This window comes from Tursiops truncatus, chromosome 8, assembly GCF_011762595.2.
Source record: "Tursiops truncatus isolate mTurTru1 chromosome 8, mTurTru1.mat.Y, whole genome shotgun sequence".
Classification (NCBI taxonomy): Eukaryota; Metazoa; Chordata; class Mammalia; order Artiodactyla; family Delphinidae; genus Tursiops; species Tursiops truncatus.
This window is the reverse complement of record NC_047041.1, coordinates 94,073,173-94,195,068: the sequence shown is the minus strand read 5'-3', so window position 1 is coordinate 94,195,068 and position 121,896 is coordinate 94,073,173. Positions and strand designations below refer to the sequence as shown.

The 121,896-nt window shown below is 52.2% G+C and overlaps 5 protein-coding genes across 11 annotated transcripts; 2 read left to right on the top strand and 3 right to left on the bottom strand.

The window, feature by feature from the left end:
• Nucleotides 1-353: 353 nt before the first annotated feature.
• PEX16 (peroxisomal biogenesis factor 16) lies at nt 354-14,163 on the top strand. 3 transcript variants are annotated; one of them, XM_033860554.2, is made up of 11 exons: nt 354-719; nt 920-955; nt 1,792-1,868; nt 2,216-2,349; nt 2,488-2,588; nt 3,533-3,613; nt 3,757-3,906; nt 3,995-4,067; nt 4,197-4,316; nt 5,752-5,816; nt 6,308-6,464. In XM_033860554.2, exons 1-11 carry the CDS (start codon nt 608-610, stop codon nt 6,364-6,366), a joined length of 1,008 nt encoding a protein of 335 aa, XP_033716445.1. In that variant the 5' UTR covers nt 354-607; the 3' UTR covers nt 6,367-6,464. The 3 variants fall into 3 exon arrangements, 2 of the variants coding, with proteins under 2 accessions (XP_033716445.1, XP_033716443.1); XR_012333524.1 differs by adding an exon at nt 8,927-14,163 and having other exon boundaries at nt 2,216-2,588; nt 3,757-4,067; nt 6,308-7,022; XM_033860552.2 differs by having other exon boundaries at nt 2,216-2,588.
• Nucleotides 9,220-14,163, top strand: FREY1 (Frey regulator of sperm-oocyte fusion 1). The gene is made up of 4 exons (XM_073808839.1): nt 9,220-9,353; nt 9,510-9,583; nt 9,780-11,695; nt 11,864-14,163. The coding sequence occupies exons 1-3, from the start codon at nt 9,244-9,246 to the stop codon at nt 9,896-9,898; spliced, it is 303 nt and encodes a 100-aa protein (XP_073664940.1). The 5' UTR covers nt 9,220-9,243; the 3' UTR covers nt 9,899-11,695; nt 11,864-14,163.
• On the bottom strand, nt 10,719-30,239 carry MAPK8IP1 (mitogen-activated protein kinase 8 interacting protein 1). 2 transcript variants are annotated; one of them, XM_033860520.2, is made up of 12 exons: nt 29,918-30,239; nt 18,183-18,288; nt 15,867-16,196; nt 14,239-14,320; nt 13,124-13,936; nt 12,882-12,957; nt 12,148-12,320; nt 11,821-11,930; nt 11,602-11,718; nt 11,437-11,507; nt 11,219-11,317; nt 10,719-10,856 (listed from the first exon to the last, which is right to left on the bottom strand). In XM_033860520.2, the coding sequence occupies exons 1-12, from the start codon at nt 30,016-30,018 to the stop codon at nt 10,784-10,786; spliced, it is 2,151 nt and encodes a 716-aa protein (XP_033716411.1). In that variant the 5' UTR covers nt 30,019-30,239; the 3' UTR covers nt 10,719-10,783. The 2 variants fall into 2 exon arrangements, with proteins under 2 accessions (XP_033716411.1, XP_073664917.1); XM_073808816.1 differs by lacking the exon at nt 29,918-30,239 and adding an exon at nt 19,464-19,591.
• A 2,506-nt stretch (nt 30,240-32,745) lies between these two features.
• CRY2 (cryptochrome circadian regulator 2) lies at nt 32,746-66,503 on the bottom strand. Its single transcript, XM_004311837.4, has 12 exons — nt 66,261-66,503; nt 58,467-58,575; nt 55,952-56,094; nt 54,198-54,382; nt 53,368-53,456; nt 46,808-46,948; nt 45,356-45,667; nt 44,990-45,141; nt 44,665-44,867; nt 44,252-44,344; nt 42,963-43,104; nt 32,746-34,986 (listed from the first exon to the last, which is right to left on the bottom strand). Exons 1-11 carry the CDS (start codon nt 66,473-66,475, stop codon nt 42,965-42,967), a joined length of 1,782 nt encoding a protein of 593 aa, XP_004311885.1. The 5' UTR covers nt 66,476-66,503; the 3' UTR covers nt 32,746-34,986; nt 42,963-42,964.
• Nucleotides 66,504-78,350: 11,847 nt separating this feature from the next.
• SLC35C1 (solute carrier family 35 member C1) lies at nt 78,351-85,343 on the bottom strand. Of its 4 annotated transcripts, none has more exons than XM_033860557.2 (3): nt 85,253-85,343; nt 83,399-83,925; nt 78,351-80,153 (listed from the first exon to the last, which is right to left on the bottom strand). In XM_033860557.2, exons 2-3 carry the CDS (start codon nt 83,892-83,894, stop codon nt 79,594-79,596), a joined length of 1,056 nt encoding a protein of 351 aa, XP_033716448.1. In that variant the 5' UTR covers nt 83,895-83,925; nt 85,253-85,343; the 3' UTR covers nt 78,351-79,593. The 4 variants fall into 4 exon arrangements, with proteins under 4 accessions (XP_033716448.1, XP_033716446.1, XP_033716447.1 ...); XM_033860555.2 differs by having other exon boundaries at nt 83,399-84,120; nt 85,253-85,314; XM_033860556.2 differs by having other exon boundaries at nt 85,174-85,257.
• Between the last annotated feature and the right edge of the window lie 36,553 nt (nt 85,344-121,896).

The window sequence follows — 121,896 nt, the reverse complement described above, 5'->3', positions numbered from 1 at the left end:
GAGGCTGGACTCCTCGCTGCCTCAGTTTCCCCAGCACTACCTCTGGTGGGGGTCGGGAGACAAGGCAACTTGCCAAACGCGACTGTCCTTAGGCTGTCCCCGCACCTCCCCAAGTCTGACGGAGGCTCCTTTCTGCGCGCTACCTCGCAGCTCTTGAAAATCCAGTCCTCCCGTTCGAGCCTGTCGGCGTTCTATTGGAAAGACCTTAGGCTTTTGGTCTCCACTCTAGAATGAACTGTTCAGACTGCCGCGGGAAGCGTTCCTGGAGCTATAACTGCGCAGGCGCAAGGACAGCCAACCCGGAAGGCGGAAGAGCCGGTTCGGACAATTGGGGTCGGGAGCGCAGAGTGTGTTAACCAATGACCTGAAGGAGTAGGGAGGGCGAGATTAGGCCCGGAGTTGGTTAACGCTACCCTGGTGGGGGGTGATTTACGAAATGGGGTGAAGAGTGGTTCAATGGCCCTTCAAGTCACCATTCTTCTGGCCCGCGGAAGTTAAGCAACGCAGAGGCGGGCCTAAGACCGGAAGCGGGAAGGAGTGCGCCGGAAGCAGGGCGCCGTAGCCAGTCGCGCTGTAGGTCCGTGGGTCTATCGGTCCCGAGGGCAGGATGGAGAAGCTGCGGCTCCTGGGCCTCCTCTACCAGGAGTACGTGACTCGTCATCCGGCTGCCACGGCCCAGCTGGAGACGGCAGTGCGGGGCCTCAGTTACCTGCTGGCAGGTGCCACCCTGACCATTGACCAATCCCTTCGGGACTCTGACCCCACTGGCTCCCTTCCCTGCGGAGTCAGGGTAGTGATAGCTCTGTTTGAGAAGTTCCTTCCAGGTTCCCGTAGGGCGTAGGGCGGGAACGTCCAGGGACCCGAAGCCGCGTGGTGAGGCAAACTCTCATCGACGCCTCCTTGTGTGCTTTCTCCCCAGGTCGTTTCGCAGATTCGCACGAGCTGTCAGAGCTGGGTGAGCCGGGCTTTGGGGAGAGTGGGGGGCGGTAGGGTGGGGGAGGGCTTCCCAGAGAGGTGACCACCCCGTTTCAGATTTCCCGTTAGCTCATCCTGTTCAGTGACTGAATCAGACAAGGGTACAGCGTCCACTATCCTAGGTCCTCCGTGTATGTCTCCATAGTTGAGAGACGTGTCTGGGGACCTTGACTGGTCAGGAGGCTGAGCGAAACACTCTTTCTGCTTTTGCTCACTTAATCCTCTCTACAGTCATGTGAGGTGGGTACTGCTGTGGTCCTCATTGTCCAGTTAAGGGGACAGAAGTTTAAATGAGGTTAAGGAACAGCCACTGAAGGTCCCAGAACCAGGATTCAAACCCAGATCTCCCAGATTCCAGACTCCGCAGACTGTAACTGCCTCAGTGGTGTTCACCCAGTGAGTACAGGAGGTACAGGTCCTGAAAGGGTGAGCTAGCTTTTGAAAGGTAGAGATGGAACAAACTTTCAGGGACAGGCTGCAGAGAGAGAGCAAAGGCCAGGAAGTGAGACTGCACATCTGTGTCTGTCTGGAGCATGATGGGCACTTCTGGGCAGCTGGATGACCAGTGCTATACAGCAGGGCAGTAGCTGTTTTGTCATAGAGATCAAACCATCCTTTCTTGTTCCAGCCGCCCACCTGAGAGATCATTTTGGGGAGTGTGGAGTTCTGAGGAAGTGGGTGGGGAGACATGTTGGTTTCCACAGTGTGTGGGTGGCTGAGCACAGCAGGTGACAGGTGATCCCTGCTGCGCTAGGGAGAAGGTGAGGGGGTAGAGGCTACAGAGCCAGCCTCTCAAGGCCACACTCTACCCCTCAGTGTACTCTGCCTCCAACCTGCTCGTGCTGCTCAATGACGGGATCCTACGGAAGGAGCTTCGAAGAAAGTTACCTGTGGTAAGAATTGTGCCAGGACCTGAGGGTGGGAAGCATGGGGGCTCGGGAACAAACTAGTAACCACCAGCCCCCGTGGTAGCACATGTTATGATCTCATAGAGTTACGAGATGAGGCTGCATCCGTCTGAGCCTCAAGCCGTCGCATTAGGTGAAGTGTTCAGGTGCCCTTATCAGGTGAAGAGACTGGGTGTCAGAGGGTAGGATAGCCTTTCCCAGCAGGAGAACTCAGGCTTACACCCTTAGTCTTGGAAGGAGGAAAATCCACATCTCTTGTCAGAGGCGTCCTCTAGGGGGAGGGGCTGAAACTGGGGGGTGCCCCCTGACCTATTGGCCTGGGGTTCTTGCAGTCCCTGTCCCAGCAAAAGCTGCTGACATGGCTGAGCGTGCTGGAGTGCGTGGAGGTGTTCATGGAGATGGGGGCTGCCAAGGTGTGGGGCGAAGTGGGACGTTGGCTCGTCGTTGCCCTCATCCAGCTGGCCAAGTATGTTCGGAATGTGGGGGGCCAGCCCTGGGTGGGGGTACCTGAGGCCAGCTGTACAGATGGTGTTCAGCAGAGCAGCCCTGACCCCCGGCTGGCTAGCCACCTCCCCACGCCAGCCTCGCCGTACTCCCAACCCAGGGCTGTACTGCGGATGTTCCTGCTGATCTGGTTCAAGGCTGGTCTCCAGACCTCACCCCCCATCGTTCCGCTGGACAGGGAGGCCCAGGCGCCGTCGCAGGGTAAGCCGCTTCCCTGCTCTGGGGCGAGACGGGCATGGGGCTGCTCTGTAGATTGAGAGCTGACCCACGTGAATACGGCATTGTCGTTCGTGGAGCACATCTGTCCTCGTCAACTCATTTGTTTTCATCACCCTGTACTTTAGAGAAGAAAAAGAATGATGAGGTCAGAGGCAGGATTAGATCCTAAACTCAGGACTTTTGATGTCAGAATCCTCATTCTTTTTTGTGGGCTGCAAGAAGAGGGCACAGAGCATCAGTGGGAGGCAGGGGTCTTGCCAGTCTTGTCTCGGGCCTGGTTCTGTATCAAGAGCACAGCCTCATGAGGCAGGGTACCCAGCAGATCTGTCCCTTCAAGGCTTTGGGCCCATCATCTGTTGGCCTCTGGGCCTTACTCTCCTGACCTTGGGTGGGGGCAGTTCTTTGTCTCTCTTCCCTTCTCTTCATGGTCATGTTGAAAGCAAAGCACTGAGAAGATACAGCCCTTGGTTTTTTTTGTTTTTTGTGTGGCCGTGCAGCGCGGCATGCGGAATCTTAGTTCCCTGACCAGGGATTGGACTCACGACCCTGGCAGTGGAAGTGCAGGGTCTTAACCACTGGACTGCCAGGGAAGTGCCAGTATGGCCACTTTGGTGCTGTGGTCCCCATAGACCAAGGGTCTTCCCTGCCTTGTTCCAGAGCCTGGGAAGCCTTGGTTCTTGGCTGGCTCGTCTGCCACAGGTGATTACCGGCCTTTCCTCAGGCTGGGGAGGGCTGCAGAATGCTCCCCACCGTGGACAGCTCCCAGCCACAGCGTCTGCTGTGGTGTCCTTGACTTAGCTTCTGCTCTAGTACAAGCGTATCCATTCTTCCCTTAGCCCACAGGCGTTCACTGCGCGCACATTCTTTGCAGGCTCTGCTGGAAACATGTCCCTCTGACGGTAAGACGTTGTGTCTGTTCCTTCTAGATGGTGACCGCAGCCCGGGCAGCCAGGAGCAGTCATATGTGGGGAAGCGGTCAAAGCGAGTGGTGCGAACTCTCCAGGACAGTAAGTGTAGGATGTAGCCGGATGCGGCACCTCGGTGCTGAGGTCAGCATGGGCCTGAGGGCCTGGCTTTCGTCACTGCCCGCCCTCCCCCTGCCCCGCCCCGGCTTGGGCCTGGCTGCTCATCTGCTGCTCTTGTGTTCTAGCTCCGTCCCTGCACTCAAGGCACTGGGGAGCCCCCCAGCAGCGGGAGGGACGGCAGCAGCAGCACGAGGAGCTGAGCATCACCCCCACCCCGCTGGGGCTGCAGGAGACCATCGCAGAGTCCTTGTATATTGCCCGGCCCCTGCTGCACTGTATCTTTGGCCTGGGGTGGGGCGGGATAGACGGGAGTGGGCAGGCCGGGCCACGTGCTGGAGACATCCTTGACGCCTTGGCCGTCAGTGCTCAGCCTGGGCCTATGGGGTCAGCGGTCGTGGACACCCTGGCTCCTGTCTGGTGTCGTGGATGTGACCAGGTGAGCCTGGGCCTGCCTGGGGGCTCCATTCCCTCTGCCGGGCTTTGTGCTGCAGGCCTGGCGTCACCTGGGCAGGCAGGGGTCCCTGTTACTCTTGTTGCTGGTCCTAACCTTGTCTGCTCCCCCCAGCCTGAGCCTCCTGAGCGAGAGGAAGGGCCTGACCCGGAGGGAGCGGCTGGAGCTGCGGCGCCGGACCATCTTGCTGCTCTACTACCTGCTGCGCTCCCCGTTCTACGACCGCTTCTCCGAGTAAGGATCCAGCCCCTAGAATGGCAGGGCCCACCTCGGCGAAGCAGAGGGGAGGGAAGTGGGTCACGGTGCCCCACCCCTGTTCACGCTTTCCCTTCCCCCCTCCTTCCCTGATCTGGGTTCACTGAGCACGCACTATGTGCTGTTCCTGGTGCGGTCACTCCCTGATTTCTCGGGGCCATCCCCCCTGGGTGCAGCTTCAGCTTTTGTTGGTAGGCAGCTCACTGAGGGCAGGGCCACTGGGGTCATGGGCGTGAACTTTCTGTCAGTACATCCTCGGCTCGCTTGCCCATCGTCCTTTCAAATAGTTGGAATTATCCCCACTTCTCACAGGAGACGCTTGAGGTTCAAAGAGGTTGGGAAACTGAAACGGAACCACTAGCCAGTGGCAGAGCCAGATTCCACGTCCGTGTACTCTCCTGACCCGTCCCTGCCTTGCCCAGCCCTCACGCCATCCCCTGTGAGGGTCCAGAGCTCCCAGCCACAGCCAGACAGACAGAGGCCTGCTGGGGCCGAGTCTCCCAAAGACCTCTCCTGAGGTCAGACCGAGATTTGACGAGGGGTCCCTGTACAGCGACTGGGGCTGTGAGACAGACTGGAGGCTCCCGGGACCCCCTCTGTCCAGGTCATAACAAGTATGCTGCTTAAAGTCTGGAGTGTTCAGTTGCAATTGTACTTAACGTTTTGTCCGTACAACCTCTGTTTACTTTGTGAGACAATAGAAAGTAAGCTTAGGTCATGTTTAATAACCACCTGAGTGAAAGTAACTGCCTGGCAGTTCCTATTTTCAGGTAAGTTTAAAAGCTCATAAGGTACTAAAGCCAAATCCTCTTCCATACTCTAGAGGAAACATTCTGGAGACTTATTTGGATCATATGACCTCCCCCCTACAGATTGCTTGCACTCTACAGAGGAAACATTATAGCCCCAGTATCTCATTAAACTGAGGGGTTGGGAGATGGTAATGGCAGAGGTGGCTTCCCAGGCTGCAGACCTCCAGTTTGGCTCGGTCTCCTGCTGACCTTGCCAGTCCAGCACCCTTAGGGCAGTGGCCTGGACTGAGAAGGGTGGTCCAGAAACCCGTCAGAGAAATTTCTTGTTTCCCAAGAGAACAGGGAGCAGGATGCTGAGGGGCCTCTGGGGTGTAGGCTGGGAAGAGCATCTTCCTTCTGCTTTTTTTATTGTCACACAATATAGTGTCTAGAGCCCGGCTGCTTTCCAGTTGCGGGCTGAGGTGTGAGCTTTCCAGGCATGTGGCTGGGGGACGGCAGGACCAGAGGTCTCGTCCTTCTGTCCTGGAGGATGTGCTTGATCCACAGAGTGACTTTCTGTCTTCGGAGAGGCACTGCCTTTAGTCAGGTAGTCAGTGGAGGCTTCTTAGCACCTGCATTTGCAGGGACCCATACCGCCTACTCAACCTGCTCCTTTCTTGCAGGGCCAAGATCCTCTTTTTGCTCCAGCTGCTGGCAGACCATGTCCCAGGCATTGGCCTGGTCACAAGTAAGCATGGGGCGGAGATGTGATGATTATTGAGTGTGTCAGATCTCACGTGTGGCCCATCACTCTGTTTTCTCTTTGTCTCCTTGTAATATGATTCTTGGCACAGTTGGGAGAGGGAGCCCGGGAGGTCAGGTTGGGTGGGTGACAGCTTCTCGAGTGGTAAGAGACTGGCTTCTGTGGGTGGAGACTGTATGGCGGGAATGAAGCCTGCTGGAGAAGCCTGTTTGGAGATCCCACCGCAGCAGAGAGGCACTGGGCTGGGGCCGTCAGCATGTACAACTGGACAGCCGTGTGGTTGCTCTGAGCCTGAAACTCCTTGTCTGTAAACGAGGACAGATATCGCTGCCAATGCTGGGGGAGGAGGTGGCAGAGTTGGGGGATGGGAGCAGCTGTATTGGGGCAGCAGTGGCTCAGAAGGGCCCTGGGTAGAGCAGAGCCAGGTTGGAGTCTGGCCCTCAGCCCTGAATTTGTTCCTCTCTCTGTCATTGCAGGGCCACTCATGGATTACTTGCCTACCTGGCAGAAAATTTATTTCTACAGTTGGGGCTGACAGACATTCCACAATTGGGGTGTGGGGAAGGGCAGGGGGTGCCTCAACCCTTCAGTCCCCTGGTCCCCTCTGCCCTAATAAAACTGACTCTGGCAGTGTCCAAGCCTGTGACCTTTCCGTGCCCACTGCCCAGGGTGCCTGGCGCTCCCACCCTGGCCAGGCTCTGCACACAGCCCTCGTCACCACTAGATCTCCCCTAATAGCCTTTTGACTTTGCATCCTCCAGTGATGGAGACACAAGCCTGCACCTTGTCACTGAGCTGGGAAGCCACCGCTAGGACTGGGACCTGGGCTCCTCCAGCCACAGAAAGCTGGCATTTCACCTCACCGAGCATGGGAACCTGCCTGCCACCACAGCTGCGGGAGTGAACGCTGCTTCTCTCTCACCGGTCCCTACTGACGACAAACGAGGCTGAACCTAGACAGTGGATGACAGCTGCCCCTGTGTCTTCTGGCCGGAGCCTCTGTCTGCCCCTCCCCCTGCCGGGGCCTGTTGCCTGCCAGCCGCTCCGTGGTGGAGCCCGGTGATGGTGGGCCCGGCTCAGTGCAGAGCGGCACCTCAAGTCCTGAACTCCTGCTTGAGAGCAAAAGGCTGTTCTGCTGTGGGAAAGGAGCGTCAGGCACCAGCCAGCATTGGGGCTGACACCGGGGCGGTGGTAAGGTTGGCAGGGATGGGAGCCTGAGAGGCTCCGGGGAAAGCCGGGTGCAGGTTCACGTGGTATGAGCTGGGGTCTCCCCCATGTTTTCCCTGGTGGCCGGGCCTGCGGTGGAGCCATGCACGCTGCTGGGGATGGTAGAGGGGTTTGGATGGTGCAGCTGCTCTTTCTGCCTGGACTTCCTCCTTCCTCGGCCTTTGCTGCCTTTGTGCTGTGAGCAGACCACATGCTCCTGCTCGAGTTTCTAGCCAGACAGGCAGCCATTTAGGTTCTGAGAGGGCTCCATCTGCACTGTGTTGGCTCTGCCTTAGCTCCATCCCGGGAGGGGCCGGCCCTTCCCTGACTGCTTTCCCCAAGTGCCTCTTGAGAAGCCCCACTCAGGTCCTGGCTCGGGGATGAAGGTACTGAGCCTTCAGGCGGTCATCACTCGAGACCCGTGACCTTGGGTTGCCTAGCAGGCGTTGCTGGGCACTTGCCGTGTAGTGGGTTCTGTGCCTTGTGATGTGCGGTCAGAAATGAGTCAGGCCCAGCTCCTTGCCCTCACTCTTGACGATAGGGGAGACAGATGTGTGGATGCATCAGTGCCCTGGGTTATTGCAGTAGGTGGAAGCGTGCAGGGAAAGTGGTCAGATGGGAGCCGTGCAAGTGGGGCTGCCTGCCCGCTGGGACCAGCCGGAGGGTATGCTGGTCAGGGAAACCCTCCATTTAAGCAGGCTTTTAAACTGGTAAAACTTCATCTGTTGGGCACTGGGCAAACTGGGAGCAGAGGCTGCGTGTGCAGAAACAGCATGCGTAGTGTTGCAGTGGGGTGAAGCCCCTGCTGGAGCGGAGGGGAGTCGGTGGGAGCCGAGGGGATGAGGTTGGAGGGGGAGGTCAGGGCCAAATCCACTGGGCTGTCGAATACCAGGCAAGAAACTCGGACCTGCCTTTAGGAGGCGGTGGGGAGGGGACCTGTTTCAAAACTCATCTCAGCACTGGTGGTGTGCAGGGTGGCCCGTGAGTAGGGGTGGAAAATGGAGCAGGACGCTGTGGCTGGAGACCTGCCACAGTGGATGGGGCTGAATGAAGACAGTGGCAGGAGGGAGAGGGGTTTTGGTGTAACCTAGCCAGGCCATGGGGACTAGAGAGGAAGAGGGGGGCGTCTCGGAGGCAAGGAAATGAGGGGTTTGGAGTTAGGCAGAGCCAGAGCGTCTGGAACTTGTGGTTCCTGGCCGGGTCGGGGGGTGGGGGGTGTGGAGGGAACCTTGGTGGGGACAGAGGATGCTGAGTAGGCTTGTGGGAGCCAGCCGTGTCCAGGACACAGAAAGAGAGGTGGTCAGTGGGAAGTCAGTGTGTGGCTTCGAACATGAGCCAGGTCCACACCGCGTGAATGGGGGCCGGGCAGGAACCGGAGGGCCGCACGGCCTTGCTGCAGGCCTGTGAAGACTCGGTCTCCAGCCTACCGTCACGCTGCATTTATTCATTCAACAAGTGTTTACCGAGCACCTGCTGAGTGTCAAGTACTGGGCTTCCTGTAGTCCCTGCCCTCGGGAAGCTTATGCTCGAGGGGACCAGGTCCCAGGCTTTGCCACCTAACCTGAAATCCCTGTCAGCCTCAGGGGTGGTGGCAGGGCCTGTGGCGTCCCGGGGCCAGGCTCTTCTAAGCTGCGGGGAGCGGCGTGGGGAAGGCCCTCAGAGCAGGCTCTGCTCAGTCGCCTGCTCTGGGCCCGCTAGCTGGCAGGACCTTCCTGGGATTGCGGAGGCACGGGAGGGAGAGGTGGGGCGGTGGTGGGGGCGGGAGGAGGGGATGAGGCTGAGTGGGAGCGGTGGGGACTCCAGGTGTGAGGGTTCGGTGACTGTGACCTCTGCTCAGGGCCTCCTGTGTGCCAGTCCCTAGGTACACACGTGTGTACCTTGCCTCACAGGTGAGGGAGCTGAGGCCCACAGAGATGAAGTGATGTGTCCGCCTAGCAAGAGGCGAGGTCAGGGTCCGAACTGAGACCTGTGCCCGTAACCAGTGATGGCAGCAACACGGTGTGGTGTGGCCCCTGCGGGTCCATAGCCTCAGTAAAATCAAACCACCAACCGCAGCGTGGAGGTTTCCAGCCTGGCCCCGGCGCTGGTGCTGACGCGGAGCCCCGGAACGCGCGCCCTTTGTGAGGTGGCCCTGGGAGTTGGCAGCAGGTTCTGTCCTGCCGGGGGAGGGGCGGGCAGAAGCCTGGAGCAGGGACCCAAGTCGAAGATGGTTCTCGTTCTCGCCATGCTGGGGGCTCTGTACCCCAGGGCCGCGCTGAGCCGCCACCTCCTCAGCCTCATCCTGGCGGCTGCGCTCCTCTGCCCCGAGGCGCTAAGGTAACTCCTGGGGACACGGGATCAGGGCTCAACAGGGCCAGGGGCCTGGAAGGTGGGGACTCTGCAGTGCGGCCCCACCCTGGCCCGTTTCCCCCTCTGCTGGGAGGCGGTGGTTTCCCTTTGGGGCCTGGGCTGAGCACCCCACAACTCCCGCAGGCCCCAGCGATCTGTTCCTGAGGAATTTTCAGCCCCCCTGGAACTCTTGGAGCCGCTTTCTGGCCTGGTGGACGGTAGTATCTCCTCCTTCCCCTACCCCTTCCCCTCCTCTGCCCCCAGCCCTACCTGGTGGGGGAGAGATGCCCTAGGAGAGGGCGCCCAGGTCCAGCCTGAGGGCCTTCTCATCCCAAACGGCATCTGCCTGGGGACGTCTTCAGTGGACGCAGAACAGATTCTCCCTCCCACTCATACCCTCTTCTCTCTCCTTAGACTATGGGGTGCGACCCAAGCACCCATGGCCACGACGGCCTCGACCCCTTCTCTCCCGGGCCCAGCAGCGCAAGCGGGCCGGGCCGGACGTGGCCGAGTATTATGACGCGCACCTGTGACGGGAACCCTTATGACGCGCACCTGTGACAGGAACCCCTCATAAAGCTATTCTGTGCAGCAACGGCTTGGGCTTTCCCGGGATGGAAAGGAACCGGGCAAGGGAGGGGGTCCAAGTAGACAAGCAGATGAGACCCACTGCGGTCCCAACAGGAAATGGCACTTTAATAGTTGTGGCCAGCATACAGGACTGAGATGGGGCTACCGCCGAAGCAGCCAAGGGGCCTGGCGGGCCCAGGCCGGGGCGGAAGCCGCCTTTTCCTGCTGAGGCGGGGCCCCCTGCGGCGCTCTCCCTCCCTGTGAGGCCGCACCCCTGCCAGGGGCTGGCATGCCGGTGATGGTAGGAGCCACCCAGAGGCCACACAAGTGACAGGGCTGGGGACAGGGACTGCACCCCTGCCTGCTGCTGTTTTCCTTGCTGCAAAGCCCTCGGGAGGTGGCTGGGCTCAGCCTGAGCTCAGGGCCCTCCGGGAGCTGGGGGCGGGGGTGGGGTGGGCACTCACAGGTGGCGTGAGCTTTGTAGAGGCCCGGAGGCCCTGGCAGGGAAAGTGAGGGAGGCCCAAGATGAGACAGAACCCTCCGCTCCGAGGATGGGCACCCTTCCTGGCCAGAGGCTTAACACCACCCCCCAGCCCCACTCCCTCCCAATCCCTGGGCAGCCCGCTCCGTCCTCCATAGATGAAGCTGATCCCATATATTATGATAAACTGCATTTGCCTCTCCCCATAACCCCCACCCTCCCCCACCCTCGGCCAACAGCCCCCCCGCTTCCCCATCCTCTGGTAGTGGCAGGTGCCCCTCCTCAAGCAGTGCCACGTCCTGTCAGCAGCCAGCCGTCCTGGCGCTGGCCCCAGGGCCCAGGGGATGCAGAGGGCGAGGCAGCGCTGCTACTCCAGGTAGATATCTTCTGTGGGGCAGGTGTACTCCACGAACTGCTTGTAGAACTGCTGGAACGCTCTCCTAGGAGGCAGGCAGACACACCAGAATGACTGGGGAGGAACAGGATCTCGACCCAGGGTTTTCACACTGGAGCCTCGGGGTACCCGGATGGGGCTGCGCCTCCCCCAGCCAGAGCTGCTCAGCTCTGTTCTTTGCACACAGTGTTTCCTGAGTGAGATTTCAACTGAAGAAAGGGCCCAGCAACCAAGAAGTTCGGACCTCAAGACCACCCAGCCCTCTCTCCAGGCCTCTGTGACCCAAGGACGCCATGCCGAGTGCCGGGGAGGCCTGAGGGATGCTGCCAAGCATGAGGAACGTGTTCGGGGCCTGAGACCGGGGCTGGCTACAGGGCTGGGTGCTTGGCAGGACACACACACACGTACCCCACGGATTCTGCCAGGGCTTTGGTGGATTCTTCAGACACAAAGACATGGCAGGCGAACCGGTGGTCGGCAGGGTGCTTGGTGATGAACCCAAAATACCTGTGGGAGGACAGCAGTCTGTCTGGGCGGGACGGGGGCTCAGAACCCTCAGGCACACACGTGGACCCACGCCCTGAACCACCACCCGCGCCTTGACCTCTTCCCCGTCGTGTTCTTACTTGTTGTTCTTTGGATGGTATCCGCAGAAAGAGATGTTTTTTAACTGGAAAAAGTGGCTACATTTATTCCCCTACAGGAGGGAGGAGAGAAGAGGGTGGTCATCAGCCTGCAGGGGCACAGGTTGGAGGTCTGACGGGAGAGCGGGGCCAGGCCGGGGCAGTCACCTTGGCCTCCTGGGAGTCATCAGCCTTGACGCCTATCTTCACGCCCCGCACGCTGATCTCTAGGACGCAGCTGGAGGGCGGGTTAAAGTGCACGGTGAGCCGGCGGGTGGTGGCAATCTGTGGGTGAGGGATGGGAACATGAGGTGCTGGGTGGCCCTCTCCCCAGGAGAGGATGGGGACCGGGCCGGGGGTGGGCACCCTTCCCAGTGGAGCAGGTACCTTTTGCATAGCGGCACAAAGGACATCATTGCCCTTGTGATAGGGAACCTGGACTGAGCCCAGGAACTTCACCCGGAACTGGTCCACCCAGTCGCTGTTTTTGGTCAGGGCTGGAAAGCAAGCGTGGAGTGAGGAGTGGCAGACCCAGCAGAGGATGCACCACCCAGGGCTGCCCCGACTTGGCTGGGCCTCACTTTTCTCGATTATGAAATGGACCTGAAGTCACCACTGCCCGGCCCCCTCCCTGGGTGGTTGAGATCTGAAGCACAGGTCCGCCCGGCAAAAAATGGGGACCCAGTGGCACCAGGTGGGGGGAAGGAACACTACCTGCCATATGTTCAGGCTCCTTGGTGACCTCGATGGCGTAGTAGGCAGGAAAGATGCCCCGGGCACCCGTGCGCATGTTGTAGGCCTCATACCAGTAGTCCTCAGCCTGCAACTCCACCAGCAGAGGGTCATCCACTTCCAGCTCAAGTTCGTCTTCATGTCGAGGCACAAACCTGTCCCCAACAAGGGCCTGTGAGGAATTCACCACCCAGGCCCCTCCAGCCAGCCATCTACTCCCCACCCTGAGGTCGGGGGGTTGTGTCGGCATCGCTGGTTCAATAAACATTTGCACAGCGTCCCATGTGCCTGTCACTCCCTGGGGGTGGGGGGGTGAGACCAAGGTCAATCAGACATGCATCTGCCATGGAGGAACTTGCAGCCCAGGAAGCAAGTGACCAGGGCCACTGGTAAACTGTGAGAGGTCACAGGAAGCGAGTATTTCCACATGGAGGAGGGTGAGGGGTAGTGGGTTTTGTGTGTGGTCAGGTGTCTCTGTTGGGCACCCTCCTGGGCCCCTGCCCCGGCCAGATTAGGGCTCAGTCCTGGGCTCTGGGCAGCACAACACATTGCTCCGAAATCATCCACTCCGTCCCTGAACTCCGAGTTCCTAGAGGGTGGACACTGTCCACCTGGGGCTGAGTGGTGGGGCTGGGTCTAGGCCAGGGGGTGACGGCAGAGGCAGGGAGGGTTTGGCCCCAGCTGCTGCCTGGCCAGCCCGGCCCTGGGGCTCTTACCGGAATACGGCCCGATGGCTCTGTTCCTGCTCCTCCCCGTTGATGACGCAGGAGAAGAGCCCGAAGGACTCCGCACCTGTAGATGAGGGGGGCGGGCTAGGAAAGGGTGGTCCCAGCTCCGGCTGAGGCTCGCGGGGCAGGTAGAGCGCTCGGTCCTAACGCATTGAACCAGATGGACCTGAGGCCACCTCCCGGGGACACCCTCACCCCGGTCCCCACACGGCTCCCTGCTGCCGACTTACTGGAGGAGCGAGAGCGGCCACTCATGAAGACGTTCAGGAACTTCTTGGAGAAGTGGACGTCGGGTTCATCGGGCGTGGAGTCCTCAGAGAGGCAGGCGGGGGGCCGAGGCCGGGGGGCCTCCTCGTACTCCTCCCCAATGGCCGACTCGTAGGGGGAGGAGGCAGAGGCGCAGTTGTCGTAGACGGTGGCCGAGTCGCTCTCGTCGCTGTAGTCGCCGAAGCATGGCCGCAGGCTCACCAGCTCCAGCTGTGCGTGCTCATCCACCACCAGCGTATACTTGACCGAGTCGTAGGACAGGGCGCTGGTGTCCGAGCTCAACGAGGCCCGTGGAGGCGGCGGCGGCTCGCCCAGGCTCCCCCGCCACCCTCCACCTGGCAGCTCGGCCCGCTCCGGGGACGACAAGCAGTCGAAGCCCTCGTCCTCCTCGCTGATGGAGGGGTGTGGCCGCCCTGCAGTTGCCGGGTAAGCGGCAGGGTCTGGGTCGGAGCTGACCGACATCCGGCTCTCAGCTGGCGGCAGGAAGGCGGAGTTGGGCTCTGCAGGGTCTGGGGGCCTCTGCACTGGTGTCAGGTAGATCTCCTCGGTGGCCTCCAGCCGCACGTCCGCCTGGTAGTGGATGCGGTCTCGATGCGAATGGCCCCGGCCAGCCGGTGGAGCAGCAGGGGGGCCGCCGGGAGGTGCCATCTGGGTGGCAGCGCTTCGGCGGCAAGGGCTGTCGGTGGAGGTGCCTCGGTCCTTGGTGGGGGCGGGGCTGCTTGGGGGCGGCAGCTCATCGCTCAGGCAGATGTGCTCATGTGGAGGCGTCTGCTCCCCTGGAGAGCAGGTAGGGCAGTGCTGAAGGCAGGTGCCTCGCCCCTGACTCCGAGGCTACCTGCTCCCTCCACTCGGCATGTGGACACAGACACCAAGATAGAGCCTCCAGGGCAGTAGGCCTACGGCAGGCTCTGAGGCCAGTCCTCTCACGCCAGCCACAGCCGACAGCGGCTGGGCCTGCTCAGACCTGTGGGACCGGCAGTTCACCTCTACCCAGCAGGCTGGAGACTGCTGGTTTGCTCTCTGCAGTGGGGACTGAGGGCACGTGGAGGTCCAGGTAAGGGAAACAGTCACGACTTACCTGTCTTCAGTGGTGAGGATGATCTCGACACCCGATCCTGCCAACTGTGCTTCTTGCCCAGGGAATTATTATTCAGTGTGTCCTGTGCAGGGAACAAAAGGCCCTTGTGACAGCAGCGCTCAACAGTGCCCGGCACAGGGAGGCCCTGGCCCTGCCCCCATCAGGCCATCCCTAGGCCATTTGCTGCTCCCCCCACCCCTTAATACTTGCCAAGGGCCTCACCCCCAACCCTCTGGAGCAGGCAGAAGGGGTGGCAAGTCACAGCCCTCCCAGCCAGGGCTATTGGTGCGAGACAGACCACCCCCTTGGCTCAGGGAAGCTGGCCAACCCTCAGGGGGATGCTCTCATCAGCCTCAACAAAGGTGGTGATGGCCAATGTGAATGGTGGTGAGTCGGGGGAGGGGCGGGGAGAAGCAAGAGCCATCCAGGGACAGAGCCAGACCGCCAGTCTCAGACACGCAGGGTTTACAAGGAAGATGCCCACTTCCAGCCCAACTCCCCTGGAGCTCAGGAACCTATGGCCTAGGGAAGGGGCAGGGACATTCTAGGAGAGCCAGGAGGAAGGCGCTCCCCAGCAGCTCCCCTGGCTTGGGGGACTGGGATGAATCATACAAACGACGAATCCAGAACATGGTTTCCCCACCCCCCCAAGAGCACGTGACAGAGGAGTGACAGATGTAGTTGTCAGAGGCCTCCTTCCTGGATCTCGGGGCCACCCACCCCACATTCTCAGCCCCCTGGGACCCCTCTCCACGATGCCTACATACAAGGTCCCCTGCACACAACTTAGCCCCCTCCCCTGGGGACACCCTCACAGGCTCTCGCATGCATGAGTCTGGCTGCCAAAACCCACCCGAGAGGATCCTGGGAAAGGGACCAATCCTTTCCCTGCAGCCCCTGCACCCTCCACCAGCAGGCCCAGCTCCCTGAGCCACTCCTCTGTACCTCTCCAGACTGGGCCTGGAAGACAATGGGCCCGGCCGGCTCTCCCCAACCCTATTCAACCCTCCTTGGCATCCAGCCACCCAGTCCAGGGGCCCTAGGCCCCCAACCCAGCCAAGCAGCTCCACCTCCCATTTCTCTTCCCTGCCTTCTGGGAATCCCCAGCTGCCCACATTTCAAACCATCCCCAGCTCTTCACAATTTCCCATGACTTTCCCCCAAACTGACCACTTCACATGCCTTTTTCTTCAGGCCCCGCTTCTGACCCACCTTCACCGGGAACCCCATACCCTTGCACGCCCTCAAAGCCCTGTTCTCTTACTTCCCTACTTCTCTCTTCACCCGCATCCTTCCACTGCCCCTCTCAGCCCTTTCATTCCTTCAGCCTCTCCTCTCAAGGCTTCAAAGCCAGCCAGCCCCGCTCGGCCCCTCTCCCTTAGGACAGACTCTACTTGCCCTCAGCGACCACCTCCCCAGGGACCTCCCCCGTGGGAAGCTACGGAAGGTGTCAGCAGGCCCGAGACTTCTCCCTCCTCCGGACTGGCAAGTGACTCTTCCGCATCCCCTCCTGCTCCCCGGCCCGTCCGGGCCTGAACCCTGAGACGGCCGGCGCCCCGAAGACCTCCCGGGGCCCTGCCCCGGGGCACCGCCCCCTAAGCCCCGCCCCCAAGCCGCTGGCTCCTCACCTGAGACCGCGGCACCTGCGGGAAGAGGTTGAGCGTGGTGGGCCGCTTGGGCCGATACGTATCCCCGCCGCCCGGGCCCTGGCCCTGACCCTGGCCGCGGGGCGCCGTCTCCTGGTGGGGCTCCGCCTCAGGCGGGCCCGCTACCGGCCGCCGCGCCGCACGCTCCTCCTCGTCCTCCTCTTCGTCGTCCTCAGCGCCAGGAGTGTCCCCCGCCGCGTCGATCAGGTCCATCTGCAGCATCTCGGCCTGCAGCCGGCTCCCCCCGCCGCCACCGCCGCCGCCGCCGCCGCCGCCGCCGCTGCCCCCAGACAGCAGCCCGGCGCGTGGGGGCTGCTCGGCGCGGACAGAGGGGCGTCAGGGGGCGGGGAAGGGGCAGGGCCAAAGCCGCCGCGCACCGCCCCCCACGCGGGCGAGTCCATTCCGCGGCCGCAAAGAGGGGGACAGAGGGAACGGAGCAGGAGCCCCGCGAGAGGACCGTGCCCTCCCGCGCCTTCGAGAATGCGCGAGGCCGCCTCCTCCCCACGTCAGGCGACGCCTTTTGCAGTCCGCACTTCTCCCCTCCCCACGGTCCCCCCTTCCCGACTCTTTGCACCCTCCCGTTCCCTTGGCAACGGCCAGTGACCTCACCCGGGTAGTAAGCCGAGCCCAGAGTGAGGTCACCGCTGTTGCCATGGGGACGGAGGGTCGCCGAGGAGTTCGGGCCCCACAAGGGATGGGGACGGGGTTTTGAAGGGGGCAGGGAGGAAAACTGAGGAAACAGTCTCAGCCAGGAGGGCCTCAGTGCAGACAGGAGGACCTGAGCGCGACTGGAAGAGGGATGCTGAGGGGGAGGAGCAAGTGGCAGGCACCTGGACGAGGCAGTTGCATCCCCATCTTCCTCGGTCCTCAGGCTGAGGCCCCTCCAACCTGCCTTCTCTCAGGCCAGCCTAACTTTGAGAACCCCGTTCAGAGCCCCGTTCTAGTTCCAGCTCTACCATTAACTCCCTGGCACCTTGGACAGATCCTCTGACTCTCCAATTCCCCCACCAGTTAACTGTCTCCCCGCTTCCCTGAGAGGTGAGGACTCACTGGCAAGAGTACTTGATGGCCCCCTGGAGCTTGTCTAAGGCCCCACAGGGTACGCCCCGAGCTAGTACTGCCTCAGGGTCCTGCTCGTTGCAAGGACCACCCTCTCCAAGGCTCTGCTTGTGCAAGTGGGAGTCGAGAAGCTATGTTAGTCCAGAATCAGTGGCCTCTGCCTCCAGCGCTTCCTGGCCTGGCCAGAGGGTGGCGGGTTGGAGTACAGGGTAGTGGAGGGTTAGCCCCACCCCTTGGTATCCTCTTGCCTGGCAGAACTTACAGAATCTCTGGGGGCAAAAGGAGATCAACACAGAGGCACCCCATCCCAGCTCACACGGCAGCTCTCCTTTGCTAACCATTCTCCCAACACCATGTCTACTTCGGCTACCCACCCTCCGGGGGCTGAGAGAAGCTCTGGGCTCTGCAACCTAGCTCCGCACTTGCCTTCCGTCTCCTGGCTAGCAGCCCCTTCTTCCTGGGGGGGGGGGGGGGGGGTGGGAGGGAGGCCCAAGCGGGAGGGGATATAGGCATACATATAGCCGATTCACTTCATTTCACAGCAGAAACTAACACAACACTGTAAAGCAATCATACTCCAATTAAAAAAAGAAAAAAGACATAGGGGGATCCTTATCTGACTCAGTCTCTCCGGATGCCGGGGACCTCCTGGCAGGAGTCAGAACTTTGGGAGCCGAGAGAGCCATCTGTCCTATGACAAAGCCATGGGGCCCAAAGCAGCAGCAATGCTGGATTAACCTTCTAGAGGGACCTTTAGGACGGTGGGCCAGAGAGGGTCTTCGAGGCTGTGTGGTGTGTTTGGTGCAATGGTATCCAAGGGAGTGCCCTGGCTCTTTTTTCCTGCCCCAAAGCACTGCAGATTCCACCAGACTCCACCCTGCTCTGCCTCAGGACCTCTGCCAAGGCAGCTTTGGAAAGGATTTAGGGTAGTCCTGAGGCTTCCCTTAATTCTGGCCCTAACTGCTGCTGTCCTAGGCCTCAAGACTTCCTGCTCTCTCCCTTCTTGTGGGCAGTCGAAGGAGCTATCTCCTGCCTTAGCCCCTGGCAAAATAAATAAATAAATAATAAATTAAGAATCTGAGCACTCAAGATGTGCCAAGCATTGTACTGGATGTTTCCTGCATGTTATTGCATTTAATGAGGGTGCCACACAGACCCTGAAAGCCCCTCTAGATACGGGGACACCTTCAGTCCTGTCCCTACCCATCCTGCCACTCCACTCAGGGAGCCCACCCTTACCCGTAAGGACAGGGTGTCTTTGCACTGCAGGCTGATGCCGCACTCATCGGTGATCTCGGAGAGGTCTTCATCCTCAAACTCCTCCAGGCTGATGTCATGGGTGAGCCTGGTGGGGACAAGAAGCCAAAGTTACCACTCAGGGGATTGCTGCCAGCGGGCCGAGGCCCCCTGATGCCTCCCTAGTACCTCTTCCAAGGGGCAGCCCCTCGAAGGCAGATCACAACCCCCAGAGGATGGGACCTGGGGTCTACCTGTGCCAGTGCAAGGGGTATTGAACAGGCAGGGCAGGAGTTTGGGGCTCATGTCAAAGGGCAGGCCTCCTAGGGTGGCAGTGGAAGGGGAGGCTCCAGGTTACCCCAGCTCTTCCCAGCTGGGAGTTGTCCACCCTGCTGCCAATCAGGAGGCCATGCCTAGAAGGCCCAGCTGATCAGAGCCTTGGCTCTGCCAGAGAAATGACTCCCAGGGTCAAGGCAGGTGCCAAGGCCAGTTCACCCATGGAAGAGGCAGAGAGTTGAGAAGAGACTCCAAGGGATGCCTGGAGGGGGGCTCCCTGTGCACGGCAGTGACAAAACCCCCAAGGTGCTGGCAGAGGCCCCACCCCAGTCTCCGAGGAGAGCTCCATGTCCCCAGCCCAGGAAGTCCCACGCCTCGTAAGCCCTGGGAGCAAGTGCAGGGGAGTCTGGTGTCAGTCTAGTTTCAGCCTCTTCTAGGAGAGACCATGCCCCTGTTCTGTGTCCTTGGTCTCATCAACTCGAACACAAAATCCTCTTGCCTGGCATGTGGGCCCCGAACAGGAGGCCGCCCAGCTGGGGGCAGGGACAGGGGGATGTGTCCTGAACGCAGGAAGCAGATCAAAGCACTTCAGCGAGGGAACGCTAACTGGCTGTGTTAGAACCCTCTCCCCCCAGGCCAACCCTGGGCCCCAACCCCAGACTGCAGGACTGTGCCAGCCCCTGAGGTGCCTGCTGGTCCCCTCACCTGCTCAGCCCCTGCCCCGGGGACCCCGCCCGGTTTGGTGTGGGTGGGACATTGGGAGAATTCTGCTAATGAAGTTGGGGAGAATTCTGAGTCTTTTCTTCAGTAAGACCAAGAGACGGAGGCATAGAGAATGGAGACCCACTAGTCCAAGGTCACCCAGGAGAGGTGGTGGACTCAGCCCCAGGGGGATCCTAGGAGGCCACACCCTCTGCCTCTCACCTCAACCAGACCAAACGCAGACCCGGAGCTCCACGGAGCTGCCCCAGTACTTCCCCTCCCCCACACCGGTCCCCACACCCCTACCAGCTCTCCCACTGATCCTCCAACCAGCTGTCATTGTCTGGGCTGGAATCCATCTTCAGCACCAGCTGCATGGAGAGCCCAGCCCGGCTGGGGGGCTGCGGGGCCCCGGGGCCGCCCTCTCATGCCCAGAAGGGTGGAGGTGCCAGGGCTCCGGACAGGGCTGGGGCCTCGGGCCTCCACCGCCTGGGTCTGCCTTTCTGAGTCCAGCCCGCTGCAGAAGCCTGGGGAGCTCATTAAAAATAGATGGGCTGGGAGAAGAGGCAGCGGCTGCCGACCCGGCCCCAGTCCCAGCTCTTCCCAGCCAACCCTCGGCTGCAGGCAGCTTCCTCCCCTGGCCCTTCGCGCTGCCGCTGCCGTCAGCCTCCCGCCGCGGGATCAGGTTACTGCAATCGATGCCACGGCTCCACCTGCCCTTCCAATGCCCCTGTCGGGGGCTGGGATGGCCCCCCTCCCTGGCCCAGGCTTGTAAGCAGACAGCAGAAATCTGGGATGTTTCCCCGCAAAAGCCAGCCCCTGATCTGCTTTAAAGGGCCAGCACCACAATTAGGGCTCCTGGTAGCAAGATGGAGGGGCTTCCAAAATCCTCCACAAATGGACGCTCCATCCGCACAGCTATTCGCTCACCCCCATACCTCATCAGAGAGGTTTCTGTGGGCCCAGGCAGCCTTCACACAGTGCTGCCTGGGGTGGGTCTGGGCTGCCTCTATTGCCCACCTGGGTGCCCCTCCCCAGGGCTCCATCCCTCAGTACCCATCCAGGAAGTGCCCGTGGGCACCAGAGGCGCTACAGCCAGGGCTAAGGCCAGATCATATGTGGATATCTCACAGCAGGGCAGGAAGGGCAGCTGGGGAGCTAATGAGCCTCCTGGCACTGCGGGGTGGCGTAAGCAGAAGCTGGAAGGTCCCTGGAGAAACAGCGGGGGGCGGGGGAGCTGGATGGACACTGTGCTCTTTAAGGCCTCTCCTGACCTGGAGCCCGAGGGTGGTAGGTTCCCAGGGCTGGGGGAGGGTGGGGTGTGGAAGTAGGGGTAGGGCGGGGAGGACAGCCCAGCCCAGAAGCCAGAGCAGCACAGGGTGGCATCTCTGGCCCTGGGATGAGAACCCAGTGGCGGGCACTAAGCAAATGGTTAATATACACACTGGCTGCCTGGCCAGTCACAGAGAAGTCACTCCTGGGACTCAGTCAGCACCAGGCAACTGCAGGACCACTGGGTGTGTAACCCAGAGGTGCCCTCAGACGCCCCCTGCTCTGCCGGTGACCTCTGCACACATCTGCATCTCCTCGTCCTCACTGACCAGCCTGGTCTAGCTCCTGCCTCTGCAGTCCCAGACCCCCGCACTGGCCTGCCTGCCTCAGTTTCCCCATGCCAGCACCATCCCACCCCACCCGCCACTATCAGGAGGAGCTGTCCGAAATGCCGCCCTTTCGCCCCCGACTCAAAACCCTCCAAGATGCCCTGCTAGTGGCCGACTCCTTGGCCTTGCATCAAGACCTGCAGCTCCCTGCGCGACTGCCTGCCTCTGGCGCCCGCCTCCCCAGGGTCTAACCCAGCGCTTGGATGGAGCCCACGGCAGGCTCTCAACCTGTGCTTGTTGGTAGAAGGCTCAGTTAAGCCTGCTCCTCCAGGAAGCCCTCCTGGCCCCGTGTCAGTGCCTTACAGCCCTCCGGGCAGCACTCACTGGTCCCCTGTCATTCCCCTTGCTCGTGATTGGCATCACACTCTGAGTGGAGGCGAGGCAGTGCTGGGGAGCAGACAGGACGAGGCCTGCATCAGACGCCCTCCCTCCCCTCTCAGGAGGCTCCAAAGATAGATGGAGCTCACACCCTGCCCCCACCCTGCACCCAGCCAGTGGTGAATAAAGGTCCCCTCCCTCCCAGTGAGGTCTGGAGGGCAGAGCTGGTGAGGTCATCTTGCATACACCAGGCACCCAGTGCGTGTCTGCTAGATGTCTGTCAAGGACAACCTCAGCCCCCACGGGCTCCTCTCAAACCAAAGTGTTCAGGGCAGACCTGCAGGGTCTGGCTTGGACCTGGGCTGGGGCTTCTCAGCTCATCTCTACACACCTGATCTCAGCATCACCCGATATTCCCACTTCCTGGGACAGCAGGTCTGGGGGCAGGCAGGGACAGCTGTATCAGATGAGGAATGAGGTTAACTGAGGGCAGTGGTGGAAAGAGCACTGGGCTGGGGCTCAAAAGCCTGCACTTGGGACTTCCCTGGTGGTCCAGCGGTTAGGACTCTGAGTTTCCACTGCAGGGGGCATGGGTTCGATCCCTGGTTGGGGAACTAAGATCCCACATGCAAGCGCGGCACAACCAAAAAAAAAAGCCTGCACTTGATCCCTGGCTCTGGTGGGGTGGGTTAAGGGAGCTCCTTAATCCTATTTTTTTCTCATAAGCAGGCAAGATGGTGGAATGGCCGCCATATCAGGCTCAGAGGCAGGAGGCCTGAGATCAGATCCTGATTCTTTCGCTCATGAGAAGCAACCGCCCCGTCTCCTGAGCAGCTGCTGTGCCCTGGCCACCAACCTTCTTTATGCTCTGAATCTCCCTTCATCCTCACTCCAGCCTTGGAAGAGGGTTTTTGTTCTGTCCATTTTACAGATGAGGAGCACTAAGGCCCAGACGTAAGATGCCATAGGTCCGCCATTTCCCCATATATAAAATGAACCCTCCCCATGTCTGGGTGCTGGTAAATTTAACTGAGTGGAGTGTTTGTGAATTGCAAGGTGCTGTCAGGAGGTCACAACCAAGGATCAAGGGGCTTTACTGATTATGGAGTCCCCTTTGCAAGTCATACTCCCCCCGCCTCCCATCCCCCAGCCCCAGTCCCAGCCCTAGCCCTGCCCTTTCCTCCTGCTTTTCCAGACACCAGGTGCTCTGGGTCTCTCCGCCGAAGCCCTGGGATACCCTTCATCGAGGGAAAACTAAACAGACCCTTTGTCCCTCCAAGCTCAAGAAGGGCAACTATGGGGAGGAAGGAAAAGATGGAAGGGAAGATGGAAGGGAAGAGGGAAGGAAGGAAGGAAGGAAGGAGGGAGGTTCCCTCCTGAAGCCACTGATCCACCCTCCCCATGGAGACCTGAGCCCTGAGCGCCACGAGGCCACCTCTAGATCTGGAGACCCCAGCCCTTCGGAGGCAGCCGTCGCTAATCAGACCTGCTTGCCCATTCCGGTGAGATGGTTCCTGAGGTCTCATCCACATTAGCATTTGGTGACTCGATGTCACGGGTTTGGTCTCTGGAGACCTCCCTGACCTTTGGCGTCTATCTTTATATTCCAGGCCCCCTCTTCCGCGTTAACCTCATCGCCTCCTGCTCCGGTGCCCCAGTCCCTTCCTCTGGCCGAGCTGGCCCCTCACTGCACTCTGAACATGCCATCCTCAGGCTCCCCTTCCCTGAGCCGAGCTCCCCTAAATGAACACACAAGCCTCTGGTGTTCCGACGTTCATGTCACGGCCTTTTCCCTTGCCACGTGCTGTCACATCTCCCTGTTCGCCTCATTCCACCTACAGCAGCTCTTTCTAATCTGCCGTTTCAACCCAGTAGTAGGTGGAGTTAGAAGTGCACGCGAAGGGAGGGTTAAGTGGTAAAGTGCTGAGGCTTTAGCTGAGCAAGGCCAATCAGAGCCAGGCGTCTGGTTGCTCAGAGGCCATTCCTGTCTTCCTGCTCCTGGCTCTCCTCCTGGAGTGAGGTAAGGATGCCAGCGGAGTGACCTTGGGTCCTGACCATGGTGTCCCACGGGCCCCTCTCATGACAGGGGGCATCTGTGGTCCAAGGGTCCAGCCTGTCTCTCTGCTGCCTTCTGAGTGCTGAGCAGAGCTGCCCAGTGGGCTCTCGGACACGTGCCCAGGCTGCCCTACTCTAAGCAGCTTCCCCGCTTCCCTCAGGCTCCCCCACAGGCCATTCTCCGAGGGGCCACCAAAACCAACATTTGAAATGCAAATCTGGTCTTGTCACCCCTCCCCAGCTCAGAATCCTAACAGCTTCCCCCAACCCTTAGGAAAAGGGGCCAAAATTCTCACCTGCGGCCCCTCCCTTCCCCTCTGGCCTAGTTCATTGCCGCCCCCCCCCCCAACTCTCTAGGCTCCCTTATCAAAGCCTCCTCTCACCTCCCTGATCAGGCCAAGAGCCCTGCTATGGGCTGGGTCCCTCTTGCTGGTGTCCTGGGTCACTGTAATTTTTACCTTTGGGCTCTGCAGCCAGTGGTGGGCTCCCCTTGGAGGCAGTCCATCCCTGAGGGCAGGATCGTGTCTCTTGACCAACAATGGGTGGTGCCTGATACAACAGGTACTTAATGAACATCGTTGAATGAATGAACCACTGGTGTCCCCAGGTCTTTCTAGATTTCGCCCTTGGAAATCTTTACGTCAGTTCCCCTTTCAACTCAACTTCCTGTGTCCCCACCCCTCACCTGCATCAGAGTCTGGGGTGGGATGTGGAGGCCTCGGGGAAGGTGGCACTGGCTGGAATGGGGGCGAGCCAGGCCCAGCGTCACCCTCAGAGCCCTCTCTCCATCCCACCCCCAGCTCTGGGTGGACCTTGGGGCCAGGCCGTGTTTGTTCCTCTGGTCTGGAATTCCCTTCTCAACTGTGTCCACACTGAGGTCATCTTCACTGAAAACTGAAACCAACCCAAGAAACAAGTCTCAGGAGAAAACCCTTACTTGGGGTTATCATGTGTCTCATCTGTTTAAACACCGTGGTGTTGATATGGAGCAAGAACCCGGGGATCTGGTGACTCGACTTTCCGGAAACTATCCTGAGAAAATAATCCCACCCAGGGAAAGACCTTTATACACAAGGATGTGTGCTCTGGTAACGGCAAACAGCAGAGCGGGTATGACTCTCCTTTGGGATGAACGTTATCAAGTCTGTGAACTGGGACTTCCCTTGTGGTCCAGTGGTTAAGAATCCGCCTTCCAATGCAGGGGACGCGGGTTCGATCCCTGGTTGGGGAACTAAGATCCCACATGCCGCGGGGCAACTAAGCCCATGCGCTGCAACTACTGAGCCCGTGCGTCACAACTGAGACCCGACGCAGCCAAATAAATAAATAAAGTCTGCGTATTAATGTAGAAAATGGCAACGAATACAATGAGCAGAAGACGGAACGTGTGACCTTATGGCTCCACGTGTTGCTTCACACGCAGGAAGAAACACCGACAAAACACGGCTGTGAGATGTGGTGGGATCTGGGGGCTCTTCTCTCCTAGTCCTTGCTGGGTCACACCTCCCACCAGCCGCCTCCGGGGCCTGGCTCTGGCCCCTCACAGAGCTGGGTTTCCTGAGGGCATGAGACCCAAGGCCCTGTACCCTGTAGGCGCTAAATAAATGCCTATTAGAGGCAGTGCTGGTTGACCCAGGCCCTGGGTGTTCCACGAGGGCATCTGGTGCCGGATGAGGCAAGGCCCACGGTCGACGCTCCCAGAGATTTCCTGAGCAGGGTCAGGGGCCAGAGGTGGCACCCAGGATGGGCAAGAGCCCCTGGAGTGGGGATGGGGCCAGGGAACCAATCTGTGGGATCCACTGGGGCCCCAGGGATCCAGAGACCAAATGTAAGGCTCTGACCTCCAAGAAGGGGGGTTGAATTCCTGCCCTGGCCACACCGGCTGTGTGAGGCGAGTCCACGTTCTGTCCCTGCACTGGAGGTTCATCGCAGCTGGCCGGGCACTGCCCAGGGGCTGGGGCGCAGTGGCCCCGGCAGCCGCAGCTCTTCATCCCCCCTCCCCGCCCCACAGCGTGGCTGGCCCCCCCCTCACCCTTCTCTCTGTCTCTCTGGGTGAGACGCTCTCCCTGAGGCTTCAGGCCATCGCGCGCTCTCTAAGTGGAGACTCGAGGGTCTTTGGCCCCAGCCCCATCCTCTCCTTTGAGCTCCAGACCCCAAACCAACTGCCTGCTTGAACCCTCCAGTTGGCTCAAGCTCAGATTCAGCAGGCCTGAGTGACTTCACCACCCTGCCCGCCAAACCTCTCATCTCCTGCAAGGCACCCCCTCCCTCGGGACCTAGCATCATCCTGGACTCCTGTCTCTCCTCCCCCCTCAGAAGTGGGTTAATCTACCCTCCCAGCCGTCTCCCAGCCTCCCTGTCCACTCTCTACCTGGCAGCTGAGATACCATCTTTTTTTAAAATTAATTTATTTTTGGCTGCACTGGTTCTTTGTTGCTGCGCACGGGCTTTCTCTAGTTGCGGTGAGCGGGGGCTACTCTTCATTGCAGTGCATGGGCTTCTCATTGCGGTGGCTTCTCTTGTTGCGGAGCACGGGCTCTAGGCACGTGGGCTTCAGTAGTTGTGGCGCATGGGCTCAGTAGTTGTGGCTTGCGGGCTCTAGAGCGCAGGCTCAGTAGTTGTGGCGCAGAGGCTTAGTTGCTCCGTGGCACGTGGGATCTTCCTGGACCAGGGCTCAAACCCGTGTCCCCTGCATTGGCAGGGTGATTCTTGACCACTGAGCCACCAGGGAAGTCCCCGAGATACCATCTGATACCGTCATTCCCTGGACCTCTGCTGGCTGCCCCTGCTTGCAGGTGGACAGGCCAGGGTCCCAACACAACCTTCGCGTTCCTGCATGCCCTCTCTTCGCGCTTGTGCCAGACCGGGCGTCACACACCCTGCTGGCTCGCTCCTGCCTTGAGCCCTCCCCCCGGGCCGCTCCCTCCCTCTTCTCTTCCCTCTTCACCCTTCCTCCTCTTGGGTGACACTCACTCACCCACCAGGCCTGGGCGGAGCTGATCCTTCCCTGACCCAGGGCTCCTCCAGGCCCCTGACCCGCACACCTACCGCCTATCTGGTAAGGCCTTGTCTGTCTGTCTGACTACACTGACCACACGTCTGCACGATGGGCCAAGCCCCTGTCAGTGGCTCTGGAGTGTCTCAGTGAGACTGGCAAAGTGCAAGCACTTGTAGGTTTTTTGGGGGGCTGTGCTGCACGGCTTATGGGATTTTCGTTCCCTGACCAGGGATCGAACCCAGGCCCTCGGCAGTGAGAGCACGGAGTCCTAACCACTGGACGGCCAGGGAAATCCCACAAGTACTTGTTGAATGAACGAAGGAACAGCTGAGTGCACAGCACCTTGTGAAGAGATGAGTAGGGAGGGCCCTTGTCTCTCAAGCCCCAGGCAGTGTGGAAGAACACCACCGCCCCGCACGGGGTCCTGAGGCCTCGGTGCTGCCCCAGCTCTGCGGCAACTTGCTGTGTGTTCTCGGGAAGCCACTCACCCCCTCTGTCTCCTTCTAAGTAAAAGGGGAGGAGGATGGGCTGGACGAGCTGACCTCTAAGGCCCTTCTCACCCGCGCTCCCCCTCCACACACCCAGGGCAGCTGCTCACTTTACTCCCCACAAGCCTCCCATGTGGGCTGTCCCACTGTCCCCCTCCTACGTCCCACTGTCCCCCTCCTACGTCCCAGCTCAAGGCATCCGTTGCTAAGTTTCTAAATTCTCTCCCAGAATTTCCTTAAAATGAACATGTATCACTTTCATGTTCAATTTTCTTTTATTATTTTGTAAGTTACAGAAGTAACCTATGCTTATGGTAAAAATAAGAAGTCAAAGAATACAGAAGTATGTGAAGTAAGTGAAAATCCCTCCCCCGACACCAGAGCCAAAGGTAACTACTAGTAACTGGTTGGAGTATTTCTAAAATCAGGAAAAAAAAAAAAGAAAAGCACATGTTTATTTAAACCAACTATCAACGAACAAACGCTCACCACTCTCCCAAATCCACACCATGTGTCCCCCTCCACAAACTCTCCTCTGTTGTTTTTACTCCAGGCCCTCTCTTTCCAGGGTGGCTCTGAACTCAGACTGCGTTCAAACCCCAGCTCTGCCACTTATCTAACCTCTTCATGCCTCAGTTTCTTCATCTGCAAAGTGGGGATAACAATAACACTCTGTTTACGTGGTTCTGGGCAGGACTAGATGCTCTTGCACAGAAAGTGCTTAGATTGGCAGCTGGGCAAAGTGAGGGCCTCCCAAAGCGGCGGCGGCGTTTACAGCGTTTTTCTCTGACAGTGTGCACTGTTCTCCTCTGAACTCTCCAATTTTATCTTGAATTAAATAAGAAACCACTAAGGCATTATTGGGCACCTACTCTGTGCTGGGCATTGGGCAAACCAAAGTTTAGGTATTGACTCCTTTTGCCTCCTGGAAGCTGACAGTGGTGCTGGGGGCACACACACACGCGCACACACACATGCACAATAATAACAACAATAAGAACAGCCCTACGTGAACGCAGCTCTTCACAGCCCTTGAAACACTCAGCATGTGTTGTCTCATCCAAGTCTTAGGACCGCCCTGAGCAGGGGCCAAAGTCGGCGTTGTGGAGGAGAAACAGAGACTCAGGCCTTCAGCACCCACTCCTGGCACGTGGCTAAGAGGACTGAGCCAGGATTGAAACCCAGGCCAGAGCCACTGGAGAGCGGTCCCCACCAGGGTTACACCAGCGGTCTGTGAGAGGCGGGAGGGGGAGCCGGCGGGGCGGGCCCTGAGGGGCCGGAGACACTGCCCTTATTATTCCCACACGCGGCCAGGCCGAGGAGTCCTGGAGGGCGGGCCCACGCCTCAGCCTTGGCGTACTGCCACTCTCGCCCACCGGGCTCAGGGCTGGACACACTCCCTGGCTGGCCCGCCTCGTCAGCTCCTCTCCCTAAGGCGTCCATGGTAACCTGCCTGCCAGGGCTGGGGCGGAACGGGAAGCACTGTCACCTGGGGATGGGGTAGCCGGTAGGGGGGGCCAAGCTGTCCTCTGGGCCAGAGGCAGGGCCTGGAGGTAGAGTGGAATGAACATGGAGACCCCGGTTCCAGTGCAGCCTCTGGCTCTGACTCCCTTGGGGTCCTCGGGCAAGCCACCCTGCCTTCCTGAACCTCAGTCTCCTCATCTACAAAATGGGCGGGCCCATGCCCATGCCCAGGGTGGTTGTGAGGGTGACCTGAGCCAGCACAGGGAACACGCTTTGAGCCGTAATGAGCTATCTAAACGTCCGCTGGTGCGGAGGGCTGACACTTGTTGAGCGCCCGCTTGACGCACATTAAGGAATCAATATTAATTAGCTCACCTAACAGATGGGATTCAGAAAAGACAAGAAGCTGCCCAGGTCACACAGCTAGGAAGTGGTGGAGCTAGGATTTGAAGCCAGGCCTGTCTAAGCTCGGTGCTCTCCCACTACAGAGGGGTCTCCTGGAAGGGAGGCAGCGTTTGCGTCGAGGTGGTGTTTCAGGTCAGTGGGGTCAGTCTCAGACCTCAGCCCCGTTACTCTGAGGCACTAACCCCAAAGCCCCCCCGGCCCTGGAGCCTTCAGGCTTGGCCTCCTCCATCTGGTCCCCTCCCTCTGGGCTCTTCCAGCTCAGCTCAGGGCCTTGGGGGAGGTTTCTAGTCCTGATGATGCCATTAGAGATTCCCAGGGGTCCCCGCCCACCTGAGGGCCGGGGAGCCAGCAACCCCTTGGTCTGAAGATGGGCTGGCGCCAGAGCCCAGCTGGGGCCTGGCTGGGGTGGGGGCCCCAGGAGAAGGGAAGGCGCCAGCTCATTAGCTGGAGAAACAATGGGCTGGAATGCCAAGTCCTCTTTCTCGGAGGCTCTGGAGCAGTGACACCCTCCTCTTCCTCCTCTCCAGCCGGCCGGTTAGGAGGGCCAGGTTAGGAGGGAGGGATGTTCACCCCTTCTCCCACAACACTCTCTGCCACTCTCTGAACTCCACCTCCCAATTGCCTAACACCAGATGGGGGCAGGGAGAGAGGTGAAGGAGGAGCTCAGATCAGGGTCCTGGGTAGCTACCCCAGCAGGAACCATCCCACCAATACCCCTGGCTACTCCTGGGTGCTCCAAACCAGACTCCCTCTCTCCCACAGCCGGGCCTAGGATCTCGGTGTTGGGCCTTCTTCTGCACCTGCACACACCTGACCAGGTAAGGGCTTGCCACAGTTCACGGAGGGTCCTGGCCACGCCAGGCCTGGGAGTTGGGCCCCTCTGGCCAGGCAGGATTGGGGGAGGGGCCTACGACTCCCTCCTTCCTGCACCAAGGCTGTCGGTCGCCCCAGGAAACTGGGACCCGCGGGGCACCCTGGCCTGCTCCCATCTCTATTCAGAAGCCTTCTGACTGGGCACAGGCAAAGCCCCAGACGGCCTGCCTCCTCCGGGATCTCAACGCACACGCCAGGCCTCGCCGCAGCCCAACGTCGGGGAGAAGGCGGCCTCCGCGCCCACTCCTCCAATTCCAGCTCACGATCTCCTCGCCTAGGACACGGAATGGCGGAGGCAGCCGCACCACGGATATGCAGCGGCCATCAGTCTGGACCTGAGGCTGAGGGGGGGCTCTGGGCGCTCTGTCTCGGAAGGAGACTCCATCCCCACGCCGCCCTCTCGTTCCCGGGGTCTGTGAGCTGGGGGCGCGGGGGTGGGGGAGCCCGGGCAGGTCAATCCTGACCGAAGGGCGGGTCGCGGCGGCCGGAGTTTCTCACCTGAAATTGGGCGGCGACGCGATGTGCAGCCCCAGGAACGGGGAGGCGGCAGGCGGGGACGCGGCCCCCCCGCCCAGGCCGCCGCTCTCTCGCTCCGCCATTCTCCCGCACAGCCCTGGCCATCCGGGCGGAGCGCGGCGCGGAGGCGGCGGCGGCGGCGGCGGCGGAGGGGAAGGAGGCGGGGGCGCGGCGAGAGGCCGCCGCCGCGGTTAAAGGGCTGGGGAGGGAGCGGCGGGCGCACCTGCACAGGGCAGGGCGCAGTTCCAGACCGCGCACCGCTCTCGGGACTGGCGCGAGCGCCACCGCGCGCGCCCCCGGGTTCCGTGCCAGGGTCTCGTGCGCCCCGCCCCCTGCCCCGCGAGCTCCGCCCCCCCGCGCGCTCTCTCCAAGGTGCTGAAGTCTCCGCCCCGTGGTTCCCGGGTTTGGCTCAGCCCCGCCCTAAATCCCACACCGGCTCCTCTGCCCATTTCCTCCCACCTCAAAGCCCTCCGTGCCCATGCGGACTCTGCTTCTCGGGGTGGGCCTAGCGCCTGGGTATCGGATAACTAATGGTGGGTCCCTGGTCCCTAGGACCCTAGTTGACCCCCTCGCTGCAGGCGAAGAAATGAGGGTCAGGAAATGAGGGTCACGGAGGAAGGCAGAGAAAGGCGAGTGGGTGTTGGGAGTTGGCTCCTAGAGCAGACAGATTTGGAGTCAGGTGGTGTGAAATCGCAGCCTGGCTCTCCAAGTGAATAGGTGGCGTGGCCTTGCATTAGTGACAAGAGTCCTAAGGTTTGATTTTTCTCATCTGTGAAATGGGAACAATAATGGTCCATCTCACGGTTGTGAGGATGAAATGTGATACAAATGTGTTGTCGCTGGAGGCTGGGAACGCCCCACCTCCAGCTGGGAACCAGGGCTAACCCCACCCTGTCCCCTTACCTTGAGGGGACCCTCTGTCCCAAGAACTCTCCCCAGAGTGTCTCCTCACTAAAGATTGACTCAAGCCCCCCTTCAGCCCCAAACACCTCTGATGGTGAATTGAACCCTTCCTTTTGGCTTCTGACTCTCAGCTTCTCCTCCCTGTGTCAGGACTTTCTGCTTTCTCCCTCTCCTCATTTAGCAGCTCAGTTGCATTTCCTGCCGAGCACCCCCTCTGTGCACCCAGACGCCCCATAGCCAGCTTCTCACGTTCTCAGACTTGGGGCCTGTCCTCCTGCCCCCACAGTTGACTTCTTGGGATTCTTCCGGTGGTTTTCCTGCTCCTCCCAGCACCTCTGCCCCTGCTAGGTTTGGGCCATGGTTCCTCCTGGCCTTCTCTCCCCTAAGAGGACTAAGCCTGTGAGCTCTTTCACGGAGCATGGACTTCTGGATACTCGGGCTGCTGGCCACGGCGAGGCCCCCAGCTTTGGTGGGTCATAGAGCCTCTGGCCAATCCTCACTGGCTTGTCTGGCCAGCTGAGAACCACAGAGGTCCTGTCCTTCTGAAGAAGGGGCAGAGCAAACTGCTTCACAGCTGTGGAATCCTATTTGCAAATCTAGACTGCCCACTGGTTGTGCCACCCAGTGGCACGACCCTTCGATTAGCACCCAGAAAGCAGCGGCAGGCACCTGCCGCACAGTAAGCAACCCCCGAGCTCCAGCCCTGAGAACATTTCAATACTTAGAGCCGAAGGCCTTGCTGCCTCTCTTCTCCCTGCCCCTGGGCCCAGAGGGGACACTTTACCTTTCCTGTCTTGGCTCAGGCTCCTTTCACTACACCCAAATGGTAACCACCTGCTGCTATGGTGCTGACTTTTCCTCCCAGGGAAGCAATTTTGCCATAGTGGCTAATTGTTCCTTAGAGTGTGTGCTTCTCTACGAGGGAGCCTCCTCAGGTCAGGAGCGTGCGCGCGCGCATACGCAGGTGTGTGCGTGTGTGTGTGTGTGTGTGTGTGTGTGTGTGTGTGTGTGTGTGTAGGAAAACTACATCTTCCAGAATCTTTTGCTCAAGAACAAAGGTATCTTAGCTTCCGTGGCCAAACCAAAGCCACATTAGAGAGAAGCCAGGAGAAGGGAGAGAGGGAAGGCCAGGCCCAGGTGTCAATGGGAAGGGGGCCATCAGGAGCTTCAAAGCAGAGCTGAGAATGAGATGCGTCCCAGGGTCAAGTTCCTCCTTTCCCCCTTTCTCACTCTGTGCAAGGCAGCTTGTGATTTTCTTAGCCTGGCCCGAACCCCACCCCACAGGAATTTGGGGTGTGGGCTAACAAAGCTCCCATGTCCAGGGGTCCAAGACTAGACACCCTCACAGGAAAGCCCATGCACACCGTAGAGAGGGGCCGCTCTGGCCAGATGGCACGAGACAAAGTCAGCATCCAGGCTCTGGGCTTGTCTGTGGGCAGATCTGACTACGTGGCCAAAGCCAGAGGGCTTGCATCCCCTCTGCACCAAGCGGTTGCAGCTTACGTGCTGAGTTGAGGTAAAGAATGGATTGAGGGCCTGGAGGGGGCCCTGCCATTGACTGATCCCCAGCCTGGGGGTGTTTAAGTAGGCCGAGAGGCTGGGTCACTGCAGAACAGCACTCAGGAACTGCATCCTGGCCCTGGCATGCTCTGTACCATTATGGCCGACTGAGCTCCAACTCTGACCAAGCTCTGGAGTTTACACCACTAGGTGCTCCAGTTGCTCAACTAGGAGCCTCCCCGATCCTCCATCTCCCATCCACTCCTCCCTGCTACCTCCAAAGTGGGCTAGAGCCTCCTGTTCAGCAGAACCAAGACGGTCTGGCCTAAGGCTTCATGCGGGCTAAGCCCCACTGCCTCCCAGTCCCCAGACCTCCCGCAAAACTGACAACAGCACAACTCTGCTCAGACAGGATCAGACATTTATGGAGCACATGAATATTCACAAACTGGGGGAGAAACACACCTTCCCAGCAATAGAAAACCTCTGTATAAAGTGCATTTGGCCTGCGACCATCTCCTCCCCATGCTGGCCGTTGGATCAGGATTTGGGGCAATGCTCTGCAGGAGCCCCCAGGGACACCTGGGCCAGGAGACGGGAGGCGCGAGGCGATTGTGGAGCTCCAGGCCGCTGGATGCACCCTCTCCTCACCCTGCCCCTCCCAGCTCCCGAGTGGACGCACGCCAGGGACGGTGGAGATGTAGGGGGAGGTGGTCCTGCCAACTTGTACCCTAGGGAAGAGAACCATCCTTAAATGGGCAGGAAAAGGGAATCGTCCTGACCTGTGAAGGTGCTGCTAAATAAATACTGGCTCTGGCCCTAAGCCCTCTGGCCTTCTCAGTTTCTCAGACTAGCCCTTCCAGGCTTGCTCTACTCTCCTTCTGACAATAGCCCTTGATTCTCTTTCCCCTTGGCTGGGGCTAAGGGAACAGTGAAGCCCCCAACCCAATGCTGCAGAAAAAGCCATCACCGGTGCCCTGTTCTCCCCACATGATTATGGGACATTTCTAGTGAGGGTGACATACATACAACAGTTGGACTCTAAAGGCAGCTCTCTGGCTGAGAAAGCCTGAGGACGTCTCAGGAAGAAGCCTGTCGATGTGCTGGACAGATGTAGGAGGCAGGGGCCTGACCCAGGGTTCTGGTCCCAGGACAGAGGACAGTGAAGGGCAGGGCTGGGGCCAAGGGAATGAACAGCACTGAGGCCGGCGAAGGTCACAGGGGAGGTAGAGAGGAGAAGGCCCAGAGGCCAGCTTAATGTTACGTGTGAGGACAACGATCCCAAGAGGAACTGGCCTCTCAGCTACACACGCACACACACACGCACGCACACGCACGCGCACACACACACACGCACGCGCACACACGCTGTGGCTCAAGTGCAGGCCATGGGTGGAAGGAAGACTTGCTCCAGCTGACCGCACAGCCCTCCTTTTCATGGTGTCTTTCTCAGCACAGCCCCGACCGTGGGAGGCTGAGGTGGGAGGCACAGGCTGCCTCTAGAATGCAAGGCCTTGGCTTCTCTGGGTCAAACCTCCCACCTGCTGCTTCTGGAAGGCTTGGTGCGCTGGGTGGGATCTCGGCTTGGGTCTTTCCCAACTGTCCCCGGCAGTCCACCTGCCTGGGTCTTTGATGTCCAGCTACTGGGAGAGCTGGTGTGGCAGCTTGGTTCCTGACCAGCCCCGGGCAGGCTGTGGAATCCTTCAAAGCGCAGACTAGAATGGCTTCCCTGGCTGGTGTCAGCTGAGCCCGGTGGCAGCACCAAGACGCCATGGAGTGTGGCGAGAGGCGCCATGGGGCTTCTGCCACCAGGAACCTGGCCTCCGCCCGGTGCAGACACTTGAGCCTCCAGTCAGCTTCTGGGGAACAGTAGTGAGAGCCGGCCTTCTCCTTCTAACCTCAGGTTTTCAGGCCCGAAGAGGGAGATGTTCTTCTCAGCTATCATCTATGATACTGTGCGTGCAGCACTCCAGTCAGGCGCCTGGCTGTACTTCTGCACGATGATGCAAAGTTTCCAGACCTGTCTACAGCCGCGTGCTCAGTCCCAGCTCCCCAAGGAAGAGTCCGGAGAACCCAGTGGCAGGGAATTTTAAAATAAGCCAGGCCAGGTGACTATGTCTGGACACACCCGTCCCCTCCAGCCTGCCCAGGAACTCAGCAGAACCCTAGCTGCCGCTAGAATCCCACACTCTGGACAAGAGCCAGAAATGCTTCCCCTGCTTGGCAGTCTGACGTGAGGGAGGGAGGGAGGGAGGGAGGGAGGGAGGGAGGGTTGGGGGGGCAGATGCCAGGATCCCAGCTAAGGTCCCACCACTCTAACATTCAGACAAGGCAGCTGGCTCACAGGGACAGACTGGGGTGAAAGTCACTGCCATGACCTCTAGCCTGGTGTCCAGAGGCTGAGGTAAGCTGCTGCAGGTACTCCTCCAGCCCAGGCAGTGTTCGGAGCCACAAGAGTGCAAACAGACGCACGCACACGCACACGGGCAGGCACTCCTTCCTCGGCACACGCGCACACACACGCACGCGCACACGCACGCACACGCTTGCTCCATCTCTGGAGGTGATCAGCTGCTCTGCAGGCTGCACTCTGCTGCCACGGTGGCTGCTCGGGCACCCAGGCTTTGCTCAGCGTCACGGCACTGCAGCTGAAAGAGAAAAACAAGGGCAAAAGGGAGCGTTCAGAGGCTCTCAGGTGCCCAGGGACACAGCTCCTCCAGCTGCTTCTCTGGGGAACTGGGAAGAGCCCAGAGCAAACCGAACGGGCCACGGTACCTGGGGACAAGGTTGTTGCTGGGATGCCAGCGGGTGCCTGAACACTGGCCCTCTGGGGTGCTGACGTGGACAAGCTGTCCCCCGCGGACCCTCTGGGCCTCCTCTGCCCCTTGCCTGAGAGCAGCAGAGGAGGGGGAGAAGGCCACGGACAGTCACCTGAGGCCTTGGGTAACACTTGCTCAGATATGACAAGGGCAGTTTCTGAATCAAGGCACAGCGGCCGCTGCCAGAGTTGGAGAATCAGATAAAAATGGCTGGAACAGAAGCCAGCCGGGACCAGTCATCTTGAAGGTGAAGGCAATGCCTGAGTTCACAATCAGCCGGTGAGCAAATTTCCACACAGAGATAAGAGAACCCTGGCACTGTGCTAGAAGACTGAGGGGCGGGGAGAGGAGACGCAAGGATGACTCATTTTAAAGATTTATAACATCCTGAATCTGGGGCAGAGGGAAGAAAAGGCCTCATGTCTGATAACAGAGGACAGGGTAAGCCCATCATAATGCTGGGTTGCCTGTTGAAATAGGTCTAGTGTGTCTGAGAGAGTAAAGAGACGTGCAGGGCTCCGTTAAAAGTTTGTACCTTCTAAATGATGGTCAGACAGATAATAACAAGGCGGCTTACCGAGCCCACTACGGGCCAGGCGCCATACACTTGTGTTATGGCTGAACTGCGTCCCCCCAAATTCATACACTGAAGTCCTAACCCCCTCAGAAGGTGACTGTTTTTGGAGAGAAGGTCTTTAAAGAGGTAATTAAGTTAAAATAAGGTGCTTAGGGTGGGCCCTGATCCCAAATGACTGGTGTCCTTATAAGAAAAGATTAGGACACAGACACGCACAGAGGTGAGACCATGTGAAGACAAAGGGAGATGGCAGCAATCTACAGGCCAAGGAGAGAGGCCTCAGAAGAAACCAACCCTGCGGTCAACTTGATCTCAGACTTCTAGCCTCCAGAACTGTGAGAGAATAAATTTCTGTTGTTTAAGTCACCCAGTCTGTGGCACTCTGTTGTGGGAACCCAAGCAAACTAATACAGCTTGCGATCCCATGAACCCTGAAGATATGGCTTCCAGTTGTACAGATGAGAAAACGGAAGCCAGAGAGGGTAAGTAAATTGCCCAAGACTAGAGCATTCAGAAGTGGCGGAGCCAAGACAGGAAACCGAGGTCTGTCTGATTCCAAAACCTGTATTTTTATCACTAAGTAATCTCTATATTATAGTATTGCGCATTAAGACTTTTAGAGGATATAAAAAGAAATCAACATGATGGCATGAAGACTAATATCCAAGCAACATAAATGGAAGTTCAGACATTAACAGAAAAGGGGAAATGCTCTCAAGAGTCCAAGACATTGGAGTCAGAGATTCAAAATCAGTCTTCTGACACATGCGACCCTTTTCAGACAAATGTTAAATCTGAAGAAGATTTTAACTGGATGATGATAATTTATCTAGAAGCTGGGAAAAATCAAGAGCAAACGTAGGAGTGGGTGGGTACCTGTAGGGGTCAGTACTGAGTGCCTCTTTAAAATATTTTCAACAATTTTTCCTTTAAGCTTGTACTATAATAACCTAGCCATATTTTTTCACTACGAATAAATATATTTGTTAAATATAAAGTGTACATACGTTTATTGAAACATGCTGATGGTGATATATATTCTATACATAGACCTTTCTCTGGCCCATATTGTTAAGCCAAAGAGATGACTATTCTTTTGAAACTGAAAATTTCAGGCTTGAAGAGTATACACAATGGGTCCTCCTACCTACTACCTCCATTTCAGGCTTGAAGAGTATACACAACAGGTCCTCCTACCTACTACCTCCATTTCAGGCTTGAAGAGTATACACAACAGGTCCTCCTACCTACTACCTCCATTTCTCGTGTTTTCTGCACCTTCAGGAATGGGGGAAGATAAAGAGTGCTTTAAGATTCCTTAGAACAAGGGCTCTTACTCTGGGGGTTCCTGGATCCTTAAGGGGTCCAAGGATAGGCTTAAGGGGCAGTCCACGAAGACCAGGAAGAGAAATGTGTACATTTCTCTGTGTGTGCAAACAGGTACAATTTTCTGGGAAGAGGCTCCATCCTTCATCAGACTCTTCAAAGCATGGGTAACCCAAAGAGGGTTTAAGAACTGATGCCTAAGCTTAGAAGATATGGGGGTGAGGTGCAGTCAGGTGGCTATAATAATAACAACAATTCATTCAGACCTATGCTGACTTGGGCGTGGTCTAGGTATGGAGCAGACTCATGAAGGGAGGTGGCAGTGTCCTGGCCTCAGATAAGCCCCAGTGACCCACGACCCTCTATGATGGGTTCAAAAACCCAAACAGGGGGCTTCCCTGGTGGCGCAGTGGTTGAGAGTCCGCCTGCCGATGCAGGCGACACGGGTTCGTGCCCCGGTCCAGGAAGATCCCACATGCCGCGGAGCAGCTGGGCCCGTGAGCCATGGCCGCTGAGCCTGCGCGTCCGGAGCCTGTGCTCCGCAACGGGAGAGGCCACAACAGTGAGAGGCCTGAGTACTGCAAAAAAAACAAAAACAAAAACAAAAACAAAAAAACCCAAACAGAAAACCAAGGTTTGGAAGAACCAGCTTACCCTTGTCTACAAAGCTAGTCAGAGGCCTGTTCAACTAGTTACTCAAGTTGCTCCATCAGCAGATAATTAGATGGTCCCTGTGCTCTTGTTCTCAAGCTAGGGCATAAGTCTGCAGAAAAAGGGGGCTGCGGAAATCAGATGAGGCCTTGCAGGAAAATGATGACAGCAGCACTAAAAGAAAGGGAAGAACAGCTAGGGGAGAGGCACTAGGGAAAAAATCAACTCATAAAACATATGCTAAAAAAAAAATCAATCTCACGATTGTCCAACTCTTTCAACCTGTCATTAATACAAGAAGCAGAAGTGGCTGGAACATAGAATAAGTGAACGAGCACCTCCCTCAGTGTGCCGATGTCAGTTAGGACAGCCCCCCTGGGTACCTGTGCCCTCACACCCCTTCCCACCCACTGGACGCTAACAAGAAACCCAAATCTGCAAGTCCACCCTTCCCCAGCTCCCAGCCCAGGAGGGGAGTGTGGATACCGTGCGCGCGTGAGCGTGTGTCAGCAGAGGAGACACGACGGCTCAAGGTCGGGAAGAAACTTTGTTTGGAGCCTGTAACCAGGTCTCAGAGGTCACCCCTCGCCACCACACGGGGTGAGTCACAGCGCCCAAGAGCTCGAGAGGGGCAGGGGGTTTGCTGCCAGCTCCCAGTTAGGAGCAGGGAAGGCCAGAGGTGCAGCTGGGCCTGGATGGGGTACAAAGCTGGGCTCTTAGCTCAGTCTCATTCCTCATGTCAACTACACGCCTGCCCTTCCTGCACCACAGAAATCACATGGCAAAGGGGAGGGGACGTCCATTAGTCGACAGCTTCTTAGTAAGTGCCAGGGAAAGTGTGAGGGGACACCAAGTCCCAACTACTTGTTTCAGGAACTGAGAGACAGAGAGGTGAGAAGAACGTGTGCGAAGGCCCCCGGGCAGCGAGCAGCACGATGGGGTTTCTGACCACCACACGGCCTCTGCTTCCACTGGGCAGCATTTTGCAGATCGCCCAGTGCCTTTCACACACATTATTTCACGTGAGGAAGGATATACACGGAACAAATGTCAAAGAGACAATGAAGAGATTCCAGAAATCAGGTTTTCCTCAGCGAAGCCCCAAGGCTAACCGAGCTTGGGTGAACTTTGGCGGAGGAGGGGAAGAGGTGATCCTTGCCATGAACCCTTTATATTCAGTGGGCTTCTCTCAACAGATCACCATGTACCAGCAGAAGGACAAATGGATCACGTGAACTGTTAAAATAATTAGACCAATAAGAAAACTCTGTACACAATTGGAGCCTGCTGGAGTCCTGAGCAGTCAGCAGCTTTGGGGATTACGGGGAAGCAGCTGAAATGAGAGCTATTTGGCGCTGGCTTAGTTTTCAGTTTAGTGAACATTGTACGATAACCAAATACAGAACAGATACTGATGTGGGTTTGAGGTAAACACAGAACCGACTGATATCAGGGTACGTTTTCCCACAAGATCAGTTTACATCATTGTCTGGCGCAGGCCTGAGGCATTAGAAATAACAGAATCACAAAACTATAGAGGCTGGAGCTAAACATGGCCTCAAAAGGTCCATGATGGAGCCTTCAGGCTGGTAAAGAATGATTATTCACACCTTATAGCTAAAGCATCTCAGAAAGGTTATGAATTCTGCCCTAAGTCACAGAAGTAAAACTGACAGAGAGGAGAGGGGGAAGGGTCAATACGACTGTATCAACACAGGCCCTGTGGCCACTGCTCTGTGGTCCATCCAGCTCAGCGTGCTGGCCCTGACCGAAGTAACAGTAACACGGTCAAAGACACCCTGAGAAGCATATGCAAAGGTGGTAATGTGATTTCCCCTGCGTGGTGCATTTCACTCATTCAAAGGCTTTTCACATATGGTTTTTCATTTTCTTTCCCCAGTGCGTATGCTCGATGGGAGGGCAGGTGACAAGATGCTATTATCACTGTTTTACTGACGAGGATGCTCAACATCTTTAGGCCCAGGTGCTACCACCAGTACACAGAGAAGCACACGTTTCACTAAGAAACTCTCTTCTCTCAGGGTTTCCAAAGAACATGAGTATCTGTCCTGTCCTCTGACCTCCTGGTCCTCACTTCCAATCAATCAGCCATGATTAAGGGCTAAACCTTGAGAATCAGTCCGTAAGATCCCAACAGGCTGACGGATATCTCCTCGACTACAAGGCAAGAGACCAGTGCTGACCTCTGCACCCTTGTAATGTCCACTTGGAATCACCACCACAGACTCTCAGCTGGCTCTCTCCTCCCACCATTTCTTCTTAGGTCCCAGCCCAATGCCTGGTTAATCTTCCAAAAATGCCAATTTGATCATTCACTCTCCTGTTCCAAAATGCTCCTTAGTTCCCAGAGAGTACACCAAGGACTCCATCTGCCTGACATTAAAGAGCCTCCATGATCAGACCCAACTGTAACCTTATGTTCTTCTAAAAAAATAATAATAACAATATCCATAATAATAATAATAGCTACCACTTTATTTATGAACTTACAAGGCAGGCACTGGGCTAAGTGCCCTGTATAGCGTAGACAGTTATCGACCAGTATCTACACTTCCTAGCTAACAGAATCTGGATTTTGTTCAGTGAGTCATGGACGTGGCCCAGACAATGGGTCAGGAATGGTCTAAGTCAGTGATTCTCAAAGTACAGTCCCAGAACAGCAGCATCATCAAACTGCTGCAAATTTTTGCTGCATCGAAAATTTGCAAAAATGCAAATTCTCAGGTCCCACCCCAGACCCACCGGATCCGAACCTCTGGGGGTGAGGCCCAGCCATCTGAGGCTTAACAAATCCTCTAGGGAATTCCACTGCTCACTCAGGTTGGACACCAGTGGTCTAACCAATCCTGACACTCCACACCACTATTTCCCGGCTTTGGGGAGGCTCTGTGACTCAGTTCTGGCTCACGAGGCCAACGTGAAAAGCTGGGGAAGGGGTATCCTGGGAAAGCTTTTATTTTCTTGATGGAAAAGGAAGAGAGGCATCCCCTGACAATCCTCATAATATAAAACTGCAACCTCCACTGTGCCCCAAACTTTCTACCTTCTTACTCGACTTTATTTTTTCTTCATACCACTTAGGGCTTCTTGACACATGATGTATCTATTTGTTTACTGTCTGTCTTCTCCCACAAAGATGCACCCAAGAGGGAACGGACGACTTTGTTAGTCTTGTTCACAACTATATCCAGTGCCTACAACGGTGTCTGGCAAATCGCGATCACTTGACATATGTTTATTGTATGAATGAGTGCAGCTGTCTCTGCGTTTCCTTCTCTTTCTTGCTTTGAACAAGGAGTTGATGGCTGAAGCTGTGGCAGCCACCTTGAGGCCAGGAAACAAGAGAATCTCAGAAAAACTGGCTCTGACACTGTTGAGCCACCAAACCAAAACTAGCAGCGCCCAGCTCTGGGCCTTTTGTTCAGTAGGAAAACCAAATCCCTCTTTGTTTTAGACACAGTAGTCAGGTTTTCTGCAACTAGCAGCCCCACACATCCCTGACACATACATTTCATCATTTAATCCTTGCAACAAGAACCTAATTTTTGGTGAGGAAACTGAGTCTCAGAGCGGTTAAGTAATTTGTACAAGATCATGTAATCATTAAGCTGTTTTTCTTGTTGGAAATGCTCTCCTTGCTGTCTAAATCCAATTCATCTTTTGGGTCCCCTAGGGTAACCTTCTGTGTTGTACTCCCTGATCACTCTGGCCCACCAATAACTGTCTCGTGATAAGCTGGTAGAGTCTGTATCATTTGTCTAGGAATTACAGGTTATTTGTCTTGTTTTTCTAAGTAGACTATTTAACCCTTGTGGATGGGCATCGTATCACATTTTTTTTTTTTTGCGGTACGCGGGCCTCTCACTGCTGCGTCCTCTCCCGTCGCGGAGCACAGGCTCCGGACGCGCAGGCCCAGTGGTCATGGCTCACGGGCCCAGCCGCTCCGCGGCACGTGGGATCCTCCCGGACCAGGGCACGAACCCGCGCCCCCTGCATCGGCAGGCGGACCCTCAACCACTGCGCCACCAGGGAAGCCCCGTATCACATTTCCTATGTCTTATGCTCCCCTTCCTCACACACTTGCTGGCAACAGTTTCAAGCTGAATTGGATGCCATTACCTCTGAGGAACCATGACCCAGACATTTAACCCCTCTGTTCTTTAATCTTCTCACCTGAAAGTCAGAGTATCACCCTGGAAAGTTCCAGGTTTGTAAGACAGAATGAACTATGCTCAGTACCACAGAGTTAAGAGGTAACTAAGAGAACAGTACCTAAGGTTGCTGGTACTCCCAGAACAAGATAACAGATCTGTCCACCTGCAATGTCTAAGACGAAGAGCCTAGTAAAGAAAAGGGCCCAGGCATCAAACACTCGCCGTCTCACTGGCATTCAAGTCTAGATGTGCAAACCAGTTGGCCTCACCTGGCTTGAAGTAGAGGGTTTAGAAAAAAGAATTGGCTCCGTGGAGAAAATCACCCTCCAACCTAATGATGCAGACGGCACATAAGGAACAGCCCGAGATGATGACTGAAAGGGGACAGTAATTTATATCTCCCCCAGAAAGGCATAAAAGGCCCTTCTTGCTCTGGGGAAGGAAGAGCCAGGTTTTTGTTTTTGTTTTTTGAGACATTCAGGGGGCTTTCAAGGAAGATGAGCACTGCCAGGGAAGTGCAGAGCTGAAGCCACAAGAAAGGCACGAATGGAGGAGTGGCTGTAAGAGGCACAGGCGATAGGGAGCCTGGGTCTTCTGGCCCTCAGGTGGGGCTGGGCTAAGTGAGCCTCCAAACGTCCCTAAGCCTGAATTCTGAAGGTAAGTGCTGCCCTCTGCTGGCCAGCCTACAGGACACAGCCTGTCGGGGCGATGGCAGAGGGGCCTGGAGCACCCGCAGACCCTGCCCTGGGACTCTTTCTCCCACAGCTTCAATCGGGTCTCTGCTTTCTTTTTCTGGATTTGGCTCACTTTGATAGGTAGCAAGAGTCAATTTTTTTTTCCCTTAGCTGGCAAAGAAAGAACAAGGCTTTATCTTTAAACTCTCTTTTTAGTATTAGAAGGTATAGAAGTCAGGATGGTAGAATTTGAGCTGAAACCCTAGAAAAGCCCCCGGCGCCTACCAGGTTTTAATCTAGTTTGTGGGTTTTAACCTTCAGCTGGCAGGGCAGTTCTCCACACTCACCCCACCTCTCTCCCACGCCCGTCCCTGAAGCTGACTCTCAGCTGCTGTCACTCACTCTCAGACATCCTTGCTCAGCAGCTCCGAGGGGGGCAATCCTGCCACCCTGGCCCGTTTGCTGAGTTCTTCACCAGGTGGCTCCTCCGCTGCTCCCAGCTTGCGTTTGGGGGACGCTGGGCCACTGGGTAGTGGTCTTGGGCCTGTAGGGAAGCAGGTCAAAGTGTCACACAGACTTGTGTGTGGAGCCAAGATGACGCTCAACAGTGTAGCAGCAGCTCTTTAGGGGGAGGGAGCCTGCTCACCAATGCAACCAGCACGCTGCTTCTCAGACCTGCCCCCTGGCCTTCCTTCCAGCAGTGACTCTGCCTGGAAACATCCAAGGAGAGCATAACCAGGCCTGCTGGCAGTACAGCCAGCTTTTGGGCCCCAAATCCCATGGGCTCCAGGCCAGAGACTGATTTGGCCTGTCTGCCATCCTCGCGCTGAAGGTGAGGCATTCCCTCCGTAACTGGCCTCCTGAAGCCAGAATGAGCAGTGCCCTAACCCGGGGAGCCAACCTGGCTGGGCAAACTAGAAACTAGAAAAAGCCCTGACGTTCTTGCCGGTCTGAGCTCGCTGATCTTCGTCCCAGAGCCGAAGGGCAGAGGTTAAGAACACAGCAAGGCCATCTACTCCTCTCTCCTGCCACCTGCCTGGACAACTACAGTCGCCTCTTTTCCAGCCTCCTATACTCGGGGGCTCTTGCCCACACTGTGCCCTCCACACAGCAGGCAGAATGAGCTTTCTAAAACATAAACCAGGTCACGCCTCTGCCCTGCTGACCCCCGTCAGTGCCTTCTCCCTGCCCTGACGACGGAACCCTAATCTTCCTCATGGACGCCGAGTCTACGCGCTGCTACTCCTGCTGTGTCCGTCCTCCTCTCGTTCCAGCTCCTCACTCAGAACACACCAGCCCCACTGGCTTCCCTCCTCTCGTTCCTGGAATGGGTAAGCTTGTTTCCATCTCTGGGTCTTTTCCTGCTCTTCCCTTTGCCTGGAATGCTCTTCCCCCTGTTCTTAGAAGGCTGGCTCTGCTCACTGCATGGGGCCCTGGTACTCCATCTAAAGTAACCCCCTTCCCCAGCCCTCTTTTATCAGGTCACTTGATTTTATTTTCCCCCAAAGCACTTGTTATCTGACATGATCCTGCACAGCTCCTTTACCATCTGTCTCCCCAGGTGGAATACAAGTTCTATCGGGGCATAACTTGGTTCTGGTCTCCATCCTCAGCCCTCAGTGACTGAAGTGGGAGTAGCTCTGCAGTGCCCTTGGGGTGGGCACAGGCCACGGGAGGCTGGCTGTACTCACCTGCACTGCTCATGCCCCCAGCCTGGCTCGAGCTGGGCTCTGCCACTGGATTGCTGAGGTCTTCCATACAGGAAGGGACAGACGCCAGCAGACCTGGGAAAGAGGTAGGGGGATAATCAGAATGCAATCTCACAGGACTGTACAGGGCCCCAGGGCAGGTAGGTAAAAGGCAGGGGGTGCTGGGCCATGACATCAAGGTTCCATCGCTTCCCACTGGCCACAACTAATTCAGAGAGGCCTGATCCAGCCCAGCCTGTGTGGCCTGTGCCCGGGAAGTCAAGTCAACAGCCTGGAAGACAGTGCTCGGCGGCCTCCCTTTGCAAACATCTGGGAATCTCTACGCCCCGAGCCTGTAGGTGTTGTCCTTCCCTTCGGGGAACTAGGGGGTGGCAGTCAGAGTAGGGGCTCCTTACAGAGTCCCCGGTAGCGGGAGAGCTGCTGGTAAATCTGCTTCATCCGCTCAATGTTGAGCCGGCTGGTCTCGGCGTGGTTGACGATGGGCCGTGGGTAGTCCACACCAATGATGCACTTGGCTGCCTTCTGAATCGACTCTGGGGCATTCCAGGGCTCATAGATGTATCGAGAGGGGAACCCTTTCAATTTGGGCAGGTATCGCCTGAAACATACACACCAGACGACCCATCAGCACGCTGGAGTCTCCTTCAAAGGCCAAGCATATCTCACCCTAGGAGGAAGCCAAAGTGGTCAGAAACCAGAGAGCCTGGTCTGCACCCTCACCTGATGTAGTCTCCACTGGGGTCCGTGCGGCGGCCAAAGCCCACCGGGCAGTAGCAGTGGAAGAACTGTTGGAAGAAAGCACTGCAGGACAGCCACATCCAGCTGCCTGCGTTCACGCTGAAATCTGCATCCAGGAGCAGCTCATCAAATACCTAGATGCAGGGAGGGTGGGACAATCAGCCTCCTTGGGCACCTACGGCCATGGTTCCCCCAAGTCACCACACACCCTGCGGAGAAGGGAGCCAAAGCCTTCTGCTGAGGGCAAGCCAAGAAGGATCTGGAGGGAACCTCCTGGACCCAGGGTCCCAGCCCATCCCCCAGCCCAAAAGGGGGCTGCCCTGGGCTGCCCGATGAGAGAGGACTCACCCGGACCCCGCTCTCCCAGCTGACCCAGAGGTCCCCGCGCGTGAGGAAGCAGGCCACAGCGTGCCGGGCCAGATGGTGGATCCAGCCCTCCTGCCTCAGTTGGGTCATGATGGCGTCAATCCAAGGGAAGCCTGTCTTGCCCTCGGCCCACTTGGCCAGGGCCTCGGGGTTGCGATCCCAGGGGATCTGGATGCAGATGGGGTTCCCCTCCATGCGGTCAAACCTGGGGTTGTTGGTGGCCGCCGTGTAAAAGAACTCTCGCCACAGGAGTTGCCCAAACAGGGAGAGCGGGGGTGTGCTGCTCCGCTTCACCTGGTGGGGTGGGACAGCACGTGGATACAAACGCTTGCCCAGCTATCAGCGCCGTGCCACTCAGAACTTCCCCACAAAGGAATCTGGAGCTGCCATGAACTTGGTGGCTCCAAGCCCCTAGATGCGTGGAGGAGAAGGAGAAGCGGCAGGGTGTGCTGCAGACTGAACCCTGGGCCCTGGCTGTGCCCACTACTGCTCAGAGCCCTGAGGATGGCTGCGGAGCAGCAGGCAGTGGAAAGGGATAGCGCTGCCGGACTCTGCACTGGGAACCAAACTCCCAAACAATGGTCATGATCCTTGCCCTCGAGAGTTCCTGTTGGGCTCCACTTTCTAAAACGTCAAAGTCAGTTTTCTCATCAGCACACGTAAGAAATGCTCAGTCTAGATTTTGGTTAAATAAGTTATGCCCAACAGCCTGGATCTGGGGCCATGAAAGAATTAAGACATCCGACTGCCAAGCAAATAATAATCTTCCTAAAATCACAAGATTACCCACCAAGCGGGCAAAGTTACCGCATGCCACGCCACAAAATCCAGATATTGGCAAGAATGAGGAAAGAACGTGAAACGATGCAGACGCAAGGATGGATCTGATGAATCTGAACAGCTGGATGTGTTGTCCTCTCTCCTCCTGGGGGTGGGTGCACTACTACAGGGCTATCCACCCATTGTCCGTGTCGAGCCCTGCATTCAGCCCTCCGGGTCATTTCCTCATCACTGATGGGCAACTGCCGCTCCTAGGCTCCCCTTTAAATGCTCTGGACACAGCCCCATAGAGGGCTGCTGTGCTCTTCACCTTAGAACTGGCAGCAGCCTCAGCCTCCCTGCCTCCCACCCTGACTGCTTGGCCCCCATCCACCTGCTGCCAGCAGAAATGCCACCTCCGGGGTCACACCCCGAGGTCGGCTTTCCTGCCTGTTCTGCTCCACTTGAGAACCTGGATTTGTTTAGATGAGCAGTTTGGGCTGTGCTTGGCTCTGGCCCCTCTTGGATGTGGCGTCTTCCTCACCTTCTCTGGACAGTACGCACACTTAAGCCAGAGGGAAGGCCTCTCTTCAGGGTAACTGACCGGCCCAGAAAGCCCTGGTGTCCTCTGGGCTGCAACCGGGGGCGGGCTCTGCTGCCCTCACTGCCCCTTACCTTTTTGTACAGGTCCCACAGGCGGTAGTAGAAGAGGCGGCAGGAGAGGCAGCCGAAGCGCAGGTAGGGGCTGAGGCCCGTGGGGCTGGCCAGCAGGGAGTTGGCATTCATGCGGGGTCTCTCATAGTTGGCAACCCAGGCCTGCAGCAGAAAGAGAAGGCAAGAAAGGACAGACCTGGAGGCTTCAGAGGAAAAAGCCTTAGGCACCAGCTAGTTAAGGATCTGCCTAAGGTCGCAGACCAGAAAGCCAAAGAGCCAGGATGAGACCCTGTGCACGTCCCGCTACTTCACGCTGGCAGAATGTTTGATGGAACCACCACCGATCAAACAATGAGGCCCAAGTTCTTGTCCTGACTCTGTTTAATTTGTGCTATGAGCATAAGTTATTTAGTCCCTCAGCTACTTGTTTATTAAATGAGAACAAAATTTCCCACCTCCTGGGGATGAAATAAGATGATGGAAATGAAAGTTTCTGAAAGCACTGAAGGGTCTGTGATTCTACAGAAGAAAGGAAAAGGGCGTCTACATTACAGAGGAAGATATCCCTCCCTCAGTCCCTGCTCTGTCCCAGGGGCCCTGAGGCTGCTGCTACACGGTGGCTACCCAAGCACTTCTCCCCACTGTTCAACAGCGCCGAGAAACCCATTCCTGGAAACCCACAGAGACATTCATTGCTGGGGCCACTTGTCATACAGTATCATTGGTCTTGTTTTTATCATCAGTTGCTGCCGGCAGAGTGCTTTATCTCCACAACTCACTGACACCTGTGTTCTCTCATTTGATCTTAACAATCGTCTGAGGCAGCATTTGTCATTACCTCCTTTCGAAAACGAGGAAAGGAAGCTCAAAGTGTTATGTGACTCTTCTGAGGTTACAGAGGTGGTAAGAGACAGAGCTGGAGGGACTGACTCCAGATTCCAGTCTTTTTCCACTACCTCTAATAACCATTTTCTCTTTCTTGACTCCTAATGCCCTCTTTCTCCTCGTGATGACTATTTCACAAACTTCACGCCCTCTTTATTCTTTTTTTGGCCGCGCTGCTTGGCATGCGGAACTTCCCCAATCAGGGATCAAACCCACAGCCCCTGCAGGGGGAGTGTGGAGTCTTAACCACTGGATCACCAGGGAAGTCCTTTACACCCTCTTTAGACCTCCTATTCCACACTTTCCCACCACCCTTCAGCCCATGACCTTCCTTCCTTTTGATAAGGAAATGGAAGCCATCAGGTAGGAAACACCTCAACTTTTAGCCACCAAATCTAGAAACTCACCTGCATGCCCATCTACCCCCTGTCCCTCCTGTGACCCTGCCCAAGGCTAAGGCCTCCACCTGGCTCTGGAGCCCTCCCCTCTTCCTTCTCTTGCACATTCCATCTCTCCCTCTCTTCCCTGTTCACTCCAAGGACATTGGGAAAATGATCTTGTTTCATTTCAAACAAAACAAAAAAGAACTTCTAGTCACCCTGCGGACTTCTCCCCTTGGGTCCTCTTTCCTCCCTTCGCAGCCAGCCTTTCTCCATTTCCTCACGCCCACCTCCACTTCTGCCTTCACCACTCCTGCCAGAGTCTCTGAGATGTCCATGCCACCGGATCCTGTGGGCGTTTTCTGTCCCTGTATTTTTGGACTCCCCCGCAGCACTTCACCCTGCTGACTGCTCCCTGTCTCCACACCTGCCATTCTGTTGGCTCCTGGCTGCCATCAGCTGGTTGGCTGTTCTTGGTGTTTCACCAGGTCCACCACCCCTCCCAACTCCTTAAGTGTCGGCACCCCAGGGCTCTGTCCTAGGTCCCTTCTACTCAACTGTGTTCCTGCGTGAGTTCATCCAGTCCCACGGCTCCCGAGACAATTTCTTTGCAGACGATCACCACGTCTGTAGCTCTGGCCCAGACTGCTCACCTAGACTCCCAAGTCACTCCACCCAACTCCCTGCCAGAGAGCTCTACTTGATTGCCTTTCAGGCACCTCAAGGGTAGCAGGTTCTTTTCTTTAAACCACCCTTCCATTGGCATTCCCTATCTCAGAAACTGCACTGTCATCCACCTCGTTGCCCAAGCCAAAAGCCTGGCCGTCACCTTTGACTCCCTGCTCACCAGGTCCTGTCAATCCTACTGTCCAAGTGTTTCTCTAATCTGTCCTTTTCTTTCCACTCCCTATTGCCACCAACCTGGTTTAGGCTAAGATTTTATCTATACTGCACAACTGTGACAGCCTCCTAACTGACCTCTCTGCATCAATTCTTGTCCCCCCTAATCCACCCTCCACAGTGGGAGCACAGTGATTCTTTAAAATGCCTGTCCCTGAGGACAATACATGCACTGGGCTTCCTGGTGTTCTTAGGCTAGAGTCCCAAATCCTAAACATGGCTTACAAGCACCCCACAGTGGCCCCATCTTTCTAGCTTCCTTCCTCACCACTCTTCTTTAAGCACCATGCTCTTACTAGCCTTTACACATGCAGCTCCCTTGGCTGGAGTGCTGCCTTCCTTTCCACTCCCCTTTCCTTGGTTAATTTTGACTCTTCCTTCAAGTCTCAACCTAAAGGCCACCTCTTTGGCAGGTGATCCCTCAGGTATTGGTTAAGTACCTCTAACAGACGCGAGGTATATTTACCTGCTCATATCCTTGGCCCACCTCTCTTTGAAAATCTTTTTATTTTAAGTGAAACACAGATACAGAAATCACACAGATGTGTGCTTAACAAATTATTCTAAGGCAAACACCTGTGCAACCATTACCAAAGTTCAAGAATCAGTACTTTGCCGGCCACCCCAGAAGCCCATCTATGTGCTCATCCCAGTCACGGTCCCTTCCCTGCCCCGTAAGTGACCACTTGCCCAACTTTTATAATAATCACTTTCCTGGGACTTCCCTGGTGGCGCAGTGGTTAAGAATCCGTCTGCCAAGGCAGGGGACACGGGTTCGAGCCCTGGTCCAGGAAGATCCCCCATGCCGTGGAGCAACTAAGCCTGTGCATCACAACTACTGAGCCTGCGCTCTAGAGCCCACGAGCCACAACTACTGAGCCCACGTGCCGCAACTACTGAGGCCCGTGCGCCTAGAGCCCGTGCTCCGCAACAAGAACAGCCACTGCAATGAGAAGCCCGCGCACCGCAACGAAGAGTAGCCCCCGCTTGCCGCAACTAGAGAAAGCCCGCGCGCAGCAACAAAGACCCAACGCAGCCAAAAATAAATAAGTAAAATAAATAAATTTTAAAAATAAATAAATAAAAATGTTTACATTTTCCTGTTTTTGCAAAGCACATTTTGAAGGGAGGGCTTTATCTTTTCAGTTATTTCTCGCATTTTTAAGTGTTTTTTTCTTGTTTTCACCCAAATGTGCATCCCTAGGCCCTATAGTTTAGTCTTGGCCATGTAAAAGACTTTGAAGTGTTTTTTTTTTTGTTATTAATTTTTATTGGAGTATAGTTTCTTTACAATGTTGTGTTAGTTTCTGCTGTACAGCAAAGTGAATCAGCTATATGTATACATATGTCCCCTCTTGTGGATTTCCTTCCCATTTGGGTCACCACAGAGCACTGAGTAGAGTTCCTTGTACTATACAGTACGTTCTCATTATACTTTGATGTGTTATTTAAGTTTCTTTTACTCTATGCATTTCCTGCCATTTCCTTCTTTTCCTTTTATATTTTCTGCCAAAGAATCCAAGCCGTTTGACTTGTACTAATTCCCACAGTCCAGATTTCCCTGTGTACTTACGGTGCAGTTCAACACATCCCTCTGTCCTGTGTGTTGCCTGCAAATTGGTGGCTGGTACCAGAGACTGGCTTGGACTCAGATCTGATCTCCTTGGCAAGACTACAGGGGGTACATGCCTGACTGTCACTCTCCTTGGTGTTAGAGGTCATTAATGTATCATGTGTCCTCACTAGGGGCTGCAAGATTCCATCATCCCTTTTTCATTTAATTGGGACACCTTTATGGAGAGATGCTTGTCCTCAGCTACTACTGGGTAAGCCAGTGGTAAAGATCATACTGTTTGCCTCCCCCTTTTTGGTAGCAGCACCTAATTTTCTTGTGGTGACCCAACCCTTCCCTAATCTCAGTTCAAGGTGGGAAAGTAAAGCTAAGCCACCTCTGACTCTGGGAGTGGGCTCACTCCCAGATTCAAGTCTGGCCAGAGAAAGCGCCCCTTTCCCTGGCCACAGTGACAGAGTCAGGGAAAGTCACATGGCCCAAGCCAGACAAATGAAAACACCCCTTGGGACTTTTTCTGAAGCTTTTGGAAAAGAGGCAGACAACGTCCTCTGGTGGTGCTAAGCAGATTGAAAATAAGCTGCTGGTGACCAGCCTTGCCGCTGCTCAAGGAAAGCCTGCCTGAGAATGAGATAATACAGAGGAAAGCAGAGCTGAGATGGTGAATGCATTCCAAGTAGCACTAGCTGGACACCTAGATCCAGCTGTGCCTGAAGGCTACATCTTGGACTCTTGGTTATACGAGTTACAAAAATCCCTTTTTCAAAGGCCAACTTGCAAACAAGAACTGATTAATATAATCATCTTGCTCTTTCATTCCCATAACCCTCTGAACTACTCCTTTCCTAACCCTAAGCATACTGTAATTACTTGTTTCGTGTCTATCATCTCCTATAGACTATGTTTCTGGAGACAGACACTATGCCTGTCTTTTTAGGCAGTCTTTCTAGCAGCTAGACCATTCTGACATAAGAAAATACTCGTTTCAGATTTGGAGAATTGAAGAAGTTAAAATAAACCTCCTGAAATGGTTAAACTCCCGCCCATCAGGTACCTTTTGTTCTCCCTTATATGTAAAATACAGTATTCCCTCAGGCTACCACTGAGTCTGAAGGGCCCTGACATAAGGCCCCACTCCAAAGGGGCCCTCCAGGGGTGTCTGGAAAAGAAGTCCCTGACTTGGTGATTTTTTTTTTTTGTTTTTTTTTTTTTTGCTGTACGCGGCCCTCTCACTGCTGTGGCCTCTCCCGTTGCAGAGCACAGGCTCCGGATGCGCAGGCTCAGCAGCCATGGCTCACGGGCACAGCTGCTCCGCGGCACATGGTATCCTCCCAGACCGGGGCACGAACCCGCGTCCCCTGCATCGGCAGGAGGACTCTCAACCACTGTGCCACCAGGGATGCTGGTCTGGCACCCAAAATGCTTTTAAGGGGATAATAATCCCCAAGCTATAGGTTAGCTCTTTACACTTTTAAGTCTCATTGTACTCCTGCCACCCCATTTCTGGGGTGGCCTTTGAAAAAGGGATTTTTTTAATTCATATAACCAAGAGTCCAAGATGTAGCCTTCAGGCACAGCTGGATCTAGGTGTCCAACTAGTGCTACTTGGAATGCATTCACCATCTCAGCTCTGCTTTCCTCTGTATTATTTCATTCTCAGGCAGGCTTTCCTTGAGCAGTGGCAAGGCTGGTCACCAGCAGCTTATTTTCAATCTGCTTAGCACCACCAGAGGAAGCTGTCTGCCTCTTTTCCAAAATCATCTGTGCCTTTCTGCCTCCTTGGCCCAGCCTTTGTCTCCACACTGACCGTAAGAATCTCTTGGTAAAGCTGACGTGGACAAAGACAGCTGGTTCCCCCACGCCCTTGGACATCAGTTATCCTTTTAAATTGCTGGGGCTTGCTTTTGGCCCTGTCTGATGGTAACACCCAAATAGGGACATCAAGGCTGCTGGGCCTTGGGGAGGCTAGGCCCATGGTGTGCCTTCACTGCTGGCGAGGTACCTCCAGGGCTGGGAAGCATTCTTTCCAAGTCTGCTATCTTAGCCTCCTTCTTGCATTATCACCTGGATGCTGGGCCAAATGCCCAGCCATCTGAGCAGGAATAGAACAAGTTGTGATTTTAGAGACCCAGTCTATAAACCATCTGCAGGGGGGCAGGAAATAGGAGCTGACTGTTCATGAGACCCTCCTCTGCTTCTCTAGTCCCAGGGAGGTGGGGGCATGTGACATTATGAGGGGTGCCTCTGGGGCCTTGGCCTCTTTCCTTCCTCTTACCAATTCCCACTTTACTGGGAGGTGGGTCATTTGTTCTCTGTGACAAGCAAATGGAAATCAAACCCTTGGAGGAGACCCAGCAAAAGGTGGGGGGCACATAAACACAAAATAATTAATCTTATGGACTTTACTGACCAGATACCCTCTTAGTAAGGGGACACACAGATGAAAGAAAAGCAATCTAGCCTAAGTTTTAGAATCACATAGAACAAGATCTCACTCTACTACTTACTGTGTGACCTCAGGCAAGTTACTTAACCACTCTAAGCCTTAGTTTCCTAATCTGTAAAATGGAGAGCTTAATGCTGTCCTTGTAGGGCTGTTGGAAAGATGAAAGGATATAGTGCAAGCAGGTGCTAAACCCAGAAATGCTCAGCCCAATGACCAGCCCATGGTAAACACTCACTAAATGGTAACTGCTATTATTATTGTTGTTATTGCCATAAGGAAGACTTTCCAGTTTTCAACCAGCTTGAGCTAAGAGGCACCAAGGGACATGAACCTGGCTCCATCTTCCCTGCGGCATGGGTGTCAGCATCTGAAGTTCTGTGTCTCAGAAACGGGGCCGTACCTTCCGTTCCAGGTGCTTATCCAGGCGGGCCAGAGCTTCCGTCTCTCCTCCTTGCCAAACAGCTGGGCCGAGTCCTTCAGTGGGGAATCCTACACGGGGAGGAGCAGGTCACAGGACTGGAGGTCAGGCCATTTCAGTGACGGCTCGGCAAGTCCTCCCAGGCTGGGCTGCTCTTTGAGCTTCGTGGGAACTGAACCACTGTGTTTCTGGTGCTAGTGGGGCTGAGATAATCCTTAATGGGTCCATGTTTTCTAAGTCACGTTGGTTCTCTTTCCACCGTGACCTTTCCTCTCCTTTCTCTCGCCTCCCCCAAGCTTCACTCTGGACAGGTGAACAGTCCTGTACAGCTGGCACTGTCAGGTTAGCTGACTACTCGGTGAGAAAGGTTAACTGTTCAGATCAAAACAATGGATGGTGGGGAGGAAGGGGAACGGGAAGGGGAGAGAGGGTGTAGTCAGTAACCTGAGAGGCCGACATACCCCCTTTCATCAGAAACAACACTAGTTATGTTGGTATTGAGAAGCCCACTGATGCCAGCACCAGGCTATGCCTGTATCTGAGAGGGAAAAGTACAAAAATAGAGGCATGAACTAGAAACAGAAGATTACATACATAAATACGAACAGAAAAAAGACCGCAGAAGGACTACTGCAAAATTAAGGCTGTTTTTCTCTGGGTGGTGGGTAATAGTGTTATTTCCATTTTCATGTCTCCGTATTTTCTAAAGTGTCTACAGTAACTGCATTACTTTGACAGAAAAGAAAAAACGGCAAATTCTTTTACAAAAAAGGAGGTGCTGGCATGAGAGGCTTGGGGCAGGAAGTACGCACCCAGCTCCTCCAGGGAGGGCACGCCATAGGTCTCATCGTGGTTCTCCTGGATCTCGGCCCTGCAGCCCTCCATCTGCTGGCTGGTCACAGAGCCCACAGGCTTCTTGGGCAGCTCCATGCGGCTGATGATGGCCTGAAAGCGCTTGTAGGTAAGGGGCGGCTTCTGCCCGTTCAGCTCAATAATCCTGGGAATCCCAAAGCACCCCAGACGTCCGTCACTCACAAGACCCTTCATCTCAGGTCCCTGCCCACCCAGAAAAGAGCCCAGACTTCGAAGGCTTGGAGGGTGGCTTTCCTCATCCGCTCATGGGTCCCACTCCTAAGTGGAAAGGAGGGGACAAGGGGGGCTACATCTCCATTTTACCGAGAGGGAATATGAAGCCTAGATTGCCGGAGCAGGTGCCTGGAGCAAGTCAGGGCCAAAACTGGGGCTCAATTCCAGGTTCCCTGGTGCCGATGTGGAGCCGCCTAAAGACAGAGACTGACCGTATCTCTCTAATCACAGAAAAGTCCCCACTGGCCTTCTTGGTCCTTGGTTTGCCTGTCCAAGCCACAGGGAGTCCCGTGGACCTCCCTCTCTATCCCAGCGTAAGCCTCGAGGAAGTTCTTCGATAAGAGCGGCAAACATGTTCCTTGGTTGAAAAATCATTCCCTTGTTGGGCCCCAATTACTAGAACAGAGAGGTGGAGAACAGCCTGTCCTCCCTAAATCGGAGGCTGGGCCTGGGGTTAATAGTAACAACTAATGCTTCAAGGGTTTTCTTTTTCTTTTTTGCAATTTACAAAAGTATTTTTTCATGAGCAAGGGAAACACAGCGGCACTGAGATAGGAAGAAAAGATACAGGAGAGTTTAGAGGAGAACTGAGGCTGTTTTTATAAGGATGAACTGGGATGGGCTGCAGCTAGACTCCTGGGGCTCTTGTTGGCCAAGAAGCAGCTTACGCAAGCCGGGCTTGCTGGGCGAGTTTATATATCAGTTCCTTTCTCCTCCCTTCCGTTAGTGGAGACAGAAGGTTGGCTGCTGCCCCTGCAGTACCTCACCCCTCCTCCGGCACGTGGCAGGAGGAGGAGCTCCACACCCAGCGCTTCCCTGAGCTGAGCCCAGCTCACATGCAGAGCTGTGTGACCCCCACCACTGGTTGTGGGGAGAGGGACAGGGAGCAGGGCTTGGCAGCAGTGGCAGCAGCAGCAGGAGGGTGACAGCTCTCGCAGGGTAGGGGAGGAGAGGGTTTCCTCCTAGCCCCTCTGAAAGCACAGAGGCCCTGCAGGGATCTCTAGAGCCTCGGGAGCAACATCTAAATGCATGGCCGGGAAACCCAGATAGCCAGGGGAGCCCAGGGAACGCATCTCAGGAACAGAAGTTGTGTCTATGAGGACAGAGATCTGCTGGGAGGGGCGACAGACAGGGCCCACTGAGGTCAGAGGGCAGTTTCTGAGCAGCAGGACAGAAGCGGGAGTGTGTGGGGTGGATGGGACTGGAGCGTGTTAGGAGCAGATCTATGAAGATCCTGAGTGGGGAGCCTCACTGCTTCTGTCCCTTGGGCCTAATAAGCCTCTTTGCACCCAAATCGGGTAAGCTCTTTGAGCTGCTCTACAGGCCCCAACTCTGACCTATTCTCTTCCAGCTTCTAGAAAACACCATACTTCATGTGCCAGGGGGCCCTATTGCTGAATCTCCCTGAGTTCCACTCAGCAGGGGCCCAAATCACCAACTCCCACAATTGGCAACCTGACCCCTGGGGCCCATCTCTTACTTGTCCAGGTCATAGAGAGTATGAGAGTTCTCAGTCACCACCTCCACACCAGCCTCCTTGGCCATCTTCATGATGGCTGCGTCCCGTTCTTTCCCAAAGGGTTCAGAGTCATATTCAAAGGTCAAGCGGGTCACCCCCCATTCCTGTAGGGAGAGAATCTGTAATGCTCAACACTGTTTGGGGAGAAAGAAGCTGGGCACTCAGCTCTCTCCTGGGAGGGTACAGAGTAAGTCTAGAGACCTGACAGAATGGGCTGCAGAACAAACTAGGGACAATGACTTGAACTGGAAAACCAAAAATCTGAGGTCCACAAGGTTTGAGGAGGGCAGGCCTTTGAGGTGAGGCCAGCAGCCTACGACAGTGGAGCCCGAGGCTAGTGGTCTCTGTGGAATCAGGAGAGAGGTGGGAAGCTCTGTGCACTTGCTGTGTCCTTGTGGTAGGAGAATGCAGCAGGAGGATATAAATACATGCTCCCAGGGGAGCCTCCAATCCCAGAAAGGCACTGACTCAATGGTAAAGATGGCGGGGGACAGGATTGCCATATTCCGCCTGCTTGGCAAGCCTTTCCCAGAGCTCCTCAGGGCCCTGAAAACTTCTGGCCTAGTTTTCTTGGCAGACTTGTGCTGTGTGAAGTGTGTTGATGGTTTCCACAGCAACACTCCTGAGGCCAGTAGGAAACACAGCTAATAGGCTCCAGGTCTCAGAGAGCTGGGAAAGGAGGAGCAGCCCTTAGCCCAGAGGTCAGAGAAATCGACCAGAGGGGCCACATATTTAAAAAGAAGGGAATTCTTTTCCAAGTCTTTAGTCATGTCTGGTAGAAGTTTCTAGATTCCCTAGCAAAGCTGGGAGAAAGTGGCCCAGTGAAAAGTTGTACAGAAAACCCACAGAAAGCCCTAGAGCATGCAACTAGCTAGAAGGAAACCACATTCCAACCAAAGTCTCTGGTCATGGCCCCTTAAAACTCTGAATCCCCGGGGCAAATGTCCTGGCCGTGCACAGGCCAGCCTGGTCCTGACTCAGCCCTGATGCATGTGAGTCCTGAGCAGGGTTGCTTATCCCTCGTTCAAGGACAGCAGCACTACACACTTACTGAGCACTTACTATGAGCCAAGTACCATGCTTAGCAGTTCATATAGATTACACTGTTAAAGACTCATAACCCTGTGAATAATAATAAAAATATTATTAGATGACACCTTTTCCAAGAAGCCTCCTAGGCCTTCTCCCTCAGTATGATTCTCCTGAACCTTGCCCGTTTTCCATCACAGCAGTTATCATATGGCAGTGAAGCTTCCCATTACTTGCCTGTTTCCTCCATTACAGTGTGAATGCTCACAGCAGAAATCATGCTTACTCTTCATTACCCTAGGACCTAGTATGGGGCCTAGTACACAGTAGAAGCTTAATAACATACAGTGAATGAATGATCTGTATCTCTGGGCTGTTAGCGGGTTGGCCTCTGAGGTGCTGGGAGAGAGGGGACAATGCAGAGGCAGAAGAGAGGCAAATGTGTTTAACGGTGCGGTGGTTAAGAACACAGCCCTGGAGTCAGAGCCTGGGCGCAAATCCTAGACCACCACCCTTAGCTTCCCAAGATACTGTTTCCTCATCTGCAGAATAGGGACAGCAGCGCCCACCTCTGAGGGCCGCTGTGAGGAGTACGTGAATTAATGTATGTGAAGCACTTACCTAGAACAGTGTTTGACTCATGGTCAGCCCTCAATGAATGCTGGCTACTATCAGTACCGTGGCATTTGTGCGGGGACGTAAAGTGAATGATGAAGTGTTTACTAAGCTATGGCCTTGACATTAAGTCTTTGCTCTTGCCTTTTCCCCCAGGAAGAGTAGGGAAGGAAGCTGGGGTGGAGAGAGGCAGAAAAACAACTGTGTGCCACTGAGGATGAGGGGAGAACGTCCTAGAGTCCTCTGTCCATGAGCACTTTCGTCTCTGTTTGGGCCTTAAAAACTGTGTTTTATAAAGGGGTTGGGGGGAAAAGTGGGCTGGCTACCTGGTATAGCAAACAGAGGCCTATATGGTACCTAAATGAAGATTTTATCAATCACTCACAGAGGAAGTAGGGATGTTTCCTCAAAGAGGCTGACTTTTTTTTCCAATAAGCAAAGCAAAGCAAGATGGGGAACGCCCATTGCTCAATAGGAAAGCTCACCCTCAAACTCCTGGCGTAGGATGAGCCCTAATAAATCTTACTGGCTTGAGCCAAGAAAACATCTAAGGAAGCCAGTGGCATCCGGGGTGGAATAACTTGCCACATCCCATGTCTGGACTGAGATGGGAACTTTCCAACAAGACACTGGATTCACAGAATTTCTCCTTAACGCAGTTTCCATTCTGTTGGCAGCTGACTGGCTGCATTTGCTCCCAACTTCCCTAGCAGCAGTGGTCAGACCGTCCCCGACCATTTCCATGTCCTCAGTCAGAATACTGTCTCGTTCAGTCTGTGGGGAAACCCTGGAGCAGACTCTCACTATCTTCTCTTGGACTTTGCACACTTACCTTGAACAGCCTTGGGAACACGTCAGCCGGCTGTCCCCGGACTACAAACAGGCGGGAGTTCAGTTTCCTTAAACTTGTGTCCAAATCTTCCAGAGACTGAAGTAGGAACCTGCAGAACCCACACAGTCCTTGTTGGTGGTAACACAACAAAGAGTTACTCTTTCCTAACAAAGCAGGGAGAAGCTGGTACATTGTTTATGCCAAACAAGTAGCATGGTTCTACTGCGTTCTGGCTGACGTGTGATATGGTAGAGGATCAGTGCCATCTCCGCTGAAATCCTGCCTTTGTCATTACTAGCTGTGTGACTTTAGGCAGTTACTTAACCTCTTTAGCTTTCCCCCCAACCCCGCCCCTAATCTGTGATATGGAGTTGGTGTTGGTACCTATCTCACAGAATTGTTAAGAAAGCCAAATAATGCACGAAGAACATTTAGCACAGAGCCTGGCATGTAGGAAATCTGCGATATGTGTGAGCTGCTCCTACTCGTGTTGTTCCTCTGTGATTACAGGCAAGTCACTTACCCCCTCTTGGCCTCAGGCCCTGGGGGTAAATATCTTCCCACCACCAGGCGGTTGTGAGAATCAAAAGGGAGGACACACGGGAAAGCCATCTGAAAGACAAGTGCAGTCCCGTGGTATGGAGGCCTGAGGTCCTATTAGCAGAGGAACAAGACTGCAAGAGCCCTGGAAAGTCTCACCTACCCTGGTCCAACAGACTCCCTTGTCTTTCCGCACTCATGCTTTGGGCTGCGCGGATGTCTACCGCCACGGTCCCATGGTCCCACAGCCTGGGCTGAGTCCCCAGTTGCCAGGGTTTCATTTGGCAGGTAGCTCATTCTCCAGGCTTCTCCAGGGCTCTGGCCACCAGGTTTTTGTCCCAAGAGGGAGGAGGCACTCCTCTGTAAGATATTCTCCCATGCTTTCGGGGGTGGGAGTTGAGGTGTGGGAGACTCCAGAAACTTAAGAGACCTAGCCTGAGCTGGATCACCATGGGAAAGGGAAAGGAAATTAACACTGCCTGAGAGCCCTCAGTGTTTTATTTATTTACTTCATAGGACCACAAAAATTTATTACCTGTTCAGTTAGGCATAATCACCTTTCTGAGAAATTCCACCAATACATTTTATGATATGTGTTTTATCTTTAAATTAACATTTTAAACAGATTATGTGTTTTATCTTTAACATTTTAAACAGATTAACTCTTCATGTGGTTCAAAATTCAAGTTACAAAAGGGTACACAGTAAAAAGTCTCCTCCTCCTGCTTCCCCAAGGAATTTAATCCATCCCCCTTTCCAGAGACAACTAATGTTATCAATGTCATTATATGCCTGTTATGCTTTTTAAGTGCGTTTTCTTTTGAATTCTCTCAACACATTTTTTTTTTTTTTTTTTTGCGGTATGCGGGCCTCTCACTGTCGTGGCCTCTCCTGTTGTGGAGCACAGGCTCCGGACGCGCAGGCTCAGCGGCCATGGCTCACGGGCCCAGCCGCTCTGCGGCATGTGGGATCTTCCCGGACCAGGGCATGAACCCGTGTCCCCTGCATCGGCAGGCGGACTCTCAACCACTGCGCCACCAGGGAAGCCCTCTCAACACATTTTGAAGGAAAATACTATCCTGTTTTTATAGATGAGGAAAATGAGATACAGAGAGGAGAATTAATTTGCCAAAGATTACAGTTATTGAGTGACAAAGCTGGGATAGCAAACTATCCGACTCTCGGTCAGACTCAAACCATGTTTTCTTCTCTGTGCCGCATTTCTTAAGCCTTTCAGTGGCACATCAAACACTGCTCCAGGGGCTGAGATTCCTGCAGGATCTCATGTGTTTGCGGCAAACACAAACGTGACTCCAGATAATCCACTGACATTCTGCTCTTCTTCCTCAGGAACGATGCCCTGGCAGGTGAGCCGCGTTCATGGACACCTCCTGCTATCTATGCTGGGGTCTCCCACCCAGGCCTGTCAACGACGGGAATCACCGGATTTTATTTTGAGCACAACGAAACCCGGTGGCTCCTATGCAGCACATCACGTTCCCTTGACTATGGGAGGCTTACAGAAGCAGCGACTGTTCCCAGGCTGCCAACTGGAACCAGTCCCTGCTGCCACCTCTGACGTCGACAACCTGACACTGCCAGGCGGGGAATGCCACAGACCCACATTCCAGCACGAGCTGAGTCCTGGGCTCAGCCCGAAGCATCAGGCTAGCTCAGGAGCAGGCAGAGACTCCCCAAGGGGTTGCGATGGGAGACTGACAGGCTGAATGCTGCTTTATGCAAAGCCAAAGCTCCACCTCTGCGAATTCCTGTTTCTGAAACACTGTCACCCTCAGAAAAGGAAAGCTGAGACAGAGTGACGCACTTGCACTTGCTCTGGCCTCCTCCCAGGCCTCACCCTCTTCTCAGGAGGAAAAGACGAGAGACCAGTGTAAACTGCCTCTGTGCCACTTGAAACCTGGGCCCTGCCAGGCAGAATGCCTAGGGATAACTGGTGACTTAGATTCTGCAAGCCCAGGACAGAGGGTCCTGCGGCTCCCAGGAATGTCCCTGCCATGCACTTTGGGGGTCTCAGCCTTCATAGTCCACCACGCTGCCCAGGACTTTGATTTGAAGCTACAAATAGGACTGGCATGCACATGAAAGCTAGGTTCCAGCTGCCTTCTGTAGACTTTATTTCTAGACCTCATTTATTAAAAGGAGAGATTCCTTGCAGCATCTCTGTAGTACAGATAACCTTGTGAGAACCCTTTTCTTCTTTGACAAGAGAAGTCTATAGCCGAGGCAGTGAGCGGAAGGCACGACTCTGGACTCAGCAACCAAAGGATAATAACAGTAACAGCAACAACTAATATTTAATGAGCATTTACAATGAACCAAGTACTATCCTACTTGTTTTACATATATCACCTCCTTTAATTCTCATTTTACAGATGAGGGAAACTCAGGTACAGAGAGATTAAGTAATTTGCGTAACATCATTCACTTAACAGGTGGCCAGAATTCAAACCCGGACAGTGTGGTTTGGCGTCTTTATTCTTAACCACCAGGCTCCACTGCCTCTCAACCAGGACTTACCCCCTGAGCACCGAGGCTGTGCTGCCAGGGACTCAGCCATCAGAGAGCACCACAGCTCTACTCGTAGGCCAACACCTTTGCTACCAAATCCTTGCTCCTCCGGGGATCAACAGCTGTGAATCACCCAGAAGCTTGCTTAAATGCAGGATCTCAGGCTCCATTCCAGACCTCCAGAAACCGAATCGGCATTTTAGCAAGATCCCCTGGTGACTCCTTTGCACATCAAAGGTTCAGAAGCACTGTCCCAGAAAACTGAATTTTACTTCTAGCTTCTATTTACAAGTTGCCTTTCTTTGCTTCTAGTTTGTTTTCACTGAACTTCCTCTCTTTGAGAGCCTGGTTTCTGCCTCCCCTTTGGCCCTCTAGAAATGCTGTTACTTACTTCCAACTCCCCCGCTCCCCAGTCAAGCCCTGCAGGGCTCCTCCAGGAAGGGAGGCCTCAGGATGGCCCCCAGGAGCCCCAGCCTCCAGGCAGACAGAGAAAGAGTAGCCACCGCTAGGGCACCACCTGTGAGGACTGCCAAGAAGGAACAGGGGGCAGCGGAGCAGTGCTTGCCCTGGGCAAAAGCTCACTGGGGCCAGCGGGCGCATTCTTTCACCAGAGAGACCCTTGGGCCTTTGTGCTCCCCTAGAGCCCTCGTCTCCACATGGCCAGTTTCTCTTTACTCCAATGAGGGGGGACTCTAAAGAAAACTGGCCTGGGCATTGGAGGTGGCAGTGTTCGGGCAGGCAGCTAACCCTTGGCAGCTCCAAGCTGAGCTCACATGGCTGAAATTCAGAGCGCACCGTCCTGGGTGAGAGTTCAAGCTCACCCTTTGGATTAGACAACATGCGCAGCTTACTTGCATTATGTAAGTGCTCTGGAGCCAGAAGCAGACAGAACTGGAAGAAATCAAATTGGGATTTCAAAAAATACTAAAAGGACTCAGTAATTCAGGGACTCCACGGAACTAGCCCTTTAAAATAAAAGACACGTAGATCTTTCAGGGAAGGACTTCTCGAGAGAAGGCAGATTCTGTGTTGAGAAATATTTTGCTTGTTATTAATAGGAAGAGGGAAAATGATAGTGAACTCTCTTTTTGGGTCTAGATCGCCCTTGACCAAGTTTCTCTGCTTCAAGCCAAGGTTAACTGTAATGATGATATCATTGGCCAGCCCAGACTGGCTACATAGGCTATTAATATAAATTAATTTCTCCTAAGTAATTAAGAGCGCTTTAAGCCCCATGGAAAAGGATAACCCAAACCCACAATCCATAGCAGGGATTGATCTCTACGTATCACTTGGCTAAAACTATGTTTATTCTTTCCTAATTTCAAAGAGAAAGATGAATGTGAAAGTTTTCATTCCTTTTAGGCAAATGGAAACATTTCCTCAGCAGCAGAATACAGTGACTCTTGGGTACCAGTGTGAACAACTCAGAGAAACTCAAATTTCCCTGCCTGTAGACCTTCTTGCTGACCAAGTTCCAGGGAAGAACCACCCAACTTGGACAGTCCACCAGTGTTTAGCTCCCGGCGTTGGGAAGAGAGACACACTTGTTCTCACCAGGCATGCTGGGGAGTTCCCAGGTCATCTCATTCACTAGTTCTGAGTGATTTGGGCTGATATTTTATTTCTACCAACTCCTTCTGCCCCCAAGTTCCTGAATACAGGTGTAGCACAGAGCCAAGGAGAAAATGACATTAATAAAGGGTGAGGTGAATTGTTGCCAACACCCATCTGGGTTGCAGTAGGGAGAGAAAGGTAATGAAAAACTGCAAGGGCCATTTTTAAATCTAGAAGGGGCTCACATCCCCTTCTTTTTTTTTATGGTTCTCACTACAGTACTTCCTTCTAGACGCAGTAAATTTGGGGAAGGTGGGGCTGGGGAAAACGGCAAAGAGTTTAGCTAACTAGTGCTTGGCAGAAAAAAGTCCTGAGGCTCAAATGCTACAATTAGCCTATAAACGTCCCACTACCACCAAGGCAAGGAGTATGCAAGCCCTTCCCCTATGCTAATAAATGTACATGTTCTTGGTTGCCTTTCTCTGTCCACTTTTACTCTTAGGAAGGGCCATTCATGGTTATTTTAATCTGATTTATCTGCTGAAAAACGCTGTGTGGGAGTCAGTGTAGGAAGTGCAGGAGGATAACAGAGATACAGATTTTGGTTCCCCCCACCTCTTGCAGATGGCCCAGGGCCCACTCTTCTGAGGGAGGCTTCTCAGAGGCAGCAACTGAAATATTTACAGAGCTAGAATGTTACGCTGCAGCACAATTCTCCCAGGTCACTTCCAGATCCAGAAACAGCCACTGGAAGATTACACATATTGTAGTTACACAGAGGTACAGCTGGCTCCATCACTCCCCCAACACCCAACCGAGTGCATAAAACAGCCTGCAGTTCTGCCCTCGCTCTGAACCTGGGAGCAAAGAATATGGCGGGGGTGGTACGAATGTGTCTGTGCCCAGCTCCAGGAGCAGTTATCGTATTTGATCTGTTTTGTGTGATTTCACCTCTTTCTTCTGATGCCAAAACAAATCAGACTTCTTGCCAATGCACTGCAATACATATCCCAAGCTGTCGGGCTCAGGTCTGGGGTTCTCTAGCCCAGTGCTTCTCTGGCTTTGCTGCACACCACACCTTTAAAGACCCTAATGCCCAGACCATAACCCAGAACAATAAAATCAGAATTGGGAGAGAAGGGGGCCCAGACATCTTTCAAAGATCCTTAAATGATTCCCATGTGCAGCAAGGTTAAGAACCACTGCTCTAGTCTGTCCCCCTACTTTATTTACTTCATGGCATTAGTTCTACTAAATTAAGGTTGTTTACTTGTCTTGCGCCATGCAAATGTAGGTTCCAGGAGCTCTGGACACCACATCTGCTTGTTCACTGCTATTTCCCTAGCAGCACCTAGCAGTGTGCCTGGCAGATATTAGGCACTCATTAAATAATTGCTCAGTTAACATCTGCATTCCTACACAGTCTCTGACTTCAGGATTTGACACAGGCATCTGAACTGCCACATTCCTTTTCTCTCTCACTCACTCAAAAGCACAATCACAAGAGGGTGACCCACAAAACTCCTAGTTTCTAGCGAATCTGAGTTTAATCAGCAACAGAGTTTTTGTTGTTGATCTGTAATTTCCACTACCACAAAGGAGTAGGTAGTCCATGCAATGTCCTCCAAAACCCCCAAAAAGGAGAAACTCCGTGACAACGCAGCAAGCAAGCAGTCTGGATTCTATTACCTCTGCTCTGACTGGCACACTGCCACTGGGAGAGGGGCAAAGTCTCAGGCTTAGTCCATGCTAGGGATGGCCGGTCATTTGAGGATGTTTGTCAAACCCAACCTCCTATCTATAGAAACTGAAGCAGAGGCAGAGCAATACAGCAGCTGAAAATTGTGTGGGCAGGCTCTCCACAGGACTATCTTTAGTTGTTCTCTCAATATAAATGGGTCAGGAGGGGGGCACTTAATAGATCCACTGCTAGGGGCATTCACTCTCCTGGCAGGGCACACACACCTTGGTGAGGAAAGAATGGTGGAGAGCCAGCATATCCTGGGAATAACCCTGCCTCTCGAGCAACAAGGTCACAAGCAAACATGCTCCAAAACGATGCAAACAAACCAAAGGACTACCGAGGGGCGTGTTAAAGAGAGATGGGGACACAAGGTCTCAGAACTCCTTGGTTTTAAACACTCGTTAAAGAGAAAACCCATCAACTGCCTATCTGTTAATCTTCTCCCATGATCCTGTCCACTCCATCTCCTGGGAATCATCAAAGAGGGACCCTTGATATCACAGCTTTCCTGGTCCCTAATCTTAGTACATCAGTTGATAAACATCTAATCTATAATGGCTCAACCGTCCTTTAAAAACAATCTCATGAGAAGAGGAGGAAGGGACACTTTGGTTCCTTTTTTTTTTTTTTTCCTCTAGCAAGCCCATAGCTGCTGAGGGAATTCTCCAAAATGGATTAAGTACTGCTCTCCAGCTCCGGACACAAAGTGCCTCTAAGTGAACATGCCCTTGAGGCCTTTATCTATAATGAAGGGGAGACGGCACTTGCCCTATCTAACGCTAAGCCAGGGTCTCTAGACGCCTCCAGAAACAGAATGATCTTGGTGGAGGGAAGGCAGGATGGTTGAAAAAATGGATTCAGACAAACCACAGGCTTACAGATGACCTTCAGGAGCACAGCAATGCGCTCTTTACTTGAAGAATGCAGGCATCTGCCGTGCTATCAATTCAGAAACCTATCCCTGCCCTCACACCACAATAGTTCCTGTCCTCCCCCTTCCCCCGCCCCCAGTACACCCCTAAGAGCCTTAGACAAGGAGTCCCTGTTCTGCCTCTCACTGGCTGCAACTCCTTGAGCACGTCAACTTTGTGCCTCTAGGGCTCAAGAGTCTCATCTGTACAATGGGGATCATGATCTGTCCCACAGGAATGTCGTGAGGACCAAAGAGGGTAACACGCAGTGCGAGCGCGCGGTGTCAGAAGCTGAGCCCTGGTCCACCCAGGCTATTACTACGGGGACTAATTGCTTCCCTCTTCCCTACTTCTCCCCTCTGGAGACTCGGCTCCGTCCCCCTGCCCCACCTCCTTCAGGCCGGGGTCTTTCGGCAGAGGGGACTGGGGCCAGAGCCTCCCTTTCCGAGGATGGGTGCCCCAGAGGCAAGGCTGCGTCCCCCGGGCCCGCGAACCCGCCCCGGGCCCCCTCACCTCCATCGGTTGATCCCGACTGAGGAGGAGGCCGCGAACCAAGGGTCGAGGATGTAAACGCAGCGCACACAGTGCGCCCCGCGCACGGCCGCCTGCAGCGCCGGGTTATCATGGAGCCGCAGCCCCTTGCGGAACCAGTGCACTGAGGAGGCGCCTTCCGCGCGGGCCGCCGGCGCCGGGGCCGCCACTGCCGAGGTTGCCACAGCCGCCGCCATCACCGCCCTAACTGCTCTGGCCACCGCTGCTCCGCCCCCATAGACACCGCGGGCTCCGCCCCCAGCCCGCCCAGTGACCTATGACACTTCCGTTCCTCTCTGGGTCCCCGCCCCCGGGACCTGGATCCCATCTTCTATTGGCTGGGCGCCTCTCGCCCGGCGATTGGCTCTGAGGCGCCCAGTCTGACCCCGTCCCCTCACGTTCCCACCATGTGTGGGCTCGCTGGGGAGGAGCCGGAGGGCTAGGCGGGTGACGCAGGCTGGCGCTCCCCAGAGGGGTCTGGGCTTGGACCGAGTCCGGAGGTACTGTGGATCCCAGGCTTGCCGCTGGAAGCTGTGTAGGCTGGCGGGGTTGCTGTGACTCCAGAAAGTGAATTACACGACGAACAACCGGCCGTCCTACATATTCATCGTCATCAATATCATCATCATCTACCTCACTCTATATACATCATTAAAACATTCTACTGCAGCCGCCATTTATTGAGTGCATTATATATGCCAAGCAACATGATAATACCCTTACATTGACTGTGCCATTTACTACTCAGTTCAGCCCAGTTGCATTCATTCAACGAACCCTAGTGAAAGAGCTGTTCTTATTCTCATTTTACGGACAAAAAAAACTGAGGCTGCCGCAGGGTGAGTGACTTGCTCAGTATCATAACGCTAATAAAAGGATTCTACCCCGATTATTGTGAATCCGAAGCTTCTGCTTTTACCTACAAAGCTATACTTGCGTCTGCGGTGAGCAACGTGGCATTTACAAGCGGTAGAGTTCAAAGAGTGGGGAGAAGTGCCCTGATGTGCAGCAGTAGAAGGTTTGGGAGTAGGGGCTGGAAATGTAGAGGACGTGGGTTGAGATAGTAATTATGCCATCAGATGAGTTTTGCTTTTACTTCTATGTTGAGTAGACTCAGTGGTACCACTGTATGCAAAGCACTGAACTGGAGTCTGTGTGGGATTCAGAGATGTGGAGGACACTCCCCATTCCTCCCAGGGGAGCCAGGTGGCGCCCTCTTCTCCTTCTGGAGTCTAGCACAGGGCTTGCTGATTGACAGAATGAGTGAATGACAGGATGTCTTCTCCACAGTGAAGTGTTGATGATGGACTAAGCTACCCTAGTCAGACTGGAGCTCTGGGGGTTATCAAATGAAGAGTCTATCTCAGTTTGTCCCTAGGTTGTGCCCATGCTCAGAACCCTTCCTGAACTTGGGAATGAGCAGTGAGGAATTTAGCAATATAGCTAGCAATTTAGTGGTGTTGATTGGCACAACTCTTAAACCAGTGTTGTTGCAATCCTAGGGTCTCTCATTGCCAGGGCTTTGTACAAACTGTTCCCTCAAACCTGGATCACAGGCCACACTCCACCCCCTTTCTGACTCCACTTTGTCCTGTGTCACTGCTCAGTGTAGATATCACTTGCCATCTGGTCCCAGCCTACCTAGTGACCCATCTCGTTCTGTGCTTCTTATCACTGGCCTTAGTACATGGTACGGGAATTTCTTACTTGTCTGTCTGCCTCATTAGCCTATAAATTACTGGAGGGCAAGGAATGTGGCTCACTTACAGCTGTATTTCCAGGGTCTAGCTCAGTGTTTGGCACTTTATGCTTGAGGATTATTTAGTAAAAGTTGGACAGGGACTAGAATCTCAGGTTGCCAGGAACTTTAATGGTCTATCCCAGTCTGGACCCTGTCGTCATTTTTGAATCCCCTCTCCAAATGCTTGCTGAACGAAGAGATGCCACCTCTCATTACTTTTCTTTTTTTAAAAAACATTTATTTATTTAAATTGAGGTATAGTTGATCATTTCTTTTGAGATTTTGTGTTCCTCTCTCCTACCCCCCATTTTTTAAAAAATAAATTTATTTATTTATTTGTTTGTTTTTTTTGGCTGTGTTGGGTCTTTGTTGCTGTGCAAGGGCTTTCTCTAGTTGCGGTGCGCGGGCTTCTCATTGCGGTGGCTTCTCCTTGTTGCGGAGCACAGGCTCTCGGCACACGGGCTGCTGTAGTTGTGGCACGTGGCTGCAGCAGTTGTGGCACGCGGGCTCAGTAGTTGTGGCACGCAGGCTCAGTAGTTGTGGCTTGTGGGCTCTAGAGAGCAGGCTCAGTAGTTGTGGCACACAGGCTTTGTTGCTCCGCGGCAGGTGGATCTTCCCAGACCAGGGCTCGAACCCATGTCCCCTGCATTGGCAAGTGGATTCTTAACCACTGCGCCACCATGGAAGTCCCCTTCTCCCCTTTTTTCTCCACAAGGTTGATGCTCTACTAGGAATGGAACAGAGAGTGGAAGGAGATCGTTCTTCCCTATAGCCTCAAAGATGGGTATTCTTCTCTTTTTCTCCTCTGAACTCCCACGATGCTTTCTCTATAGACCATGAGCTACATGAGGGCAGGGACTGTGTTTATCTTGCTCATCAGTGTATTCCCAGAACCTGGTTTGGTACCTGACATGTAGTAGGTGCTCAATAAATAGTTGCTGAGTGATTGTCATTTATCTCTTTCTATTTTTTTTGGTTGACATGTCTTGCAAGTTTATTTTACACTATAGGTTCCTCTTCATTCTCTCTTTTTTTCTCTTGGCAATTTATTTGTTGAGGAAATAGGGTCATTTTCCCTGCAGAGAGCCCCACATTCTGGGTTGTTCTCATTCATTGCGTCTCTGAGAATCATTTAACATACCAATCTGTAATCCTATACTTCCTGTTAATTGGGAGTTAGCTCCAGAGCTTCATAAGAATTCAGGATTTTTTTTTTTTTGGACAAGGATACCTTACAAATGAACTTTCATTGGGGAGCAGACACAAGATACCAACTTGTTTCTTTTTTTTTTTTTTTGTGGTACGCGGGCCTCTCGCTGTCGTGGCCTCTCCCGTTGCGGAGCAGAGGCTCCGGACGCGCAGGTTCAGCGGCCATGGCTCACGGGCCCAGCCGCTCCGCGGCATGTGGGATCTTCCCGGACCGGGGCACGAACCCGTGTCCGCTGCATCGGCAGGCGGACTCTCAACCACTGCGCCACCAGGGAAGCCCGATTTAGGCTCTTTATGTTGGGTTTTCTAGCATCCAGACTTATAAAGTCACCCAAAGAAAAAGAACAAAATGAGGAGGAATTGATGCCAAGAACCCCAGGTCAAGGAAAGCAAAGAAACACAGGCAGGGAAAACCCTCATTGCCTGGGAGCAGGAGACAGACCAGCTCAGCAGGAGAAACGACCTTAACACTGGCCACTAGGGCCCCGAACAACGTACTGAAAACTACAGGCGAGAGGCGTGTACAGAAACTGTGTCGCCTTCCCTGTGGAAGAACAGTGAAAGCACTGTCTGGGGCAGGGGTTCTGCCTGTCACTGCCCATCTGCAGGCTAAAGGCTTCATGCTCTCTCACCTTTCTCCCCCAATGCCATCACCTCTTTGCATGCTAGAATGCATTTTAAAAATATTAGACTCGTTGAATTGTATGCTTCGAACGAGTAAATGCGTTGGTGTGTGAATTATAGCTCAATAAAAGACGTTTAAAAAAATTTATTAAGAGCCTTCTCTGCAATAGCCTCTTTACCAGTACTGAGGATTCAGTCGTGAGCAAGAGAGTCCCCATTCCTGCTGTCAAGTACTTTACAGTCCAGTGGCGGAGACAGTGCTATGGAGGAAATGCCCAGGGGTGGGATCTTATTGCCATAGCTAATGTCTGTGAAGCACTTACCGTGCGCCAGGGACCTGCTCAACTCGTCTGATCCCCATGACAATCTGTGAGATACATCATTTTCTTGTCACTATTTCGCAGGTGAGGAAACCAAGGCACAGAAAGGTTAAGGAACCCATGCAAGGTTGCACAGCTAGTCGGTGGCAGAGCTGGAATTTAAATCCAGGCAGTCTGGCTCTAGGGTCCAAGTTGGGTGAATAAAGGAGGGCTTCTCTGAGGAATTGGTGTTGTCCAGGTATTCACAGTTGCCCCCTTCTTACCATCTGCTCTGTCTTGACCAAACTTTAGTCAGGCTTCTCCCTTTCCTACAGGCCCCTGGACTCTGCTTGCCCCAAGCCTGAGCAAGCACCGAAAAATAGAATGTGCCTCCCCTTATCAGCTTTTCCTGGGAACTGGCTGACTAAAGCCAGATGTTTTTCCTATCAGATCCCATTTGTCACTTCCCATTGCTTGTCTGTCTCCCCTCCATAGATTCTGCTTGCCTCCTCCTTTATCCTAAAAGAGAACAACCTTTCTCTTCTTGATTTTGAGATGCTCAAAGATTTCTGAGACTGGTGTGTTCTCTCTATTGCAGTAGCCTTTCTTTCTAATGAACGTGTTTCCCTATCTACGTCCAGATTTGTTTTTATTGGACAATGTTTGTGCTGAGATCTGAGGGGCTAGCAAGTGCAACTATGTGGAGAAGGGAAAAACACTGCTGTGGGTAAAGAAAACAGCATGTACAAAGGTCCTGAGGTGGGTAGGAGCATTAAGCACTAGAAGAATTAAAGACTAGATGCTAAATGAAATGAACCCCAGGTCAAGCACCCAGGTTCCCTCTATCCTTCCGCTCATCTGTCCTCTGGTGTTGGCTCCTTCCCTCAAGGTGGCAAAATGGCTACAGCAGCTCCACCCACCTACAGAATGCTTCCTTTGTAAGAGAGAGGAAAGTCTTTAGGGAAGCACCCCGTCAGACCTCTCCTCAGGTCTCATTGGCCAGGATTGCACACATGGCCTTGCCCAGGCCAATCTGATATGATTTAGACCGATCACAATTCACCCCTGGGGTTTGGATGGAGCTGGCCTCAGGGAAGCAAGAGTTCACCTGACACTTGAACAAAATGGGGGCTCTTTGGTCCAGAAGAGGGGGTTATTGGTGAACAACCAGCAGTGGATGCCATTTGCACCTTCTATTAACATGATTAAAAGCCCTGAGGAATTTTTGGAGGAGGTTGATGGGATAGCATTCACTCTTTCACCCTCTCAAAATAAACTGAGAAGCCATATGCAAATATTCCTTACAATAATAGAAAGCTTTGTTATTATGCTGCTATGTTAACTATTCTTAGTATTTGCAGTAGCAAAATCGATCACAGAAGCCCCCCAGGTCCTCTCCTGCATCCCTGCGCATTTCAAGGACAGTGTGAAGAGGGGCAGTAAAGCTTTTCACACACTCTAAGGGCCTGCAAATGTTGTTTCTACTCATTCCTGCTGGAAAATGGTGGAAACAGCCAGAGTGACCCCCTTCAGGGAGCTTCTCTTCTGGGGAGATGGCAAAAGAAGGGTGCTTTAGCTGCCAAAGCCAAGAGTGACAATCCCATCAGCTCTGGTTCATAGAGGTGCTGCCACCTTTGCCCCCCGGTTCTGTGTCCTAGTCAACCTCTCACAGATGTGATGAGGCTGCCAAATAAGTTATATTCTAAGAAAAAGGGCGTGAAATGGTGGCCCAAGGCTGAATCTGGTCCGTGTGTGTGTGCCACACAGCCCACACAGTACTTTATAAATCCGAGTCACTGTTTAAAAGAAATCAGGAGATTGCACTTAAAGATTCAGATTTCCAGCTTCTCTTGCAAAAGTAGAAGTTCTGGCAATATAGGCCCAAGTGGCAAAGATGAAAAGAACTCAGTCGTGCCTCCCCTGTTTGGAACTGTCCATTTCACCACAGCTCCCATCCAGCTCACCTTCCTCATTTGCGTTACTGGTGGTCCCCATTGCTGTCTTTATATCAGGAGTTCACTCCCGCGATAAATAAGTGTTCACCTTCCCTGTGATTGCAGCGGGAGGGAGGGAGCAGAGAAGGCAGATGAAGGCGGCAGGGATGGATGCAGCAACAGAGCCCTGGCATCTCCAGCTCCTGCCAGGGCAGATCCTTCCCACCCAGCGGGCTGGAAGGCTGCTCTGGGCAGGCCTCAGAGCTGAATCCACAGGGCCCGTGTGGCAGAGGGGACAGAGTCCTACCGTTTTTTCTGCCGTGAGCTTCCATCTAAGAATCACAGCTGCTGTTTATGTAGCAGATAGCGTGCTAAGCAGGCAACACGCATTATCTCATCCAGTCACTGCACTGCCCTCTGGTGTAGGAACTATCATCATCCTCTCTCTACATATCAGGCAACTGAGGCTCAGAGACATCAAGTCATCTGCCTATGGCCACACAGCTAGGAAGTGGCCAGGAAACTGAGTCTGCAGAAATGTCATCTGACTCACGCAAAGACGCCCAGCCAGCACATGGCGGAGCTGGGATTCCAACTAAGGTCCAATTGCCTAGAAGTTGAAAACTGGTGGCCAGAGGGGCAAACTAGTTTTGGAAATTAGGAATTTGGGGCCTTCTGCTGGGTTCACTGGCCCCCAGTTTGCTATAGGCTCCACTAATCCCTGTTGACTCACACCCTGGCCTCTCCCCTTGCCTGTTATTTGCCTGGTCTCTGGAGAAGGTGAGAACCTTCATGTTCCTTTTATGCCCCCTCACCTTCCCACAGAGTCCGACTCAAGTGAATGTGAGCTCTTGGTCCCAGGACAGAGCTGGAGGTCTGTGTTTGTCTCTGTTGACCCCATCCCACCAGGTTTCATGGGAGTTGAAAGCTGAGATCGATGAGATATGGTTTGGGTTTGGGTTCAGCTCCATGACCATGATGCTGTTCCACAGCCCAAGTTCTGTTGGATAGATTGAGTCGGCTTCAGGATCCACTGGTTCACTGGGGTGGTGGTTGAATTGATTTTTACTGTTTTAAGTCATTTCTTTCTATCTGAGATTCAGGGCAAAGTGATCCTGCTTTAAATCAGGGTTATTAAAGGGGGTTTAGGATTACCTGAGATGAAGGTGTAAAGAGACTAGCTCAGGCCCTGCATATAGCGGGCACTCACTAAGGACCAGGGGAAGGAAAAATGAGGTAAGGCAGGGACCCTGTGCATAGTGACCTGGGGAGGAAGCAGAGAGAGGCTCGCTAGCTGGATGGAAAATCATATAAGCCTTCTGGGGCTACAGAGCAGCCTGGAAGCCGGACTGCAGGACTGATAGAAATGCAGACACCCCCAACGAGCCCCACCCTCACACCACAGGCTCCTTCCACCTGGCTGGGGCTCACCTGAGGCTATTTCCTCCTCCCAAGCCAGCCTGTACCTGGACAGAAAGCTGATGGGGAGTGGCAGTTGTAGAAATAAACAAAGCTCACCCGAATGAGAACAAACAGGCTATTATTTGGAGCCTGCTATGGCGGGGGAGTCAGCCACCATCACTTCTAATGTGGCAAAGATTTGAAGGCAGGCAGAGGAATGGGAAAGCTTCACAGTGAGCAAAGGGAAGGCTTCAGGAGGCTGTTGAACTGATGGGGAAGCTGGAGGTGGGCTAACTACAAGGGGGCCAGGGCGCCTTATGTGACTGGTTGGTCCTTAGCTGGAAGTAGGGGGTGCGGGCCAAAATAGGGAAACAGGCAGTCATTCCCCAGATCCTGACTGTCCTGGGCTCACGTCTGTGGAGATATTGGTTTGGGTTCCAGAGCTGATTGCTGCCGAAGCTGTGGGTCAGAGTTCTGTTGTCATATATGGCTTGGCCAATGTCCATTTGTATGTTCAGTCTCACTGTGCAGAGAGGGAACCTAGCTCTGTGATTTGGGTCACGTTGCTAATTTCTCTGTGTCTTGGTTCCCTCACCTCATCTGTGAAAGGGGGATGTTAATAGTACCCGGGTCAAGTGCTTAGAATAGCACCTGGCATGGGGTGAGTATCTAACAATTGCTAGCAATAATAATAGTCATGGTGATTATTATTATTTCTAAAAATGATGATGATGATGGTGCTTAGTAGAAAGGGCACTGGCCTGGGAGGAGGGGTCTGGGTTCTATCGCACTGCGGCCTTGGGCAAGCCTGTCATGCATTCTGAGCCGCAGGCTTCTCTGTGGAATCTGGGGCTGGACTCTGATTTCCCAACTCATTCCTGGCTCTCATGTTATAAATTCCCCACCTGTGCTCAACAGGTGCCGGACATCCTGCTGTCGTCCCCACGCTACTAACCACTCCTCCCTGCCCCACACCACCCATAGCCTTCCTTCACCTAAGCTCCCAGCACACCTGGACCAGGTGCTTCAGTGCAGCTGGCTCTGCTGTCCCATTTCAGCTGGTTTCAGGTCCTAAATTTAGCCCTTTCACAGGAGCCAAGGTTTGGGGGGTGGGGGGATGGGCTGGGCGAGGGCTGCATCTGGTGAGGCAGCTGTGGGAAGCAAATCAGACAGGGGGGCCAGCAGGGCTGAGTACCACACTGTTTTGTCATTGGTGTCCCGGACTAGTCCTTTGACCCTTTGGGGCCTCAGTTTTCTCATCTAGTAACTAAATTTCATGTATGTTGACTCCTTAAATCAACATATTGTCTCTTAATTAGAACAACTTTCTTTTCTTTTATATGAGGAAAAGGATCAGAGAGGTTAAGTGATTTACCTAATTCATTCTCCTCACAGCAGCTAGAAGGAACTTTTTAAGCTATAAACCAGTCATGGCACTCCCAGTGGCTTCCCCAGGCACTGAGAATAAATCTAACCTCCTTGCTGTGGTCAGTAGGGTGCTCCCCGGCTGGAACTTGGTCTCTGACCTCCTCTTTTTCCACCCCATGGTGAGTGGAACCAAAAGGAGCCAGTGTTTCCAAGTAATGTCAGAAAGTTGCCAAGTCTGTCTCTTCCTCCTTTCCTATTCCTGGGATTTTTTTTTTTCTTTTTTTTTTGCGGTACGCGGGCCTCTCACTGTCGTGGCCTCTCCCGTCGTGGAGCATAGGCTCCGGACGTGCAGGCTCAGCGGCCATGGCTCACGGGCCCAGCCGCTCCGCGGCATGTGGGATCCTCCCAGACCGGGGCATGAACCTGCGTCCCCTGCATCAGCAGGCGGACTCTCAACCACTGCGCCACCAGGGAAGCCCCGGGATTTTTTTTTTTTTTTTTTTTTTTTTTTTTTTGCGGTACGTGGGCCTCTCACTGCTGTGGCCTCTCCCGTTGCGGAGCACAGGCTCCGGACGTGCAGGCTCAGCGGCCATGGCTCACGGGCCCAGCCGCTCCGCGGCATGTGGGATCTTCCCAGACCGGGGCACGAACCCGTGTCCCCTGCATCGGCAGGCGGACTCTCAACCACTGCGCCACCAGGGAAGCCCCGGGATTTTTTTTAATACAAATTTATTTATTTTTATTTTTGGCTGCATTGGGTCTTTGTTGCTGCACACAGGCTTTAGCTGTGGTGAGCGGGGGCTACTCTTCGTTGTGGTGCGTGGGCTTCTCATTGTGGTGGCTTCTCTTGTTGTGAACCACGGGCTCTAGGCACGTGGGCTCAGTAGTTGTGGTTCGCGGGCTCTAGAGCACAGGCTCAGTGGTTGTTGTGCACAGGCTTAGTTGCTCTGTGGCATGTGAGATCTTCCCGGACCAGGGATCGAACCTGTGCCCCCTGCATTGGCAGGCAGATTCTTAACCACTGTGCCACCAGGGAAGTCCTTATTCCTGGGATTTTTGTCCCCTGGGAATAGCTGGTTCCCCAACTCTGCTCCTACCCACCTGGACTTCTCTCTGGTTCTGGACCACACCCAACTCTTCCTTCCTCAGGGCCTTTGCATGGGCTGTAACCTCTGCCTGGGATGCCCTTTCTTTAGCTCTTCCTATGGCTGGCTGCTTCCCATCATTTGGGTCTGAGGTTAAATGTGCTCAGGGAGAGGACTTCGCTGATTCTTTTGTCTAGAGAAGGGTCCCCTCTGATATTCTCCATTTTGGCTTTTTTGTTTTCTTCATTGTCCTCAACATGCTGTATTTGTTTACTTGTTTTTAGTGTCTTGTCCACTATTTGTCTCCCTAGTGCCTGATGCATAGTAATACTCCAAGAGGTTGTTGTTTGTTGATGTTGGTAAGAACAATAGCTCACTGCATTTCCAGAATGGTGCTGAGCATTAATTCACAATCATTTTGTGTGGCAGGAGGGACAAGGGTTATCCCCATATCTCAGATAGGAAAAGTGAGGCCTGGAAATGTTAGGGGACTTGCCTGAGGCCCCCCAGCTTCTAAGAAGTGGAACCCAGGTCTCCTGACTCCTGGTCAAGTGCTCTTCAAAAACAGAAGTGAAGGGTTTCCCTGGTGGCGCAGTGGTTGAGAGTCCGCCTACTGATGCAGGGGACACGGGTTCGTGCCCCGGTCCGGAAAGATCCCACATGCTGCGGAGCGGCTGGGCCCGTGAGCCACGGCCGCTGAGCCTGCGCGTCCGGAGCCTGTGCTCCGCGACGGGAGAGGCCACAACAGTGAGAAGCCCGCGTACTGGAAAAATAAAAAAAACAAAAACAGAAGTGAAGAGCGACGCGTTCTGAAGCAGAGGTGTGTTGCAGGTTGGCCCAGCTCACTGTTCCTAAATTCTCCATCTTCACCCACCAATTTTTTTTTGCTGGGCAGGCTGACTTCCACATCCCTGTCTTTTGTACCAGGCTTTTTTTTTTATTGTTTGTTGTTTGGGGCAAGTTAAAATATATTTTCTGAGTTTTTTTTTTTAGTTGTATCCACCCTATTTCAGGTTATCTTTGTTGATGTCAGATGTGTATATGACGTTTATATGGTTCTTTTTAACCCTTCCTGGCTTTTTATTTTAGAGGAAACTTTGAAGAGAAACGCCTTCTTGATAGATACATTTTTTCTTTAGCAACTTGTTATCACTGGAATCAAAGGGAGAAAGTGATCTCTTTTTCCATTGGTTGTATTTGTATGTCACGAACAAAAGACAATTTGTTCAAAAAAAAGGGACAAGAGAGAAGGGGAACAGTGGGTTTGCAGGGGAAGGAGCACCTCTTCTGCTGCTTGCAGGGGAAACATTCCTGGAGGCGGTCTTGGCTCCTTTAAATACCATAGAGATGAGCTGGGGGCGATGGTGCTGACTGTGGGAGAGGCTGGGATGCTGGCACTGCGCATCTTTGTGCTTTTCTGCGTGGGGGTCTTGCACAGTAGGCTGTTCAGTTGTGTCCTGAGAGTTAAGGCTGCCTGAATTTTTTTCAAACTATTTAGGTTTTCCTTGAATCTTGTTCAAGAAAGTGCAACTAACGTTAAGAATGTTATCTCAATTTTCTGATCATACAAAGGGTGCAGAAACGATTATGTCCCTTCTCTGCTTAAGGGACATGGTGATGGTTTTAAAATCGTTTAGAATCAAGTCCAGATTGACCACTGCATTCAAGGCTGTTCATGCCATGGCCCACCCTCCTTTTCTATTCACCGTACCCCCCCCAAAAAAAAACCTCTCACCACCCCCCATGTGCTCTTTCCTCAGCTTAACCTTGTTTCCTGGGCCAGTCTACCCTTGCTCCTGGAACCCCCTACTTGCCCAGTAATATTCAGTTCAAACATCTTGGCCCTTGTGAAGACTTGGCCTCTCCATCTTCTGAGACCTCAGGGCAATACTGCATCTGTTATTTGATGTGTGTTTCTATTCGAGACCCTTGAAGCAGATTTGGGTCTTCATACCAGTATGTTCTACCACAGTGCCTGGCACGTAGTAGATGCTCAAAAAATGCTGCGTACCTGTGCTCTGAAGGCAGAGACCTCCGTCTGAATCCTACTGCTGCCTCTTCCTTCCTGTGCTCCTCCTTGAGCCTCAGTGTTCTCATCTGTAAAATGGGGGATCGGCGATGGTGCCCACCTCAAGGCGCGTGGGAGGGCTGTGGAGATGAATGACGGAATAGAGGACTCAGCAGTGTCTTGCCTCCAGCAAGTGCCCAGTAAATGGCAACAAGCACCAATATGAAACCTGAGGTCTGGAAGGAGTCTTGGTATTTGAATCAACCCCTTGCCTGGAGGGAGAACAGATTCTTAGAAGGGCTGTCCTGCTCGAACCCAGGCTTGGCGATGGCAGGGATGAGCCTTCGTTCATAAATCCCAGCCAGACCCTGCCTGTCCCTTCTCGCTGCACACACACAGGATGTCTTACTCTGATTTTTAATTAAATCACACACAATTCAGGGCATCGGGCCCCACCAACTTCATTAGAAACCACCTGGGATTGTGCGGGGACGCGAAGAGAGTAGTCGTGAGAAGCTCCACTCTCCCCAGCCTTTCGTTACAGGCGCTGAAGACATCAGGAGTTACCCCAGGGAGTTTCGTTCCACTTGGTGGAACAAAACACCCAACAGAAGGAACAGGAGTTGTGAAAGCCACCCTCAAGCCCAGAGGGTGTGGTGAGGGGAAGGGAAGATTCTTTCCTTCCCAAACTCAGGGAAGTTTATAATTGTTAGCTTAACACCTTCATCAAGATCAGGTTACAACACCTGCCCTGCAGGGACCTGGATCTTGGGGGGCCCAGCACAGCTTAGGTGGAAGGCTCTGAGCTGACCCTGGCTCCATCAGCATTCCCTGGAGAGGCAGAGTTGGGAGAAGCCAAAGCGGCTCCCTGCCTCCACTTCTGGGGGGCTGTTACCTGAGCCAGGTAGCTGTTTGTGCCAGGTGGCAGCTGCCCCTCAGGGGCAGGGGAGTGAGGCGGGCAAAACTGGTGTTAGCGACTGCGGGAGGGTGTTAATGAGCAGGGGCCTGGGCCAGGCTTGGTACCCCCGATCCTTCACCCCCTTGCACGGGGGCTGCTGGTCTCAATGCAGAGAAGAGAGAATGCTTGTTCATTTCCTCCCTCAGCCCAGCCTACACTTTCCTCCAAAAGGCGGCTGGTTTGGGGTGGGCCAAAGCTATGCTGCCTGCCCCGGGGCACAGAGGTGTGAGGTTTCCCAAATCCTAAGCCTGTGGTGGGGTCACACCCCCACCTCCCCTGAGTCCAAGTGAAGATGTAATGGCTTTGCCAATACTGTCCCTTAAAGGTTGTGGCCTGTCCCCAACCCCAAAGGTCATGTGGAGGTAGGAGGCCCTGGCAGGGGGACAGGAAGGGGTGCTGTCCCTCTCCTACTCCCAGAGAGCTGGTGCTCTTCCAGAGAACCTAACTGGCTCTTCCCATGGGGGTTCCCTCCTCCCTAGGGGAGGACAAAAACCCAGAAATAGGAAGGGGGGTCGAGACAGGTTTGGCAACTTTCTGACATCACTTGGAAACACTGGTTCCATTTCAACCACCAGATTCGCATCAAGTCTGTAAGGCCACTGTCTCTGGGTCCAGAGAGACACCTTCACTTCATTCATGGGCATTCTCCCTGGGCTGGGCCGGGCCATTGCAGGGTCTCCGGAGGAGCTCACACCTCCACGTTACTCTTCTCGTCCTCCTTGGGGCGGGGCTCCTCCTGAATCTTTTTCATCTCCCAGCCCCTGACCCAGGTGTAGGCGGAGGAGCCGCCCAGCACCATCATGTTGCTCATCCACCAGAGGAAGCTCTTCGTCTCCTCGTAGTAGAGGACAGCCAGCACCGTCTGGGCACAGGCTTTGGCTGTGCCGGACACGTTGTGGGTCAGGGGACTGGTGAACTTGATCTGCAGTCCTGTTACATAGCCGATGGCGAAGCCAAACAGGCCGCCCAGCGTCATCATGCCCCAGAAGTGGGCACTGCCCAGCTGGGGGAAGTTGTAGAGGGCTGGGAGCTCCCCCAGCAGCAGGAGCAGGGGCAGAAAGAGGACGCAGGCGTTGACGTTGTTGTAGAAGGTCAGACGCCAGATGCTGCCGTCCACCGCCGGGAGCACCTTCTTGGTGTAGATGGCATTGAGTGAGACGCAGAGGCTTGCGAGCACGCCAAAAAGGGTGCCCATCCAAGACAGGGTACCCTCTGCGCCCTCCTGGTCCACACCAAGCCAGAAGCCACCTACAGTAGGGAGAGGAGGAGAAGGGTGGGGGGGGGGAGGAGGAAGGACAGAGAATTTTGCCACCAAAGTTCACAGACTGTGTAACGCTGTCCCCATCATCCCATCCTCCCTGCTCTTCCTGCAAGAAACGTGTGCAAAGTCTCCACTACATGCTAAGCACCACTCAGGGCTGGGGAAGCAGCTCAGGACATGAACCCTTCCTTACGGAGCTCACATTCTGGCAGAGGAGAGAGTCATTAAAATGATTAAAGAAGTAATTTTAAAGAAGTAATTTCCCAATTACTTCCTTAATTACAATTGTAATGAGGTCCATAAAACAGTACAGGGTGCTGTGAGAGCCCATAACTGGGCGACTGTGCTGGCCTGGGGCACCTGGAAAGCAACATTTGAAATGAGCTCTGAAGGATGAGCACAGATACCGCACTTAGCGGTTAAGGTGACCTTGGGAAAGCGACTTAAGGTCTCGGAGCCTCGGCTTCCTGGTCTGTAAGATGGGAGCCTACGATGGTTGGAAGCACTTGTGGCCTGAGGTCTTTGGGGACAGTCACTCTTTCTGAGACGCTCATGTCGTGACATCTCCTGCTCACAGAGCCTCCATGGCACCCCACTGCCCCCCAAGTCTGCAAGGAGTCTCAGCCTGGCACGCGGGGCCTCCCACGCCCTTGCCACGATCTGTGTCTCTATGTCACGATCACCCCGAGTCCCCTCTCATCTCCCTGCTTCTCACACCAGAGCTCAGTGTCCTTGATCATTTACTGCACCAGAAACACCCTCCTCCTTCCTGAGAGATTCCACTCATTCTTCAGGGTCAAAGCCAGTCTCTCCAGGGGTGAAGTCTTTCCTGATATCCCCAGCACCCAGACCTCTTCCTGGCCTCCTCCTGCTGTGCTTTCCTTCAAGACCCTTGCCTGCCCTGGGCTGCTAGACACCTGCCCGTGGGGACAGTACAGTCTCTTTAGCTAGACTCCACCTCCCCAGAAGGCAGGGGCTGAATCTTACACGTTTTATCTCCCGCCACAGCAGCCCGCGATGTGGTTTTGGTGCCAGAGAGATGTGGGCTCTGATCAGGCTCTGCTATGTAGAGGCTGGGTGGCCTGGGGACAGTTTACTTAACTTCTCTGAGCTCCCATTTCCTTCAGCTGTAGAGATCTGGGTCACGTTCTTGACCCTCCCACTCCAATCAATCTACTCTCCGCCTCGCAAACAGAATGATCTTCCTACAGTACAGATCTGCTCAGGTCCTGTCCTGGCTTAAAGCCCCTCTGTGCCTCCCCACTGCCCTCAGGAAACAGTCCAGACTCACTTAACTTGGGCAGCCTCATGGGTGCATCTTGCTCTGGCCCAGCCATGCAGAAATGCACATGTTTTTTCTACTGACTAGAACATTCTCTCCTCACTCCTTCCTTATACCCATCTAGTACTTTCTCTGGAATGCCTGCTTAGATTCCTCCCTCCCCACTCCCCACCAGGGTTTCCACAGCACCTTTTGTGTCTCAATCCCAGGAGGCCTGGAGAGTCACCTGAGACCCATCTTCCCCCTCGAGGAGTAAGGAAGGAAGGGGAAACACTGCGGAGAGGAAGCCAGGTGCTGGGCCAGCACAGAGCACCAGCCTCCAGGGCGCCTGCCCCATCAGGCTGGACAGCGAATGCACTTTCCCAGAAGCTATCTCACCATCTGCTACTTCGATTACTTTCTGGGACTTGGGCCTAGTTTCCCTAATGACTTCATTGGTCGGCATGCAAATTTGCCAACCAGGAGGTCCCTCCCACTCCACCCCTTATAGGGTCAGCAGGGCTGAAGTGGAAATCCCTGGGGCATTTGGCTAAGTGAGGCCTGGGAGCCCATACCAGCTCTCTTGGGGAGGAAGTGGAAGCAGCGAGCCTGATCTGCCAGGGGTCTTAGCAGCTCCCCCCCACTCCAACCTCTGCCCTGCTCCCTCTCCCACCTTGGACCTAGACTGGGCAGCCCTAGGCCCCGAAGTGGCTCAGTGAGGGGAACATTTTCTAGGACAGGTGGCCTGGGATGGGCCTCTCCCCAGCAACCAGTGCAACTCAGCCTGAGACTCTGAGACACCAACTGAGAATATGTAGGTCAACCAAGATGAAATTTGCAGCACCAGGAAGAACCTGCACAGGTTCAAAGAAAGATCCCATTCCTGGATGACTGAGCCCCAGGAGGGCTCTGAGGGGGTGGGAAGCTGGGGGTGCTCTTACCTAATGGGCTGCAATAAAACATTTTGTGATGATGGAAATGTTCTGTCATCTGTGCTGTCCAATACAGTAGCCACTGACTACACGTGGCGACTAAGCACTTGAAATGTGGCTACAGAATCTGGTAACAACACCTGCAACTGAATAACTGAATTTAAAAAATTTCACTGAAGTTGAATTGGAATAGACACATGTGGTCAGTGGCTGCTGAACCGGATAGTGCAGTTCTAACCTCTAGGGGACAAGAACAGAGCAGAGTGGTTAGAAACACAGGCCTGGGGGTCCGGCCAATCTGAGTTTGCATCCCAGCATGGCTACTTCCTAGCTGTGGGGCTCTGGGTAAGTGACTTAACCTCTCTGAGTGTCAGTTTCCTTGTTTGTGTAGAGTTGATCATGGTGACGCTACCAGCCAGGGGGTATCTGGGGACCACAGGAGATGCTGTATGCAAATGACTAGCACAATGTCCCCATCAATAATTTTTATTTTCTGAGGGTCAAGTCTGGGAAGACGGCTAAGTTATCTCAAAGCATATCTCTTGCCACTGACTCAGGCATTATTGTAAGTCTGCAAGGTCAGACGGTGATGGTATATTTATTACAAGATGCCATGTCCTCTAGAAAGAGCACTGGATGGGGGGTCAGGACACTTGAAGTCTTGAGAAGCAAGAGAGTATAGTAGTGGTCAAGTGTAAGGAGCCAGATTGCTTGAGATCAGATCCCACCTCTGCCACTTAGCTGAGTGATCTTTGACAAATTACTTAACCTCTCTGTGCCTTGGTTTTCCCTCTGTGAAATGTAGATTAGAATCCCATCTTGTTTGAAGGGCCCTGATTGGGCCCCTAACTTGCTAGGTGACCTCCAGAAAGTTACTTGCTTTCTCTGGACCCCAGGCTCTTCCTCATACGACTGTCACGACAAGGGAGCTGGGACAGATAAAGTCAAAGGTGGTTGACAGGGTTATTCTTTAGGGTTTTGGTCCCCATCTTCCCCCACCCCCCACAGCCATTCCCCGTGGCCCTGGCTGGCCACTCACCAATGATGATGGTGCAGGTGAGCAGGGCATAGAAGGAGGTGGTTTGCTTAAGCAGCAGGTAGGAGAGCAGCACATTGAAGACGGTGGTGAGTGAGCGACCCACGTTGTAGAAGGCCACACCCACATACTTGAGGCAGAGGTTGTTGAAGGTGATCATGCCGATGAAGACCACCGACAGGGGCAGGATGCTTCGGGCCACCCTGAGGTCCAGGCGCAGGGTGGGGAAGTCCATGGTACCAGGGCAGCAGGTGGCCAGTGAGCTGAGGCCCTTGCACAGCAGCGCGGTCACCAGGCACTGGTAGAAAGTGACGAAGATGGGGGTGTCCAGCTGTAGGGAGGGGCTATCCAGTAGGTACTTGTTAAGGAACACCATGGAGATGGACGTGACCCAGTAGAGAGAGACTACCAGAGCGATCTGCAGTGCCCGCAGCACAAAGGGCTTCTCGTGGCTGGCCTCTGCCTCTCCGGAGGGGTCGGAAGTCCCCATCAGTGCCATGTGCAGGATCTTTGACCGCTTCAGAGAGGCCCTGTTCATGGTAGCAGAGGAGCTGGGTCACCCTACAGCCAGACTGATTTCCTGGAGTACGGAGCAGTGAGCTCACTTCTGCTTTCTGCAAGCTGAAGTCCTCAACTGTCACATGGTGGGTGGCCTGGAGGCCTCCCACCCGTCTCCTGGATGGAGAGGTTCTGCTCTGGGGTGAGTCCCACAACCTGCTGCCACCCTGAGGGGGTTCATGAGACAAGACACAGGGAAGAGGTGAGGGACGGGCTAAGGCTGGACAGAGATGACAGGTCAGGGGAGAAGGGGCTGGGAACTAGCAAGGAGGATTCGCAGGAAGGGGGGTGGCGGGGGAGAGATATGGAAGGAAAAGGGGGAGAAATTCAAGGCGGGGGTGTTAGAAAAGGGCGGGGGACAGCGTGGTGAAGAGGTGCTGAGAGAGACAGGCATGGGCTGCTATGGGAGAGAAAGGTTTGCAGGGTGAGAGGGGGAGGCATGCAAGGAGCTGAAAGGAGAGCGTGCGGGGGCGTTTGGAAAGAGGGTGCAGGCGAGGTCAGAGGCGCTCACGGCCCAGGTGCCGGTACAAGCCCAAGGCGCGCAGTCTCCCCGGGTGCCGGCCCTCGCTCCGCCCAGCAACCTCCGGGCTTCCGAGGCTGCTCCCGCCGGCGAGGCGGGCCCAGGATTCATTTCCTGACACGCCCCCAACCGCCTCCTTAAAGAGCCCGCAAGCCCAGCGTCTCCCTTAAAGCCACAGCCTCAGAGAAATGGCCTTCGGAGTCAGGCTCGCGTCGGGTCCCTGGCAGCCCTTGTGCGCTCCCTGCCCGCAGATGGTGGTGCTGGTGTTAGATATCGGTAGCCGCGGGAGGTGCCTGTGGGTGCTAGAGCCTCGGCCCACTTCCTCCCCCCAGTCCCCCTCCTCCGCCCCAGCTCCACATCCTCTAGAGGCTTAACGCCCCTCGACTCGGCTCATCTGCAGCTTCACGTTGCCCCTCATCCCCGGGCAGGACTGCGTCCCCAGAGCCTTAGGACCACCCCGCGTTCCCCGGCGTCTAGAGAACCCCCGCCCCCAACCTACCCCGCGTCCCTCTACCTAGTCCCGCTCACACTTCCAAAACCTTGTTGCAGTCTCCTCCTTCCCCCTACTTTCACCGCCCCCATCCCTCTCCCGAGCCGGAGACCCCCAACAGCGCCCCCATCCCACCCCACCCCACCCCCGATTCGAGACCCTTCAGGCGGCCGGATCCGAGCCTCAAGTCAGCACCCCATCCCCAAACACCTTCTCCAGGCCGGGCTCAGCCGCAAGCTCCGACCCCGGGGCTGGCGTTCCCTGGCCGCGAAGGCGACCCCGCTCTTACCCCCTCCTCTGCACCGGCCGCCGGCCCGCGCCACATTGAGCCGCACCTGCAGCGCCGCGCCCAGGGCCGCGCCCGCGGGAGACTACTTCCTGATCCCAGCTCCGGGCGTGAGCGCCGCGCCAGCCTCGCCGGCTTGCTCTCCACGTGGACCCGGGGTGGCGGCGGGGCGACCCGGGCCGCAGCCTGACCTTGGCCCCGGGTTATCCCACCGGTCGTGGGAGCAGGCCCCCTTCTCTTTACAAGGCCACCCCAGACCCGGGTATACCGCCCAGGATCCCCGGCTCCAGTTACCGCGGCTTGCACGTCCCAGTACCCGGCTGCATTCGTGGTCCGCTGCCGCGCAACCGGTCTGTGCTTCCAGAAGTGTGTTCGGGGAACAGCCGGGATTCTTCCTGGCAGCAGTTAGTGGAGGGTCCCCCTCCCCCTCCCAGGGACGGGGCCTGGGAAATGGTTACCAGCCTGGGCCGTCACTCACCAGACAGCCGGGAGGACCGACTTCTTCCTGGTACCCGCTCTAGCACCAACGTTGGGTAGCTCAGTTCTCCGGCGTTATCGTCATTAAAACTAGGGGTCTGGACCATACCAGTGGGCCTCAACCTCCTTGCTCAAAACCCTAGCTGATATGGTTGAAAGTAGAGACGACTATTTGTGTGTAGGATGTCAAATACCGTTTAATTAGTACCATTTGATTTATGGGTGAGATTTGCTTCGAAATACTCAGAATACTCACCCCCACCCCCCAAAATATCCCCAAAAGTTGATAGATAAAACAAGATAGGCAATTGTTAAAGTTAGGCATGGGAACATGGAGGGTATAGGAGTCTCCTTACTTCTGTGTACATTTGAAAATTTCCATAAGAAAAAGGTAAAGCTTATGGAGTACATTTAAAGTCTCACTTGCTAACTGCATAAACCCTCGCCCCAGTTTAACACAGCCCTTGGCGGGCTATGGGAACTGGAAGGGTTACAGGGAAATGAGCACCAACCAACAGCCCCAGGGCAGGTACAGCCTCCGGAGGGTGAGCTCTGCCCCAGGCCTGTCGTCTTCCAACCACTCTGGCTCTTGCTCTGTAATACCTGCACTGCCCCTTCCTCTAGAAATGGGACTTCCTGCTTCCTAGTTATGGGCTGGTCTCCAGGTGGAGGATGCCATCTGATCACCTTGTCACCTTTGAATCAAATTACCCTTTGGGGGAGGGAAAGACTTAAAGGGACTGAGCTGGTCCTCTGTCCCCTACTTGGAGAGTCTCATTCCAGGGTCAAACTTTAAAGGTTGTGGGTTTCAGTTTATTAAGAGCAGCCCCTAGGTGCTCTTCTCTCTTAGGCCTGATATTTCACTGTGACAAACACTTTAATGGCAAACAGGGCAAACTTGTCTCTGAGAGGCCCTGGTTTCCTGGAAGGGCCCTTCTCCTTGGCACGTTAACAGGACTTAATTTATCTGATGAATGTGCTGTCACCCGGATCCCCTAGGGCAGAGATATATACTGTATATAGGCCAGATGCACTTCACCAAGAGAGACCCAGGGACAGTCCACACTGGATGTTTGGGGCACAGTCTGGGCTCCCCATGTGCCAGGAGACCAAGGTGCATCCCTGGGTCCAATCCCTCCCCTTATGTTGTACCTGAAATTCCACCATTAGCTTCACTCCCTTGGATTAAGGTTGTAATAGGCCACTACAGTAAATCTCATAGATCCCAATCCTTTTGTCTCTTTATATGAAGGAAAGGGGAAGTGGGGATGTTTCTTAGGGGTCTAAGGCCTCAGGAATTGTGCACTTTGCACGACCTGCTTTTGAATTTTTCTTAAGGAATGTAAATTGTTTAAACCATTCATAAAGGGTGATGTTTTAGGTCTTGTCAAGAGTCATTACCCAGGGTGTGAACTTGGTATGTGGCAGAACATAAGGTCATTAGTGTGGCAGTTGGGCCCTTTTTGGGTGTGGTCCTATTTTCTTGCCATGGCTGGGAGCCACTGATGACGTCAGAAGAAGACGATGTCTACCCAACAGGGTGAACAGAACTAACCTCCCAGGTGTGCGGGACAGTGGATCGGTAGCAGAAGGGCCTGAGAGCTCCTGGGAACACGCAGGTATTGACTCTCTCACCCCTGAGTTCAGCAAGGACTCCTGAGCCTACTCCATCTAGTGGACATCACTGTTTTCTACCAAAATTCATTCTCCCATTTGTCCAAGGTAATTGAATGGTTGCCCAGCCAGAGAGCACAGTTCCTAGCCTCCCTTGTGGGTAGGTGAACCACATGACTCCATGGCTGGGGAACAGAGGTGATGTGTTGTACTTTCCAGGTCTAGGCCTTAAACGTTAGGTGGGCGCTCTTCCGTGTTCTCTCCTCCTCTTCCTATAACCTGCAACCCAAATGTGCCTATAACACAGCTGTTACCATGGGGACGAGGTCAATTTTTAGGGGCTGTGGGAGCAAGATGATGGAAAGAGCCAGGGTCTCTGTGTGGAGTAGAGCCACCCGCCAACCTGCCCTGCCTACCTTGAGAACAGTCGTTCTGTGAGAGGGGAATCAACTTGCGTGCTATATACACCTCTGCAGTTACGAAGTGGTCTCTTTGTTACAGCAGTTAGGCCTTTACCCACAATACCCATCGTAGTCTATATTCCCTTCTCCTAGAACATATATGTGTTCTCTAGGCAAAATTAAGAAGGCATGACGTTGTTAGTCTGATCCCTCTCTCTCTTGCTTTTTCTCTCCCTCAGTTTATTATCTATCTATCTATCCATTCATTCATTCATCCTGTTCCTATCCAGGACCTGGCACTATTCCTGCCACAAAAGCTGCTCAGTACCTCTTTGTGGAATGAATGAAAGTCACACCACAACTAGGAGTACCTGAAAATCAAGGCTGATTTAAGACCTTTATTGGCCCTGTACCCTGAAAAGCTTATAAGTCTCCTCATTCGCCCTATATGTGATTCAAAATAAAAATTAATACTAAACTGTAAAATAAATGTAAGGAGAGGAAAAAAATGTTCTGTTTTTCTCATGGTGATTGGAATATTCTTTGGAAAATAGTATATTCTTTCCAGGAAAAAAAAAATTATGCCTTTCCTTTGCTGGTACTTGTGGCAGACAGTAAGAATTGCCTACCCCAGGAGTTGGCAAACATTTTCTGTAAAGGACCAGAGAATAAATATTTTAGACTCTGTGGGCCATATGGTCTTTGTCACAACTACTCTACTCTGCTGTTGTAGTGTTGTAACAAATGGGTGCTGCTGTGTTTCAATAAAACTTTATAGGGACTTCCCTGGTGGCACAGTGGTTAAGAATCCTCCTGCCAATGCAGGGGACATGGGTTCGAGCCCTGGTCCAGGAAGATCCCACATGCTGTGTAGCAACTAAGCCCGCACGCCACAACTACTGAGCCCATGTGCCATAACTACTGAAGCCCGCGCCTAGAGCCCGTACTCCACAACAAGAGAAGCCACCGCGATGAGAAGCCTGCGCACTACAACGAAGAGTAGCCCCCACTCGCCGCAACTAGAAAAAGACCACGTGCCGCAATGAAGACACATGCAGCCAAAAATAAATAAATAAATAAATAAACTTTATAAAGATAGGCCATGGGCTGGATTTGGTTTGCTGGTGTAGTTTGCTGACCCCTGGTTCACCCTCTATTAACTTAACCTTCTTTCTTACTAACACTACCCATATATTGTTTGTATGTCAATGTGTCCACCTAAAAATACTTATTCCCCAGACCTCCTTACAGCTAGATGTGGCCATGTGACATACTTTTGGCTAATGAGTTACAAGCTGAGAATTTCTGGGGAGGCCTTTGCTTTCTTGATATAGGTACAGCCTTTGTTGCTTCTTGTTCTTACATGTTCTGTCTGTAATGCAGACTTGAGGTCTGGAAGGGCAGCAGCCATCTTGTAACCATGAGACAAAAGATAGGAGGAAAGCAAAGGATGGCAGAGCAGAAGCAGGGAGAGGGCTTGCCTGAGTCCCTTAGAGCTTGGATGAGCTGCCATCCAGCTCTGGGCTGCCTACTCCTTATTGCAGGAGATGAATAAGACCCTGTCAGTGTACCATTAGAGCACGGTCCACTATACTGTGTAATTAATTGTTGCTGGAACTCACGTCTAAGGTTCCAGGAAGGCCCGGGATTGGGTGGTACTGGGTCTGAGGCAGCAAGGGAGGGGATACAGTTATCTGGGATTGAATGCAAGATGCAGAGCTGGAGGCGGAGTGGAGCATTCCAAAGGCAGGGCTCGGGGTGGCGGAGCCCACGTCAGCATGGGCAAATTCCAAAGCATGAGATGCGTGGCCAGGGACTCTTCACAAAGGAGTCCCAACATGGGGGAGGGGGTTCTGCATGAAAGAACGGGAAAACTGCAGAGGATTAGCAAAGAGCTGGCTGTCTTTAACAATAACATCTACCGGGGACATCACCTCTATGCCTGGTGCTGGCTTCCGGGAAGCACCTAGCTTGGGATGGTGCGGGCCTTTTTGGTTTTTCTGAGGTCTAGAATAGCCAAAAGCATTACTCCCCAAAGCTCCTGTAACATGCACCTGGATCATCTCCAAGCGGGAGTGATGTTTTCCCCAGCTTAGCAGCTAACCCTTGGGGAGTGAGTGACAGAGCCAGTCCCTCCTGGTGGAGGGCGTTTTACTAACACTTAACACTTATTGGAGGTGGCTCCACGCCAGGGTTTTCCGTATACAGCACGCAGTGCTCGCAACAACGCTGTGAGGGATAGTCTCTTGTTCTAATCTCTAATTTACAGATGAGGAAAGTGAGACCCCAGACATATTGGGTCACTAGCCCAAGGCCACCCAGTGAGGAGGTGAGAGCCAGATTTGAACCCAGACCAGTTTGTCCGCTGAGCTGAAGTTTGTCCTGTTCCATGAGTTCATCTCCTCCCGAGCCCGGTTTCCTGATTGGTCTCCTAGGACACTGGTCCTATGGAATGACCATGGCATTGCTGCCCTCTGTCCCGCGGTTTGTTGGAGGGCGGATATGTGCCTCGGGCTGCATTGTCCCAATCCCCAGGGAACTCTCCACGCTGTCACTCGAGAGCCCTCTGGTTGATCCACTATCTGATCTTTTTCTCTAACTTTTTCACCTATTAGTTTCATCTCCCACATGAACTGTAAACTCCTGGTGGCAGAGAGGGTGTAGCTAACAGTTATATGGTAGCTAATCATTATCAGGCACTGCTCTGTGCCATGCCTTGGCCTCAATACCGCATGGTCTCATTCCTCTAAACTCATAATAACTCTTTGAGATGCTATCTTATTATCCCATTTTATGGAAGAGGAAACCGAGGTCCAGAGAGATAAAGTAAGTCGCCTAAGGTCATAGAGGCTTGTAAGTGGCTGAGCTGGGATTTGAACCCAGGTCGACTGACTTACTCACTTAACTATTAACTTTATTCTGCCTCTCTTTTTGTGTACAGCACTTTGCAGTTTACAAAGCATTTTCAAACACATTTAAAAAAAGTTTTCAGAACACCAGGGCTTAACAGTATGTTAGAGATTGTCTATTCTAAACCCCTCACGTTAAAGAAAAGAAAACAGGTCCAGCGAGGGGCAGTTTATGAAAAGGTGAGACAGGACTGGAACTCCGCTCTCCTAGATGCTGACAGCGCTGCACATGCCAAGCTCCTTCCCTGGACTGGAGCTCCGTGAGCACAGGGGCTATGCCATTGGCATGTTTAGCTCTTCAGCACCTAACACAGAGCCTCACACACAGTAGGTGTTCAGGAAGTGTGTGTTAAATTAATGTGAGTCTAAGATGATCAACATTGCTAATTATTGGGGAAATGCAAATCAAAACCATGATGATATGTCACCTCACACCTGTCCGAATGACTATCACCAAAAAGAACACAAATGACAAACATTGGTGAGGATGTGGAGAAAAGGGAACCACTGGACACTTTGGTGGGAATGGAAATTGGTGCAGCCACTGTGGAAAACAGTACAAAGATTTCTCAAAAAAACTAAAAATAGAACTACTGTATGAGCCAGGAATTCCATTCCTCAGTATACATCTGAAAAAAACAAATACACTAATTTGAAAAGATCCATGAACCCACAATGTTCGTAATAGCTGTATTTACAATAGCCAAGACATGGAAGCAACCTAAGTGTCCATCAAAAGATGAATGGATAAAGAAGAGGATGTATATATATACAATGGAATACTACTCAGCCATAAAAGAGAATGAAATTCTGCCATTTGCAGCAACATGGATGGACTTGGAGGGCATTATGTTAGGTGAATAAGTCAGACAGAGTAAGACAAATACTGTATGATATCACTTATATATGGACTCTAAAAATACAACAAACTAGTGAATATAACAAAAAAGAAGCAGACTCACAGATATAGAGAACGAACTAGTTGGGGGAGGGTAATATAGAGGTGGAAGAGTGGGAGGTACAAACTATTGCATGTAAGATAGGCTACAAGTGCTTCCCTGGTGGTGCAGTGGTTAAGAATCCACCTGCCAATGCAGGGGACATGGGTTCGAGCCCTGGTCCAGGAAGATCCCACATGCTGTGTAGCAGCTAAGCCCACACGCCACAACTACTGAGCCCATGTGCCACAACTACTGAAGCCCGCGCCTAGAGCCCGTGCTCCACAGGAGAAGCCACTGCAGTGAGAAGCCTGTGTACTGCAACAAAGAGTAGCCCCCGCGCTCCGCAACCAGAGAAAAGCCCGTGTGCAGCAAGGAAAACCCAACGCAGCCAAAAATAAAATAAAATAAATAAATTTATATATATATAAAAAGATAGGCTACAAGGATGTATTGTACATGGGAAGTATAGCCAATATTTTGTAATAACTGTAAATGGAGTGTAACCTTTAAAAATTGCATAAAAAAATAAATGAACACGAAAAGCAGCTATACTCCAATAAAAATTAATTAAAAAAATAAAATAGGTAGAGAGAAAAAAAATGAACATGAGTCTGGTGTGTGTGTTATTATTAGACACACCATTTCATCCCAGTTATCCCTCAAGGCATGTAGCATGATGCTTGGCATGTAGTAAGTGTACTCGGTTGAATAGCGTTCAACCCTCAAACTCATCCCCAGAACCTCAGAATGTGAACTTATTTGGAAATAGGGTTTTTGCAGATGTATTTCATTAAGTTAAAATGAGTTCATACTGGATTAAGTTGGACTCTAAATCCTATGACTCGTGTCCTTATAAGGAGGGAGATTTGGAGACAGAGGTGACACACAAGGAAGAAGGCCATGTGAAGACGGAGGTAGAGGTTGGAGAGGTTGGAGTCATGCAGCTACCAGTCAAGAAACTCCAAGAGTTGCTGGAAAGCACCAGAAGCTAGGAGAGAAGCATGGAACAGATGGTCCTTCAGAGCTTCCAGGAGGAACCAACCTTTGACACCTTGATGGTGGACTTCTGGCTTCCTGAACTGTGAGAGAATAAATCTGCGTTGTTTTGAGCCACTGAGTTTGTGATAATTTGTTATGACAGCTCTAGGAAATTAATATGGTAGGTTTGTGAAAAACAAAACCAAAAACTCTTGCTTGACTGAGAAATCTCATGATAGCAACAGCTTTTTCGCAGTCGTGGCTGGGGGTGATGGAAGAGAGGGTACCAGCAGCTAATTGAATCCTTAACGCCCTCAGTGGATGGTACTGATCTTCCTGGAGAGACATCAAGGCATAGTGGAAAGCTCCCTAGACTTCTAGTTTTTGGCCTGGTGACTACAATCTTTAGACTTTGGATAATTCTCTCCACCTCTCTGGACCTCAGTTTTCCCATCAGTAAAATGGGAGGAGAGTCAGGCTTGCTGGTCTTTAAGATAAAAGACTCTGATCCTTGTCCCAGATGGTACATGGAGGGGCAGGGGAGAGCCTGTTGAAGCAAAATGGAATGTATTGGCTGATGTCACTGAAAAGTCCAGGGGGAGTGGCTGGCTTGAGGTGCAGCTTGACCCAGCAGCTCAAACAATGACATTAAACAGATCCTGTCTGGGCTCTTCTCCAAGTGTTGGCTTTGTTCTCAGGCTCCATGCGCTGGCAAAAGTCTTCAAGCATTCCAGACTTTATACCATGTAGGTTTTTTTCTTTAAATAGACTATTTTTTAGAGCAGTTTTAGGTTCCCAGCAAAATTGAGAAGAAAGTACAGAGATTTCCTATAGACCCCCTGCCCCACACATGCACAGCTCCCCCATTATCAACATCCCCCACCAGAGCGGTACCTTTGTTAGAATCCATGAACCTACACTGATCCATCGTTATCACCCAAAGTCTGTAGTTTACATTAGGGTTCACTCTTGATGCTCTACGTTCTGTGAGTTTGAACAAATATACAATGACATATAGTATCATACAGAGTCATGTCACTGCCCTAAAACATTGCTCAAGTTTCTGTCCGGTGGGGAAAAAAAATCAAAAGTTTCTCAAAAGCCTTGATGTTTATTCTAATTGATCCAGCCCAGGTCACATGACCACCCTTGACCAATCACTGTAGCCAGGTGGATAAATCCAGCCTCCCGGCTTAAGCCCTGCATAGCAAGCTCCACCCTTGGACCCAGACAAGGTGGTCTGAGAGTAGGTAAGCTTTGGCTCTGGAAATAAAATTTAGGAGGTGTTGCCTGATGAAGAGGGATGGATGCTGAAATGGCAAACTACCGAGGTCCGCTGTGAGGGGCCTGTTTTGGAAGGGGGAGAGGGTATCTGGAAGGTTGCAGGGACCTCTTCCCTCCTCCTTTGCTCCTGTGGTTCCACCTTGTTCAGTGCTCTCCCATGTTCGCCCCTAAACCTGGCTAACCTCTTGTTCTCAGGACTCAGCGCAGACATCGCTTCCTTAGGGAGACTCTCCAATTGGATGAGATCTCCCTGATGTGCACTCCGGCTGCTTCCCTTTGTTGACGAGGTGTGAAGAGAGTACACACAGGAGGCACCGATTCCTTTTTGGGTAAGAACATCTTCGTCTCCTTTTGGGAGAGCCCCTTCCATGGCTCTTGCAGTCTTTGGGGGCCATCAATGCACTGCTCGCTTTTCTCCAGCCAAAGTGTTACCGAAAGTGGTGGTCTGGCTGCTTGATGCTCTAAAGCTAGTAAAGAGGCAAGGTTGGTGGAATGAAAAGTTCGCTTTATTTCCGAGGCCGGCATCCTGGGGGGGAGGGCAGACTCTAGTCCAAAGGCTGACTCCCCCCGACCCATGACAGAGGGCAAGAGCTTTTATAGACGGAGGGAGGAGGCTACATGCAGAAACAGTACAGTCAGCTCTGACAGTCATCTAGAAATTGGTCATGTAGTGGTCTGATCAGTGTCATCTTGATTGTTTTACGTACAGTTAGCCTATAGTTCCAGGGTCGGTTTGTTCTCATTTCTTTGAGGCCAGTTCTTGGAATTGTGGCAGCTTATGTCATGGCTACAGTCTGGTCATCATGTAGTTAACTTCTTCCACCTGGTGGGGGGTCTCAGTATCTATAAGACGGCTCACAGGATGTGGCTCAGAATATTAACTATAGCCCTTGAAGAGAAATGAAGGTCCTTGATTTTGCTTAATGACTAAACAATTATTACTTGGTCTCATTTGACTGTTTTCCTTTGTTTCTACATTTTCTCACTTTGCTGATTAAACTTATTCTTTGGCTAAAGTTTTCCACAGACAAAAGTCAGGCTGAGGAGATGGGAGGCAAGGACCATAGGGTCCTGCTCTGTTTCAAAAGGGGTGGGTGTGACCCAGGCCAGACTAATGAGCCCATTGCTTACTTATCCCTTCTCTGAGATGGACAGAAATAACAATAAAACCTAAAATTGGTTACAGCTGATTCGTGGTGGCAGCAATGCCCAGAAAACCCATTTACCACTTCCTGCCACTGAGACCCTCAGAGCTGCCCTGCTCGCTGTCCTTCCCAGCTTTTTTCTTCAGCTTTTTCCTTGGTTCTGCAAGCAATGCTGAACTCTTCCAATGACCTCCTTTTTGCATAGGGCGGCTGGAGCCTGTATCTATTGCTTACAATCAGAGAACCCTAGATGCTACTGTGGGCATTTCCTTCTGTCCAAGAGGAGGGGTCAGGACAGGAACCGGCCAGCTCCAGCGAATGAATCTGGCCATCATAACCCCACTTCTCCCGAAGTGCTGGGGTTCCAAGAACAGGGTGGGAGAAAGGAAAGGGCAGGGCAGCAGGAAGTGTAGACCAGGAAGTGTCAATACTGGTGTGTTTGCAGAACACACTATTTAGTGTGATCAGTGTGTGGCATGTAATTGGGAGAGCTGAGTACAGAGAAAGTATCCATAGGATTCCTGCACATAATGGTCAGCTTCTTTAAAGTTAGGTTTATTGAGGTATATGTTATATACAGAAAAATTTATATTTTAAGTGTACAGTTTGGTGAATTTTGACAAATGTGTACACTTGGGTAACCACCACAATAATCAAGATAGAGAAGAGTTCTATCACCCCCAAAAGTTCTTTCCGGTCACTCGTGAACTGATTTCTGTCCCTATAGTTTTGGTTTTTCCAGGATGTCATATGAATGGAATCATAGTATATAGCCTTTTGTGTCTGACATCTTTCACTTAGCATATGCTTTTAGGATTCCCCCGTGTTGCATGTACCTTAATTTGTTTATCTAGTCACCAGTTGATGGTTGTTTCCAGTTTTGGGGGGCGGGTATGAATAAAGCTGCTATAAACTTTTGTGTACAGGTCTTTGTTGGAGGTCTGTCTTCATCTCTCTGGGGGAGATACCTAGGAGTGGGACACTTTGGTCTCTATGGCAAGTATATTTAACTTCTTAAGAGACTGACAATCTGTTTTCTGAAATGGTTGTACCCACCAGAAATGTATGAGAGTCCCAGTTGTTTTGCATTCTTCTCAGTACTTGGTGTTGCCAGCTTAAAAATGTTATCCATCCTAATAAACGTGTAGCGATCGCTTATTGTGGTTTTAATTTGCATTCGTTTAGTGGCTACTGATGTTGTCTTTTTATGTACCTATGCGCTATTCATATTTCTTTTTTGGTGTCTGTTCTCATGTTTTGCCCATTTCTGAATTGGTTTGTTTGCTTTTCATTATTGAGTTGTGAGAGTTCTTTGTACATCTAGATAAAATCCTTTATCAGATATATGCATAAAAATATTTTTTCCCAGTCTTTAGCTTGTCTTTACATTCTCTCTCTCTCTCTCTTTTTTTAAAAAATTTTATTTATTTATTTAATTTTTGGCTGTGTTCGGTCTCCGTTTCTGTGCGTGGGCTTTCTCTAGTTGCAGCGAGCGGGGGCCACTCTTCATCGCGGTGGGCGGGTCTCTCAGTGTCGTGGCCTCTCGTGTTGCGGAGCACAGGCTCCAGACGCACAGGCTCAGTAGTTGTGGCTCACGGGCCTAGTTGCTCCGCAGCATGTGGGACCTTCCCAGACCGGGGCTCGAACCCGTGTCCCCTGCATTGGCAGGCAGATTTTCAACCACTGCGCCACCAGGGAAGCCCCTGGCAACTTCTTATAATAGTTAAATATACATATCCCACATGACCCAGAGGTCTCACTGTTAAGTATTTACCGAAAGAAATGAAAAATTATATTCAGACTAAGACCTATGTAAAAATCTGGAGACAGGGCTTCCCTTGTGGCGCAGTGGTTGAGAGTCCGCCTGCCGATGCAGGGGACACGGGTTCGTGCCCCGGTCCGGGAAGATCCCACATGCCGTGGGGCAACTAGGCCCGTGAGCCATGGCCGCTGAGCCTGCGTGTCCGGAACCTGTGCTCCGTAACGGGAGAGGCCACAACAGTGAGAAGCCCGCGTACCGCAAAAAAAAAAAAAAACAATCTGGAGACAATCCAAATTTGTTTACAATAGCAAAAAATTGGAGACAAACCAAATGTTCGTTAAGAGATGAATGGATAAATGCAGTGTGGTATTTTCATACAATGGAATACTACTGAAAATGAAATAACTGCTTGGGTTAAGCAAAAAAATGGATGACTCTCAAAAACATTTTACTGAGTGAAAGAAGATAGACACAAAAGGGTATGTACTGTACAAGTTCATTTATATGAAATTCTAGAACAGACAAACATAAACTGATTATAGAGAGCAGATCGTTGCTTGACTGGGGGTGGATGGCTTGATTACAAAGAGGCACAAAAGAACTTTCTGGGGTGATGGAAATGTTCAGTCTCTTATCAATGTCAATATCAATCAATATCTTGATTGTATGGTTGTTATCCAGGTATACATACTTGTCAGAACTTAAACTCTACACTTAAAAATCTGTGCATTTTATTGTGTGCAATTATACTTCAATAATGCTGACACAAAAAAAGTTGGTTGAAATGGTATTTCTGGCCCCTGTTTTTCCAAGTACTATTAATTTTTATGTACCATGGGAGTGTCCTTGAAACGTTAAAAAGTATATTTTAGCTTTTACTGTTATCTCTTTACTCTCCATCCTCACCTCCAGTCTTTTGGGCTTTTAATTTCTAAATAATTCTTCAGCAATTATGCATGTGTCTGACAAAGTTATAACACATTTCAAAGGTTTTCTACCAGGTTCCAAGTGAATCAGTGGAAAGGAATTTGGCTGGAAATGAATGTTTACAGCCATTAGTTCATGTCTTGATAAGGTTGATACACCCTGGGGTGATTTTGCAATTTTCATACGCGTTTTGAAAGCAATTTTGTCTGCTTTCTAGGTTGTTTCATTTTAAAAATTCATTTCCAGTCATCCATGTCCACTTACCCATTTAGCTATGTTTTCACAAACTCCACAGTATATTTCTACTCTCTTAGAGAGGAAGACAAAATTGACAGTTCACAGAAACATTGCCAAACAACAGAGTAGGCATAATGGACTGAAAATAGATCAGGACCTTAAATTAAAAAACAAAAATCTAAAGTCTGAGAGAGGACTATAAAAATGCAAATCTATTGTGACACAAATGCATAAAAAATGATTTACTTACAAAGTTCCCAAATTCTGTCACTAGCTTGTTATGTGACCTTGGGCAAGTTTAGCCTCTGTCGGGCTTATTTCCTGGCCTGAAAAGTGGGGGCTAATAGTAGAACCTACCTCATGGATTATCATGAGGATTAAATGAGAAAATTCATATGAAAGTGTAGAGCCCAGTGTCAGGTGTATAATAGGCATTTAATAAATATTTGCAGTTATTATTACTATTACCTCCATGGTGTATAAATATATTGGAAGAAAAAAAAAGTGAGTGGACATATTGTTAACCTTTCTGATCATTTCTCCTGGGGTCACACCAAAGGTGTGACTGCCTGGCTGGGGGCTTAGGAGGTGACTTTGTTGCTGGGCTGGTGTAAGGAAAAGGAGGTATAGTTGCAAGACTGAGGACGCTCAGAGGCTTAATGTTAAGAGAGCTTTAGATCTTACGTCCCCAAGTTCTGAATTCATCCATTTAGCCACTCAACAAATGTACAGATTCCTCAGTGTCCCACGAATATAGGTCAAGGATCTTGCTCACAGGCTAGTGGGGAGATGACACCAGGGTAGATATAGAGCCTAAATGGCCTCTAAGCTCACCTTACCCCGCCGGTGGAAGAGGAGGCTCAGAGGCTGAAAGTGGCTTGAAAAACACTTGAGCAAAGCCAGACTGGGAGCTGCCCCTGGTCCCCAGCCTGAGCAATTCTCCCTGGCACCTGTGATCATAGTAGCCCAGGATAGAAAATGCTTGGGGTGACCCTAATAGGGGAACAGTTGCTTTCCCCTGGGAAGTAGTGACATTTAAGTCTGGCAGTGACAGATGGGGAGCATTTGGACACATCTGGAGGAAGGGCTCTCCAAGTGGCAAGATGCAGAGGCAGGAGAACAAGAGATGTATCTGAGAAACATCTAATATTCTTCCTTTATCATGGGACTCTCCCTCCCATCCCAGAAGGGCTTCCTGGAGGAGGAGGAATTTCAGGGCTGACACCAGGATCTATCTGGGTTCAATGAAGCCACACCTTGCGGTTCTTAACTTTTACTGGGGCAGCATGAATTTCTCCTCCCCTGCTACCTCTACTCTCCCCACGCACAGTTATTGGAACTTGGTGCTTCTCAGGACTCAAGTAACAGAAGAGAGTCCTTAGAGATGTAACATGACGTGGGAAGGACACGGATACTGTAGCAGAATTGAATATGAAAATTACGCAAGTGGGTGAATTTCCCCTAGGATAAAATTCTGAATGATTTTTAGACATTTTGCCCTGAAGCCAGGCCACCCTGGGGCCTTTCCTTTACCCTCCTGATCCAAAGTCCCCACTTCCCCGTTCCTCTCCCCCTTCCAATTTGAGTCAGAGCTGGAACAGACTGGCTCTCCAGGAGGGAGGCTGGGCACAAGGGGAGGAGGTCTTGGGTAGGGGGAGGGAGGGGAAAAGTAAGAGATTAGAAGGCTGAGGAGCTGAGAAAGGAGGGAAGAGAGAGCTAGGAAGAGTCCAGGGCAGTTCATTTCTTGGTGGCATGGTTGGCCCTGTGTGGACACTTGGAACGCACTGGATAAGCCACAGGCAGGGACCATGTTACCGTCCTGGCGCCTGCCCCGGAACACCCATCCTTTCCCTGTCCAGTCAGCATCCAGGTGCTGGAGATACAGAGGAAAGGCTGGGTGTCCCTGGCCTTCAGGAGCCTCCTTGTCTGGTGGGAGACAAGAATGTGAAGAGATGATTAAAACAGCAGGAGAGGGGCGAGAATGGGCGGGGCATGCCCTCCAGCTTTTAACCTATGGCTAGCCGTGCTGGGGCTAGGCCATCCCATTCTCTCCTGAAAACTCTGCCCCTTCCTTCTCCTCTTGTCCTGTGGGGTCCCTCCTCTGGTGCCTGGAGCAACAGTAGCCTCAGTGCCCCCCGGGGAGAGGCACCCACAGCAGCAGAAGAGGAGAGAGAGGAGGAACCAAGGCGGGAGGGACCACGGGGGAGGGGCAGGGCAGGGGTCCAGAAAATCAAGCCCTGGATGTGGCCATTGCCTTCGGGTCTGGCGACTGTATGACTCCACCGTCTTCTGAGGGGTAAGAGGAGTGTGGTTTTTTTTTTTTTTTTTTTTTGCGGTACGCGGGCCTCTCACTGCTGTGGCCCCTCCCGCTGCAGAGCACAGGCTCCGGACGCGCAGGCTCAGCGGCCATGGCTCACGGGCCCAGCCGCTCCGCGGCATGTGGGATCTTCCCGGACGGGGCCACGAACCCGCGTCCTCCGCATTGGCAGGCAGACCCCCAACCCCTGCGCCACCAGGGAAGCCCGGGAGTGTGGTTTTGAATCCACAGACACACTCACCAGGCAGATTTGCAGATTCGCTGGCAGTGCAGGGAGAGGTGGGCCCAGTGGGAGGGGCTGGCCTGAATGGACCACCTGGAGGGCCCCAGGTGCCTGTCCCTGCCCCTCAAGTCTTAGAGGTGGTCCAGAGGCAGAAGGTGAGTTGACAGACACTTGATCAAAGCCAGGACTGGGAACCCCTGCCCTCCTCAGCTGAGCAATTCCTTCCGCATCCCCACTGGTGAATTTGTGAATTAGTGGGAAGAGTCTTCCTGGCTGGGTCATTAGTAATATTGGACCATAAATTCTCCCAGGGGTGGGATTTCCCAGATTCTAATGCTGACGCTCAGACATCCCAAACTCCCAGTGAATATTTGCCTGTCCTTTACTCTGTGCTAGGTGCTGTCACCTGGGGGACTGCGTTTCATTCTCACAGTGGTCCTGGGAAGTAGGTGGTATATTATTCCCATTCTACAGAGGAAGAAACAGGCCCAGAGAGGGGAAGTGTCTTGGACAGGGGCTTGCTTAAGGTCAGGAGGAGGTGACTCTGGACAGGAGTTCCAGCAGACAGGGTCAGAGCCTGCCCTGCTGCCCCTCCTCTCCTCTCCTCCTTCCTAGGGTCTGGCCCTCCCTCTCATGGGGCCAGGCTCTGGCCCAGCTGAGGGAGCCTTTCAGAAGCAATTCCAGGCAGGGGAAGGCCAAAGAGACAATTCACAGGAGTGGTACTGAGAGGTGGGTCTTGGCGACGTGAAAAGGCTGATGGTCTTATAAATGCTTGAAACAAAGAGCCAGTGTTCTTTCCCCCCCACTCCCCCCAACATGGATCTAAAACCCCTTCAGGCTACTTTTGGGGGAGGGGGTAGCTGACCACTTGAACCAAAGGCTGATGGGGAGAGGGGGCAGGAGGAAACAGGAGGATTGCTCCCAGGGGAGGTCCTTCTCTGGCTAGTAAGAGAAGCTGACTTGGAGGAGGGGTGAGACCCACCCAGCTGTGCAGGGGGCCTCTGCTGATGCTGCATCCAAAAGAGCCCTGGCATGGGTATGAGTTGGGTGGCTGGAACTTCTGAAGTCTGTATCTGTGATTGTTGGTGTGGTTGTACATTTCCACCCTCCTGGGGTTAAGGACACAGCGAAGGGAGATGAGGTCACGGTTTATGAGAATACCAACTGTGTGGCTTTGTAAAGATGCAATGTAAAATGCTGATAAATGTTTATGCACGAAACTGGCAAGAATGCAAAGCCCCTCGGTTAAAAAAAATTGTCAGAATTGCCCAGTTTCCTAGAGTTGGAGGAGCTAAGTGAATTGTTAACTGGGAATTGTAAACCTGCCACATGGTAATGTCCCTTTGGTTGTGCAATAGAAATGCATGCATGGCTGTTTGCATGCCTCCAAATCGCTAATTTCTGCTGGGGATTCTGGAGACATTGTGCCACTTTCTCAACATTCACAGTTATAACTTTAAATCTTTTATCTGTATCCTGTAACAGTGTCATCCAAGTGTTCTTTAAATGGTGGTGCTGAAAAACGCACCTGAAAATCGATAACGTTGGAAAGGAAGTGAGATGTGATAAAATGTTATGAAGAAGACCAAACCACCGGCAGGAGATGCTGTGCTGTTAATTTAGCTGAGACCGTGCTGTGAAATATTAGAGGTAATGCCGGGAAAATAAAAAGTGGCATTAAAGCAAAAATATGCCACAATGGGGGTAGATTTATGCAACACATCCTTTCCACTTTGCATTCATTTCTATGGCAAAATTAGTTCAGAATTATGCACGTTCTGAATTATGCAAGGTCTTCAGGAACACATGCTTTGCATAAAATGCGACTGCCCTGTGCTTAACGGTGAGTGGGTGGGGGAATGGGTCAGTTATTCTAGGGTTTGCTTAGGCCAGGCAACTTTCTCTTTGTGTCCTGGCTTGTGGCTCGGTGACTTCATCTGTAAAGTGGGACAGTCAGACTGGCTTCTCTTGCTCTCTTTGTTAGACTTTGTAGAGACACAGGCACCATCATTTTCTGCCCTGAAGTTGTCTTCTCCGGGACAGAATCCACAGCATACACTAAACTCATCTTTCTTCATTGTGAGGTTGGCCTTTCAAATACCAGGTGTCGTAGAGGATCACTTATCTGAATCCACGTGGGATGATCCCTGGAGACAAGATCCCTTTACCTCCATCCCCATGGTCCCACAGAGATGTGCCTTGCGACAGGTGGTTGGAGATTGAAAAGGCCGACAGAAGAGGAGAAAGCCAGGTGTGATGGGGGCCTGGCACCACCAGAGGGCAGCACCAGCACACAGCCGAGGTAGCCTCTCCCAGGGACCGGCCAGGAGGAAACGCTTCTCTCCAGTCACTGCAGTCCGCCTGGCGCCGCGCACCGTTCTGGGTGCGAGTGATACCAGTGGGGCATCAGGACACCCCAGGACTCTGCTCTTAGGTTTACATTCTCTTGGAGGAGACAAGATAAACATGTAAGCACATTCATGAATGAGGCTGTTTCAAGTAGCAATAAGTAGCAATAACGTGATGCAAATAAAGTGGTGACGGGGCGGGCACCAGCAGAGGAGGCCTGTCTGGGGAGATGACAGAATGAGTCCTGAATGAGGAGGAAAAGCAGAGGTCCGAAGATCTGGGTGCATATGGATCTAGGAAAGGGTCTGTCCAGGGGCCTCCAGAGGGCCTGGGGGAGCTTCCTCACAGGTGACAACACTGAAGAACCAAGAAGCCAGGCACACACCTAGGGTCACGGTCAGTTAGGGACAGTGTCTGACAAAACCTCAGGAGAACTTACCTTCCATATCCTAACTTTCCCTCAACCCTTCCTCTCCAGCCAGGACTGTGATCGTGAGAACCCCCCCACCCCCTGTCCCCCGTCCCCATTCCTGAGCATAATCCTTGTAGGGAGACAGGGCAGGGGTCATCGGCTGTGTGCTCGATCAAGTCCCCTCCGTCTCTGGGCTCAACTCTCTGTTATAATATGCGAGGTGGGTCCCCATAGCCTCTGAGCTCCCCATTCTAAGTGTGAGCGTGCAGGGACTCCTGATTTCTAGTTCCTGAGCACCCTCTTGTGGGCAGCTTTGGAATCTCATGCTCAGCTGGAAAGGATCGTGGGAAAATGGTTCGCTTCAACTTCAGCGAGGCCGGTGGATTCTAAGGCCTGTGTGTATGCATCTGTGTGCATGTCTGTGTGTGCTGCCTTGTGGATGCAACTGCGTGTGCCTGTGTCTCTGTGTCTGCTTGTGGTTGTTTATGGGTATATGTACGCATGTGTGCATCTGTGTGCGTCTGTGCTTGCATCTGTGTGCCTTTCTGTGTGTCTGTCTGTGTGTGCATGCACATGTCCATGTGGATGTGTGTTTTGGCAACGGGGACATACAGGCTGATAGGAGAAGCCCCGTCTTCCTCAAAAAGGCCTGACAACTCTCCCTGCAGCCAACTTCCCCTCCCCTTGTTCTGTCCGTTCCCCTCCCCCCCGAGTTCCTCTACTCTGGGATCTCAGTCTCCTCCCTCACTTCTCACCTGCACAATTTCAACAAACTTTTGACTATTTTTTCTCGTTTGTGTCACTTGAGCCTCGTTTGAATGTCACAGATCATAGCTCAAGAAATGATTCTCCTTTACATACCCAGGTCATTAGGTTTACGCACCTTTAACGGGGTTGATCACCCACTGCCCTGTTGTGGGGTAGCAGAGAGCTGGGGACATGTACACAGTGATGCTCTGGACGGCTGAGCAGACCCAGGCATGTGGTAGCTAAGACACAATGGCATGTCCACGAAATGCTCCAAGCTCCTCATGCACATGTGTCATCTTATTTGATTTACATGATGACCTTTCAAGCTTAGGCAAGGGGAGACTTATCCCCATTTTACAGATGAGGACATTGAGGCCCAGACAGGGAGATAATTAAGAGTCCTGCAGGAACTATTGAAGCAATATGCCAACTCTCTGTTCCAGTTTTCATAACACCCTAGGAGGTAGTTATTATCAATAACCTTCTTTAACAGACAAGGAAATTGAGGCTTTAAAAACTTGAGGTGAGTGCCTGATGCTGCACAGCTAATCAACAGCAGAGGCAGGATTTGAACTCTGCCCTGAGGTTCAAGCTCCACCACTCAAGCACCACGGCAGGTGCGAGGGCTCCCTGGCAGTCACGGGCTCAAGCTCTTTGGGCTGCACCCTGTCCCCTCACCACGCATCTAGGGCTCAGTCCCTAGGAACGTTTTCCTTAGAACCCGAGGGGGAGGGCAGCCCACATTTTGGGTCCTCTGTTCCTCTCCCAAAGGTGGGGGTGGGTGAGTCATGTTACCTGCGCCACTTTCAGAAGCTGCTGGATGGGGGCTGAGCATTAGTTATGCAACAACCTTGCTGCAGTGTGCCTAATTGCCTGATAACCATAACTGAATCTCATGGATGACACCAGCATTATTGCAGGGAGTTTAAGGCAGTTAATGGCAAGCTGCACACATTGTGGTATGTGCTTCCTGTCTCCCAACTGGCCTGCTTGTGAGACCTTTCCTGGGGACTGGGGGAGGCCAAGGGGTGGAAGGGCAGTCAGGGGATGAGCAATAGAACAAATATTATACCCCCTGATTCCCAGAGGGCACCGTCTTCTTTGCCAAGAAAAGTCTGCATGGCAGGTGGCATTATTTTATAAATGAGAATGTGGCATCGGGAGGTTGACTCTCCTCATTTCATTTTTAAAAAAAAATTATTTTATTTATTTAATTTTGGCTGAGTTGGGTCTTTGTTGCTGCGCGCGGGCTTTCTCTAGCTGCAGGGAGCAGGGGCTACTCTTCGTTGCGGTGTGCGGGCTTCTCATGATGGTGGCTTCTCTTGTTGCAGAGTATGGGCTCTAGGCACGCAGGCTTCAGTAGTTGCGGTGCACGGGCTCAGTAGTTGTGGCACATGGGCTTAGTTGCTCTGCGGCATGTGGGATCTTCCCGGACCAGGGCTTGAACCCGTGTCCCCTGCATTGGCAGGCGGGTTCTTAACCACTGCGCCACCAGGGAAGGCCCCTGGCTTTATTCTTGATCATTGCTGTGGATCTTTACCAGCACCACCTGGGACCTTCTAGCGAGGCAGAGTCTCAGGTCCCACCCTGTGCCTACTGACTCAGAACCTCTATTATAATAAGATCCTCAGGTGATTCACTTGCAATGTTGTAGTTTGAGAAGCACTGGGCCCTGGTTTAGATGACTCCCCCCTTCCCCCTTATTGTGGAAACATTTTGATTTTCTTTTGGGAAACAACCCCTCCCCCCATTCCCCCAGCCTATGAAGTTCGGGTGGGACCCTTGGCTACGCCTCCTGCTTTCACCCCCTCAGGCCACAGTGGTTGCTTCAGGGAAGGGCAGTGACCCCAAGCCAGGTGGCTGAGTTATTTCCAACCTGTTTGAGGCACTATTGAGAAAGATGTGTTTGATCAAATTATTTATTGATAATCTTCCTTCTCTTCCTGTCCTTGCCGTAGCTTGCTGTGGGTGAATATTCTTCCTCACCCTGGCAATGGTGGCCTTGACCGTCTGACTTGTTCTGGTTAGAATGTGGGTAGAAGTCACACTGTGCCTTAAAGAGCAATCTCATGTTTCCACTTGCCCCTCTTGAGCTTCTGACCCCCACCATGAGAAGGACGTGCCCCAGACGGCCATGGCCTTCATCTGGAGTCCAGGGTGGAGAATGTGGAGCAAACCGAACCCAACCCGGAGACTTGAGTCCACCCTAACCCAGCGGAAATTAGCCAAACCCTCAGCTAACCTATAGATCCGTGAGTATGAAGAATGATTGTTGCTGTAAGCAACTGAGATTTTGGGGGTTGCTTGTTACACAGCATCATTGCAGCAGACACCTGATGTTAAAAATAGAGATGTTTTCTTTCCATAGGAGTTGCTAAGCTGAATTTGGACTAGGATAGTAGAACCTGTTTAAGGGTGAAACTAACAGAAAGCAAAACAGAGCTAGCTAGAGTGAGAATCCTAATCATGGTTAAGGCTTTGTTTCTATGGATCTGGCCTTACTTGAGTTAGTCAGGACTAACTCCACTGGTTTAAACCAGAAAGGGAATTAGTGGCTCCTATAAGCCGAAAGTCCAGAGATGATTCATTCAGGTGAGGCTTGATCCAGCAGCTCACTGATGGGTCAGCATCTTTGCCTCTCTATTCTGCTTCCTGTTTTGCCCTTTTCATCTGGAGGCTGGTTCCCCTTGTTATATAGCAAGATGGCTTCCTCATTCAGGTCTAATAGGAGAGAGAGTTTCTTCTGGAAGTGTGCAAGCTTCTTTCCCAGGAGTTGGAGGCAAATGTGTTCTCAAGTTTCATTTTCCTCAGGGGTCACACAGCCATCCTTAAACCAATCTTAGAGGCTGGGGAGGTGGAATATGCTGGTTAATCTAACGCATCTGTGATGGGAGTATGTCAGCTTTATTGAGCAACGTGGATCCTCAAGGGAAATTTGGGACTTTGGGACTAGGGTGAGGGGTGGAGGATGCTGGCTAGGAAGACGCATTTGTTTCCTAGACTAAACCTAAACACTTGGAGTAAAGAGTCCTGACTAACTCGAATTACAAATACCATTAAGCTTGGGGGCTTAAAACAACAGAAATTTATTTTTTCAGTGTTGGGGTCTGGAAGTCTAAAATCAAGGTGTTGGCAAGGTCGGTTTCTTCGGGGGCTTCTGAAGGAGGATATGTTTCATGCTTCTCTCCTAGCTTCTGGTGGTGGCCAGAAATATTTGTGTTCCTGGGCTTGCAGCTGCGTCACTCCAGTCTCTGCCTCCGTCATCACCCTGTGTCCTCTCTGTGTATTTGTGTGTGTCTTCATTCGGCCTTCTTACAAAGACACCACCTGTCTCTGGATTTGGGGCCCACTCTAATTCAGTATGACTTCATGTTAACAAATTTCATCTGCAAATAACCTATTTCCAAACAAAGTCACAATCTGAAGTTCCAGATGGACATGAATTTTGGGGGAACGCTATTCCACCCAGGACAGAAGACAACCAGCAAATGCTCACCAGATTATAATTCTTTTATACAAAAATAGTACTGTAATATCCTTTCGGTTTAAACTTTTTTCACTTTGAAATAATTTTAGCCTTACAGAAAAGTTGCAGAAATAGTACAGCGTACCCTTAATGTCCTTCACTTAGCTTTCCCTAATGTTAATGTCTTGCATAACCATAATGCAATTGTCAAAACTAAGAAATTAACGTTGGTACAATGTTATTAACTAACCTACACTCTTTATTCAGATTTCACTGGTTTTTCCATTAATAACCTTTTTCTGTTCCTGGATCCAATCAAGAACTCACACCGCACTTAGGTATCAGGTCCCCTTAGTTGTCTCTGGTCTGGGATGGAGCCTCAGTCCTTCTTTGTCTCTCCTGACCTTAACACTTAAAAAAATTTTTTTTTTATGTTGTGTATTTTATTTATTATTATTATTATTTTTGGCTGCGTTGGGTCTTTGTTGCTGAGCGCGGGCTTTCTCTGGTTGTGGTGAGCGGGGGCTACTCTGTGTTGCGGTGCACCAGCTTTTCATTGCGGTGGCTTCTCTTGTTGCAGAGCACGGGTTCTAGGCGCGCAGGCTTCAGTAGTTGCAGCACGGGGGCTCCGTACTTGTGGCACACGGGTTTAGTTGCTCTGTGGCATGTGGGATCTTCCCGGACCCAGGCTCAAACCCATGTCCCCTGCATTGGCAGGCGGATTCTTAACCACTGCGCCACCAGGGAAGTCCCGACCTTAACACTCTGAAGAGTACTGGTCACTTATTTTCTAGAATATTCCTCTGTTTGGTTTTGCCTGCTGTTGTTTTCATGATTAGATTGAGATTGTGCACTGTAGGCATGAATACCCCTGAAGTAATGTATTTTTCCCAGAGGGTACACATTATCCACATGTCATGTTTTAGGTGATGTTAACCTTGATCACTTGGTTCAGGGGGCAGCTGCTGGGTGTCTCTCCTATAAACTATCTTTTCCTTTGTAATTAATAAGTATCTTGGGGGTAGGAGAGATACTTTGAGACTATCCAGTTTATTAGTTGGAATTCTTCTGTTATGAAAAACCCCTATTCTTCCTCCCCTCTCCATGCTGTTTTTACACCCTCCACCCCGACTTAGTACCAACTCTCGACACCTACGTTTGTTCCGTATTCCATGGATGATATATCATGATTATTACTTCATCATTTCTCAATCGCTAATCATGGTGTACTCATTTTCCCCCAATTACAAACAACACTGCAATGAATGTACTTGTATTTATGGTGACCCCCTTCTGGGAGTATTTTTGAAGGCTATCATCCTAAAATAGGAAGTCTGAGGTCAGGAGTATGAGCATTTATAGTTTTTAACAAATATTGCCAAACTGCCCCTCGGTGAGATTGTATCAGGTAACAATACCATCCGTAGTGTGTGAACATCATTCATTCATTCATTCATTCATTCAAATGGCTTGCCATTGGTTGGGCTGTGCAGAGGGCACACGATGGGGGCCTGATATCCCTCTGCAGCCCTCTGGGGCCTTTACAATCTTAGCTCTCTTCTCCTGGTCTCTTTATTTTCTTTACTGTCTCATCTTCTTTATGAATAAATTCCATGAGTACAATGTTTTAGAATGGTGGGTTTTTTTTTTTTTTTTTGAGATACAGTTCATATAAAATTCACTCTTTTAAAGTGTACAATTTAGCTGGTTTTTAGTATGTTTATAAGGTTGTGCAACCATCACCCTTATTTAGTTCCAGAACATTTTCACTGCCCGCCCCGCAAGAAACCCCGTCCCCACTAGCGATCGTTCCCCATGACCCCCTGCCTCTAACGCATGGCAAACACTCATTTATTTTCTGCCTCTATGATTTTGCCCATTCTGGACACTTCACATAAATGGAATTATACAATATGTGGCTTCTGGTGACTGGCTTCTTCATCTGGCATAATGTTTTCAAGGTTCATCCATGTTGTAGCGTGAATCAGTATTTCATCCCTTTTAATGACTGAATAATACTCCATTATGTGACTATATCACATTTTGTTTAGCCATTCATCCGTGGATGGACATTTGGTTGTTTACACCTTTTGGTATTAGAAATAAAGCTGCTATGAACATTCTTAAATGAGTTTTCGTGAGGACATGTGTTTTAATTTCTCTTGAGTGTATATCTAGGAGTAAAAGTGCTGGGCCATGTGGTAAGTTTATGTTTAACTTTTTGAGGATCTGCCCAACTGTTTTCCAAAGTGGCTGCACCATTTTACATTTCCACCAGCAATGTATGAAGGTTTCAATTTCTCCACATCCTTGTCAACACATGTTACTGTTTGTCTTTTTTTTTTTTTTTTTTTTGCGGTACGCGGGCCTCTCACTGTTGTGGCCCCTCCCGCTGCGGAGCACAGGCTCCGGACGCACAGGCCCAGCGGCCATGGCTCACGGGCCCAGCCGCCCCGCAGCACGTGGGATCCTCCCGGACCGGGGCACGAACCTGTGTCCCCTGCATCGGCAGGCGGACTCTCAATCACTGCGCCGCCAGGGAAGCCCGCTGGTATATGTTTTAATAAAACTTTTTTTGACCACTACTCGTGGGAAGAAAACATTATGAATTGTGACCCAGCATTCCCATACGTGCATACATTCCCATATATGTATATATGTTTCGTGTTTCATAAAAAGTTTTATGAGACAGTATTCTTCCTATTGTTTATTCCATTCTAGTTCATTAAAAATAATGCCTGTCAAGACCCACTAAATTGATCCTGTGACCCATTTATTGGCTGGGACCTGCAGTTTGAAAAACCACTGCTTAAGAGTTGACAAAAGTGTTTTTGTGTACCTGACCTCATGTTCTCCTCAAGGCAAACGTGTGAAGCAGCCAATATTGTGTCTCTTTTAAAGATGAGAGACTGAGACTTAGAGAGATTGTGACTTCCAGTCACATAGCTGATCCATGCAGAGCTAACCTATGCCTGTGCATTTCCGTCTTTGCACACAATCTCCCTGTGATGGTTTCCACACATTTGTGTGCTTAAGAATTCCCTGGCGTGACTTGTTAAAAACGAAGATTTCCAACCTGAAACCACAGAGATTCTGACTGCATTTTAAGAAGCATCTCCTGGGTCAGAAGACAGTGAGAGTAGCTGTGAGTCTGTGGAAGGGGCCCTGAACTAGGAATCAGGAGGCCCGGCTCTTCACTTGCTGGCTCTGGGATGGGCCCCATGGATGTTCCCTGCGACTGACTGAGCACCTACTGCTCTGGCCTGGGGAGATGGTAGGGGACGAGAATTCAGCCAGTCCTGGAGCTCAGGAACTCACACTTCAGGGAGCACATTTCTGAGGTGACGGGACCGGATTTTTAGAGGTTTCAGACTGTGGCCAGTGGGCTGGAGCCAAGAATAAGTGGTGTTTTGTTTGCCTCCACAGTGTTTGTTCATTCTCTTAAACGCTGAGCCGATCTATACAAGCAGGGAGATTTCGTGTAATAATTTGATTTCTAGCATTTCTTGAAAAGTCAGAAGACCTGGTGACTTGGGCTTGTGTTGCTGCATGCCCGAGGTGGACTGGGCTTGAGTTGGGCCTGCCCCTGCCGGGTTGACCTCAGTCCCCACCACTCCCTATTGTCTTCTAGCCCACCAACTCATGGATAGGCTGCCTCGCCCCAGTGGGCGTGTGAGAGTTTTCCCCTGACTCCATGGTGCCCAAAGGCCCTCCCTGCGCTGGCTCCGAGGCAGTAGATTTCCCCAGCTGGAGCTGACCCACATTTGGACACCCCTCAGCTTTCCCTCTGTCCTCTTCTCTGTGCTGTCTCTTTGTTCCCTTTCCCTTGTCTGTGTGCTTTTCTCGGAGAGATGACTCTGGTGATGTGGAGAAACCACAGGCTCTGGAGTTAGACAGCCCTGGATTTCGATGCTAACACCCTCATTTCTTTACTCATGGACCTTGGGGAAGTTACATTCCTCCTCTGTTAAGTAACCTTAGTTTTCACCTCTGTAAAAGGGGGGACACACCTCACCTACTGCTGTGGTTTCCTTCCACGTAGAGGGAGCACCCATCAGAGTAACGTTCTTGGCTTCCCCACCCAAGCCCAATCTTCCCCAGGGAGGGGGAGGGGCATTGTAAATGGCAAACCTGGGACTCAGAGTGTAGCCCAGCACCTTCCCCCCTTCTCTCTGGGGGGTCTCCCCACCTGCAGAGAGCATGCATCCTCTCCATGCTCTACTGTGCCCCAAGTTTTACAGGGGCCAGCCCTGTCTCAGCCAGGAGAGGCTGGGCGGTTGGGTGTCCAACAGTCGAGGAATGAGTGGTTTTATCTAATCCTAGCGTTCAGAATTATGAAACCGCAGACCTAAGGCGTATTGTCCCAAATCAGCTTTACCAATATTAAAGAGGCCATTTGAAATTCCTCTGCCTGTGTCAGTCTCTCTGGTGGTTCTGAACAGGGGCTGGGAAGAGGGGTTCTCTTTACTGGGTTCCCTGCAGACCCCCTCAAATAGTAGTTCCTTTAGTTATTATTGTGAGGGGCAGTGCCTGTCACATAGTAGGTGCTCAGTAAATGGAGATTGTTGTTTTTAAAAATATTACTCCTCACGTTTTTAAAAATATTACTCCTCACGTTCAGAAGTAGGAAAGCGGGGGTGGGGGGGTGGGGGGGTGGGCAGTGCCTGAGGGTAGCTTCAAGAGACTTACTACAGGACTTCTCAGAGCCTTTGATAATTTAAGAGGCATTGTGATTCTTTGAAAGGGGGATAGAGTTTGTAGTATTTCCCTAACTTGTTTGGCCGGTCACCCTTTCCTCATGCAGAACTTTTTGGACCAGTGGTAACAGATCCGACTCTAGTCTAGCAGCTGCTGGGACCGCTGTCCAGGGGCTGGCATGAGGCTGGTGGAATCAGAATCAGAACCAGTTTCCTGCATCTGTAAAATGGAATAGCCGCACCTGCCCTGGGTGTTTGTTTAATTTCTTTTCTGAGTCAAATGAGAGGCCATTGTGTGTAGAAGTGCGCTGCCAACCGCAGGCTTGCGCACATTTCAGGGAGGGTGATGGTCGACACCTTCTTCTAACTGATCTGATAAATGGAGCCTCACTGGCAGTTTGGCGATAAGGATCCCTCGGGGGCGTTCCCCTTTTCCTCTCCAGGAGGAGGCCATGTTTACCGCAGCATTTCTCAGTGTGAGTCCTGTGCCTTTGTTACATGGCAAGTTCAAGGCCAGCTTACCGCGTGGCAGGACAGGAAGACACTAGATTTCAGGGGTTGACTCCTGAGTCCAGTGCTCTGTCTGAGCCATCACCCTTTCTGTCCCCTGGCACGGGGCAGGGCACCAGAGAGGCAGGAGACGGAGGCATTTCCTGGACCAGCTCTTGAGAGCACCATGCCCACCACCAGTCCCCCTCCCCACCCCCCATTGCTCCAGCCCTGCCCACACTCCCTGCAGCCCAGCCATGCCTGAGTCTGTTGCTTGGAACACTCCCCGTCAGGAGGCCTGGATCTCTGAGTGGGACCCTTGCTGTCCAGACATCTTTCTCCCTGTCGTCTTCCTGCAGGAGCTGCTAGGGCAGCAGCCCCACCTTTGCCCATCCCCCTCAGTTGAGGATCGTCTGAATCAGAAGTTAAAAGAGGCCAGGTCCTAGAAGGATTGAGCCACCTCCTCCAATAGACCCAGAGAAAACTCAGTCATAAAACCGGGGGCCACCTCATTTCTGCTATCTGGCCTCCGTTTCCCCATCTGTAAGTTGAGGAAGCCCATCTAGCCCTGACACAGTGTCAGTCTATGGATTCATCAGCATGTCAACTCCTGGGCTTCCTACTTGTGAAATGCTTCCAGGAATTCCCTGCCCTCCGTCTGCCCTCAGGTGGGTCCCCATCGTATCTCCCTGTGGGAGGGATCCCAGCAGCCTCTCATGGTGTCTTCCTGCCCCGCGGGCTTCTCCCAAGTCCACCCACTATGCAGGAGCCAGAGACACCTGTCTAGGTTCTGCTCTTTTCATGTCCCTCTCCTGCTTCCAAACTTGGCATGGCTCCCCACTGCCCCTGGGGAAGGTCTGTGGTCCCAACGCATCTCTTCCACCTCTGCACGGAGACCGCTTGGCATTCTCGGACACACTTGGATTTCCACGCTTCCCAGCCTTTGCTCTTGCCATCCGTTTAAAATGCCTTTCCTCCTCCTTCTGATGAAATTTGGTGCAACCTGCAAGACCTCCCTTCTTCCCCCCGCCCTGTCCTTCCTTCTAACCCTCCCTCTAGTGTGGCTGCTTGCCTTGTATGGATTGGCCAAAAAGCTCATTCGTTGTTTTCCATAACATGGCTCTAGTGGCACTTAGTTGTCTTTAACTTCATTCGAAACAGTTTTGTTAGATTGTATTGTGAAAGCTGTCCTGTCAGTGTGCATTTAAAAGAACACCTTATCCAAACTGGTGAGTTTTTGTGTAGCCGTTTCAATATTGAAGATGGAAGAAAAAAAGCAACATTTTCGGCCTGTTATGCTTTATTATTTCAAGAAAGGTAAAAGCTCAACTGAAATGCAAAAAAGGATTTGTGCAGTGCATGGAGAAGATGCCGTGACTGATCAAATGTGTCAAAAGTGGTTTGCGAAGTTTCATGCTGGAGATCTCTTGCTGGACGCTGCTCCGCAGTTGGGTAGACCAGTGGAAGTTGATAGCGATCAAATTGATTGATCACATGAATTGAGAACAATCAACGTTATACCACGCGGGAGATAGCTGACATACTCAAAATACCCAAATTAAGTACTGAAAATCATTTGCACCAGCTTGGTTATGTGAATTGCTTTGATGTTTGGGTTCCACATAAGTGAAAAAACTTTCTGGACCGTATTTCCGCATGCGATTCTCTACTGAAACTTAACGAAAATGTTCCGTTTTTAAAACAAATTGTGATGGGTGATGAGAAGTGGATACTGTACAATAATGTGGAACAGAAGAGATCATAGGGCAAGTGAAATAAACCACCACCAACCACACCAAAAGCAGGTCTTCATCCAAAGGAGGTCATGTTGTGTATATGGTGGGATTGGAAGGGAGTCCTCTATTGTTAGCTCCTTCCGGAAAACCAAACGATAATTCCAACAGGTACTGCTCCCAGTTAGACCACTTGAAAGCAGCACTTGACAAAAAGCATCTGGAATTAATCAACAGAAAACGCATAATCTCCCATCAGGATACTGCAAGACGGCATGTTTCTTTGATGACCAGGCAAAAACTGCTACAGCTTGGCTGGGAAGTTCTGGTTCATCTGCTGTATTCACCAGACATTGCACCTTTAGGTTTCCATTTGTATCAGTCTTTACAAAATTCTCTTAATGGAAAAAATTTCGATTCCCTGGAAGACTGTAAAAGGCACCTGGAACAGTTCTTTTCTCAAAAAGATAAAAAGTTTTGGGAAGATGGAATTATGAAGTTGCCTGAAAAATGGCAGAAGGTAGGGGAACAAAAGAGTGAATACATTGTTCAATAAAGTTCTTGGTGAAAATGAAAAATGTGTCTTTTTTTTTTTTTTTGCGGTACGCGGGCCTCTCACTGTTGTGGCCTCTCCGCTGCGGAGCACAGGCTCTGGACGCGCAGGCCCAGCCACTCCGCGGCATGTGGGATCCTCCCGGACCGGGGCGCGAACCCGTGTCCCCTGCATCAGCAGGCGGACTCTCAACCACTGCGCCACCAGGGAAGCCCGTGTCTTTTATTTTTACTTAAAACCGAAGGAGCTTTTTGGCCAACCCAATACTGTAACTAGCAATGTACACACTTTTCACCTCCATAAATCTCACTAGAGTACCAACCATCCTACATATTCCCCAAATATTTGATGTTTTCTTTAAATTAAAAAACTAATACACACTCTTGTAACTCTGAACCACAGCCAAATGGTTCAGAAGGAAAAGTGAAAGTCCCCCCCTTTCTGATCTTATTGGTCAATCCCACTACTCCGGGGTAATCGCTATTAACAGTTTCTCATGTTCTTACTCACATATTCATGTGTATATTCAACATATATGGCTGCACCCAAACCTAGTTAACCAGACTTCATTGTGGGACTTTCCTACTCTATACTGCGACAAATAATGCTGCAACGACCAGCTTCGGATACAAATATTTCTGTGGGCGGAGTCTTAGAAATGGGATTGCTGCATCACAGGGTACGTGCATTTATAATTTTAATGGATACTGCCAAACTATCTTCAGAAAAGGTTGAACCATTTACATCTCCCAGCAACAGTCTTGCACTGATGTTTAAATGTCTGGTTCCCTCATTTAAGAATAAGGCCTGGGTCTCCTTGATCACAGTGTCCCTGACATAGTAGTCTCAACAAGTGCTTCTTGAGTGAATCGAGGGGTTGACGAGCCCTGGCCCACTTCCCAAAGAAAAGTGGAAGCCTTTCTGTCCCTAAGAAATCTGTGAAATCAACTGTGGGACCAGGAGGACTTGATTCATTGCACTCAGCTCTCTGAAATGCAAGGAATCCTGAGGAGTCCTGGCTGCTTCTTTGTAAGTGGCGAGTGTGTGGTTTTTGTCTTCCAAGCCGGCCTCACAATCTAGGTTGCCATGGCAATTCTTGAGCAGGGCAGCCTTTTCCCTTCCCTCCATCTTGGGAACCTTGGTTGCCATAACAACCATTGGTCCACTCCTCTTCCCCTTCCATAGGGCCACCAGCTTCCCTGTGTGGGCCCCACCATTCTCAGGAGTGGCCCTGATGTCACTTTGACCCCACGTATCTTGATACCCTCTTGAGAGGAGATCTGAGTGGGGCCACTCCTGGGGAGGGATGGAGCAGAAAGCAGCATGGCTGTCGCGAAGGGGAGAGGACCCAGGTGAGGGAAGAGTGAGGGCCTTGCTCCTTTCAAGCCCAGTAGGGTCACTGTTGCCTGCTGACCAGAGGATGAGGTTCAGGGGTGGCCTGGGGGATCAGTGAGCTACAGGCTGTGTGGCCAAGCATGCTTCTTCATCACTCCCATTTTAGGTGGCAGAGCAGGTGGAGCAGATGCCGCTGACCCAGCCGTCTGGGAGTCCTCGGCCTTGGGGGAAGCAGGAGGCCTGGACCATGGAGGCCACTCAAGGGCCCTGCCAAGAGCGCCTTGGAGTTCCTTACAGTCCTTTTTAGAATGCCTGGAATAGAGTCCCGAGGAGGTAGAACGCTGGGCATTTATTAATATGATGGAATACTCGGTGGCCAAATTAAAGAAGGACATTTGAGGATTCTGTTGACACTTGGAAAAGTATTGCTAAGAGAAAAAAGCAAGACCCAGATTACTGTGTGGATACTGACTGCAGCTATATAATACCAGTACGGATGTCCCAGAGCCTAGATTTGGAGGAAGGTAATATAAATGCAAATATAGTTTCCCTATACCTGCTTCTCCTCCAGCATTTCCCCATGTCTGTGGACAGTCTTGCCACCGGCTCTGTTGCCCAAATTGGAAACCTGGGATTCAAACTAGACTCCTCCCACTCCCCTCATGCTCCCTTCCTATTAGTCACAGGTCCTGTTGATTCTACCTTTGAGTAGTTTTCATGTTTATTCCCCCTCACTTGGCGACTGCCTTTGCTCTAGTTCACTTCCTTGCCATTTCTCACGTGGAAACCATTGTCGTAACCCCCAGTGGGTCTCTCTCCTCCCAGGTGTGTCCACCCCCTACTGCTTCAGCACACCTGCCATGTTGCTCCCCAAGTGGCCCATCTGGTCATGTGGCTCCTCTCCTTCATGCCCCCTGCTTGCTCCAGGATCAAGGACAAACTTCTTGACACACTTAAGGCCCTTCATGACCCACTTCCTTGGCCCCCGTCCAGCCTCTCCTCCCTTGAGCTTGCTTCCAGCCACGAGAAGCTGTAGGCAGTTTACTTCCATTCCTCTTGCCTGTGAACACACCATCCCCTCTGCCAGGAATACCTTTCCCTGCCTCAGCTGCCTGGTCAACTCCTATCCACCTTTGAGAGTGAGCTCAAGACATTCCAAGATGATAGAAGGAAGATGTCTCCACTCCAGTCACCCCCTGGAAACTGTACAGAAACCACCAGGAGAATTAGAACAGAAACCTGAATTTTGTCTTTGATGGAGTTAGGAGACATCTATACTCCTCGATCTCAATACATGGAGGGGGAAAGCTGCTAGAGGAGGAATATCAAACCTCCATACCCATGGGTGGTAAAGGTACTGAAGAAAAGGAAGCTGATTTCCTCTACAGTAACCCAAAGAGGGCCAGGGATTGAAGGCACCAGTGCCAAAGGAAGTGGGATGGAGATAGGGGCTCACCACAGGGAGGTAGTTTGAAAACCTAGGTAAGGAACAGGTAGACCTCTGAGTGCTCAGCTTCATTCTGTGTAGCCAGGTGACTGTCCCCCTCACTCCCATGAGAGATCAGAGGCTCTGGTCTTGGGGAGGCCAGATGTATATAAGGAGAGGGGTAAGGAGTCCTACTAAATTCAGGGGGACTGAGTCTGCAGATAAATTGAGAGACTCCCAGCACCCTTCTTCCGCTGAACTCAAGAGCACCAGGATCAGACCTATATTGGCATTCCAGCCTCAACCCCACAAAGAGATAGAAGAATATTTCTCTGGAGGAACTAAACAGTCCCAAAGAAATGACCAATAGATGCTTACATTTAGGGGTCTGTAGCAGGTAAGGTGGCAGGAGGATCGATTGTCCTAGAATGTAGCTCATCAAATCGACTTGTTAAGCCCAGGCACTCAGAGCCTCTGACTGGCCTTTTGGTGTCTACTCTTTTTTTTTTTTTAATTTTATTGTAGTACAGTTGATTTACAATGTTGTGTTAATTTCTGCTGTACAGCAAAGTGATGCAGTTATATTCAATACATATATATATTCTTTTTCATATTCTTTTCCATTATGGTTTATCACAGGATATTGAATATATTTCCCTGTGCTATACAGTAGGACCTTGTGGTTTATCCATCCTATATATTATAGTTTGCCTCTGCTAATCCCAAACTCCCAATCCATCCCTTCCTCACCCCTTCCCTCTTGGAAACCACAAGTCCGTTCTCTATATCTGTGAGTCTCTTTGTTTTTAGATACGTTGATTTTTTTTTGACTTTTTTTTCTGACTTTGTTCACATAGTATGATGATCTGTAGGTCCAATCATGTTGCTGCAAATGGCATTATTTCATTCTTTTTAATGGCTGAGTAATATTCCATTTTATATACATACACACACACACACATATATATATACACACACACACACACACACACACATATATATATACACACACACGTATGTATACACCCACACATACCCCCCACATCTTCTTTATCCATTCATTGGTCGATGGACATTTAGGTTGTTTCCATGTCTTGGCTATTGTAAATAGTGCTTCTGTGAACATAAGGGTACATGTATCTTTTTGAATTATAGTTTTGTCTGGGTATATGCCCAAGAGTGGGATTGCTGGATCATATGATAACCCTAATTTTAGTTTTTTGACGAACCTCCACATTGTTTTCCATAGTGGCTGCACCAACTTACATTCCCTTGGTGTCTACTCTTACATCTGAACACACAGCCGAAAATCACTGACATCCGAGGGACACTTTCCCTCATTTTTCCCTGACGAAAATATGAACCAAGAGGAAATGGAGATTATTCAGTGAGCAGGACATAAGGTCAGAGAAACCATAATTGATATACTTAGATAAAAGGACATTTTGCACCCATGGAAAAATAATGGGGTGGGATAAAAAGGGAATAATCAGAACAAGATAGAAAAATTTTTAAAAATCAAGAGTTTGAAGATGAAGTCAAGGAACTTTCTCTGGAAATATAGAGAGAGAGACAAAGAGATGGGCTAAAGAAGAAACAGGAGAGAAAGCATAAAAAATTAGGGGATCAGTCCAGGGGGTATGACATTCAGCTAATTGAGTTCTAGAAACAAGAGAAAGGAGGAAATGAAATTGTCAAAGAAATAATACAAGAAAATTTCCTAGTATTAAAGGACACAGGTTTCAAGATGGTAAGGTCCACTGAGTATCCACCTCAATGAATGAAAAAATACCCACATCCAAGCTCATCAGTATGTTTCAGATGCAGAGATAAAGGGCAGTTCTTCAAAGTTTGTGGAGAGGGTTGGGATTAGGATGAGGTGAATGAGGCACTTGCCTTGTGTGCAAAATTTAAGGGGGGGGCACCAAAACACTCAGTGATCAAGACAAAAAATTGGTGCACTATTTTAAAAATTAAAAATAATGCAAAATAATCTATGAGGAACAAAATAGTAAAATTTAAAATAAAGACAAGAATGACAGGGCTGGGGTTAGATGAGGCAAGCGAGGTTCCTGTTTTTATTTGAGATTAATATCTTATTCAGCATGATTTTTTCACATTACCTTTGATTTAAAAAATATACATTAAATATTATATATCTTGAGCATTGACTTTTTGGCACTCCCTTAAGTTTTGCACTAGAGGTGAGTCCTTCACTCACCTCACCCTGGTCCCAGCTGTGCACGCAAAGGATGGAAAATAGCAATGGCATCAATCTTCTCAACAGCAGCATTGGAAGTTTGAAAACAATGGAACCAGCGTGTTTAAAAATTCTAACTGAAAACGTTTTTCCATCTAACATTCCATACCAACCCAGGCTATTAATTAAATGTGATGGTGAAATGAAGACTTTTCTAGACATACAATATCTTAAAATAACTTGCCCTCCCATGCAACTTTTGTCATGATACTACTGAAGGATGTGCTCAACTAAAACCAGGTAGCCTGGTTTTAGTTGAGAAGAAGATGTGGAATCCAGGAATAGGAACCCCACCCCAGGAGAGAAAAGGGAAGGGAATTCCTTAAGTAATGGCTAAGGGAATATCAGGAAAACAGCTGTGCCTTGGCCCAGGGAGCATCTAGACCTGATCAGCAGGGTACCTGAAGGCTCTAAGGGGTAAGGGAGTTTGTCCCCAGGAAAATAAATGATACTGACAAATTATCTGACAGCGTACTCTATTATAGAGCCTGGGAATAAAATCTATTTTTGTGGTCATAATAGTGAAGGTGTAGAATCAGGATTTTAAAAATTGAGCTATAAATATTTTGGGAGGATGGGGGAGGAGAAGAGAGAATGGAAGAAAAACTTCTAGCCCATTAAGACGTTGACCAATGTTTAAGATGATGACTCAAGAGATTGAAGAATACACGTGTTATTTAGAAAGTGGGAGGTAAATAACAGAGGAAACGGCTTCAGGAAAACAAGGTGAGAAAGATGGGGTAGGGAGTAGAGAAGAAGAGACTGCTACTTTCTTTTTAAATTTATTTTATTTTAATTTATTCATTTTTGGCTGCGTTGGGTCTTCGCTGCTGCATGTGGGCTTTCTTTATCTGAGGCGAGCGGGGGCTACTCTTCCTTGTGGTGCACGGGCTTCTCATTGCAGTGGCTTCTCTTGTTGTGGAGCACAGGCTCTAGGCGCATGGGCTCAGTAGTTGTGGCTCGTGGGCTCTGGAGCGCAGGCTCGGTAGTTGTAGCGCACGGGCTTAGTCTCTCCGCGGCATGTGGGATCTTCCTGGACAAGGGCTCGAACCCGTGTCCCCTGCATTGGCAGGTAGATTCTTAACCACTGTGCCACCAGGGAAGCCCCAAGACTGCTATTTTCAGTTGTAAGCCTTTTAGCAGTATTTGGCTTTTCAAAAGATTTACAGGTAATACTTTGTTTAAACTAACAAACAAAAAATTAAGAAATTGATTTGGTTCATGTTCTTCCTCTGTGAAGACTTTCCTGACCACCCAGGCATCCCGAGCCCTGCCCTCTGGGAGCCACTTGAGCGCTTGTCCTCAGCAAGGGTTCAGGACGTGTTCTTGGAGAGTAAGTGAATGAATTCCTTTAAAAAAATTGGTTAAGTTCAGATGAATTAAAAAAAAAACCACAAACTTTGGAAGAAGGTTAAACTGTGAAAGCCACACTAACATTAAAGGAGATTTGTCTTTCATTAGCTGTCACAGGTGCTAATGACACATTTTGTTTTTCCATTTTTGGGGGTGGGATGGGGTTGGTTGAGGTCACAGGGTAGATAGAAGCAGGTTGGGAGTTAGAGACAGACATGCTTGGGTCCCAGCTACCTTACGGTAGCTGTGAGTTCAAGGCAAGTTATCTCATCTCCCTGAATCTCAGTTTCCTCGTGTGGACAGTGGGGAGAATAATAGAGTTAAACTACTTTGTCAGGTTGTTGTTAAGGATTAGGGGAATGTAGGGGAAGTGCCGAGCACACAGTAGAGGCTGGTTAAATGGTGTGATGGTTTTATGAAGCTGCGGGGTATTCAGTGACAGCGGCTCTTCCTTTGACCCCACTTCCTGAATTCCTGTCCTTACAGGACCTCCGAGAAGCTCTGGCCTCTGTGTCAGACGCCCCCGGACACCGACACGGGCTCAGTGTGGGCAGACCGTATATTAGCAGAGGGGTTCAGAGCATCTACACATTTTCAGGGACATCTGAG

What these genes read in the sequence shown, in the direction of transcription:
- PEX16 (XM_033860552.2), top strand. Translation starts at nt 608, where the DNA reads ATGGAGAAGCTGCGGCTCCTGGGCCTCCTCTACCAGGAGTACGTGACT. An exon ending in CCTCAGTTACCTGCTGGCAG is followed by an intron (nt 720 to 919) that starts GTGCCACCCTGA and finishes CTTTCTCCCCAG; the next exon opens with GTCGTTTCGCAGATTCGCAC. An exon ending in GGTGCGAACTCTCCAGGACA is followed by an intron (nt 3,614 to 3,756) that starts GTAAGTGTAGGA and finishes CTTGTGTTCTAG; the next exon opens with CTCCGTCCCTGCACTCAAGG.
- FREY1 (XM_073808839.1), top strand. Translation starts at nt 9,244, where the DNA reads ATGGTTCTCGTTCTCGCCATGCTGGGGGCTCTGTACCCCAGGGCCGCG. An exon ending in CTCTGCCCCGAGGCGCTAAG is followed by an intron (nt 9,354 to 9,509) that starts GTAACTCCTGGG and finishes CAACTCCCGCAG; the next exon opens with GCCCCAGCGATCTGTTCCTG. An exon ending in GCTTTCTGGCCTGGTGGACG is followed by an intron (nt 9,584 to 9,779) that starts GTAGTATCTCCT and finishes CTCTCTCCTTAG; the next exon opens with ACTATGGGGTGCGACCCAAG.
- MAPK8IP1 (XM_033860520.2), bottom strand. Translation starts at nt 30,018, where the DNA reads ATGGCGGAGCGAGAGAGCGGCGGCCTGGGCGGGGGGGCCGCGTCCCCG. An exon ending in CGCAGGTGCCGCGGTCTCAG is followed by an intron (nt 14,321 to 15,866) that starts GTGAGGAGCCAG and finishes TTCCCTGCACAG; the next exon opens with GACACACTGAATAATAATTC. An exon ending in TGGCCGCTCTCGCTCCTCCA is followed by an intron (nt 12,958 to 13,123) that starts GTAAGTCGGCAG and finishes CCTCATCTACAG; the next exon opens with GTGCGGAGTCCTTCGGGCTC.
- CRY2 (XM_004311837.4), bottom strand. Translation starts at nt 66,475, where the DNA reads ATGGCGGCGGCTGTGGCAACCTCGGCAGTGGCGGCCCCGGCGCCGGCG. An exon ending in ACTCTCTATGACCTGGACAA is followed by an intron (nt 54,383 to 55,951) that starts GTAAGAGATGGG and finishes TGGGATTCCCAG; the next exon opens with GATTATTGAGCTGAACGGGC. An exon ending in GCTGGGAGAGCGGGGTCCGG is followed by an intron (nt 45,142 to 45,355) that starts GTGAGTCCTCTC and finishes CCCTGCATCTAG; the next exon opens with GTATTTGATGAGCTGCTCCT.
- SLC35C1 (XM_033860555.2), bottom strand. Translation starts at nt 83,933, where the DNA reads ATGAACAGGGCCTCTCTGAAGCGGTCAAAGATCCTGCACATGGCACTG. An exon ending in CACCTGCACCATCATCATTG is followed by an intron (nt 80,154 to 83,398) that starts GTGAGTGGCCAG and finishes TCCCTACTGTAG; the next exon opens with GTGGCTTCTGGCTTGGTGTG.